This window comes from Diplotaxodon limnothrissa, linkage group LG15, assembly GCF_057381915.1.
Source record: "Diplotaxodon limnothrissa isolate DT_005_m linkage group LG15, D_limnothrissa_male_GT1.1, whole genome shotgun sequence".
In the NCBI taxonomy this organism is placed as follows: Eukaryota; Metazoa; Chordata; class Actinopteri; order Cichliformes; family Cichlidae; genus Diplotaxodon; species Diplotaxodon limnothrissa.
The window spans coordinates 7,624,091-7,760,502 of NC_140610.1; the positions used below are offsets into that span (position 1 = coordinate 7,624,091).

General features: G+C 40.5%; 11 protein-coding genes and 2 pseudogenes across 14 annotated transcripts; 4 read left to right on the forward strand and 9 right to left on the reverse strand.

Moving 5' to 3' along the window:
- Positions 1-5,366: 5,366 nt before the first annotated feature.
- LOC146616954 (uncharacterized) lies at positions 5,367-6,809 on the forward strand. The gene has a single exon (XM_085372900.1). It carries the CDS (start codon positions 5,367-5,369, stop codon positions 6,807-6,809), a length of 1,443 nt encoding a protein of 480 aa, XP_085229026.1.
- A 2,249-nt stretch (positions 6,810-9,058) lies between these two features.
- LOC146616955 (leukotriene B4 receptor 1-like) lies at positions 9,059-10,046 on the reverse strand (annotated as a pseudogene).
- A 4,919-nt stretch (positions 10,047-14,965) lies between these two features.
- Positions 14,966-15,949, reverse strand: LOC146616956 (C-C chemokine receptor type 8-like). Its single transcript, XM_085372901.1, has one exon. The coding sequence runs from the start codon at positions 15,947-15,949 to the stop codon at positions 14,966-14,968; it is 984 nt and encodes a 327-aa protein (XP_085229027.1).
- A 4,014-nt stretch (positions 15,950-19,963) lies between these two features.
- LOC146616957 (leukotriene B4 receptor 1-like) lies at positions 19,964-20,938 on the reverse strand. Its single transcript, XM_085372904.1, has one exon. It carries the CDS (start codon positions 20,936-20,938, stop codon positions 19,964-19,966), a length of 975 nt encoding a protein of 324 aa, XP_085229030.1.
- A 6,531-nt stretch (positions 20,939-27,469) lies between these two features.
- On the reverse strand, positions 27,470-28,444 carry LOC146616958 (leukotriene B4 receptor 1-like). Its single transcript, XM_085372905.1, has one exon. The coding sequence runs from the start codon at positions 28,442-28,444 to the stop codon at positions 27,470-27,472; it is 975 nt and encodes a 324-aa protein (XP_085229031.1).
- Positions 28,445-31,423: 2,979 nt separating this feature from the next.
- LOC146616959 (leukotriene B4 receptor 1-like) lies at positions 31,424-32,398 on the reverse strand. The gene has a single exon (XM_085372906.1). The coding sequence runs from the start codon at positions 32,381-32,383 to the stop codon at positions 31,424-31,426; it is 960 nt and encodes a 319-aa protein (XP_085229032.1). The 5' UTR covers positions 32,384-32,398.
- A 1,855-nt stretch (positions 32,399-34,253) lies between these two features.
- LOC146616960 (leukotriene B4 receptor 1-like) lies at positions 34,254-35,294 on the reverse strand (annotated as a pseudogene).
- A 2,259-nt stretch (positions 35,295-37,553) lies between these two features.
- Positions 37,554-65,032, reverse strand: LOC146616961 (clathrin coat assembly protein AP180-like). 4 transcript variants are annotated; one of them, XM_085372543.1, is made up of 22 exons: positions 64,903-65,032; positions 54,822-54,964; positions 54,276-54,351; positions 52,581-52,683; positions 52,340-52,433; positions 52,116-52,227; positions 51,889-51,995; positions 51,735-51,776; positions 51,147-51,220; positions 50,959-50,964; positions 50,394-50,406; positions 50,168-50,301; positions 49,515-49,588; positions 49,294-49,308; positions 48,520-48,690; positions 46,107-46,205; positions 42,733-42,819; positions 42,011-42,085; positions 39,762-39,848; positions 38,706-38,767; positions 37,746-37,829; positions 37,554-37,640 (listed from the first exon to the last, which is right to left on the reverse strand). In XM_085372543.1, exons 1-22 carry the CDS (start codon positions 65,030-65,032, stop codon positions 37,554-37,556), a joined length of 1,875 nt encoding a protein of 624 aa, XP_085228669.1. The 4 variants fall into 4 exon arrangements, with proteins under 4 accessions (XP_085228669.1, XP_085228670.1, XP_085228672.1 ...); XM_085372544.1 differs by lacking the exon at positions 42,733-42,819 and adding an exon at positions 43,164-43,238; XM_085372546.1 differs by lacking the exon at positions 42,733-42,819.
- A 3,216-nt stretch (positions 65,033-68,248) lies between these two features.
- Positions 68,249-73,248, forward strand: pgm3 (phosphoglucomutase 3). The gene is made up of 13 exons (XM_085372792.1): positions 68,249-68,310; positions 70,255-70,463; positions 70,565-70,749; positions 70,852-70,919; positions 71,114-71,247; positions 71,392-71,587; positions 71,670-71,827; positions 71,926-72,009; positions 72,099-72,197; positions 72,303-72,422; positions 72,507-72,629; positions 72,862-73,035; positions 73,159-73,248. The coding sequence occupies exons 2-13, from the start codon at positions 70,257-70,259 to the stop codon at positions 73,246-73,248; spliced, it is 1,638 nt and encodes a 545-aa protein (XP_085228918.1). The 5' UTR covers positions 68,249-68,310; positions 70,255-70,256.
- Positions 73,249-73,856: 608 nt separating this feature from the next.
- Positions 73,857-78,172, reverse strand: ngs (notochord granular surface). The gene is made up of 11 exons (XM_085373115.1): positions 77,976-78,172; positions 77,680-77,845; positions 77,293-77,442; positions 76,076-76,195; positions 75,875-75,970; positions 75,464-75,598; positions 75,266-75,376; positions 75,078-75,188; positions 74,862-74,986; positions 74,066-74,335; positions 73,857-73,950 (listed from the first exon to the last, which is right to left on the reverse strand). Exons 1-11 carry the CDS (start codon positions 78,170-78,172, stop codon positions 73,857-73,859), a joined length of 1,575 nt encoding a protein of 524 aa, XP_085229241.1.
- A 771-nt stretch (positions 78,173-78,943) lies between these two features.
- Positions 78,944-87,749, forward strand: ccnc (cyclin C). The gene is made up of 12 exons (XM_085372151.1): positions 78,944-79,061; positions 79,414-79,520; positions 79,703-79,787; positions 80,013-80,082; positions 80,185-80,236; positions 80,340-80,395; positions 81,678-81,713; positions 81,804-81,895; positions 81,998-82,065; positions 82,162-82,241; positions 83,679-83,797; positions 86,472-87,749. The coding sequence occupies exons 1-12, from the start codon at positions 79,030-79,032 to the stop codon at positions 86,524-86,526; spliced, it is 852 nt and encodes a 283-aa protein (XP_085228277.1). The 5' UTR covers positions 78,944-79,029; the 3' UTR covers positions 86,527-87,749.
- A 1,511-nt stretch (positions 87,750-89,260) lies between these two features.
- faxca (failed axon connections homolog, metaxin like GST domain containing a) lies at positions 89,261-95,457 on the forward strand. The gene is made up of 6 exons (XM_085373136.1): positions 89,261-89,520; positions 92,643-92,778; positions 92,959-93,155; positions 93,247-93,464; positions 94,098-94,214; positions 95,153-95,457. Exons 1-6 carry the CDS (start codon positions 89,261-89,263, stop codon positions 95,455-95,457), a joined length of 1,233 nt encoding a protein of 410 aa, XP_085229262.1.
- An 8,928-nt stretch (positions 95,458-104,385) lies between these two features.
- Positions 104,386-105,783, reverse strand: pou3f2a (POU class 3 homeobox 2a). The gene has a single exon (XM_085372304.1). It carries the CDS (start codon positions 105,781-105,783, stop codon positions 104,386-104,388), a length of 1,398 nt encoding a protein of 465 aa, XP_085228430.1.
- Positions 105,784-136,412: the final 30,629 nt, after the last annotated feature.

The following is a 136,412-nucleotide window of genomic DNA, read 5'->3' on the forward strand; positions in this document are numbered from 1 at the left end:
CAAAAAGCCAAATTAAATATAACATTTGCATTTAGTGCAGGATTTTACATGTCATGCCGCTTTCTATTCTTATTCTTTGGAAACAACAATTTTGTTACGCTCTTTGCAGTCAGTTTGACATGATTATACTCAAGAAACAGAAGTTGACAATATGAAACTAAGACAATGGCATCTCCATATGATGATAACATGAAATTAAAACCACTGGAGCAGATCATAAACAAACCTTGAGGCGAGATTATTTTGCAAACTGTTGTTCACACAAAAATGTGCTCAATAAAACTGCATCAAACCCTTCTTGCGAATTCTTTAGGTATTAATGCATGTAGTACACATCCTTTACTATTCAAATGGAGTTTATGCAAAAGTTCAATAAGGAAGACCTGTAATCACTCATCTTGCTGCTTTCCTGGATGTTCGGCTGCTTTTCTGTTCTTTTAATGACTACCACTTTTCCACACTCAATCTCAATACTGAAATCATTACTCTAGTCCGATCATCTGGTTTCAGTTGTTGCTGTCAGTCATTCTCCTTTTCAGAATCCCTTTCCATTTAACAACCTCCTTCCAATCTCCACCTTAGACACCTCAGCCAGAGCTCCATCCAGCCTCATTCATCTTCACCACCACCAGTGTCTGGAGGGTCCTGTCCTAAATCCTATTACTGCATGGATTCTGTTCTTCCATGGTGGGTCATCAATATAAAAATTGATTAAAGCCAGAAAAAAGGTTGTGTTGTTGGATAATTGAAACAATGAGATGTTAAAAGGAACACACATCATTTTAATTATAAAAAAATAGTGTGCCATCTGCTGGTCACTTAACTCTTGGCCTCACTGTAAAATGCAGACAGTGGTATTTCTCCCAATCACTTTGCTATGATAATATATACTCAGCACGTTTCTGTAGAGACTGATGTATGCAAAAACAATGACATAAAATGACCCAAATCCTATCAGGAACCCTGTCAACAGCGAAGCCACACTCCGGCCCTTTGAGCAATAGTGAGATTTGCAGCATGTTATTGCTCATCTTTTACCAGGAGAAACACTAAAACAGGAATAGACAGGATCATTGTGACCTGCCAGAGTGGAAGCAGCAGCCTGCTTGCTTCAACTTCATCTAACTTCATCCCAATGTAGACCATCTGAAGATAATGCTGGACACTCACAAATCACAGTCGGTATAAACATTGCAGTAGCCGAGCTACATTGCTCGGCTACTGCAATGTCCAGCTGTAAAGGAAAGAGTAAAACCACACTTGAATAGCAAGCAGCATGCATAGCAGGTCTGACACAGCCAGGAAGCAGGTAGACTTTACCGCTGTGGGAGATGTTGAGTTGTTCCTTGCTGCAAGCCAGATGGCAGTGTTGTACACGGAACGACTGATAGTGATACATGTGCACTCAGGTGAACAAGATGTAGTCGAATAGGAACAAATAAAAAGGAAACTTTAATGCTGAACATTTGCCTTCATGGTTTCAGGATTTTTGCATAGCTCTTTCCATGAATCTTTATTTTTAATCTATAGATTCCTACAGAACACCAGTGTAAGAACACCTGGAAGTAGAAATCAAACACTAATTTTTATACTCAAATATTTATGGCTATATTTATTGGATCTTTTCTACTTTTTAAGCACTTTGAGACACATGGAACTAACATGAGGACATCTCCATCTGATGATCATATAAAAAAAACCCAGAACAGAAACTAAATGAGACTCAAGGTGTGTTTTGTGACCAAATTCTGTTTACACAGAATGTGCTTAATAAAACTGCATTAAATCCTGTTGTGTTTCCTGTAGTGTTAGAAACCAAACTGCACCACTGGTGTTGTTGTAAAAAGAGGAAGCAAAATGTTGTTGAGCGATATAGTTAAGATGGCGAACTGATGAACACACATGAAACGTCCTGCTGCATTATGTAAGTTTACGTGTTGTGTTCATTAAAAGGCACTTGTTCCTTGCTGAGGACTTGTGTCAGCTACCATCCTGCTATTCGTGCAAATTTTTTAAGCATTCATGTGTATAATACACATAATTTACCATTAAAACTATGTGGGATCATGTTCAAGGAGAGGGGAGGAGCTTGTGTAATAAATTGACTACAGCTGCATGTAGCAGCAAAACTGGCTGTTAAAATAAAACTGCAGGGGTTTCAAAAAAGGGTTACCCTTGGCTCATTTATGTGGCATTTGCATGCTCATTCAAACATAAATTTAAATTTAACATGGCTAACTGCAAAAATCAGCAGCAAATTTCCTTTAACAAAAGCATTGCTGTTCTATGCACATTTCTGTCACGGTTCTGGGTCGATTCGACCCAGTATTTTGAGTTCTGATGTTTTGGTTTATTTTTGAAGGTTTGCTGTGTTTTTCGGGTGACAATTTCATGTGTATATATTTGTTGAACCCACCCAGATCGGTGTCCACATGGCTCAGACTTTGACCTCAAACATGATGCTGTCGTTAAATTCAAACCTACATTCATTCTGCTGGACTGGTTCATCCATCTGCATGTCTATAGATTTTTTGGTAACTTTTGCCAACCAGAAGTATACCTATACAAGGTTGCCTCAGGGATTCCAGAATAGCCCCACTCTTTATGCAGAAGCTCTAAGAAAACCCATGTCATTTTGCACGCTTCCTGCCCCAGGTAAATTCCTGCTATACGTTGATGATATTTTGATTACAGGCTACACACAGACTAATTGCGTAGCAAACACACTGACAGTTTTGCAACATCTAGCGGAGCAAGGCCATAAAGTCTCACAGCATAAATTGCACTTGTGGAGCCAAGAAGTAACGTACCTTGGCCACAGACTGACAGGACAAGGCAGACAGCTGTTAGACAGCAGAAAAGTAGCTGTACAATACGCTTCTAAGCCTGTCACCAAACAACAAATGATGAGTTATTTAGGTCTCTGCAACTTTTGCAGATGTTGGATACCTGAATATGCACTGCCCAACCTTTGCAAAACTTGATCTATGGCAAACACTTAGCTCTGAAAGATGAAATAGAATGGACACCAGAGGCAGACAAAGCATTTATTGACTTAAAACTTGCCCTGCAAACAAGCACAGCTTTAGCTTTGCCTGACTGTGACAAGCACTCTCCTTCCTGCAGTAGTAGATGGTGCCGAACACAGCTGTATGCAGAAGCGAACTGAAAAAATGAAACCCCGACCAGACATTTTTAGTACACTGCAGCCTACTGTTTTAGAAGCGAAAGCCCTTATTTCCTCTTTTTCAGCACAGAGTGCAGAACTAGCGGCTATCATACGTGCATGCTGCGCAAAGGTCGAGAAATAGAAATATATAAATATTCACACTGACAGTCAATATGCGTTGCACACCAAAAAAGATAATTCAGAAATTACTGAAGGCAATAACTTTGCAGACCGAGCAGCAAAGAAGGCAGCACAGCAACCTGTACAGACTTTGATGTCTGAAACCTCACATCTAATACCCCTTGGTAAGTCTAAAAAAAGTACCCCTTATGAGGTCCTAGAGCCAAAAATCGACCACGCCATAAAAAGTGCTATAAAAAGATTATACATTAATATTTTTTCCACTTTAAATTAGCCAATCTTTTAGACCTACTTCTCCTTGAAATATTCATGTCAAGTTTTAATTACATTTCGCGGATTTTAACCCTCTATATCCCGGTTTTGTCACATGAGCGCACGGCCGTTTTTGGCGAAAAAAATTAAATATTTTCCATAAAATACATTTGAAAGTTATATTTTATTGTACTTTTAATTAGGCCTTTGGATGGACTAAAGATTGGCACCAACAGTCATTTCGATCGCCTTTTATTTTTTTTGCAGGAGCGCATTTCATAAAATGCACACACTATCGGTCCTAATCGACCACGCCCAAAAAAGTGCTATAAAAAATTTATATATTAATATTTTATTCCACTTTAAATTAGCCAATCTTTTAGACCTACTTCTCCTTGAAATATTCATGTCAAGTTTTAATTACATTTCGCGGATTTTAACCCTTTATATCCCGGTTTCGTCACATGAGCGCACTGCTTTTTTTGCCCCAAAAAACAAAAAACTTGAATATTTTCCAAAAAAAAAATTTGAGGTAATATTCAATTGTTATTAAAATTTGGCCTTTAGATGGACTAAAGATTGGCATCAACAGTCATTTCGATCGCCTTTTTTTTTTTTTTTCCAGGACCAGAAAATGGTCTCCAGGCGGCAAATGCTCCTCCTCTAGGCCGAAATAAGTGCATCTTGCCGGGGTAAGTCGCGACGATTACCGGGGCACGATCACCGGGGACCCCTTTTTCCAGCACACGCCCGATACCACGTGACAACAAATACGTCATTTCCTGTTGACTAAAAAAAAAAAAAGCACCCTCTCACGGTCCTAGGGACCGAAAATGGTCCCGCCCGATCAGCGGGCGAAGCCGCTGCTGCACGCCGGAAATGAGGCTTCATTTCCCGCAGGTCTCTCTAAGCAGCCCGCTGTTTTCCAGCCCGGGGTCAAATGTGGAGCAAGGGCACCACCCGGTGGACAAATAAAAAAATTACAATTCTAAGGCCTCTTCTCCAAAACAAAAACGAAACCTAAGCCATCACCCAGATGTTAACGGTATAAATCCTGCAGTGAAAAATAGCGTTTATAATGGGTTTCAATGGGGCGATTTATGGCTCTAGGACCTCATGTGGATGGCGGTTTGTAGCTTAGCCACTTTAAGCTAATCTAATAAACGGAGACGGCAATTCTAAAGAAAAAAGGAAAAAAAAGGGTTGGAAGGTTTGGCTATATTCTATTCAACACAGTGAAAATGGCCTAATATTAAAAAACGCTGTGGATGAAAAATGGCTGTAGGTCCTACAGAGGGATACCACTTGATGTACTTAAAGACGAACAGAAAGCCGCACCTATTGCAGAGCGTAAGAAATGGCTAAAGTGTGGAGCAGAACTACACAATGACTTACTGACCTGTAATGGCAAACCAGTACTGCCAACATCCCTACACTAGACAGCAGCATTAGCGACACACGGAACAGCACGTGTGTCGAAAGGGGGGAATGTCAGAGACCTTTTTTCCACTGCCTCTCACTAGTGAGCCTATTAATAAGTCTATAAGAGAAACCACCCTAGCAGAGTGGATGACTAAATTATTTGAGAATAAAGAGATTCTCTCCAGTGTTTTGCAGGTTGCAACCAGGTGATTGGATCCACCGAAGCCACTGCAAAAAAGTGAGTGACAACACAAGCATAGACGCCGGTTCCCCCGACTCCTAGGTGTTCCCTGGTGGAGGAAAGGGCTGTTTGGGTATATCCCGCCCTTTTGTCTTCTCGCCAGTGGTCTACTCACCTGGAGCCCGGGTGTGCCTGGTCATCATGAAGAACCTTGTCCTCATAATGACTGGCATTGCGCTCCTAGTGAGCCTACTGATACTCACCTGGAGAGACAAGGACCCACAGCACCACCTGCAGAAGAAATGGTCATATGACAACTTACACCTGAAGGATATGGATAAAGAGCATAACCACCCCTGGCTGAACAATGCCTGGTACCGGTACGTCTACAACCGAGTACATACAGAAGACAACCACACTGGCTGCTACGTCTGTTCACACCTCCCAACAACAGCAATGCAAGCCACCCTATATGGAAAATCACCCAGCCTTTCCGAAGCCCTATGTATATTCTACAAGGCCACCAGCGGAACATGTTCCCCCGAAGACATCTTCGCCTTCAAGTTGGAGTTAAAAAGACAAGTCACAAAAATCGACCTGCGACGGTGTAATGGAACACTGATCAACTATAAACCTAATGAGGTAGTGTTCTGTACACCAGAGATCTCAGACTGGAACTACAGCTGTGATGACCGATACTGGGTACACCTGAATGCGACCAATGACAAGGGAAAATCTTTCAACGTCAGGAGGGAACCAGGAATACAACATCCAATGTGTTTCACCTTCGCATACGGCAACAGAAAGCTGGGGATGCACCAAAACTGCTCCCAGACTTTCCGCATGCCGCAGGACAGAAAGGCACGGATAAGCTTCCTGAATGGCACATATTGGGTGCAGGGTACAGCTTGGGCATGTGGCTCAAAGACATACTTCACCATCCCACCCAACAGCACCGGACTCTGCGCCCCAATTTTAGTGTCAGACCGCACATTCAGAATATTCCATCAGGACCAACCAAGACGCAAGAGGAGCACTGATGACGTGCAACCTCATGATCCAATCTGGGGCAGTGATGTGCCAGCGGAGTTCAAGTTGTGGACCACCGGACAGAAAGTCCTGCACTCACTTTTCCCATGGATCGGGAATGGAAAAAACATGCTAAGAATCGAGACTCTTGACTACCGATTTGGACTTTTCCTGAACAGCTCAACATGGATAAACAAGGCTCAGAATGAGGAAATCGACGCGATCAGAATAGTGGTCATGCAACACAGAGTCGCCCTGGACATGATTCTCGCTGAGAGAGGGGGCCTCTGTGTCTTATTCAACACCACTTGCTGCACCTATATTCCAGATAACGTGCATTCTTTGACCATGACCACCGCCCTGGAGAAGTTACGACAACTGAGTAATGCACAGCAACAAGACTATGTCATGAACACAGAAGATTGGCTGACCTGGCTGCTGAGCGGCAGCTGGAGGACCCTCATGATCAAAGGACTTGTCTTGATAGGAGTTCTTCTTTTATTGCTTTGCATGTTCTCAACTTGCATTCTACCCTGTATCAGATCGATGATTGACAAAATGGTACAGGCCACAGTGATCACCTATGTTGGACTGCCACAAGAAGATTTAGTATAGGAACACACACTCTCACACATACTGAATGATGCTACAATTGAAAATGTTATAAGAAGCAAGTGATTGTTAGCTGATAATAAAGTATGATTGAAGTGGTGAAATACGGTAACAACAGGGAGGAATGTTAGGGAGTTTTTATTGTTTTATTTGCTTATGCTTCAAAAGTTATGTTATACATATTTCACCAGACAGTTTTCTGTAGAAACAGGAAGCTGACCCTGTGACACTGACAAGAGACCAGCACAGAAATACATATCCGCAGAAGTTGACTTGCATTATATTATTCTTAGAAATTGACCTGCAACACACATACTCACACACAGCTTGCATGCAGACAGACATCAGGACCTGCGTAACAGGAAATGTGATTATATTTGCATATTGACGATGTAACCTATAAAAATAAACGAATACTTCAGTTCGGTGTGATTTGCTCTGAGCTTTTCACCCGTGCAGCACGTTAACCTACACAAGTGTCTCATTGTTGTTTATTCACCTGACTGTTTGTTAACTGTAAATCTCTGACAAGATCAGAGTGGGTTGCCAGAGCGTTCTCACTCCCGAGGCGTAACATGTCGACGTTTTGTCACGTCCCGCGGCGTTCCTGAGGAACGCGAAAGGAGACCTTCGGCGTTCTTATGGTACGCGGCGGGTTATGGCTGGAATCCAGTGAATGACACTCCCGCGGTAATAGACGTTCCAGCCCTGTATTCCAGCCCTAAACCTAACCAGGTCTTTAATGATGTTAAATAGCGTGTTTCTAAGCGATTTGAAGAAAAAGAGCGAACATGTGTAGATTCAGTCCAGACGGTTCTCATATGTCCTCTTTTTTCCGAGGTCGTCATTTAGGAACGTGGTGGGTAGCCGAAAGCGTAATATGGTGACGATTTGTCACCTAGCGTAAAATGTTACGCTTTGGGAGTGAGAACGGGTTGGGGTTGCAGATTCCTGAGGACCTGCATGAAGCCTGTTGTTGTGCTTCATCTTTTTGCTTTGAGCCCGTGATGGAATTAATCTAGTAGTTTTTTTTCTTCTAATTTTTATTTTATTGACAAGGCAGACAAAATTTTATGTGTTTTGAATATGTTTATTTTGTTTGCATGTGAGAACGTTTTGAATTTTGCATTTTTGTAACACAACATATTTGAATGTTTTTCAGTGCTAACATAAAAGAAAAGAACCAATATTATAATGTTAGTGGGTTTTTTTTTTTATGAATTTAGATGTCTGCATCCATTTATACTGCACTCAATGATATTTAGATTAACATTTTATATTTTCCTACAGTTGAATTGTTTTAACCATCACACCATACAAGCTCATACAAAAAGTTTGCCTGTAACCAAAAATTAACCAAAACTGTAAAATATTATAACTTTGACAATAAAAGTTCTAACTTCTATGTACAGTTGCTTGCACAATGAAAAAGTCCAGTCTTTATTTTTGGGTAGTGTGGCGGAGGGCCTCGGGTTGTCCCTGTTGAGCATCTACATTAAGTGTCATATCTCAGATGTGTGACCTCTGTAATAAGGAAAAATCCATAAAACATTGGTTCTGGGAATCCTGACGCCTCTAGTACTGGTTTGTCTATAAGTGCTGTAGTCTCTTCTGTGGGAGTTTTCCATACATTCAATGTATTTCAATGGAAGGTAAACTGCCAGCTCTCTCTGGCTGTACGAGAGAGAGGTGGCACTTGCACCAAAACCACATTCAGTTCAGCACCCCAGTAAGTACAAAGCTACCCCCCCCCCCCCCCCCACCCCTTCCCTCTCCCTGCTAATAGCAGTGACAATGCTATAACTAAGAGAAAAAACAACAATCCTTGGATATAGAATGCTTTAAAAAGAAACAAGAATTGAGAAAAAAGAAAACCAAAACAAGAAAAGAAAAGAATCCGTCATTCCGTATTTCCATAAAAACTAATGTGCAAAAAAAGCAAAAAAAGAAAGAGAAAATGGAGATTATACCATAAATTAAGGTAATAATTGATTGCCTATAATGGTATTTCATTTAATATGTACATTGATTCTTTTTAGTGTTTAGTGTTTTCATAATTCTTTTCCACAAAGATGTATATCCTCTGTTTGAGGACCAGCTGTAATCAGCACACAGCTGGTTTGAGGGGAGATGTTGCTTAACCTCAAAGTTTATCGTTACACGAGCAATCACCAACAGCTGTCTGTGATAGAGTGGATGGCACACTGTGTGTATCAATGGGATAGAGGAGATTTTTTGACTTAATTTCCCAATCAGCTTTTGTCATTGAGTTGCTTCTCCAGCAGTGAGATCTGTGGACATAGTTTGGGAAAATCTGAACTTCTGTATGAAAAGTTGAGCAGATTTGTGGCACAGGCTGGACAAACGATTAGAAGTAAAGGCATACAGGAGTGGATTCAGGGCACTGTTTACAAATATTATTGCTGCAACAGTGCGCCTAATGTCATCACAAAATGTCAGCAGGCCCTCGTTCTTTAGGGAAATCGCTGCCATGCTAATTACATTACTGACAAGATATGGCGCCCACAGGACAACCAAGGTCACAGTGATGCTGGTAATCAGTCTGGTGGTCTGTGGATTGTTGAAAAGTACTGCCCGACTCACTTTTCTGTACAGATTGATGTATGAAAAAACAATGACAGAAAGCGACACAAATCCTACAAGAGTCTCTGACAACACCACAGCCATCCTATGGCCCTCGAAGGAGTATTGATTACTGCATGTTGTCCATCGCTGATCTTCAGATAACTGTCGAAAAACTAAAGCAGGAGTGGACAGGATCATCGAAGCCAGCCAGAGCGGAAGCAGCAGCATCTTTGCTCTTACCCTATTTAAACTCCTCTGCAGGTGAACGACCTGAAGGTATCGCTGGACACTCAGCACAGTCACAGTCAGCAGGCTGGTATAAAGACTGCAATACACAAAGTATGTTATGATTTTGCAGCCCACCAGCCTAAAGGTCCACCCATAGAGGAATGAGTAAATCCACAGTGGAAGGGTAACCAAGCACAGCAGGTCTGACACAGCCAGACTCAGCATCAAACTTTGACTCAAACTGGACATGTTCTCCCAGTTTGGCTTGAGAATGATCACAGCAATGTTTCCAGGGAATCCCATCAGGAAGCAGACGGACATCACTACTGCAGGAACCAGACCCCTGGAGTCCAAGGAAGGATGAGGTGAATCTCCAGGAGAGGAAGAGATGTTAGAAGTAACCATGGTGGAGTTGAATTGTGCCATGCTGCAAACTTGCTGACTGTTGTGCACTGAACAAGTGATGATGATGATAAATGTGCAGCCACATGAACAAGTCGTTACTTTTGATGAAGTCAAAGAGGAACTAATAATAAAGATACTGTGATGCTGATCCAAACATTTGCATTGATGGTTTCAGGATTTTTGCATGACTTTTTCTATAAATCTTTGCATTTATTTCCATTTATTCAGAGAGCACCAGTGTAAGAACATCTAGAAACAAAAATTTAACTTTATCACTTTGATGTCATCAAATTGTAGATTTTCTACAATTTGAGCCATTAAACATCATAGAAGCCTAGAAATGTGGGTGGACAGCTATGTTTTTTTTTTTTTTTTTGTTGTTGTTTTTTTACAATGAGGACAGCATTTATTGGGAGCTGTGGATGTGTTTATTTTATTTCCAGCTGGGCATTTCTGGATTTTTGCATTTTTGTATCCAAGCATATTTGCATGTCTTTCGCTAACTTTCACATGAGCTTTTTTTAGACATAGAGTGGAAAATGAAACCACATCAAATGTTTTTTCCACCTGCAAATCATCATAAGATTTTTTTTTTGTTGTTGTTTTTTTAACCGTCATGGTCCTGAGTCTGACGACTCAGTGTTTTGTGTTTCCATCTGGCCGGGCAATAACATGAGTGAGGCACAAGCTCATTATTAGCTCATTCCCTCTCTTATCCTGTTCATCTTAGTCTTGTCTCTGTCTGTTCTTCCTACCATCCCCTATATGTAGTCTGTCATGTCCCCATGCTTGTTTATCTTTTGTCTATGCCAAGTTTGTGTGTCTTAGCATAAACACTCACTGTTTACTAGAGACAAAGACCATATCTATAATCACCCTCTTGGTTATCTGAATCTCCAAAGACTGTTATTTCTCCTGAGCTAATCCCTCCACTAATCTTAACCCCAGGGTGAGAGCAGCCAGGGCCAGGTTCCAGCCAGTCCCTGAACCTTTCCTTGTTCCTAGGGTGAGGCTGTCCCATACCCAACTTGTCCCTCCAACTCTCAAGGTGAGATCAATTGGGGTCTATTCTGTCCATACACTCGTCCCTCTTCCTCGGGTGAAGGTAACAAAGACCCAGGAGGTGAGATGGTGGTGCTCAGTGGCAAAGACATCTGATGATTTGATGTATCAGAACTGTTATGTGCAGGCCGGTGTACCAGGTGTTTACATCTGAGTCAGACAGGAAGCAGGACATGCATGCAGTAAAGGGAAGTTGCAGAGGAGGGTGGCTGGGGTGTTTTCAAGCCATAGGTGGAAATTGAGGAGCGTGAGCATAGGGACTTAAATGATGCAGTGAGATTCACACCTATTAAATATCCCAAGATCTGCCACTGGATCCTTGAAGTCTTTGTAAATATGTCTGAACATTGTGAGATTATTATATTATCTTATGCCACGTTAGACCCCTAATTAAAGATTGTGAAATCATTATGTAGTTTTAGTTTGCATTATTCTCCTGACTTAGAAGAAGGTGATAACTAGTACAGTTAACTGATTTGTATTACATTAGATTGCCGATTTATGGTGAATGAATGATATTGTTTTATGATGCATGCTACTGCTGCGTTATAAGAAATATCGTTTTCAGAGAATCATGGCCTTATTTGTCTGATTAGAAAAGAACAGAACATACTGCACAGGAAGCCAAGGTCATAACTTAGGCTCACTGAGAGAGAGAAAGAATGTGGATGTTTAGGTTTTATGACTGTGGAGGGGGGCTGAAGGTATAAGAATGTGAGAAACGCTCAGACACGACGAGATCAGGCGGACACCCTCCCGCGCTCATCTCCCCTCCGGATGGTTTATCCTCAAAAGTGTTGTATGGAATAATGAGAATTGTATGGAATAAAATGATTGTTGATTGAGCATTTATACACCGAGTGTTGTCCTTCCTTCAGCCCAAAGATCAAAGAACTGAGAATTTAACAACATACAAAGCAGTGGGTTTATGGGAGGCAAAGACCTGGTGTGACTTTGCAAGAAAGATTTTTGAAGCAGGACAGACCCGTGACGGTCCTGGGTCTGTGACCCAGTGTTTTGTGTTGTTTATTATTAGTCTTTGCTTTTGTGTTATTTAGAGTTCTTAGTCTTTTGGTTTCTGTCTTTGTCTCCCCTGGCAGGCATATCCCCTTGTCAAGCCCGCGTCTCTGTGTTATGTTTCCTGTTTTACTTTGACAGTCTGCATCCTATGTTAATGTTTTCAGTTTTGCTTCCCCTTGTTCGTGTCATGTTTGATTACTCCCAGCTGTGCTCTACTCCTTTATCTCGTTCCCTCGTTATCCCACTGCGTATTTAAGCCCTGTGTTTTCCGATCTCCTTATTCCATGGTGTGTGTTCTGCCTGTTTAAGTTAGGCTACATTCACACTGCAGACGAAAGCGCATCAAATCTGACTTTTTTGACCATATGCGACCCATATCGGCTCATAGGATGACAGTTCTAACAGCACAAATCCGATATTTACAAATCCGACTTTGGCCACTTTCATATGTGGTACTGAATCCGATACATATCTGATGTTTTAGAAAGCGACTGCTGTTTGAATGGTCATGTCACATTAAATCCATCTTTTATGTCACTGGCACAAGACAGACACCAATTATCAGTGCCGGAGAAGACAAACGAGAAAGTATGGCAGTGGAAACTGGAGATGGAGCGAGTCAATAGACAGAAAGTGAGGTTTTGGACTAGTTTAGCATATGGGGAGACAATTCTATTCAAGCTAAACTTGAATAACTAGCACTGTGGCCGCCATTTTTACTTCCGTAAACAGAGCGCGTTGTGTGTGACGTCTTCTTTTGCGCATGCCGGCCACTTTGAGGGCCGTGAACCGTTCACACTAGAGCGTGTTTGCTGTCATATTTTATTTGTGGTGTGAGCAACCAGACAAAAAAAATCGGATTTGATCAAAAAATCGGAATTGAGCATTAAGACCTGCAGTGTGAACATAGCTTTAGTTTCTGTTTTTTGCCCTCCTGCAATAAAAGCTGAGTTTTGCGTTCACGTTTGCCTCCTGGAGTCTGCATTTTGGGTCCTCCATTCCTGTCTGCTGCACACAGTCCATGACAACAGCAGAATCTATTTACAGATTTACTGTAAATAAGAAGACTGAGGTAAGGTAATTATTTTGTAGATTTATACATATAATACAACGGGAAAAAAAAGAAAATCAAGTTGTTTTAAAATGTGAACATGATTGAATGTAATGTTTTTTGATACAAGAATGTGTGGAAGAAAAATGAACATGGCTAAAAGAAATAAAAAATGGTGTAAAATTCTTTTTAATAACAAGATGAGGAAGACCCTGCAGAAAATGACTTTTGAGAAAGTCATTAATGGACACAGAAGTAGCTTTTCAAGAAAATAAGGGGAATTCATTTCTGCTGCAATATTGTTTTCTTAGGTAAGACATAATCAGTCAGTTGCTTTGTTTTTTGTTTTGGCTCATATTACCATGAAGTATCAAAGCCTCTACTGCGATCTAGTGGTAAAGCATAATATTGCTATACAAGAGGCCAAAAGCAGCGAAAGCAGATGATATTTTAAGCTGAAGAGTAAATACGCTAATAGAATAACAATTCTTTAACACGTCATGGGGCATTTCAGTGAAAGAACAATGCAAAGCTTCGTTGAGATTTTCCAGTGAATACAATCACAGAGGCGAGTGAAGCTGACAGTGAGTGAAGCTTTCAAAAATAAAAATACATTTCTCTAAAACCTTTTCTGAAGGAAGAAGAGAACACACACATGGTGCCAGATATAGTTGTACCTTTACAGGTTTTAGTTAAACAGTTGAAAATGTGCATAATATGATGCACTGTAAAAAAACAAAAAAACAAAACAAAACTGTGCAACAGTACATAAAACAATGCAAAATTAGTTCCACTGTAACCAATTACAACAGGGAAGTGATGTTAATCTTATTTACTGCATCAGTATTAATAATCTCATGCTATACAGAGTTGCAGGAGACGATTTAACTACTTTTTGTGTTGTTTCTACATTTAATGCATTTCTACATATTATATTACTTACATTTGGTATTTGGGAAATTTACTTTATTATTGAGTGTTGTGGATGTTTTCCATTTAAATAAAGCCTGCAGACAAGCGGTGAGCGGTAGCTAACATTCTTTAATCACAAACAAAGAACAGAAAAACCAAGCTTGGTGGAGAGCCTGCATGACCGCGGGGCAGACAGTCAGCAGTCTATTCCTGAGCCTAGCATGGCTCCCAGTTAAATACCTACTCCAGGAACAAAAGGCAGTACACAGCTGTTTCACACCTTAAGGTTCACACTCCCTTGCTACCTCCCAGAGTCATCGAAGAGACAAAAGATTCTTCCTGTGGAGTTGTCTGCTTCCCCCCAACTTCCTTACCAGACCCCCACCATCTGTCTAACTGCATGAGTGTGAGACATGCTAAAATCCAGTGGCACCAAGGCATTATACAATAAAATAATGTGATTAATACATAAATAAAAGAAATTCCTATACACTGAGTAAGGTCAATCTCTAGTTAGCCAGCTGCTCTCATCAAATCCTCGGGAACATAGATAAGCACAAACACATCATCAGAACTGGCAAACATTTCTCTAAGAAATATTAAAACTATTACAAAACATTTTCAGCTATAGTGAAGTCATTTTTCATTGTGTTCCCACTCTTACCAGGAAGAACACACAGCTGCTTCCTCTAATGTAATTGGTCTTTTAATTCTTTCAACATTTGTCTGCTTCCCTGTCAACAAACATGTATTTTCACATTTAGAGCTTAAACCAAAAACTCATTGTGACAAATAGAGAGCACCACAACCTACATGTAACAGCAGGAGAGAAATCACTTGACCAAAAGATGCCTTTTCCAATGTCACAAGGGAAAATTAATTCCCCTGAGAGCTTTTAACATTGAGATATTGCTTCTGCACTGATATCTCTTGACAAAGTCAGATTTGGGGAATTTCTGAACTTCTGTATTAAGTGTTCAGCAAATTTTTGGTGCAGAGTTGTCAAACGGATTGAAGTGAAGGCGTACAGGAGTGGATTCACTGCACTATTTATAAATGTTAGTGCTCCAACAATGCTCCAGCTGTCTTCACAAAACTTCAGCAGTCCCTCGTTTTTCAAGGAAATAGCTGCCACACCCAACACATTTATAGAAAGATATGGCATCCACAGGACAACAGAGGTAACAATGACCCTGGTAATTAGTCTGGTGGTCTGTGAATTGTTGAAAAACGCTGCCCGATTCACCTTTCTGTAGAGATGGATGTATGTAAACATTATGACAGAAAGTGAAAGAAATACTACAAGAGTCTCTGTCAACACCACAGCCAACCTCTGGCCATCAGAAGAGTGTTTATTTTTGCATTTTGTCCACTGTCGTTGTTCCACCAGCTTTCGAACTACCAACTCAGGAGTGGACAGGATCATTGCAGCCAGCCAGAGTGGAACCAGCAGCTTCCATGCTTCAACCTGATTTAAACTCCTTTGCAGGTGAACGACCTGAAGGTAACGCTGGACACTCAGCAGAGTCACAGTCAGCAGGCTGACATGAATGGTGCAATACACAAAGTATGTAATGAGTTTGCAAGATGTCTCACCTATCATCCAGCTATTGAGGAAAGAGTAAATCCACACTGGAATGGTAAGCATGCAGAGCAGGTCTGACACAGCCAGACTAAGCATCAAACTCTGGCTCAGACTGGACATGTTCTCCCAGTTTGGCTTGAGAATGATGACAGCGATGTTTCCAGGGAATCCCATCAGGAAGCAGATGGACAGCACCACTGTAGGAGCCATGCCTGTGGACCAGGAGGTGATGGGTGAATATCCAGGAGTGGAGGAAAAGTTAAGGGTATTCACTGTGGAGTTGACTTGTGCCATGCTTCAAGCTTGCTGACAATGTTGTGCACTAAGCAAGTTATTATAATAGATGTACCATCAGGTGAACAAGTTGTTCTCATTTGATGCTGTCAAAGGGGAACTAATAAGAAAGAAACTGTTGTGTTGACGTAAACACCTGCTGTCATTGTTTTCAGGATTTTACATGCCTTCTGTATGCATTCTGTCAACACCCAAACTTGATTCATAGTCCATATCTCTTAAGCTTGAGCATACGCTTTCATATTTAGGAGTTCATGCTATACAATTGGAGATTTTGCCATTTTTTTCCAACACTGACACATTTAAAAAAGGGAGAAATGATAATATCATATAATAAATCAAAATAAAGGCTGACAACACGAGACAAACAATAAAATCCCCGTCTGATAGTGATGGGCCACAGTGTTTCGAGGCTTTGAAGTATGTGTCAAGAAATCCAGGAAGTCCCTTATCAAGCATGTATTGAGGCTCGCTTGCAAATGAGAAGTGTAGGGACTAACGCGTTATTAAGTAATGTGTTACAGTAACTACGTTATTATTGTGGTAACGAGCACGGTAACTAGTTATTATGCCAAAATGAGGAACGCGTTAATCGTTACTGGGATTTAGATAGGGTCGTTATTCGTTACTTCTTGTGGTGGCTATCGCGGAGCTTCCACAGATTCAGTAACATTAGCTAGTGATGGAGGCCAGCGGGTGGATGAGGGAAAGAGGAGGCAGGAGGAGGAGAGACCCAAGGCGGCCGCCGGTCCGAGTGTCAGGTGAACTGAACTTCAGGTAAGAAGTTATGACCTGATGTCTATCTGGGTCAGATATAAACCAAGTTTAGGTGGAGTTTATTTTCGTTATGCTGACTTTTTCGTGCAGGGTACTAGCTAGCATGACGGAGTTTCTATACAGCTGGGTGGGTGCCATGATGTTACTGATGTTGAACTTTATTATGTTCATAAGGTTAATTATTAGAGTTGCCGTAAAAAACGGAATCATCCCATATTCAGAGAAAATATTACGCGTTTCATATTGAGGTGAAAAGGAACGCAGTTTGTCCCGGACTTTAGCTAGAATGAAAAAGACACAAAGCTGGAGTTATTCTGTGTCTTTACGCTGTCAGCTGCCTGTTCTCCTCTAATTCTCTCCCCCTCCCTCTCCTGTTGCTACTTCAATCATGAAACTGATCAATGATCAGCTGATCGGATTTTCTCTCTTGTTTGCTTATCGCCCACTTTGCGCCAGAAAGAGGAAACCAGCAGATGTTGCGTTAAACAACAGCAGCATGTTTAAGCTTGATCAGCTGTTGTTAGAATTTATTTAATATTCATTTCTAGTATCAGCTGATGTTTGCTGGAGCCACAGCTGTAAAAGCTGCTGGTCATTATGTCGGTTTGGATATGTGGTGAGAGGGAAACATGAAGATGAAACCAGGAGATGTCTTTACTGAATCATCAGAGCTGAACAGGTGATGGAGAAACAGGTTTACCTTTTGGGTGACATGAATGAGTTAAAGGGAAGTTATGAACTGTTTCTGAGAGACAAATAACACCAGGATCCTTTTCTATGTAGCTGACAGCTGGTAACTGTGCAGGGGCGGGTCTAGCAATGTTTTGCCAGGGGCGCCAGGTAGGGCATTAACAGGGAAACGGGGGCACAAAGAAATACTTTTCTTTCTTATTCTCATTTAAAATATCTAGCTTTTAAAAAATAATTATCTGAATCTTACAACAAACGATTGATAGATTGATGCATATATACCATCAAAACAGTGTACACAAAGAGGTGAAGAGCTGCTCCACCCATGAGGTGATCTCTACCAATAAAGTATTACAAATAATATGCCTGTAAATAATGAAATGTGTTACTACTATAATATACACAAGTCTGTTTTCTTTTTTTCATTCCATTGGGAAGTGTTAATTGTGTGTCAATGGCAACAACACTGCATCTATGGGTATCATCTAGGCAAGATTACTGTGGGATAGTTTTGCACTCCTGCCTCTCAGCACAATGTGAAACGGTTTCTCCAAAGCCAGAGTGGTTATTAGCAAAAAGAGAAACTGAGTCTAAGCACAATGGAAAAAATATAATATCTTGATAAAAATGATAAAAGTCAACATCCGCACAGTATTCATTAGCACAATCACTGTCTCATCATTTGAAAAGACTGTGATTTTAACATCAACATCTCATGTCATGGATTTGGATTGGATTTATTCAAAAATATACTGAAATCATACTGACAAGGTTTTTGACATTGATAGACTTCTACTACTGTCAACCGCACATCAATCAACATTTTTTTTGATAAATGAATGAGCCACATACAATCAAATTAGAGTCGTTGTTTTTTTTTGTTTTTTAATTCTAGGCAGTGATTACGTCTATGTTGACACTGTTGCATGACAGCCAAAACAACGTCACAAATAATTGAAATGACAATAATGGTTTTGACCAGCAGGGGGGTATGTTTACACATGAAGCCTTAAGAAACTAACCTTTTTTTAAAATCATTTAAATGGAAAGCTACAAGTCTCCATGAGGCTTCATCTGTCACTATCTGACAACATGTTTAAATATACATTTATTATAACCGTGCTATTTTACATGGAAGCGTTAGTATCAGCAAACAGGGGTGAGTCTAAAAGGGGGCATGGGGTGTACTAGACCTTTTTTTTAATGGCTTTCGTAACCAAACAAAGCAATTATCTTTATTATCTCACATCAGTATAATTTTATATGAATTAAGCATATTTCACAAGATTTTCAGTAATTATTAAATTGTTGTGTGTGGACATCGGGAACATTCTAAAATTGTTGTAAAAACACCAATAACTAATTTTAGGGGAGGAAAAAGGATCACAATGTACACCAGGCACAACTGTACATGTTGCATCTGCAAGACAAATATAAGAAACTTAAGTTCAGTATCAGTAGCTTGCTAATATAACACACTACCTTTACTGTAGTTAACAGAGGTGTCAACTAACTATTTTTTAACTACTGAACCAACCCTTTGCTTTCATAATATTCAGAGGAGAGTGGGCTTGCTAGCAAAGTTAATGACTGAGGTAATGTTAGTGGTTTCAGTTTTTTAGCTGCTTGTACCCAACAGTTAGGATTCAGTACACATGCCTCTTTAAATTTAGACATATGTATCTATTTTAATGTGTCCTTCCCTCATACAGACTTGTTATTGTTTCTTTCAGTAGATTCATTATGACTTGTTGGTGTCAAGTCAAACCTGCCTTACTTACCAAAAAGGTAAATTTTCAACCATAAGCATTTTAAGGATGTTCAGAAATTACACATCTCAGTGCTGTGGTGTTTTAGTGAAAACCCTAAAACTGCTCCTAGGTATCCTACTTATAGATAACCATATTTTATTATGACTATTATAACGACTATGGTTTTTTCTAGCAGTAACTGTACATAGTTAAACAACGTACAGCAGTGGTGGTGTACATGGTTTTTGGTATTAGTAACAGATGGATAAACATATCTGTATTTATAAATGAAATACCAAGGAGGAGTAATGATATATAAATGATAAATTAAGCACTCACTACAACCATACTAATACTTACTAATGCTTAATAGTGTTACATTATTATAAAGTGTTTTATTAAAATACACACAAACCCCCATTAGACAGTTAGTATAATAAAAAAAAACATAGGATTGCTGTATTTTTAAACCCATTTACTAGTTTAATAAAAGTATTTTGATTTTTATTTAATGGGTGTTACATTATTATGACATTAATTATGGATTAAAAGTAAAAGTATAACATTGCATATAAGATACATAATAAAATCCAACAGCACTGTTATGTTAGGTCTGATTAATTGTATTAGAACAGTGATTGGCGATATTATAGGTAATTTTGTTGTTTACACACAATTATTTTACTGTATATTTCTGTTGTTGTTGTTTTACAGTGCAGGACAGAGAAGATCCAGCATCACAGGGGGAAAATCATTTGATAAAAAAATCTAAATAATTAAAGAGCTTTCAACGTTGTCATCTTACGTCTGAAACGGTATTTGCTGACTTAGATTGTGGGGTAATTCTGAGCTTCTGCATTAAATGTTCAGCATTTTTTTGGCACAGAGTGGACAAACCATTAGAAGTAAAGGCATACAGGAGTGGATTCACTGCACCGTTTGCAAACGTTAGTGCTGTAACGGTGCCCCATGCTGCTTCGCAAAACTTCAGCAAGTCCTTATTGTTTAGGGAAATAGCTGCCACACCCAGGACATTTATGGCAAGACATGGCACCCACACGACAAAAAAGGTTACAATGATACTGGTAATGAGTCTGGTGGTCTGTGGATTGTTGAAAAAGGCTGCCTGATTCACCTCTCTGTAGAGGCAGATGTATGAAAAAACATTGACAGAAACTGAAACAAAACCCACAAGTATCTCTGCCAACAACACGGCCATTGACTGGTTCACCGAATAGTATTGATGTTTGCAATATGTCCAATCTGACTGTTCTACCAGCTGTCGAACCACTAAAGCAGGAATGGACAGGATCATTGCAACCAGCCAGAGTGGAACCAGCAGCTTCCATGCTTGTATGTGGTTTAAATTCCTTTGCAGGTATACCACCTGAAAGTAACGCTGGACACTCATCACAGTCACAGTCAGCAGGCTGGCATATATGCTGCAGTACCCAAAATATGTTATGATCTTGCAGCCCACCAGGCCCAGGGTCCAGCTGTTGAGGAAAGAGTAAATCCAAAATGGAACGGTAAACATGCAAAGTAGGCCCGACACAGCCAGGTTCAGCATCAAACTCTGGGTCAGACTGGACATGTTCTCCCAGTTTGGCTTGAGAATGATGACAGCGATGTTTCCAGGGAATCCCAGCAGGAAGCAGATGGACAGCACTACTGCAGCAGCTATACCACTGTAGTCCCATGAAAAATGGGGTGAATATCCAGGAGAGGAGGAGATGTTAGAAGTAACCACAGCGTTGGTGAGCTGTGCCATGCTGCAAGCTTCCAGGTAATGATGTGCTCTGAGCAAGTGATGATAATAAATGTCCAGTCACATGAACTGTCAAAGAGGAACTAACAACAAGGAAACAGTCATGTCAATGTAACCATTTACACCCATGGTGTCAGGATTTTGCATGGCTCTTTTTATACATTTTTGAATTTATTACAGGTTATAACCATGTACCAAAGTTTGCTGCTGTTTCCACAAAAATGTGCTGAATAAAACTCAACCCAAATCCTGCAAATACTGTAAATGCTTTATGTCTGTAATACACATCATTTGTCAGTAAAACTTGAGAATTTTTATTTTTGCATTTATTTATTTTTGGATTTTGCATTTTTCTACCTATACACATTTGCATGTGTTTGTATAACTGGCATATTAGTTTTATTTACAAATTGAAAGGAAAAAAAGAACATAAATTTTTTCCAACCCATACATTATTGCTTTTTAGCCTATAACAACTATAATCAGGGTATATCAGCCTAAAGGAACAAGTGAAGTGATGAGGAATAATCTGTCTGAAATCCATATGTGGCTGTCATCAATGCATTACAGTAAATATCAGTCTCTCTAGTATTTCTATTCAACATGCACCAAAAAATGGGAGGATCATCTAAAGGAAAATGTTGTCTGTGAAGGTTCCCAGTCATCCAGGTCATCGTAGTCTAATGAGCTTAGAAAGAAAAGCATGTGGACTTCTTTAAGTTGCTTGAAGATGTTTCACCTCTCATCCGAGAAGTTTCTTCGGGGCTAGAGTCAAATGGTGGAGAGTCCCAGATTTAAGCTCTGAGTTAAATTGTATTGATATAGCACTGAAACACAACACCATTTTTTTTACCTTACAGCACATATACTGTAAGATAAAGACCCTACAGTAATACAGAAAAAAAACAACCCTACAATCAAATGATACCCTATGAGCGATCATTAGGTGACAGTGAGAAACAAAAACGGCCTTTCAACAAGAAGAAGCCTCTGGCAGAACGAGGCCATGTACTGGATTGGTTGGGGTAAATGAAAAGAAATTAGACTTTCACTTAAAAAAATCTCTAGAATCTGTTATTACGGTCACTGATAGGGTAGGTGGTGGCAGGTGTTTGGTTATGGTTAGGCAGTAAAGTTAATTAATTTGGTTATGAAAACATTGTAGTTGGAGTTACATTTGCTTACTGTATGTACTCTCAGTTGTTTTCTGTTTGTTATTCACTAGACTTGACAAAACATGTCCTCAGGCTTAAAACTTGTATGAAATTTAGAAGAATAATAATAGAATAATCCTTTAATTGTCCCACAAGGGGAAATTTGGGTGTAACAGCAGCAAGAAAGACACATATACAAACAAACAGTACACAAGACACAGAACAGAAACATAAACAATTTTACATGTTTACATCAAGGACAATTGTTACCAAAAACAGAGTACTGTACCTTTATTAAATTAAATAAAATTAAATGAAGTTATGAGGCAAATCCTGGTTATAGTGTGAATTGGTTGATAAAATAGTGCAAGTTACAGCGCTGATACAAGCCTCTGTGTTTGTTCGGAGCAGTTTTGATTGTACAGTCTGACAGCTGTAGGAAGGAAGGACCTGCAGAAACGCTCCTTCATGCATCGAGGATGCAGCAGTCTGTCACTGAAGGAGCTCTGCAGTTCAGTAACATTTACATGCATTGGGTGGGAGACTCTGTCCATCAGAGATGTTATTTTGGCCAGAGTCCTTCTGTCTCCCACCACCTGCACTGGGTCCAGGGTGCATCCCAGAACAAAGCTGGCCTTCCTAATGAGTTTATCCAACCTCTTCTTCTCAGCTGCCGATAAACTACTGCTCCAACATACAACACTGTAAAAAATGACAGATGCCACCACAGAGTCATAGAAGGTCTTTAAAAGCACTCCCTGGACTCCAAATGACCTCAGCCGCCTCAGCAGGTAGAGTCTGCTCTGACCCTTCCTGTAAAGAGTATCAGTGTCGTGGCTCCAGTCTAGCTTATTATTCAGGTGAACACCCAGGTACCTATACGAGTCCACTATCTCAATGTCCACTCCCTGGATGTTCACCAGTGTCAGTGTGGTGGGTCTGCATCTCCGGAAATCCACCACCAACTCCTTGGTTTTCCTGGCATTGATCAGCAGGTGGTTCTGCTGGCACCAGTCCACAAAGTCCAGTCCACTGTCTGTACTCTGAGTCATCCTCACCTGTGATGAGGCCGACTATGGCAGAGTCGTCAGAGAACTTCTGTAGGTGGCAGCGTGGGGAGTTGATGGAGAAGTCTGCAGTGTAGAGGGTGAAGAGGAACGGTGCCAGCACAGTTCCCTGTGGGGCCCCCGTACTTCAGACCAGCGTATTAGAGACACAGCCCTGTGACCTCAATGCCCAATAAAGTATGATCATTAAAATCTAAGGAGCTTAGAACTGAAGCAGCTTCTCAGATGAGAGGTGAAACGTCTTCAAGCAACTTAAGAAGTCTAGACGCTTTTCTTTCCAAGCTCCTTAGATTATCATGACCTGGATGACTGACAACCTACATAGACATAGGATCAGGAAAGTGATTACAATCAATAATATTCTGTTTATCTGCTTAAAACTTTCACAGGTGAGGAAAAAAATCTAATTGATATTATACTCTAACTTAAGGTAAGATTGTATCCAATTCATTAGAAAGTTTGAGTCTTTTGAGATGTCTCCTTTTCAACAAACATCTACAATATTTTCACAGTTGAGGACCAGTTGTCACAAAGCTGATTTGAAGGGAGATGCAACCCAGTATCACAGCAAACTAGAAATACTGGTCTACCCTGTTTATTTCATACTTTGCCTCTCCAAAGCATGAAACATAAATATATGTAGAAGTTTTGGTAATTTGCTGCAAGCTCCAGTAACAGCAGTGGGAGGTATTTTGTTTCAAGGCAACATGAAAATAATTTGAATAAAAATACTTTTGTGTTTTATTTATTGATTTATTTCTTTATTGATTTACTTTTTTTTTTTATAGTTTTGTATTTCTTGCATTTCATTGCTAAAAAATGTCACACTAGTTTTATTTACATGAATACATCCTTAGAATATTTGCAAAGAATATTTTACATACAGATAATGAACATTTATTTTCATTTTTTTGGGCAGTCTGTGCCCAGACTTATGGGCCAGCTTTTGAGGACAGAGTAAATCAGCACTGGAATGATACCCAATTCCACGTGAACGACCAACACAAAGTGGTGTACGTCCTGGGCCATCTGACCTCAGGAAATCACATGATAAGGTGGGGCCAGGTTTCACAATGAGCTCACCCGAAACCCTGGCTGATTGGGACCCACACCCAGTTTCACACCTTGGCTCAGGCGATTAGAGGATCATCAGGGGGTCCTTTTGTCCCTCTGTGGGGGGTTACTCCCACTAGTTTTAAATCTGGGACTCCCCACCATTTGACCTTAGAACTGAAGAAGCTTTTCAGATGAGAGGTGAAACGTCTTCAAGCAAATTAAAGAAGTCCAGACGCTTTTCTTTGCAAGCTCCTTTGACCATAGAGGTAGGTGTTTCAATAATATAATATATATGATATGATGTTGTTAAATTTCTCCCTTTAAATAAATGCATGTTGTGCTAAACAACTGTTAAATTGTTTCTGACAAATGTGGCTGTTCAACTGACTAATCATTAAAATCAAAGCCTGTAACATACCTTTATTAATTTTTATATTATTTTGAATGTTTCAGTATTGTGTTTCAACATATTTAAAATTTAACTTCAGTACCTCATATTGTAATGAATATTATAAAAACACCTCCTATATGTTTCAGCATCTTTGCAGAGGTTTCTTCCTGTTAAAAGGGAGTGTCACCAAGCACTTGCTAATACTTGTTGTCTGTTGATGTTTTCTCTGTATAATTGCAGGGTTTTACAATACAAAGCGCCTTGAGGTGAGTGTTATTGTGATTTAGCATTATGTAAATAAAACTGAACTGAACTGATGACATGATTTATAGAGTTGTAGTGTCAGTGCAGCACCTTCTCTGCGCTTCTTCTTGTCTATTTCTAACTCTTTCTGTTGTTAAGAATGGAGAAAGATGGTCGATTCTGGTGAAGGAGGAGCTCCAAAGCAAACATTTATTCATTTTTTTTCATTAATTGTTGTTTCCACCTCTGTTTAGTTTCAATGCAGTTTTATTTATATGTCACCAAATCACAGGAGCAGTTGTCTCAAATCACTTTATACTGTAAAAAAAAAATTACATTAACTCAGAATCTACACAAGCCTCTAAAATCGAGAAAGAAGAAAATTAAAGATGTGGAGAAGCTGCTTTGGTTGTCATGAACTCACTGAATGGTAAGTTTGAGCTGTTGTCACTGTCATAGATATGTAGTAGTGATGTACGACGTGACTGATTTCCATTCCGATCTAATGGCAAGTCAAATTCAGGCTGTATCGATGGTACTGATCTGATGCCAGTACAACAACTTGTGTTTGGAAAATCAAAAGTAGCGTATTTCAAACTGTAACTTTTCTAATGAATACAAGACATGGGACTTCTTGTTCTTATTGTTTAATTATGAATAATTATCATAGAAGAAATTAAAAAAAAAAGATTTGAAAATATTCAATTACCAAAATGTGACTGAATGAAAATAATAATACAGCTGAGAAACATCTTTTTAGACTTTATAGATCCATATTATTTTAAAGCTATCTTATCTAGAAAATATTTTGCGTTGTATTTTGGGATTTTTCAAGCCTACAGCAGTTGTTTTACTGAGAGTGCCCTGTATATTTTAAAGATACCTAGTCTACATAATCCACTTTTAATGCTCTACGATTTAAAAAAAAAAAAAAAAAAGGAAATCTGTGGTTTTAAGGATGTGGGGAATTGTCAATGGAAAATTGTACTTAGTAGTCAGTATAATCTTTTAATGATATAAGTTTGCATATGGTAGAATACTGCATGTAATCATTTGTGTTTAGAAGTATATAGTTGGTGGCATATTGAAAGAATGTCTCATCCTAGGAGGTCTGTAACATTCCAGGGTGTTCTGGCGTTCACCCCCACATCCTAGGAGCATGGGAAAGGTTGTACCTTGTTTTATTGTTTTACAGTAGGATTAACGTAGCTATGTTAGTTTTAGTCTAAGTGCCTTTTTTACATATAGATGAACTGTTGGATTTTCCAGACCAGCAGGTTAAGGGAAGTCGTTTATGGGGTCACACTCTGACACACACACACACACACACACACACACACACACACACACACACACACACACACACACACACACACACACACACACACACGTACACCTCCACATTCCAATGTAAGGAACAAGCGCTCACTGAAGTATATAAATAAAGACCAGGGCAGTCCTCAGTGCGAGTCTCAGTTCTGGAGGCTGCCCTTGCTAGCAAGAAGTTCTGTGTTTCTCTTCTCTGATTCTCTACTGAAGAAGTGTTTTAGAGTATATCTCTTAACAGGAATTCACTCATTTAAACACAGATACAATAGAATAGAATAGAATTAAACTTTATTGTCATTGCACATGTCACAGGCACAAGGCAACGAAATGCAGTTTGCATCCATCCAGAAGTGCTTTAGCCATGATATAGATATATTACAAATATATATTAGCAATAATATAGATATGTGAGTATATTACAGAAATGGGTCTATTATGATATGTTATAATGTACACGGTATGAAGTATGTTATGAATATGCTATAACTATAAGTATGTACAGGCTGTAGTGAGGCAAAAACCTAAACCCAGATGCAAGTCACTTTCCAAAATTCAGCTACAGTGCTACATATTGCCAGCAGCTCCACATTTTGAGTGAGCACACATGAGCAGTGATGCATTTAGACAGTCGAAATTAGGATATCATTATGAGAGGCGGAAAAAGAAGTAGTTCCTACCAATCATTTAGACAATGCAGATAATATAGATGCTTTCCATTATGTTCCTGTTAATCATAAACTACAAATTTTCCCCAATTTACTATGGGAACTTCTAGATAAGAGCTAGATTATTTCTAGAACATAAATATCTGGTATTATAATTGATATTTCAGCATCAATTCACAAACCAATAGTAGTAGCAGCCCTGAGTGGCTTAGTTGTCTCAGCAGGCTTCTTTGGAGTAGCTGGATGTAGTTTGCTTAGTTAAGATTAAGGAATTCATGTAGCTGGAGACATGCTACACAGGTCCTCTGGCTAACAACTAATCTAAAGCCCAATCTGAAGTATGATCATAAGAGTGATGACAGTCGATAAGAGTCAGTTAATGGGCCTCATAGCCTTCATAGCAGGTGAAAAAATATTTTGGAGAGTATGATATAAGTTAAGGAAAAATTATATGTAATTAGAGGTCATTTAATAGGTACTTTGATTTTTTTGAATGCTGTTTGAATTCTCTGGTTGAGAACCAGCTCAACGAGTAAGTCCATTATCCGCAACAGCTTGCTGTGACAAATAGAGATGACCACACACTGTTTGTATCAGCAGAGTAAAAATCATTTCTCAGGGAGCTTATATCAATGAGGTGCTGCTCCTGCAGTGACATTTCTTGACCGAGAGCGATTTCTGAACGTCCTTCTTAACTGGTTACCAATTCTTTGGCCCAGAGTGGACAAATGAATAGAAGTAAATGTGTACAGGAGTGGATTCATGGTACTACTTAGAAATGTTAGTGTTCCAACAGCGTTCCAGGTGTCTTCACAAAACTTCAGCAGGCTCTCATTTTTTAGGGAAATAGCTGCCACTGCTAGCACATTTATGGCTAAATATGGCACCCATAGGCCAAAAAAGGTCACAATGATGCTGGTAATCAGTCTCGTGGTCTGTTGATTGTTGAAGAAAGCTGTCCGATTCACCTCTCTGTAGAGACTGATGTATGAAAAAACAATGATAGAAAATAAAACAAAACCAACCAGTATCTCTGTCAACAACACAGCTATTGACTGGCCCTCTGAGAAGTATTGATGTTTGCAATAAAACCAATGTGGTTGTTCTACCAGCTGTCGAACCACTAAAGCAGGAACGGACAGGATCATTGCAGACAGCCAGAGCGGAACCAGCAGCAAGCTTGCTCCTACCTGAGGTAAACTCCTCTGCAGGTGAACGACCTGAAGGTAACGCTGGATACTCATCACAGTCACAGTCAGCAGGCTGCCATAAACGCTGCAGTACATGAGGTATGACATGAGCTTGCAGCCCGCCAGGCCCAGGGTCCAGCTACAGACAAAGTAGTAAATCCATATTGGGAGGGTAGCCAAGCACAGCAGGTCTGACACAGCCAGGTTCAGCATCAAACTCTGGGTCAGATTGGACATGTTCTCCCAGTTTGGCTTGAGAATGATGACAGCAATGTTTCCAGGGAATCCCAGCAGAAAGCAGGTGGACAGCACCACCACAGGAAGTAGCCTCCTGGGTTCCAAGAAGAAACTAGGTGAATATCCAGGACAGGAGGAGATGTTATAGGTAATATTGGTGGAGTTGAGTTGTGCCATGCTGCAAGCTTGCTTGCTCGGGTGTGTACTGAGCAAGTGATGATGACGATAAATGTGCAGTCAGGTAAACAAGTTGCTGTTTTTTGATGTAGTCAAAGAGGAACTGATAACAAGGAAACTGTGAGCTATGCAAAATCCCAAAGACACCTGCCACCATGTTTTCAGAATTTTGCATAACTCTTTCCACAAAAGGAAATATGGACACGAATAACTGGGAGTTTTGAATCTTTTTATTCATTTATTTTGCTAGTAGGAATCTTTTGGATTTTCCTTTTTGATTTTTGCATTTAGTAGCACGTTTGTATGTCTTTGGTGAAATGGAAAATTTCTTTTAGTTTGAGATGGAGTGGAAAATAAAAGCAAACATATCTTCTGTCTTGGACTATCTGAAAAGGATACAGTTTCTTGTCCTTTTTTTTAGCTTTGTAACTCTGGAATATCGTCAGATCTTCAGCCTTTTTTTCAATTCTGACATATTACCCTAAAGCCAAAAGTTTTTGTGCTGTTGAACTACATTTCAAGGTTGTTGCTTGGCTCTGCGGTCTCCACCAACAAGTCCTATCTGAACAGGATATAGTTCGTTGTTTGTGTTTGTTTGTGTAACTTGGACTTGAGTTAGAAAAAAACAAAATCCAAGGATTTACCCACATCCCCTTACTCACACAAAGAGCTCTACTAATAATGTGACCTGCAATGCAAACATACATGGAGCTCAGAGGTATCCCACATGAACCAAATCGTAGGTCTCCATGTTGAACTACTGAGAAAAAGAACACACTTTGATTACACCTAAAATGTTGAACACTATTTTTCACACATTGAAGTTTATGTCATATAATTGGATATTGACCTTTTTGTGTGGGGTCTGTTTTTTTTTACATTTGCTTTTAGTAATTTGATCAGTTTACCATCATGTTACCCTGTAATGAGAGAAAGGTTGACTCAGACTAACAAAACGATGGTCCGATCATCAAAAAAGATCAAAATCTCTGGAGCAGAAACTGCTGAAACTGCTGACTCTTGCCTGATATTTAACTGCAAAAGTGCAAGGTAAACCCATACCCATGTTCCTCTCTTTGAACTCTTATTTTAACAAAAGCTTTATTGTTTTGAATGTGTTGGTTTTCTTTGCACCCAAGAGCTCTTTGGTTTTTGCATTTTTCCTCAGCATGGGTATTTGCATGACCCTTTTTTGTATGTAACCTGTGTGAGCTGTTTATCATGGACCCGAATGCAAATAACTGTAGGGAGGAGTACACTCATTAAGTGAGTATTAGTTCAGAGCTCCACAAACACAGAGAATTCTGGAAGAGAATCCAAAAAACCCCCAGAAAAAAACAAGAAATCACCAGGAAATACACATAGTCAGGGTTATGTCACAAAGCTCCAAAGGACGACAAAACAAAAGAATAACTGGAGACTAAGACAACACACATCCATGCACCCTGTATGTGCCCGTAGGTCAAATTGGTTCAAAAGTTTGCTGGAACAGGGAAGGCAGTGACAGATTTCACAAGTGATGAGAGAAAAGATAAGTAGCGTCGTACATGTTTTCATTTACAAAAAAAAAATAACATACAAGAAAACATTTCATCTTTTGAGCAGCTTTACATATACTGATGTGAACCAACAGTAAAACAGATAAAATGGTCGTCTCCGATGTGGTTTTAGTATCAGAGTTACAATTAGGTTGTGGTTAGGTTGTGCCTAAGGGTTAGGGTTAGGCATTCATATTTGATTGTTAGATGTCCTCACTAAGATATAAAAAGAAGTGTGTGTGTGTGTGTATTATTTATTTACTTATATGAAGCAGCATTCAATTATAAATAACAAAAAATGAAAATATTCCTCTAAATATGTTCACAAATGATACATTTATATTCCTGTCAACTGACATTTTGAACTGCAAAAGCATGAGATAAACCCTTGTCAGATCTCTCTCTAAACAACACAATACATCTTTATTTAATAAAAGATTTTATTTTTTATACAGGAAGGAGAAAAATAAGTTGGAATGATTTTTTGTTATTATTGGTTTTGTTTTTGCTTGGAAGCTGCTTATTGTTGACCCAGATGAAAAAACACAGGAGGCTGGAGTAAACTCAAAGCAATCATTTATGCTGATTAGTAAAAAAAAATTCCAGAACACGGGGAAATCAGCAAGGACGCCCCCGTAAAAAAAAATTAATAATAATAAGAATTAAAAAATTACATAAATACATGAGAATGAGGGGATACGATAACAAGTGCACAGCTGGAGATAATAGACCTAATGAGATGGGAGAACTCAACAGAAGAGCACTGCGCCTTCTCGCAGGATCTTTTTCTGGGCAATTGTGCAACCACTACAATATGGCGCATTTGTAAAGACTAATAAACATAATAATATTTAAATGTAAAAAAGAAGTAAAGAAAGAAAAGATAACTAACATCTTTTAACTTACATTTTCTTTGTGAATTATAACTATAAACTATATTATCATCATTAGTATTAGGATTAGTATTATGAAATATACTACTTATTCCTTCTTTGTTAACTTGTGATTTTTGGACAGGCTGCTTTCAGCATTGGCAGGGTCGGTGGTTGGCTAGGTTTATTCTGCAAAGCTAATTGATTTGGTTTTGGAAATTTAAGATCTACTTGTATGCATCTGATGTCTGAAGTATGGCATGCAATAGGGGATGGTAACAGTTAAAGATGATTATAATGATGATTTAAACAAGATTAAAAACTATGGAGATTAGACTATAATTTATGGTAAAATATACGTATATCACTTAATACTGGGTACTTTGTTTTGAATGTTTACCTGATTCCATGTCAACAAACATTGCATTCTATACAAACATGTTGTTTTGCAGCTCTGGGTGAGGACCAGCTTTAATCAGTACACAGCTGATGTGAGAAAAGATGTCATCATTAAACCACCAAATACCTACAGCTTGCTGTGACAAACACAGAGTACCACAGCACCTTCATCACTGAGCAGTTTCTGCAGTGATATCTGATAACTCAGGCAGCTTTTGGAGAATTCTGAACTTCTCCATTAAATATTTAGCACTTTTTTGGCAAAGAGTGAACAAATGATTAGAAGTAAAGGCATACATGAGCGGATTTACGGCACTGTTTACAAATGTTACAGAGGCAAAAGCATTCCAGGTGTCCTCACTAAACTTCATCACGGGATTGTTATGTAGGGAAACAGCTGCTATCTCCACAATATTCATGACACGATATGGCACCCACAGGACAAAAACAGTCACAACGATGCTGGTAATCAGTCTGGTGGTCTGTGGATTGTTGAAAAAGGCTGCCTGATTCACCTTTCTGTAGAGACTGATGTATGAAAAAGCTATGACAAAAAATGCCACAAATCCTATCAGGAATCCTGTGAACACCACCGCAATCCTCTGGCCCTCAGAGGAGTAGTGAGCTTTGCAGCGTATCCAGTGCTGATCGTCGTCCAGGTTTCGAACCACTAAAACAGGGATGGACAGGATCGTTGAAACCAGCCACAGTGGAACCAGCAGCTGCCATGCTTCAATTTCATGTAGCCTCCTCTCAAAGTGCACCACCTGAAGGTAACGCTGGATGCTCATTGCAGTCACAGTCAGTAGGCTGCCATAAACACTGCAGTAGCCAAGGTATGTTACCAGCTTGCAGGCCTCAACCCCGAAGGTCCAACTATTGAGAAACGAGTATGTCCACAGTGGAATGGTAAGCATGCAGAGCAGGTCTGACACAGCCAGGTTCAGCATCAAACTCTGGCTCAGACTGGACATGTTCTCCCAGTTTGGCTTGAGAATCATCACAGCGATGTTTCCAAGGAATCCCAGCAGGAAGCAGATGGACAGCACTGTTGCAGGAATCAGACTTCTGGAGTCCAAAGAGGTTCCAGATGAATTTCCAGCAGAGGAGTCGTCGTTATAAGTAACCATGGTGGAGCCGAGTTGTGGTATGTTTCAAGCTTGCTGACTGTCATGCACTGAACAAGTCATGATGATATGGTGAGCAAGCTGTTCTCCTTTGATGAATCAAAGAGGAACTAATAACAGAGAAACAGTCATGCTAATGCGAACATTTTCCATTTAAATTAGGTGTGGATCATGACGAGCTTGTGGAATGAATTAACCATTGTTGCGTGTAGCAGTAAGGCTGGCTGTAAAATAAAGCAACAAGTGTTAAAAAACAAAACAGGTTAGATCTGCTCTGGCCTTGTGCGTGTGGTAGTAACATGCTCATGACCAGTGTTGGTCAAGTTACTTGAAAAAAGTAATCAGTAACTAATTACTGATTACTTCCCCAAAAAAGTAATCCCGTTACTTTACTGATTACTTATTTTCAAAAGTAATTAATTACTTAGTTACTTTGTTACTTTTTAAAAACACGATTTAAAACCTGAAGAGGTGATAAAGCGATAGATCTTTCAGCCCAATTCTACTTTTTCTGCATAATCCATCATACAAAATGGAATCAAATGGAAAAATCTCTTTTTTTTAACTTGTTTTATCAGTTTTAATCTTTTAACTTTATGCATCAAGCAAAAATTTAATTATATGCAACATTCTCTGAGTTGAATAAATTAGTTTAACATTTAAACCTATTTTCTGCACATTCCAGCACATAAAATAAAATGTTTTTTGTGTTTACACTCACTCTTTCAAATAGATGCAAGTAAAACACAGCAGAACATAAATAAAGTCAAAGACTCAGTGGCCCTGTTGCTCTATTTTCACCTGTAAAGCAGGACTGCGGTAGGCGGAGGTTTACCCTGGTGCAGGTGTGCCGCGGTCAGTTGAAGAATCCGCGACTTTCTCTGTGAGTTTCCCATTACGTCGTTGCGCACTCGGTACTTGCTTGGAAGTTTAGGGGTTTTTTCACTGTAAAAAGAAGTTTTCTTCCCACGCACAATGGACGCTAATGTTTTTGTCACTTTTTATGGAATCAAACTCAAAGTAAGGTCAGTACTTCCACACTTTAAACGCTGCACGCTCATACTCTCTCCCACAATCGATATGTGATCCATTGTTGATCTGCACACAGTTGTTGTCACTAACGGCGCACTGTCGTGAGACATTCTCGCAAATAAATCAAGGTTTTAGTAACGCAGTAACGCAGTGTTCCTACGGGAAAGTAACGATAATCTAATTACCGTTTTTGCAATAGTAATCCCTTACTTTACTCGTTACTTGAAAAAAGTAATCAGATTACAGTAACGCGTTACAAGTAACGCGTTACTGCCCATCTCTGCTCATGACAGGACACACTTAAAAAGGCCAATTAACATGAATTTGACGTTCACAGTTTAACTGCAAAAGCAGCAGATAACCCCATACTAAAGTTGTTATATGCCAGATTGGGATGTAGATGAGTACCTGCATACAGCCTGCCCTTGCATTTTCCCCCCCGCTTTGAGCTCAAATGATGGAACAAGTCGGGAAGATAAGCAGGTTTCCAAGGAATCAATGAGACATCCACAGGAAGAACCCCGGCACACTCTGCAGGAGTTCACCACAATATCTTATCTCAGAATCCTGCTTTATTAAAAAAGTGTTATCTTCATTTTAGATGTTAAAAAGTATTTGCAGCTCCCAGGTTGCTGACCCCTGCCTTAGTCCAATTTGGGGGAATTCAGATCTTTTCCATTACACATTTAGCATTTTTTGGCAAAGAGTGAAAAAACGATTAACCCTCTCAGGCTCAAATTAAACTTTTTGTTGCTAATGCACAACCAAGTCCTGCAGTGGTACTTCTGAGTAAAAAAAACTAAAAATATGTATGTGGGGTAATCAGGTTGTTAGTTTTCAACTATTGCAAATTGGCAACGCCTGCCTTGAGAGGGTTAAAAGTAAAGGCATACAGGAGTGGATTCACGGCACTGTTTACAAATGGTACAGAGGCAAAAGTGCCCCAGTTGTCCTCACAAAACCTCAGCAGGGGCTTGTTATTTAGGGAAACAGCTGCTATCTCCACAATATTCATGGCATAATATGGCACACGTAGAACAAAAACAGTCACAACAATGCTGATAATCAGTCTCGTGGTCTGTGGATTGTTGAAAAAGGCTGCCCGATTCACTTTTCTGTAGAGACTGATGTATGAAAAAGCTATGACAAAAATGCCACAAATCCTACCAGGAATCCTGTGAACACCACCGCAATCCTCTGGCCCTCAGAGGAGTAGTGAGCTTTGCAGCATATCCAGTGCTGATCGTCGTCCAGGTTTTGAACCACTAAAGCAGGGATGGACAGGATCATTGAAACCAGCCACAGTGGAACCAACAGCCGCCATGCTTCAACTTCATGTAACCTCCTCTCAAAGTGCACCACCTGAAGGTAACGCTGGATGCTCATTGCAGCCACCGTGAAACAGCTGCCTCTAGCGCTGCAGTAAATAAGGTGTTTTACCCGACACAGTATGTACCAGCATATAGAGGAAGTGGCTCACATCCAGAAATCCTACTAGTGGCTGGACAAAGATCAAGTGAAAGACAGCAAAGAGGCTCTAATCATGGCAGCACAGGAACAAGCTCTAAGTACAAGATCCATAGAGGCTGGGGTCTACCACACCAGGCAGTACCCCAGATGGGTGAGAAGGGATTTTTATTTTTTTTTTTGGAATGTATACATATGCAAAACATGCAATGTTCACAAGTGCTCAATATGTCCCCCTGCGACAGATAGCTAACAATCATATTAGATTCATTATATGAATCTAATAATATGATAGCACAACTTACATTTGCTTTTGCAAGCATGACTAGAGTCACTACAACCTCTGTTGTTGTTGTTGTTGTTGTGCAATTTCACATTTAGATTTTCAAGGCCACTGCTACCTACCAGCAACCATGTGAAACTCATGAATCCCCTCTTTCTAACAATATGTGCTTCAATTGTTAATTGTGAATATCCACCTTTTTTTTTTTTTTTTAGTTTCCTTTTTTCATTATTTTGGGTAGTGTTCATGTCACAAACACTTTTTTTGTTGTTAAATATAAATAGTGCTGATAGAAACCAAAGCAGGCATAAGTGATGAACTGAGGTCACTGAGATCAACAGATGTGTCTTTTATTGCATCTCATTTGGAGTCACATGCAGTTGGGGTTGAGGGAGGGGGGGTGATGCCATCCATGTAACAAAAAACAAAAGAAAGGAATCCTTAATTTTTGATATTCATCCACATTCTTCTTGTTTTTAGGTGCCATTTTTATTTTTCCTTCAACACTTTGTTAATGCCACAATGGATTAAGATACAGTCACTTTTTGAAATAATACACAGAACATCCAGCGTATACTCGAGTGCTTTACAGTGAGCCCGTTAGCAGCACATGAACAAATGTACCAACTGCTGCTCTATCACAAATCACCCAAAAACAACTGAGGCCAATCACAAACACTTCCTCGTGTCTTTGTTTCCACCTTAACTTGGACTCATCGTATGTAGAGATAAAACAAGGAATGCAGCTCTTTCAGAGTGCCTCCCAGATTCACCTGTTTCACGTCATGATGCAGTACCACTCCACACCAGCAAAGGGCGACACAGCACACACTCTGAGCAACATTTCCACTCAATATTTGTTACAGCTTCAGAGGTATGTACAAAGTGGGAAACTTTTTAGTCTACTTGCATTTTTATCCAACCATATAATTTAATGTAACTAAAAATATATGATACACTTTTTCACTTAAAATAAAGAAAATATGTATAATCTGTCATTTAAAATAGTCTAAAATGCATATGTCAATTTTTGCATGTTTCATACAATCCCTAAAAAAAGATAATGTGAAAATGAAACGAAACACTGTTTAATGTCTTTAGTGATAAGCCCAGATTTGCAGTGCAAGTGGTGTTTAAGTACATTTTGATAAGGAGCTTTTGTCCAAAAAAACTTGAAGTAGACAGGTAGGATGGATGGCCATCAGATATATATGGGTACAACCAAGTCTTTAATGACAATAAACAGTATTAGTCTGAACAACAGGGATAGAGGAGTGGGAGTTGGCCAGTGAAGTTACACCGAACACAGTCCACATTGAACAACACAGTCCTCGTCTGGGAGATGCGCAAAGAAACCAACATATATCCACCATTCCAAGTCAGCTGATATGCCAAAATCCAGAATGAATCTAAATACACATTTACTGATTTTTTTTGTTAATTTTTCTGTAGTATATTAAGTAAATGTTAACACTGAATAACACACACACCCACACACACATAAACGGAATTCTCTTTTTCTGTATCTAGGGTTCACATTCACAGTTGTGCTACAACATTAGATAAAGAGGGCAGGTTGCTTTCAGGGGTCGTGGGGGGGCAAAGATCGAAGAGTTGATGGCTGGCTGAAGAGGCTGAGAAAGGGGGGGGGGGGGTGGGGGTGCAGACATCCACTTCCACAGAGCTCCAGACACGATGACAAACCTACACAGAGAAAGAACATGGTCTTGTTTTAGCTTTCTGTCAGAGGAATGTGTTAGCAGACACAACATATTGCATTATTATTATTAAACAGCATGAAACTGGCATGTGATATCTGATTTAACTGTCACAAGATGTTTTCCCTAACCCTAATGTCACACATTTGGTTTCTTTACCTTATCGGTACTGTTGTGGATCCCAATCCAAAGCAGCTTTTAGCACATTTTGTTTTGTGAATGCTGATCACTTAAAATTTGTGAAGTCTACTTTCAGAAAAAATCTTGATATTTGCCAGTGACTTCTGTCTGTTTACAGAAAAAAAAAAAAAACTCAGAAAAACCACCCTTAATTTTATCTTCAGGTCTGGGAACCACTTTTCCAGCATCAAATTGAACTTGCATGTGGTTATTGTTTAAGGCTCAAATTCTTCTCCTTATGCTTTGCTATTTCATGACATATGAGATATTTTAGTTTAGCAATTGCACAACAGGTTTACAACAAGCAACAAGCATGTCTACATCTTAAGCAGAATAACTGATGGTAGTAGTGCTGTAGATTACTGTTATGCTGAAACCCCAGCCTGTTCTACAGAGAAAAACTATACGAATGTTATCCGTAATGAGAGGAATCTGCAGTTTCAGCATACTATCAGTAAAGATGTGTACCTTGGGGGTTTCTGGATCAGTCAGTCTACATGAAGTCCTTAATATTGAGGTCATCCAGAGCGTTCCTGGGTGGTGGAGGCTTCCTGGGGCTCTGGGCGATTCCAGGAGACATCTGTAAAACACCTTATTTTAGCACTCATATTCCTTCTTTTGTCATTGTAACCTGTGCAAATAATAATATTTTCCATTGTAAAAAAAAAAAAATCAAGTGTGTTACCGGTGCTCCTGGGGTCACCCCAGCGGCTGGGAAGCCTGGTCTCGCCATTGGCATCATGGGAGCTCCAGCAACTGGTGCTCCGGCCTGATGGAATGGAAAAGAGTCAATAAAACTAGATGTCTGTTATTTTATGGGTGTGTGAGGGCCACCCAAAGGGGGTGATTGTCCATTAGTTATCCAGTAATGTCCTGCCTGGGCATTACTAGACTGGACTGGAGGTCTTACCATGGTGAAGCTAGGGTGAATCCCCATAAAAGGACTGACACCCATGGGTATGGTCTAAAGGTGTGGACGAGAGGGGATGGAGAGGAGGAGGTGGGATGTTACTATACTACATTTCAGATGAAAATATGGCAAAATGAACACAGAAAACAAAAATTTAAGGTAAAAAAAAAAGGACAGACACACCGAATGCTGGACAAAACAAACTGGCACACAAGAAACGAGGACACGCCACAACAGAAAGCCCAACTTCATCTTCAGTTTTTGTTGTCTATTTGCATATGAACAGGGGTTCAGAGAGCAGTGAAGCTTGTTTCATGTAGCCTTCAGATGGAAGCGTCAAACCAACTGCAATGTCCAGGTTTGCCTCAACTCAATCAGGTTTCAAAGAAAACTCAAAAATTAATAGCTGTTTCCAAGCAACAGCTTCTTAATGCAGTACTATCACTTCCCCCTTCATCACTCTCCAGTAAATATTCCAGAAACACACATTAGGCTGAATTAAATTTATGCCCTGCTTCCTAGCTTTATGGTACACCTGGAACCTGGAGAGCTGGGCCATATTGAAAAGAAAGAGGACAAATCTCCAAAACATAAGCATTTGTTATAAGTTTTTTTTTTCCTGTTTCTTTTCCATATGGTGATGAAGGCGACACTTGTGACTGCTGCTACAGGTTTGCCCTATCTGTCGCTGGCATGCGGCTCCACTCCATGCTTTAAGACACAGACAACATTTACCATCGGAGCACCCCAACTTGGGGGAGCTACCTGAGGGGCCGCTGGAGTTCCCATTGTGAGATCTTGGAAGGAAAGAAAGAGAGAAAAAAGGTACTGCAAAAAAATCTGTCGCATCATTTGTAACTTGTAATTTACTGCAGTGATTTCTAAGTTACAAGACAGAAAGTCAGTTAAAGTAGATGTTTGCCATTTTAGTAGATGAGTTTCTTTGCTTTCTTTTAACAGAGGTGGAAAGATTAATAAGTTGGCTTATCTTTAACACAAGCACTCTTAAAGTTCACAAGAATGATTTACTTTCATAAATAATTTTAAGTGTAAAGAAACATATTTGTGGTTTATAGGGGAGTTAGAGCTACTGCTGCTATTTTTACTTGACTTTTTTTTAAATTGTGAACTAAGTGTCAGATGGAGTCACACACTCAAAAAATGACTCTTTGCCCTCATAAACTTTAAGCAACTCACTCTGTGAGTTTGGTGCTATCAGAGGTTTCTTCCTTTTAAAAGGGAGTTTTTCCTTCCCACTGTCACCAAGCACTTGCTCATAGGTGGTCATCTGATGATTGGTGCTTTCTCTGTAATTTTATAGAGTCTTTACCATGCAAAATAAAGCAACTTAAGGTGATTGTTGATGTGATTTGGTCCTATAGAAATATAACTGATTTGAACTGAATATTGAATAAATGTAATGATTGTACGCCACTCAAATAAAATTCATTTCACCAAATTCCCAAATGTTTTACATTGTAACAAAATTATAAGTATTCAAATTACTTAGTTAGCATTTTGGGCATGTATACCATAAATAGGTTTGGCTCTGTTAAATATAAAAGAAAATGTGACTGCCAGCACATCTAACGTTCCCAAGACTGCTTTTCTCTTTTGTTTAATATGTAAAGAAGTAACTCTCAAGCCTTTCACAATTTATTTAGAATGAATAAATAAAGCAAACCTTACAATTTAAGAATCTCTGCTGGAGAACAAACAAGCATATTTCTCAAAATGTTAATTTACTGCATTACATAGTCCAGAAATCTAGAAATCTAAAACTCTACTTACTACTTGCCATGTTAGCCATAGATGTGTCAACATCCCCAGCCTGGGGAGTCACTGTGGGCTTCATTACATCCCCTAGGCCATCAAATACTACAGCAGGGAGGAGGTGCAACAGGGAAGGGAGAAGATGGACAGGGGACGGAGATATTAGTATCCTTCACTACAAGCAATTCTCACACTCTACTACAACTCAGGAGCAGGCCTTCTTATTACTTGGGATATTACCATGACAACCAACAGATGTCTCCATGACAACAGCGAAAAGAGAGCATTGAAATGTAACCTACTGAGGAAGAGTTGGTTCATTTAAAATACGACATATGGTTTCTTTTTGGAAAATACTAAATCTTAGTGAATTTCAATCATGTGAAATAGAATATAACATAAAACCATCGAATATATGACTCAGGAGACATCTGTTATGATCAATTGCAGTAAGATAAAGAACTTTAAAAGTACATATATATGTGGGACAGATATAAACCTGAGCTTGCTTCTGCATAGCATCAAACATGATGTCAAGAATGCGACCGTTAATGTAGTTTTCCCATGAGTTTGTGACTGCTGCAGAAACTGGCATGAGGGCAGAAGCACTGAAGCTAGAATGAAGCTGGGTTAAATGCTAAAGAAGCACTGAATAATAACTGCTACTTCACACAGTCCTCATAACCGTCAAGCATCTGGTGTTTCAGGAGAAAGTGCAGCTGAGCTTGCCTTGCACCACCGCAATGCAGTGCACTGTGGGAAATTAGCGTGTTAAAGAGCAAGGGGACTCACCCAATCAAATGGCAGGAAGCAAGAAATGAGCCAGCCCAAGAGCCAGATGAAGAAAGAGAGCGAGGGAGAGAGAAAGAGAGGAGAGTAAAAAAAAAAAGCACAGATGCCAAAGAGAGAGGGGGGAAAATGCAATGAGGTTTCAATAGAGTGTTTTTTTTCTAAGGAGGTTATTGTATGGTTGATAGAAAGGAAGGAAAAGAGAAAGAGTTAAGCCTTAAAGCAGAAGTATTGCAGACCATTAGTTATATAATATGAGACCAGCAGCACAAAAGGAGAGGACCAGGAACCACATAAGCCAGCAGAAACATGCACCATTTTGTGTGGCACAAACAGTGTTGATGTATGTTGCTCTTAAAAGTTAATAAATACAATCCAAAGAGAAGCTGCTGACAGCAAACCATTTCATTAACCATTACCAAAGTTAATAGAAACAGTAAGTGATACATCCACTGACACGAAACAGCTAGTCTGGCAAGCAAACCGATTTTAAGATTATCAAAGAAAGTGTTAGTAAAATATTGTAAAGTGATATTATGGTATTAGCAAGACAACAACAAGGAATCATGAGTGTTATTACAAGATGAACAGCTGTAGCCATGGATGAATGATCAGGTTAGGGCCTCTGAGCTAAGCAGAAACCCCAACCTATTCTTTTTTGGACAGGGCATCCAGGGCCCAAAAGACAGGAGAAGCAAGGTCAATAGATCTATTAACACATAAAAGTTCCACAATATGTTTAAGTCATGTTAACTCATCAACCAAAGCCTTACTGTATTCAAACAATATATTATTACTAATATTATGAATCAAATCCTTTTGTGCTGTCTGTCATTTGCAGAACATGCATGTGAACCTGTTGATGTCAAGTATGCAACTGTTTTTGTTTTTGGCAAGTGTCAGAAAAAAAACAGAGTAGCTCCTCTGTTTAGCAAGCCAAAGCAAAAAAAAAAGTGGTCCTTAAAAGAGGAAGGAGAGTAGAGGGGAGGACTTTGGACTTAAGGAACTTGAGCAGCACTGACTTTGCTGAGAGCATGGTCTGAAAGGTGAAGTTCTGATGAGTGAGTAGTTTGTTACCGCATATATATTAATAATATAGACTCATATTTGGAGCGCATGAGTCCATCATTGAAATAATTGTTGAGTGGGGAATTCTATAAATGAGCGTGCTTGTTCGGTACCATGACGCCATCCAGTCAGTCTGTGAGGACCTCTGGTTAATGTTCTCTCTTTTATTCCACGCTTACAGACTTTACAAAACAATACCATCAGTCTATTTCCACTTTAAACTCGACAAAAACAAACCTTAATACAGAGGCTTTAGCTCAGGAGCCTCCAGACCTGTGCTCATAATATCTGTTATGAAATCCATCCATGACCACAATACATGCAGTGAGAGGGAACTATTTCATACAAACATGATGATATAACCTTCACTGATCACATTCAGGTTGGCACTTCCACATCTGAGGATTTACCTGACATCAGTTCAGCACCGGGGGCAACAGGAGCAGGGGCAGCAGCAGCAACTGGGGCATCTCCTCCTGTAGGCTCTGGCAGGTCAACCAAAAAACATAAACACAGTCCACCATTCATTCCATGACAGGGTCGCAGTGGGTCGAGCCATTTCCATCGCAGCATTAAGGCAAAGAAGGGGAACAATCAGCCTTCAGCTTCACACTATTAATGTCAGACAAAATGCTTAGAGTTAGAAAAGAGGGCTTGAAAGCATGAGCGCAGGATTTTCGATTTCAGAAAATGAAAACATCACACACACATACTGCTTATAAAAATGGCCTTTTCACATGTAACACTCAGATATACACAGCAAGGAATTTTAGTTGTTAGATTTGGGCTCATAATCCTATTTTTCTAGAGGATAAATGAGAGCAAGTATAATTGTGCTGAAGTAGTGTAGCCACTTTTAGTTTAACAGAAAGAAAATCTTGAGCCAGAGTCATTATTAGCAGTTGATAAATACTTTGACTCATCTCAGCTATCTGTGTGCGAATCTCCAATAATGTATCCACCCACATGAATAACAAAAACAAAATATACAGCAGCAACAATCGCAATAGCTATGATCATAAAGGAGAAAACCTGATGGTTTCAAAATCACTTGTTTCATTTTATGTCCTTCGCTTCCTCAGGGTGAACAAGAGAGGCAGAGTGAGGGGAGGCGGTCATGTGAGTTACCCACCACCAAACAGATTCATGATGGCTCCTGTGTCAATTTTGGATGGGGGTGCTGAGGAGAGGATGGGGGCAGAGGAGCTGAACACATCCGCTGGAGGAGGCAAGGTGGAGATTATGTTTTTAGACCCCAAACACGCACAAATACACACTAAACACACACACACACAGAAACTATTCATTATAATGCACAGTGCGCTTTTATCAAGTTCAGTTTCAGTGCACGCAGTACATGCCGGAATAAGAAAAGAGGTAAGTGTCATTCACTAAATGCTTCAGACAGCTCAGTGGCTTTCAGCTGACCCATAACAGAGCAATCTCATTTCCTTCTTTTCTTCCCTGATCAAAGCCAAGGACAAAGCTGAAAAACACAAACAGCAAGACAGGATATGAGAGTAAGAGCACGCGCAAGATGGCAGATTGAGTGCAAAAGGGTACCTGCTGAAAACAAGTCAGCACTGGGAGCGAGGTCTGTTTTGGAGAAGCTCGTGTCTGGCATGGAGTCAAAGATATCTACAAATACATGCGCACCCAAGACAGGAATATTAAAAAGCTCAAACTCTTTCAACTGGAGAGGCAAAGCTGCAAACATGTGCACATTTTCCCTCATAAAAATAATGACAAAAAAAATGGCAAACAGCCTCAAATCAGAGTCAAGAAGACACCAGCCTGCCTCAGTATGATGCGATAGTTACTAATGCCGGATCACACAAATCTCCAATGTTTACCACTGAAAAGGTCAATCCCAGGGCTGGTGGTGCTGGCGGCAATAGGAGCTGAAATGGTTGCAGTGGTGGTGATGGTGTTGGATGAGGAGGTGAAGAGCGGTGAAGGGGAATGGGAAGGGGAGGGCTGGGGCACACCCGAGCTAAAACAGGCATCCAGGGAACTAGCCGGGTTATTGCTCTCCACTGACATCATGCCGAAAAGGTCTAGACCTGAAGACGCTGCGTTGGTGCTACCATCTGAGGGAGCAAAGGGGTCTTTTGGGAAGAAATGGGGGGTGTTGGGGGTAGGAAAGAAATGTAAAACATTGAGAGAAGGGGAATGTTAGACATTGACTTTGATACAAAAGAGAGCAGACATATGGCACTGAGCAAAGGTTTAGGTCAATTCTAGACATTAGATATCTGGTCCCCCGCAGAGGCCTGATCCCAATATCAATGCGTCAGTCTGTCTTTACACAAAAAGACAGTGAAAAGTGAGAGACAGGCTGACACAGAAAAACTGCAGCAAGTGCTTCAAGATGCTTTGAAAAATGTTCCTTTGAGAACTGGTGCTGCATCAAAGAAAAAGTGCAAGCACAACAATTACTGATTTGAGGGTGAACTTATGAAGCTACTCACTGCATTATTTTTCAACATTTTTGCACAATACTGTATGTTTTATGTAACGGTTACAGGAGTACCGCAATAACCACAAGAAGGAGGTCAGAGAAATGGAAAACATCAGATGGGAATGATAGGAGGTGAAAATGTGCAGAGCTCCAACATACTCCTGCTGTCAGTCGTAACAGTTACAGCTATAAATAGCATCTGTGATGGGAGAGAAAATGACAAACAACTGGAGCGGATATTAAATCCTTTCACAGTCCATAACGTTAGGAACTTCAAATAAAACCAGGCAGTCTTCTCCATAACAGAAAGTCTAAAGTTTTCTTGTGATGACAAAAGACAAGCATGAATATTCTTGCTCTTGAACGCCACTAACAAGATTTCCCTTCCATACCCAAGCAGTAATGATGAATGAATCCATACTACCTGCACAAAGACGTGAGTTTAAACCCTCATTAACCTTTACACATTCACAACCACAGGCATCTACATCTTTCTCTGTAAAGTTATAACATTTTCTTCTTTCACAGTCATAATAAAAGAAATACAAAAACAACATAACAAGCAATATATTCCATTAAAGTCCTGTATTTTAACAACTCTTTGTTGTGCCCATGTTATCTCCATGTTCTGAGTTCAAACTACGGAAATGCACAGAAGTCGAAAGAATACCTTCCTAACTAGGAAAATAAAGTATGTAAGTAAAATATAGTAATTATTGATGAGAAACTCTGACTCACACAATTGCATTCTTCTACCGTGACACTATCGAGAGTGTGCTGGTGCACGCCATCCCTGTGTGGTACGCTGGTTGCACAACAGCTGACAAGAAGAAGGTGATCGGCTGTCCACTCCCCTCCCTGGACTTAATTGGCAGCTCAAGATGTCTCTCCAGAGCCAGGGCAATTATAAAGGACCACCTCCATCCTAGCCACCACCTCTTCAACATCCTGCCCTCTGGAAAAAGGCTCAGATCCATCAGGTGCAAAACCAACAGACTAAAGAACGCCTCTGTCAGTGCGCCCCAGGGTGGTTGTGGCTACAATGTAGCTTGCCATCACCAGTGTGTGAATGTGTGTGTGAATGGGTGGATGACAGGTTGTGTAAAGCGCTTTGGGGTCCTTAGGGACTAGAAAAGCGCTATACAAATACAGGCCATTTACCATTTACCATTCTTCCCGTGGGCTGTCAGAACTCTTAATGCAAACTAAGAGTGTGTAAAGACTTCCCCAAGACATCCACCCTGACACTGCTGTTGATCATCTATGTGCAATATCTCAGTCTTTCCATGTTCTGTGCAATATTTTTGGCTCATGTGCAATTATTTTGGTCCCAGTCTGTTTCAATGTTTCCTACACATACACCATGTATATAGTTCCACTCACATATGTATACATGTACACTGTTTTTTATTTTATTTTATTCTATTTATTTAATTATTTATTTCTTTTCCGCCTTCGTTGTATATTGGTTTCTCTTCTTCTTACTTTATCACCTTTGTGGTTCAGCTACCCAATTTCGCTGTGCAAGAAACTGCACAATGACAAGAAAAAGCTCTAAGTCTCTAAGTCTAAGTCTCTAAATAAATATGCGCATTTTGAAAAGTTACAGGAGAAAATATAAAGCCACGATAGCGTGACTCAACGTACACAAACAAAAGCTAGCATTATTTTAATAGTTACACCTGTACCTTTTCTACTGTGAGTAGGTTTTTTATTACTCTGTGTAATTAAAAAAAACAAAAAAACAACAACTTTGAAACAATTGGTTTTTATTTTAGATAGCTGTAGCTGTTGAAGCCAGCAAATCTCTAAAGCTAATTAAGCTAATATTAGCATCACAAATTAGCTCACAGCTTCTTTCCTGTTGAGGTTTTGAGTTTTTAGCTAACTTGCTTTGCTGTGTTGTTTGTATGTTTTCATGCAGAAAACATGTAAAGAAAGAATTGCTTAACTGCATGTTTTTTGTTGTTGTTGCTTTCTCATGTATGCCACTGGCTGACACACATACACACTCTCTCTCACACAGACAGATGTTGGTCACCCACCAGTTCCAGCGTTGGCAGCTGGGGTGGATGTAGCAGCAGCCCCACCTTCAGCTGCTCCTGCGGAGGCCTCAGCGGCAGGAGCAGGACTTGCGAAGGCTTCTGCAAAACCCCAGGAGAGGACAGAAACGCGGAGAGAGACAGATGAAGAAATAAGGATAAAAAAGAGAGAGTCAAAAAGCCAGAGGAAAACAAGACTATTAAGAAAAAAGAACATAAGATTAAAGCGTTTAAGTTGCAGAAGCATTTTTAAGCTGTTTTCAGCTTTTAGAAACAGCAGCGTACAGAACTGTTATGTGACATCAATGACTGACAGGTGAATGAGCAAATGGGAATACAGACAGGAGGCATTACAGCAAGGATTAATCTAGTGCACAAAGAGCCGAATAAGCCAGGACTCTACAAGTGTTACAGCTGCCATCTGTAGCTGTAGACATGTGACAGGGTTTGATAGAATTGCTTTTCAGAGATCAAAGAAAAGCATTACGGCCTATCAAACAGGACGCATGAGTGCAGCAGTGTATATACAAGCCAAAAGTGAACATGTGGTGAGTATGTGGAGAATATCTGTAGAAATATTAAGTCTAAATCTGATTGTACATTTTGTATGGATTAAAATAATGTGATTGCTTTCCCAAAAAAGCACATCACATAAAACTGCGTACCACCGATAAACGATTAAAACACAACTCATCACTAAACTGCTTGTTAGTCATTCTTATTATCATATTAGCTAGTTCATTCATTTAAATTCTATATTGAGATATTTTTCACATCAGAATTTCACTTTTAGTAATTTAAATAATGACACTTTTCATGACACTAAAGCATTGTTACTGCCCACATAGTTACACACTTTACCCAAGTAAATTTCTTCCAAGAAGGAGCAACCCTGAATGGTGACAAGATTTCATGTACCTCTCCAAATCTGATCAATTCCGCTCATAACATTTTGAAACAAAAGTTGTAATTGCAGTACTGTACTTAGCTGCGGTGTGCTGTGGAAATAACAGCTCATGGATAATTCGGACCACCCTGTGCACCACTTAGTGCACAGTACTTTTAGTAATAGACTGATTTTTTGTTTGTTGCTACATGATCAGACACAGGAAATCTTTTATACCACACGTTAACCACTATACCACTCTCTGTAATACAGTAGATTATTATTATGTCACGGAGCACAGGAAAAGCAAGCCAACGGTCCAGAACTACAATCCTGGCTGTGCACAAATTCAGCCAAGCAATGAACTGATCAAGAACAACTGGCATGCAACATCTCTCAAAGCTATGCTAGAATGATAGTTTATTGAACAGGGTTTGATGCATCAACTGCAAATTAACAATGCCCTATTTTGCCCCCAAATCTTTATCTAGCAAACCTTTCAACTATGATGAGAAAAACCCCACTCAGCACGGCCACGCATGCCTGGGAGTGGAACCTAACCAGTCAGCCGGCTTTTTTGTCTTTGGCCTGTGGTGGTAACGCTGTCTGGATTTACAGTTTCTTGTAAATCTTGTAGAGTTTCTATCAGAAGAAACTTTGCAATCTTCACCTTGTAGTTAGACCCTTCATGTTCACCCAATATGTGTTCCTGTCACTAATGTGCACACTCTGTGAGCCCAAAGCAAGAGGCACACCTATTGAGTCTCCTCACTAAGAAACACTTTTAATAACCCTGCTGAAGTATAGACAGTGATAAGTTACAGATTAATCTTGTGAAATAAGTCAGCATTGCTGCAGGGTAGCTGATAGTTCCCCCAACTCTACCCTCACATGACAATGAATAGCGTCACAAGAAAACGAACATAGTAACCTCCAAAATGGCAAACCCTAGTTCACAAACCATCTTTTCTACACAACCTGCATGGAAGCATTTCTTTCTTTTCACCTTCTTTTAACGCTGAGTAATATCAATGCCGGCCAAAATTACGATCAGCATCTTGTTAATAAATTGATGTTTTTAGGGCATCAACGTCAAAAAGATGCTAACAGAGGCAGGGACTACTACACTGTCATGAACTGTGGCATTAGGAAATGAAAAGTGAAAATTCATGTGATAAGTTTTTCTAAACATTGAGTAGCATTGTAAGCTATTAAGTGTATATATTTTGACATGGTTAATCCATAATCAAATGTATTTAGTCTGTTTAAATATAACTAAATAATGCGGGGCTATAATTTTAAGGCAGTTGATAGGGATGTGCATCAATCCAGTACGCAGTGAAAGTTTTTGATGATACAACTTTGCTTGCAGTGGACAGACAACAACTGCCATAATTCAGCAAAGTTCTGTCTACATACTGTACGTGTTTGAGCATGCAGTCGTCTGTGTTATCATATCGTGTGATGGGTTTTACAGTTGAGCTTCCCAGAGTGATTCCTTCGTAGAGAATTTTCTGGAAGCCCACTGACCTCCCAACAGATCCACATTGGCGGCGCCAGGGGAGGTGGCAGCTGCTGTGCTAGTGGGAGGAGCTAGAGAGACTCCAGGTTCTGCTGCTGCAGGAGTGGGCGATGCCGCTGCAAGGGAGGGGGTGGGCTCAGCTGCGAGGGTGGGTTCAGATAGCAAGGAATCGCCCATTTCTTCCAGTACCATCAGGGGTGTTTGAAATCCCCATAGAAAGGAGGCAAAATAAACCACAAAAGAGGAACCAAAATAGCCAGTGGAGTCACCGTTGTGAGAGTGAAGAAAAAAAAAAGCCAAAAGAAAGGTCAATCCAAATAAAGCCCAATAAAGATCATTTAGAAGTGGCCAAAAAAAAGAAGAAGAAAAACCCGTATTTTTAAACAAATTAAAAGTCGCCAAATGATCCAGCATTGTCCAGTCATAACCAAGAAATAGATATTAAAAAGCAATCAACCAAAATAGCCCCCATTATAAACCAAAAACAGACAATGGAGTATGTGGAGGGAGGGGAGGGAGAAGGCAGAGAGAAACAAAGAGAGTACTCAGACTAAGAGAACAGCTTGAGGAGACAAACAGGGAAGTAACCATGTGACACTGCTGCAATGTTGTCTATTTTTATATTTTCTAAATAGAGAAACAATATATTGCCTCCAGGTTGCTTCAATTTCATATTACAGCAAGAAAACCAGGAAAATCAAGGCAACCTGGAGGAGGTTTTACGAATGGACTAGTCTGGACCAGATCCTACAGGTGAAGTAAAGAGGAGGAGTTGCACTCACCTGATCCAAGAAGATCTACGGAGGCAGAAAACAAAGAAACAGGGAGAAGATATGTCTTGTTCTGGGGATTTGATTTGATTCTCTAGTCAACTCCAATGAAAATAGACTGTTACGTGTTCACTAAAAGGACTAGATTACCTGTCGTTCTTTCTAACAATGACTGCGACGAAAACCATGTGCATGATACCAGCAGCTGTTCTAAAGGAAGGAGGGCCACTTACCTCCCCAAGATGTGGGGGCAGCTGATGGTGCTGAAGGGCCAGTAGAGGCCAGTGGATCCAGATCTAGCAATGAACTGGAAGATGATAAAGTTTTAACCACACTTTTCTGAGTGAAAATTTTCTGCTGCACATGATCAATAGTTTACTTGCACTTAATCAGCTGGGTGAGGTTAAAATAGCACTGTTGGAGTGACATTTTGTTACCTAGCACTAAAAAAAGTGGAGACAACATCGTGGGAAATGTCTTGCTTCTGAGATCATTTACCCATCATCCAAATTATACATGTGAACTAAATGAAATTATAAACTAAACTGGGCAAGCAGACACCAAAAAATCACAATTCGTGATTTCTGTCTGTCTGTTAAAATTCTGTCATTCCCAATCACTTCCACTTTGTTATAATACCACTAACAGCTGACTGTGGAATATTTCATAGAGAGGAAATTTCACACTGGACATGTTGCACGGGTGGCATCGTATCATGGTACCATGCTGGAATTGGATTGATCAATTCTGATGGGTGGTGATTACTTTTGGCAATACTGACAATACAGATACACTGTAAGTATATGGTATTTTATAGATGTTAACAAAATCCAATGTTTTTTGAAAGGTTGCATTGGCGGGGTATTTACTAGAAATAGGAACCTACTCTTCAGCCGGTTCAGGAGCAGCTGAAGCAGCAGCGCTGCCAGCACTGTCCCCAGGAGGAGGCTGCAATGTGGGAACAGCATTTGAAGATTTGGCTGGAGTTGACGTTGGAGACACATTGTTTGTAGGAGATCCCTGGAAAGTAGACAGACAAGCCCCCTTTCAGTGCTGATTCACAATATAAAAGGCTAAAGAAAAAAACAGACTACTTTAAATGTGCATCTTACCTTTGTTGGAGACCTGAAAGTGGAAGAACAAGAGGAGGTATAAGTGATGTGCTTAAAACAAACTGCTTGACAAAAGCTCAATTTTACAGATCATTTTAAACTCAATATCGGGGATTCAAACAAACATTTAAGATAGACTGCATCATATGTGATCATATGAAGAGTTAATTTCCAAAGTACCATAATATATAATCAAGTATGAAAACAAGAATAAAATCCAGCCCATAAGATTTGTTAAATCAGTCTGATTTTGCCAGCTTTTATTTCATTTTCAGTTTGACTTGGGAATGAAACCCTTCATATAGCGATTCACATTGCATATTAGCGTATGACAGTACACATGTGGTGACCTGCTGTTTACCAAAACGTGTCTCCCAGAGGTCACGCATTTAATCACACCGACACACACATTTCCACGTGTGAACTATTCGATTGATCCAGTTCATAATTCACATGTGAATAATGTGCCCATTTATTACCTGGGGGAGGGTGGGGCGAGAGGTGGGACAGTAAATACATCTAAATAATTAGTAAACTGCAAACGAAACATAACACATATGCTCACCCTTCACTGGTGTTTCCAAATCAACGTAAAGGAGAGTAAAAGAGAGGAGGGGTTAAAGGAAACTGTAGAAATACAAAACCTGTTTCTACCAATATTTCTATTGGCTACTCGTGAAAACAAAAGCGGGAGATAGAAAGAGTTATCCTAATGTTTTTACTATGACGTTGCAAAGAAATGTTACGTCTTACCCCTTCTTTCCACCTTTTATATCCTCCAGGCCATTCATGTGGGTTTCCAGAGATTCTAGGATACTGCTGGGAGCCTGAGCAGAACAAAGAAATTTCAAACTGTAATCACAACTCCACACAAATCTTAAATCATCTCCTCAGATACATTCCAGCCGAGGTTTAATCACCAGAAACAAGAGTGAGAGAAAATCCCACCGCATTAGTCACATGCATGTGTCTATGCACACACAAACACAAGAGTGATTTGTGTGTTTTGTGTGACTTGTTTGTCAAATTAAAGAAAGGTCAACGTGCCAACACTTCATCCTGTAAACAGGCACTCAGCCAAAATAACCCCTTTGTTTCTGTGGTTACCGGTTCCTCGAGAGGTTTAAAGGGGCAGTCCTCGTCATCCGAGTCTGCTAGATCCACCACTACCCCTGGGTGGAGACACTGGGTGGGGAGATGGTGGTGGGTGAGACATGGGCTTCTGTGTATGCATGTGTGTGTGAGAGGAGATGGATGGTATTCATATGCATTATATATTCTTGATCCCATCGCTTGCAAAGTGGGATTAAAAAACCCTGAGAGCTGTGATATGTAACTTACATAGTTGATGTCGGGAATGTCATTTTTGTCAACTCCAACTGTCTGTTAAAGAAAAGAAATATATATATATTTAAAAAACAATATTATCACACTGCACAGACTCAGTTTTTACAGTCACTATGTGAGTCAAAAGAAAAAGGACTGCTGAGGCTACCTCAGCCAGCTTCATGAATTCTCCAATCTTTGTCACCCTGGTCAGGAAACGCTTGTAGATCTCCAAGGCCTCCTTGCATTCACTCTTCTTCATTTTGAAGAATTTCTCTACACACAAAAACAAGAGGTTTGCTGACTGACAAACACCTTGTCCATCTTTTTTGATTATCATCGGTGAAATGAACAAAAAAAACCCTGCAATCTATTCACTTTAAGTGGACTACTAACCTAATAGGTTGATGATCCCATCATTGTAGGATGCAAACAGTTTCACCAAGTCCTTGAAGAGAAGCAGAAATGCAGCATTGATGATCCCATTGTTCAGCTCCTTGGGATGAACCTGAGAGGAGACAGGACAGAGATAAGTAGGGCTGTCTGAGGTTCTGTTCATCCAAATAAATAAAGAAGAAGAAAAAGAGCGAAAAAGTGTGCAAATCAAAGCAAAGACGCACATCAAACTCCAGGAGTGTGTCAATCTGTGTCTGCAGAACAGGCATGCCTTTCAGCAGCTTCTCAGTGGTCATGGTTCTCATCACTCCATCAGCGCTGAGGTAACACAACAGAGAGAGTATTTTACACAAAAGAAGAGCCACAGGTTTTAACCACACACTAAGTAAAAGCATGTAAAAGAAAATGCTAATGGCCAAACAAGTGTTGCTATGAGCAACTGCATGCACACCGTGTTTACCGTACCCTTTCTTGACTCTGGTGAAGTCAAATGCCATCTGGCGGTAAGCGAAGGCTTTCTCATTCAGGTATCGTCCATACCGCCTGATGAATGTAGACATGTCATAGCCTACACAAAATGAAATCAAAATTAAATGATTGTTGAACAAAAAGCTAATAGGCTTCTTGCTGTCTGCTCGTATTTGTTTCTTGATTATTTCTATTATTTGTCATTTGTTTCTCAACAGCTCACTTCATGCATTGATCTCTTTTTGTCCTAGTGGGAAAATATTTTTTAGAACCTGCAGTAAACAGTGTATCCCTAAAGCAGTCAATATAACAGGAAGCACAATTTCCCCGTGTGTAGCTGAGATAGTTTGGTCCATAATTTGCTGAACACACAATTTTGTAGCCTCTGTACATTACCACAGTGGTAATGTACCACATCAAACAAAAAATATTTTTATGTAGCCCCCATTTGCAGAGGCTAAAATGAATCTGCCAATTCAAGTGAGACCTGTCATCTTATTATTTCATGACAAATGAAGTCACAAGACACAATATTTGATATAATAAGGTTTCATAGCTTTTCACTGTAATTTTAAGAGCCCAAAGGGATGTCAGTGCAAGTGAGCGAGGTCGTCATTTGGCTAAAAATACACCTTTGTGAGGGCCAAATCAGTGATCTGGTACATTCTTAAAAGGAAAAAATGCATTGGCCAGTTAAGCAACTCTAAAAGGTCCGAAATACATCAGAAGACAACAAAATGCATGATGACAGCATTTTTTCCATAGTTAAGAAAAAGGACACTCTTAAGAAAGTAGACATATCATTATCAAGAGATGCATTCATGAATGGAAGATGGCTTATAACAAGGTGCAAATCACTGGTTTCACTCAAAAACAGAAAGGCCAGAATTAGATTTTCAGGACTGGATAATGACCCAAAATACAAAAGCAATGCAACAGTTTGTCGAGGAAAAAAATAAAATATTCTTCAAAGGATCACCTGATTTTTCAGTTATTGAATAAAACCGTACATGGAAAGACCCTGCAATAAAGGTGGCTGCAGTAAAGGCTTAGCAGCCACCTTGCAATGGAACAAATACAGCATTAGGTGATGTCCATGGGTTCTAAACTTCAGCAACCATAAACTGGGAAGGATTTCCATCCAAGTATTAAAAACAGTCCTTATATTTAAAATTATGTTAGTTTGTCCAATTCATTTTAAATCTCTGAAAATGGGGGAGCTGTGTATTTAAAGGGCTGTAATTCTTCAAGTCTGTACTTCACTTAGATTGTCTGGTTGTGTACAGAGATGAAACTACAAAAATTCTATCCTTGTCCAACAAATTATGGATCTCATTAGTTGACACCGATTAAGTCCAAGCGAAAGGTGGAGCAGGAAAGGAGGTGGTTTGAAAAGCGTGCAACAAATTAAACAACACCCTAGATTGAATGTATATATGGAAGGGTAGCGGCTGATCCATCAGCACTGAGATCGGCTGCTGGGATTGTAGCTGATATGTGATATTTGTTATTTTCCTGTTAGTTCCTATTTTTCCTAACTTTATGTAGGTTCTTCTCTAAAATCTGTAACCTAAGGAGCAAAGGATGAGAAAGTTCAGTAATGTGCGGTTATTATCAGATTATCCATTTACAAAGAACGATACACAACGACACAAAGGGAGGATATTACAGTTGATCAGACTGTCGTCTTACCATGAGATCCGGTTTTGTCAATAAAGTTGCTGAGGTTGAACAAGGATGTCCTGGATGCCAAGTACTGAATGAACCTCTGAGAAAGAGAAAGAAAACCCAGTGAACATTCCTGTAGAAGTCAAAGCTGAAAACTACAGCCAACAACACAGCATTGACATCTTTAGTAAGGGTTTTCTTTGTTGTGCTTTTCAAGCTTTTATTCCATTATTTAATAGCTTTTACAGGAGTAATGCACAGTGGACCCATTCCACTAACTTGTGGTCAAAGCCTCTATTTATTTGTGAAACATCAGGCTTCCTGCAAATGCCTTGAAAGACCAATTTCAGCTCTCTAAAGTGGTAACTTCACACCACACCAGACATTTATTATTTATTTCAAAGGGGTGGCTGTTTTTGTCAGCAATTAGAAAAAAAACTTTACTATATTAAAGTATACTATAATATATACTATTCAGCATTTCTATTGATCTTTTATCCTGATTAGAAGAGATTCAAGCTTAAACCAAACTGCTTCACATGTTAAATGGTCTATTTACTGTTCACTAACCTCATTGCCATAGACACACATGTGGTGTGTGGTGACGAGGGCCTTGAAGACGACCACCCAGCTGGCGTTGGTGGATCGCTCAAACAGTGTGTCAGCCATCTGAGGGATGTTCACGTTGGTGGTATTGGTGGCTGACACCAGGTCTGCAACACAGCAACAAAGAGTTCTACTCATCTGTCAAAGGTTCTCTCACAGAGTGCTTTAACCTTGTGGTAACTTTAAACAGCTTATTGTCGTCGTCTTCTTCTTCTTTTAACTACAGTGGATTGCCTGTCTCCATCTCACCCCATCACTTACATCCGCTTCTGTCATGCAAAGAATCTGCATGCTTTCCTTTACTACATCTAAGGGTCTTCTCTGTGGTATTCTTCTTTTCCTCCTGACTGACAGCTCCATATTCAACAGCATGCCTCCACCTCTCTAGGCTCTCTGCTTTGATGAAAACCAACCCCACCTTCAATCGATCTGTCACTTCTACCTTACACCTCACTACTGTCTCACTGTCCTCATACATGTCCTGCACCACCCTCACATGCTTCTCTGTCATGCCTGACTTCCTCATACAGTACCCCATCATGTGCTTTCTCTAGATCTACAAAAACACACTGCAACTCCTTATGATCTTCTCCATTCAAACCAAATATCACGTCTGTAGTGCTCTTTCTCTGGATGAAGCCATGCTGCTGCCCACTGGTCATCACCTCTCTTCTTGATCTAGCTTTAACAACTCTTTCCCATAGCCTCATGTTATGGCTCATTAGTTTTATTACTCTGTAGTTACTACAGCTCTGCACATCACCGTGTTCTTGAAAATTGGTTCCTGTAGACTTCATCTCCTTTCCTCAGGCTTCATCTCACTCTCCAGGATTGTATTAAACATTCTGGTCAAACAGTCCACTGCCATTGCTCCTAGACATCTGCATACTTCTGCAGCAATGTCTCAAAGACCAAACACCTTTCTAATCTTTATTCTCTTCATAGCTGCCCCCCACTTCCTTTTTACTAATCCTCTGTACTTCCTGATTCACTAACTTTCCTACACCCTTCATTAAATAGCTTATTATATGTTATTAAAAGGGAAGTGAACTTATTCTTAGACACACGTCTGCAAGATTTTCTGCCCTGATTTAACTGCTCTGATTAAATTTTGATTAAGTGAGGAGGCAAAGTGCTCACTGCAGAGCTGCACCAGACAGTTATGAAAATATTGAGGCAGGAGAAATACCTGATGCACATACCAAATGTTGGTGCAAGAACCCAGCCACCCACCCACACACACACACACACACACACACACACACACACACACACACACACACACACACACACACACACACACACAGACTCACATAAGGGGGGACACACGCTGACAATGCAGAGAGAGAAAGAGAGAGAATTATGCTTTGTCATCTCTCCCTGGCTGCCAGTTCAGATACTCAGACAGAGAAGTCTCCAGAAATAAAGAGTCCTGACTATTGCATCAGTAAAAAATATAACAGAAGGTACAACGTACTTTGACAGTAATGATACAGATAAGATGAACCTAGGCGTAACCCAAATACCGAATCTTTTGGTTTTTCTGTTTTGAGAAAAACCAAAAGATTCGGGTTTTGAAAAGGTTGGACTCATGTGATTTCTCAATCTAATTCAGACTCATGTTCTTCTTGTGAACACTCAAGATTTTCATTCTCTATATCTAACATACCACGGCTGATAGCAAAAGAAAACTGAGTTTTTGTATTGAAAATGTAAAAAAATAAATAAATAAAATCTAATAAGCAGAAATAAAGATAGAGACACTAAAGACACATGAATGGTCCATGGCTTGAAACTAATAAAGCTATAATCACTAATCATGCATTACACCTACAGAAGCTACGGCTCAATCATGGACACTTATGATGTGAAGCTCCCAGTGCACCCTTTTTGTGCTGATGTTAATGTCCGTGGGCGCTGGTGACTTTTTCACACTATGCACCTCAGCACTCAAGCACCCCAATGTGTGACTTTATGTGTTCTCGACTGACCGAGTTACTGTGCTTCCACTTTGCATTAATGCCACTTACAGTTGATTGTAAAATATCTAGGTGGGAAGAAATTTCACAAACTGACTTTCTGTAATGCTTAAGTGAGCTCTTTAGAATGACCCATTTTTTCAGAAATGTTTATAGACTGCATGGCTAAGTACTCAGTACTTGATTTTATATACTTGAATGAAAGCCCTAAATTCAAAGATTAAGAGGTGTGGGCCAATACTTTTGTCCATATACTGTGCATCAGCATTGCTCACAAGCTTAAAATAATGGTATGATGACATGAACTGTGAACGGTTCTGCATCAGCCATGCCTATCTGCAATGAATAATGAACAGTTTGTTTATTCTTTTTTCCTTTGTTCATGCTTTGATTGAGTTTGGCATCAGTTTGTTTTCTTTCCAATAAAGAAAGGATATGGCATGCGGCTGAAAAGTAGGCACAAAAAGTTTAGTTGAAACAGAAGAAGTAACACTTTGAGAGGGCACTGACAGACATTTATGAAGTGTAAATAAAGAAATGTATCCATTGGTAGATTTTGTATATGTTGTGCTCACTGTGGCAGTAGAACAGATGAACATTTCGTTTTATATGTTCTTGCTCGCTTAAACATAGCATAGTGTAGCTGTACATTGTTTTGTGTCCTGCTGACATTGGCATCTGAACAACAAGGACACAACTGAGTGCATCCATACAGAAAGAAATGCAGCAAATATTGGCAGACATCTGTGATAATGGAGGGAGTGGAAGGCCATTCTATTCAATAGACCTTGAGCTTGTTTCAAATAGGTAGAGAGCAAACTATAAATTAAACCAGACCACAAGTCTGCAAGGTGATGAGAAAAGGGATGACAAGAAGGAAGAGAACAGTAGGGAGTCAGATGAGTGTGCAATAAAAGAAGCGATATACGAGTTTGAGCAATGAAGCTGCTCAGGGTCCAGACAACAGGCTGGTTGGGGGGTTGGGGGTTTTAATGCTTGGGGTGCTGTAAACAGATTATTACTAATCACTGATCCTGTTCTTTTCTGTTGTGGTTGGTTGCTACACCTCACACACCCTGTTCTACACACTGCTCATCACCTAACACGTCTTCATTATCAGCTTTTTGTCTGTGGCGTTGTAGGATGTTTCACTGATAATCTGATGGAACTGATGATCTTAGCACAAAACGAACCGGACAAAATGAAAATAAACAGCAGGTGGATGTGCTCCATGAATGTGTTTTAGCTGGTTCACAGTGATGATCACAGCTCTTCCTTTGATCTTTGTTGAACTAATTACACCCCAGTCCATCTGTACAGCTTCACCAGATGGTAACAGCGACACTTCAGCTGCTCCAAAGATGTCTGATGTTTTTAATGAAGGTTGGGGTGACATCAGTCCTTCCACTGTACATGTTTAGATATGATTTAGTCTCCATTTTCCCACTTTAGTGTCATTTAGTCTATGTTAAAGAAAATCTTCTCTCATTTTTTATCATTTCAACCAATCATCCCCTTCCTTATTTGAATATACTCTATGTTTTGTTAAAGATTGTCCTGAAGCTTTTTCAAACACACACAAACAGAGTCAGGATCCACAATGGCTGAGATTAGATTATATAACATTATCATGTCACTGGCACAGCTACAAGTTTAGATTTCTATTAGCAGCATGAGCACAGCACTAACCAAGAGCCATTTTCTCAGATGTCCAGCTCATAATAAATATCAATTTACATACATAATCTCATCCGTTTATGGATGTTAGCTATGTTGCCATATTAGCCATATCACGGGTTGTAATCCATGCTGCCGTGTTGTGGTACCATAACCCGAAACAAACACACACTGACATACAACTGGTGTGCCTATGTGTGCATAATGAGGATTGGCTGAGCTAAATAAAGACTCTTACGGTAATCCACGAGTTCTAAGAATGAACTGCGAGGCCTCACACTGTGTATTTCTCTGCACCACAGTGTCTCAGTGTGCGTTTTCTACCCTACATCTTAGTCTGAGGAATGAGTTTTACAGTTACACAACAAAATCGTGCACCAGCCCGAATATTCTAGATAATGGTAAGCAGAACACATCTGCTTACTGTGCTACATGTGTAGATTTATAATGCTATCAATAATACTTTAGGCGGTTGTTCATTGGAAATATATAGCACATAAATTTCAGACCTAGCATATACAGCTAGCTAAACATTACAATTTCTATGGTAAATAAAAGTTAAATAAGGAGCTTTTAATGTGACCAGTATCTCATATGGGACCTCACTGCACCACTTAGCAGAATGTTTTAATCAGCTAACATTTTGGGAAACATCTAACTTGCTAACAGAAGGTACCATGGATTCCCGACCTGACCGAGTCCTTTTTTCTCTTTTTTTGTTGTTATTGTATTTCTTGTTCTTGTTTTTTTTATTGAGGACTGTACTACTCCACAATGAAGCTCAGAATTTTATGGACAATCGTGTTTTTTATCACATTTTTTACGGCATCTGTGTCCGGAGAGCGCGTGGAGGTCCGACCGCCAATTGTTTACAGCAGGGATCAGCTGTTAGCCCTCGGGGCCTCCGCTGTTCTGCCTACCGCCAAGCGAGCCAACATCCCCCAATAGGTGAGGAGGAAGAGACGCGGCATTCGGGCCGGGATTGGGCGTCGCAGTAAGGTTAGGAGGTACCGGCCAGCGATTCCATCTGTTATTATGGGGAATGTGAGATCGCTCCCCAAAAAAATGGATGAACTGGCGGCTCTAACCCAGCATGATGTGCTTCACAGAGTCGTGGCTAACCACGCTAACTCTGGACTCACACATAAACATAGATGGTTTCCATCTGGTCCGGGCAGACATAAAAAAGAAAAGTGGTAAGAAGAGAGGAGGGGGTTTGGCTGTGTTTGTGAACGATAGATGGTGTAACTCTGGTCATTTATCTATCAAAGAGACGCTAGGCTGTAAGGACATTGAGCTGCTAGCGGTTAGCATGAGACCGCACTATTTACCGCGAGAGTTTACACACGTCATTATGATAGCTGTGTATGTCCCGCCCTCTGCTAACGCTGCAGCAGCCTGTGAGATCCTGCACACTGTAACCAGCAGACTCCAAGCACAGCATCCTCAGGCCCTTTTCCTGATCTCTGGGGACTTTAATCACATCTCCCCATTCTCCACTCTCCCCGCCTTCACCCAGTATGTCACCTACCACACCAGAGACAATAAAACATTGGACTTATTGTATGCTAACACCAAGGAGACATACAGCTCATCACCTCTCCCTCCCCTGGGGGGCTCAGATCACAACCTGGTTCATCTCCAGCCTGTGTATAAACCTTTAGTACACAGAGAACCAGTTGTGAAATGCACAGTTAGGAAATGGTTGGCAGAGACTGAAGAGGCCCTGAGGGACTGTTTCCATTCTACTGTATGGGACAACCTCTGCAGCCCTTTGGAGGATGACCTCAACAGCATCACAGACCGCATTACGGATTACATGAACTTCTGTGTGGACAACACCATACCCATCATAAAGGTACGGTGTTTTTCTAACAACAAGCCATGGATAAATCCTGAAATAAAGGCTCTCCTCAAGGAGAAGAAGAGTCTTCTCCGGTACCCATACCAAAGACCTCCCATCCCAAGGACCTCAGCAGCTACAGGCCGGTAGCCCTAACATCACATCTGATGAAGACCCTCGAGAGGTTGGTTCTAAACCATCTGCGCCCCCTGGTGAGGTCTTCATCTGCTGCAGTTTGCTTACCAGCCTGGCATCGGGGTGGAGGACACCATCATCTACCTCCTGCACCGAGCTCTGACTCACCTGAAGAAGCCTGAAAGCACTGTGAGGATCATGTTCTTTGATTTCTCTAGTGCTTTCAACACCATCCAGCCACGACTTCTGAGAGACAAGCTGGAGCTATCGGGAGTGGACCACCACTCTGGACTACCTCACAGAACGCCCACAGTATGTGATGTCACAGGGCTGTGTCTCTGATACGCTGGTCTGCAGTACGGGGGCCCCACAGAGAACTGTGCTGGCACCGTTCCTCTTCACCCTCTACACTGCAGACTTCTCCATCAACTCCCCACGCTACCACCTACAGAAGTTCTCTGACGACTCTGCCATAGTCGGCCTCATCACAGGTGAGGATGACTCAGAGTACAGACAGTGGACTGGACTTTGTGGACTGGTGCCAGCAGAACCACCTGCTGATCAATGCCAGGAAAACCAAGGAGTTGGTGGTGGATTTCCGGAGATGCAGACCCACCACACTGACACCGGTGAACATCCGGGGAGTGGACATTGAGATAGTGGACTCGTATAGGTACCTGGGTGTTCACCTGAATAATAAGCTAGACTGGAGCCACGACACTGATACTCTTTACAGGAAGGGTCAGAGCAGACTCTACCTGCTGAGGCGGCTGAGGTCATTTGGAGTCCAGGGAGCGCTTTTAAAGACCTTCTATGACTCTGTGGTGGCATCTGTCATTTTTTACAGTGTTGTATGTTGGAGCAGTAGTTTATTGGCAGCTGAGAGGAAGAGGTTGGATAAACTCATTAGGAAGGCCAGCTCTGTTCTGGGATGCACCCTGGACCCAGTGCAGGTGGTGGGAGACAGAAGGATTCTGGCCAAAATAACATCTCTGATGGACAGAGTCTCCCACCCAATGCATGTAAATGTTACTGAACTGCAGAGCTCCTTCAGTGACAGACTGCTGCATCCTCGATGCATGAAGGAGCGTTTCTGCAGGTCCTTCCTCCCTGCAGCTGTCAGACTGTACAATCAGAACTGCTCCCAACAAACATAGATGTTTACATCAGCGCTGTAACTTGGCACTATTTTATCAACCGATTCACACTATAACCACGGTTTGCCTCTGATCTGTATTAAATTTTATTTAATTTAATAAAGGTACAGTACTCTGTTTTTGGTAACCATTGTCATTGATGTAAATATGTAAAAATTGTGTATGTTTCTGTTCTGTGTCTTGTGTACTGTTTGTTTGTATATGTGTCTTTCTTGCTGCTGTTACACCCAAATTTCCCCTTGTGGGACAATTAAAGGATTATTCTATTCTATTCTACCAGTACTCTAGTGTTTATATGTGAAATACAGTGCATGGATAAAGATATTTGATGGTTAGCACAGGTTAGCATAAGTTCTCAAAACAGGGGAAAACTTTCTAGCCTTGCTTTATCTAAATACATCAAAATTAGCCAAAGCTAGTAAATTCATCTCACGCTGACAACAGGAAATTAGGAAGTTAGTGCTCCCACACCACACACTCCCTACAGCAAGTAGCTCCATTTGTTTGAGTTGGCAGAATTTTTATGCAGATGCAGACCCAAAAGGAAGTTGTGTCTCTTCCCTTTGGGTCTGCATCAAACCAGGGATCTTTCACTTATAATCCACTACACCATAAAGCCTCTTCCATGTTACTCTGCAATCTGAAAATAGCAATATTCCACTTTCAATATATACAGTGTTTCTTTAAAACACTGTTTAGAAACTTAATCTAACTAAACAGACTGTGAAGAATTAAAAAAATAGGACATTACAGTATGTTGAAGTTGTCAAATATGTAAGTTAGTATATTGTACTGTCTGCTTAAGTTAGCATGCTAATTAGCTAGCACCAGGTGACGGAATAGCAATGTTGTCCGGAGAGGATTTTTTTTTTTTTACAGTCTGTGATTCTTTACTCTTTTTAATCATGCTGAATGAAAGACAGTCAATGAAAAAAACATAAACTCAATGATGTCTGATGTCTTAGCAGTTTGGTTTCTTCCTGCATTTATACTTCCTCACACATGCTTTAGATGCCCCCTCCCAGAGTCACTGACAATAGGCAATACCAAGGACTGGCCCACACAGCATATAAGTGAGGTCATAACATTAATCCAGCAACCCCTTCCACTTATGAATTGCATCTTTAAATCGAGGAGATGTAAAATGTTAGTTTGTGAAGTTTATAGATGCCAGTGGGCACGTGTTCTACATCTGGAAAAAGCCAGGCTGACTCAGGTACTAAACTACTGACTGAATAATCTAAAGCTCGTATGACATAGTTCTAGATCAGGTAAGAACACTGGGACACTCTTCATAACAGCAATTTTATACCAATTTGACATTTAAAAAACGGACAATCAGTGCCTGTGGTGATGAGAAAACGCTACTCTTTCATTGACCTTGGGTGGATACATTAACTCTGTACATGCCCTCCATTGTTTCTTTCACTATGTTTGCCATAACCATGCATGACTAGACAAACCAGAAATACAAAATTCAATGCAGTGTGTCATTTAACCCCAGCACGTTTCATAATAAAATCAAACACAGACATCTAAGTCAAAAGACAAGGCGATTTTTGCTCCAAAGGAAAAGCACATAACATTTTGAGCTTTTAGTTTGTAGTTTATTCATGGGTGGAAAGGCACCTGTATGTTCTTACTAATCCATATTTACACACCTGCTTCTTCTAAGGCTACTTATTATGTTGCTGAAGACAATCAAATCAGTAATTTGTTCTCATAAAAGTGGACCATGTCACTAAAAAGGTCAGACAGTTAACTGTACTGAAAGACCAAAACAAATGTCTCAGTTTAATAGCTACACATCCATTGTGATTTCCTCTGCAGTCTAGTGATGACAGGCATGTCATTTCCACTCTTTCTTCTCAGAGTCCCCTTCTGTCATTACACTGCCCCCTGACACTATTAATCTGTTCCCTTGGCAACTGCACTGCACAACCACCGCTACACATGCATGTCAAGCATTGAATAACCCTAATAATCACCAAGCAATAACTAAAACCTGTAGTTGCATAATATATTTAATATTATTAATCAAAAACACTGAAAGCTAGCTAATTAGAAATGTTTTGATCATTAAAAATTACCCTAGTGAGCCTTTAGTTGTTTATTAGATTTTTTTGCTATGTGTGGTTCTTCATAGGTCTTCATAGTGAAAATGTGTTTTACTGTTTTGAGGTGAGGAATTTCCTCCAGCCAAGACTGCAGCAGAGGCACAGTGGCCTACATACCAGAGGTCTGTTGAACTGCCCTGTTGAATTACCCTAGAAATAGACCCAGTATAACCTATTTGATTATGGAAATAAAAGACACATGTTTATGTTATAGCTTACTAAATGAAAATATATAGAGAAATCTCTACATGTCTGCAGCAGTTTTATGTCCTTGGACAAAAAGGCTACAACACGTCCACACATGCACATGTCCAAATCAGCACCACTGAAAGCTAGAAACACTGAAACTATCACATGGAGCAGCAGAGAATGAGGAAACAATGCTCTCTGGTGTAGTCTAGCTTTTGCATTGTCACCTTTGGCTTTGTAAATTATGCAAGACAGCCATTGGCTGATTTTTAAATTATTCAGCAGGGGAGTGGATCACAAGATATAAAGTCCTAGCAGAAGACACAGGACCAGACTAGACCTGACCACACACACACACAACCTTGGAAAACACACAGGCAGACATACAAGAAAAAGAGCCAATCAAACTATCCAGAGCAGTGCCACTGCTTTGGGTTGACTCAGTGTTTGTGGTAATGATGATTTGTGGAGGTGGCTCCTGCTGTCATCTGTAGATGTGTCAATGAAGCTGTGAGGTTTGTAATTTAATTCAGCTGTGACTTTATTGGTCTTAAATGGCTCCACTCTAACCCAGTTAGTGCACAGGCTCCTGTACGCTGCACCACCTCGGTTACAGTCGGTTTCAGCATGGAGTAAAAGAAAGTGGCCTTGAAACAGCAGGGGAAGGGAAACTTAAATGGGTCTGTCAATCTACCTTAAAATCATACATGTTTCTCCTTCCCAATCTCTCCTTCTTTCTCCCTGGGTGTCCACCATCTTCGCTGGACACAAAGGGTCAACAGAGGGGGTCATCACCATGGCTACTATATCCTGCAGCACACCCATTTAAGTAAACGGAACGAACAAGCCCATAATGCTGGCATGGTCTGCGTGTGTGGCTGTGTAATATGTAAGGCCTAGGACCTATAAAGCTACAGTCAGTGCAGTGAGGATGAGGGCCACACTTACATTCCAGGTGCTTTTTCTTGGGCGCCATCACTTCGTGAGTGGTGGCTTTGCAGACAGCCCGGGCCATATCCGATCCCGTTAGCTGGTACTGCGCAGCGGCAATGCGATCCGTGAGCGTTTGCCCCGACATTTTCTCCTAGTTGTTTCGACCTCCTCAGGAATTTATTTCACCACAGGACGGTGAGGGGGAGGGGGGGAAAATACGAATACAACCCAGCTTCTTCCCTGCGGTTCAGTGAGATGAGTGCGTCCCTCTCCCAGATAATATAGGCCTGCGACCTTATGTGTGGGAGGGGGTGGGGGGAAAGCAGAGAAAATGAGCTGGATAAATGTTATTTTCGCAGTAAATCGTGTGGTCACGTTGTTAATATTCGCCGTTGCATGAGTAGACTTACGCAAGGTTGTGAATTCCCGGCGGCTCGTTCTGTTATAGGCTCCGAGCGTTCAGTTCAGCACCTTGGAGAGCTAAAGCCACTCGGTTATGTAACAAGCTGGCGACGAAAGCTATTTTCTCAACCCGGTGAAATTTATTCCAGCAATGGAATAGACTCGTCTAATCGTAGAACAGTGTTTCTGAAAAATAAGGTATATAAATCAGCGCTGCATAAGTCGGTCAAATGTCCCTGTTGGGGGGAACACCGGTTTTGGCTCCCTTTCCCTCCTTCGTTGTTGCATTAAAAAAAAAGCTTTTGAATAAACGAAGAACCCGCAGTGCAAAGCAGGTCGTCAGATTGCGGCTTTTCTTTCCTCTTTGATCCGTCAGTCTCGGCTCGGAAATGCCGTTTCAGGCTGTGGTCCTTTCCTCAGATAGAAAATTGCGCACCGCTTCCCGTCGCCAACACTGCGCAGCGCAAGAGGCTCGGGAACAGGAAAAGCGAGGAGGGAATTTCCTTTTCCCCTTCCCCCTGTGGTTTGTTTATTTATTTGACCTGTCTACAAGTCCATCCAGACTCTCCTCTCGGCAGCTTCTCGGACAGCGTTGGGTGACACACGTCGCATCACCACGTCTCTTAAAGGGGTGTGGGCATGGGGGGGTCACAGTACAGAAATCGCTATCAATTTGCGCCAAAGGGTTAATACACCAGCGTCATGGTGGCATACTAGCTGCTGCATGTGGGCTGTATCCCACCGGGGCTGCTCGTAGATCACGCGGAGTGACAGATGATGAAGGTGAAACAATTCCTGCTCTAAGCAGGCTCCTTTTAAATATGTGATCGGCAGAGGTATTTTTAATCACACGTTAAACCACAAAAAACTACTGATCACAATATTTTTTTGTTTTGTATTTGGGAACATCACGTATTTTGTATTCAGAGCAGATGATATTGGGGATGTATGCCATATGGTGAGTTAGCGTATTTGCTTGTAGCTCAACTCTGCCAGAGAGCTCGATAATCACGATGCATTCTGGGTAGACCCGGCCATGTTGTTGTTCACGTAAAACCAAAGTTAGTCATTTATGCTGCTATTATGAGCCCTTGGCTTATCTGATATTGTGAATCTTGTTTATGTTCTTGTTATTTAGGCTAGGTTTTTTAATTTAATTATTAACAAGATAATTATTTTTAAAAAAAGATGGACACCAGCCTGTAGCCAGATTTGGGCTTATCCAGGTTAACTTCAAGGTTGACCCTGGATTCACTTCTTGCCAGGCTAAATTGCCATGGTGACTTACGCTGCCGAACTAGTGATCAGTAGGTGTGAAACTACACACATACATATATTTAAATATAATATGAGTAAAAGGTTTGGACACACCTAATTATTTAATGTTTTTTCTATATTTTGATGACTATTACAGTGTAGATTTTCACTTAAAGCATATGGAATTATGCAGAAACAAAAAAGTGTGAAATAACTCAAAACATGTTTTAGATCTTCAAAATAACCACTCTTTGCTTTGATTACTGCTTTGCATACTCTTGGCATTCTCTTAATGAGCTTCATGGGGTCGTCACCTGGAATGGTTTTATATAGTTGTGAGTAGACATATACACACTTATTCAAACTATACATTTTAACGCATGTCATAAATTATGTTTATATATATCGTTTATATTCATATTTATGTCAGTATTTTTAGCTTATCTAAGTTTTATTGCACTGTGTGAAGAAGTATTGCCTTCATTTTGTTATGCTTGCATAATGACAATAAAGTCTAGACTCTTGAAACTTTTAACTCACACAGTTGACATTTTTTTCCTGCTTTCATATAGGCTAAACTTTATTAGTTCAGCAACTCTTTCCCCTTTCTTACAGGCCAAACCATTTCAAGTACACAGACATTCATAAAATGCTTTTAAAACCACACAGATGTACAGTACTTACCCACCCATAATGCTGATTTAAATGTAGAAGCTGGGTTACTAGCATTCTTTACTATAAGATCAATACAGAATGCAACATTTTCTCAACAAAACATTTGTGGGACTCAGTCAGGCAACCAGTGAGGCTTGGCTCTGTGATTCATGCAGAAAAACATTTTTTGGATCTTTGGCCCTGCAAAGACACTTTGCATAGTTTCTTTTTACTTGGTATTTTTAATGCTGCAGGTTTACATATTTCTTTTCTTTTCCAGTTTATAATTTTACATCTTATAGCACCACATACATCTTTATTAGGCAAAAGGTTTTACTTGGAATTTTAATATTGCAGTGTCATAATGCCCTTACGTTTCTACACTATAGTTACACTAAACTGTACAGTGAATCTTTCAGAATTAGAGTAATTCATACGTTAAATTGTTTTTCATGTATTTTATTATGGTACAGTGTTTCATTACAACACTTCATGTTTTGGTGCAGCAGCAAGTGGAAGGGCTTGTGGTGATGCCAGTCAGAGGGAGTCGCAGAGACTTCTGTGTGTCTGAGGTGTAAAATCCTACCCAGATTTCATTGTCGCATTTCAAAAGCTGGCTTTCCGGAAACAAAGGAATAAAGATTTTGCTTTCGCAGCTGTCCTGCAGCCTGTATCCATGAAAGAGATGTCTGATATGAAGTGTACGGGAGGTGCCCAGTCAGGGCACTATAATGCATGACGTCGGCGACGTCACGATCCAGTGCTCTGCAGAGCTCTAAATAGAACCCTCAGTTGTATCACTTCTGTATTTTAATTTTGTTTTACTTCTGTGTTGTTTTACTTTTGTTTTTGTTGTCTTTCTCATTGTGAAAATGAGCTGGGAAAAAAAATACAATAATTAGGAAAATAAAATGTACCGACAGTAAAGTATAAAAAAGAAACAAACAAAAAAAACGCTCGACTCTGGCTGAGCATGCGCTGTGTATTCGCAACACGTGACGTACGCGGAAATGAAGCCACGTCTCCCGTGAGAAGGGAGAAGGAGGAACCTAGATCCAGGAAGCTTTTCACTGACTGCACTGTAGTGGAGATACTTCAGAAAACACAACAGTAAGTAAATTAAAATTAAGCGAATCTGCTGCACAGCGCAACCTTTGGTTTAAACACAACGCGTTTATTGTAGTCTCTTTGTTTATGTGGCTTGAGACGATTTTATGTAACTTATTTTACTTGGGAGAAGCACGTAACTTTCTTTGCCATTCATTTGTTGTGCTTCATTTTATTGAGCTTTATACTTTGCCCTCATTAAGTGCTGTCAGTGTTTAGTCCAGTCGCCGTGTTTTTAATCTATTAAATATGGTTAAATATGATAAACAGCATTTTAATAAAGTAAGGATTTCCAGACAAGGGCTTGGGCATGTGACCTCAAATCAAAATCACGACTAATTAAAACATTTTACCCAAATTACGATTAGCGAACCATTATTTATAGTAATAACCTTCATGGTTTGCTAGGCTTGTTTTGCAAATATGTTCAAACAGTAAAGCTGGGACACACACACACACACACATAACATATACAGGTGGTATTACCTTTGCTAGAGCCAAAATTGTATTTATTTATTTATCCTTTTACTAAACTGCCTTCAAGTAAACAAACAGGCATTGCTGTCAAACATGTTCATCAAATATTCCAGCCAACAAAGAAAAACAGAATATAAACAAATAAATGAAGTACCTTAAATTAACTCATTCCAAGTATTTCTGTTTTAAAGCATTCCTCTTTTCCAATCATTTTATACACTGAAGATAAATTGCATAATTTTTAAATGCAGAAAAACTTGGAATAAACAAAACTACACTTATAAATATAAAACTTTCCAATAATCAAAAGGCTTACACACCGAAATTCCACCTTGGCTCTTTATAGAAACCCGAAACTTAATCATATCATATTCTAACACAGGAAATGCTTTTTTTTTTCTACGACAACCATTAATGAACAGTGTCTATGTAACTTAATTAACAGCGTGATAATCAGAAAACTTGAAACTTAACTAACTTTTAATTACATCAACATTAATGTTATTCCTCCAGCTTTTTGTAAAAGATATGCCAGGATACTAAACCATAATGTTAATTTTTTACAAATGCTCCAACCATTTTAACATAGTACTTAGTACATGAGTTACTTCAAGCTCGATGACATTCATACCTCTCGTTTCTACCGATTTTACAACATTGCTTTTCTGAATAAGATGTTCTTTATTACTCCAATGAATTTGGTTTATAGTTCTGTTTAATACAGCTAAAGTGTATGCTGGATTTACTAATCTGGCAGTGCAAACTTCTGTAAAAGGAATTCTTTTTTTCTTCACAAAAAATGTGAAGAACCTTTTTAGCAAAGGTTCCCTGAAAAATGTAATTCTCTGAAACCTTCAGAGAGGCTTCAGGAACCTCCAGGGAACACTACCTGAGGAGTTACCCAGAAATTATTTTGTGAAAACTATTGTTTAGAGGGAGCACACCCTGAAGATTCCCTCTAGGACTTTATGAAAAAGAGTCTTGAAGATGCGTAGAGTGTTTCCTACAAATTTAGTGTTTGCAATTTTCTTTTTTTTAGGAATGTTCTCTGAGGGTTTGTTTTGTAAAACCTTCATTTAACCATCATAAAACTTTCATTCAAAATTAATTTGTGAAACTTTAAAGACAAACTTCAAAGGGAACGTTCTTTAATAACAAAGACTTGTACAAAATTCTCCAAAGAACATTTTTCGAGAATTCCTTATTTAAAAACAATATCAGGGAACTTTTAGGGAACTTCAGAACTCCTCTAAATAGTCCATTGTTTGTTAAAGAGTTTATTTTAAAAATTATCTGTTAATAAACAGATAATCATTTTTTTTGATAAGTGTTATGGTATGCATCGGTAGCTGCTTTTATTGCATAATAATAACTGTACATGTTATAATTCAAGTAAGGTTAACATGGCGGGGCTTTTAAGGAAGATCTTAACACTTTCTCTGCCACTGATGCTTTTCTGATATGTTTCAGCAATGGCCGAATTTCAAGAAATATCAAAGCTGTCCGCTTTGCACCCGAAGCCCGCAGGGCTTGTTTTGCAGTATGGTACTTCTGGCTTCAGGACCAACGCCAAACAGCTGGACCACATCATGTTCAGGATGGGTCTGTTGGCCACAGTGCGCTCCAAAAAGACCAAAGCAACCATCGGTGTCATGGTCACTGCATCGCACAACCCAGAGGTTAGAGGGATTCATAAGCGCAAATAGCTATGGTTTATTTTCATCATAAATTACAACTTCAGCCCATTCCTGTTTGTCTCATCATGTCTGTACTTGTGTAGGAAGACAACGGTGTGAAGCTCGTTGACCCAATGGGCGAGATGGTGACACAGGACTGGGAGGAGCATGCCACCCAGCTGGCCAATGCAGATCAGGAAGATTTGCTCACTGCTCTGAAGAACATTATAGAAAAGGAGGCCATTAACATGAGCCAGGAGGCTAATGTGTTTGTGGGAAAAGATACTAGGTATAATGTCTTACTACAAACAAATAAATCAAAAACTGATCAAATATAAACCTGTGTGTATGAGTAGAATAGCTTCTTTACAGTCGTGTCCTCTGCCTGTAGGAGCAGCAGTGCCAGCCTTTCACAAGCAGTACTGGATGGAGTTTCTGCTCTTGGTGGTCACAGCAAAGGTAAGAGAAGTGGATACCTAAAAGATATTCCTGTGATTGGCTGCCCCTCAGCTGGGTTGCATTAAAATATATGCTTTGCAATGTATTAGTTTCCTTCTTTGCTTGGCTTTTTTGTTTTTGTTTTTGTTCTTTTATTGTTGGTTCTTCTTCTGGCTCCTTATCTGCCTTTTTATCCTTTCCATCTGTCCTTTCAGACTATGGTTTGGTGACCACCCCTCAGCTTCACTACATGGTCTGCTGTCAAAACACGCAGGGTAAATATGGAGAGGCCACAGTGGAAGGATACTACACTAAATTCTGCCAAGCTTTCATTCAGCTCACCAAGAATGTAAGAAGCAGAAGTGTGTCGTGTGTTATTTTGCGCTTGCATTCAGTCACTCTTTGTTTGTTTGTGTCAACGTGTTTTATGATACATTCATTCATCCAGGAACTACTCCTTTCTTTCTCTCCTCCATGGTTTTCTTTCCATTAGACGTCCAACCGTACGGATGACCAGAAGCACCTCTGCCTGGATGGCGCTAATGGCATTGGGGCTCTGAAGGTACGTGAGATGGAGAGTCACCTGAAGAAAGAGCTACAAATTTCTCTTAATAATGATGGCAGCAAAGGAAGGCTGAACCACCAGTGCGGAGCCGACTATGTGAAGGTGCAGCAAAAACCCCCAACAGGTGCGCATAGGGCCAGTTAAATTACTTGAATGTACTGTAATCGTTTTAATATGCGAGACCTGTCTTGCATTCTCACATGAAGGCATTAAGATTAACCCAGGAGAGCGATGCTGTTCCTTTGATGGCGACGCCGATCGAATAGTTTATTACTACACAGACTCTGAAGGAACATTTCACCTGCTGGATGGAGACAAGATGGCTACCCTCATCAGCACTTTTCTCAAAGAGCTGCTCACACAGGTATACTCTAAAAAAAAAAAAATCATGTAAATGACATACGGGCACGCACTTACCAAGAATCGCTGTTCTTTGTATTTTTTCTCCCTTGGAATGCACAGGCTGGACTAGACTTGAAGATAGCAGTAGTGCAAACTGCTTATGCTAATGGAAGTTCAACACACTATCTGGAGAACACAATGAAGGTGACAAAAAAAATTCCACAGAGAATTCAGGTGTTTTATTTAGTATTTATATGGAGAGGACGGTTCTCACAGATTTATTTGACAATTAGGTCTTAGTGAGGTGTACGAAGACTGGAGTGAAGCATCTTCACCATGTAGCCCAGGAGTTTGATGTCGGTGTGTACTTTGAGGCCAATGGCCACGGAACAGTGAGTACACACATATGCACACATATTTAAATGCACTGAAAATCACCTGTAAGGCTAAAAATCAGAAGTAATGTGTCATCCTGCGTTTGTTTGTGTTTGGATCAGGTGTTGTTCAGCAAGGCAGCTGAAGAGAAAATCCAGCAGCTGGCTGAGGACACAAACGTCAACGACGAGAGGAAGAAAGCAGCTCTCCTGCTGCGAAACACGATCAACGTCATCAACCAGGCACGCTCACGCTGACATCAATGTTGAACTGAGCTCATGCAGACAATGGAGCTCTGTTGTTAACGTTGATATTTTCTTTTAAAGACTGTAGGAGATGCCATTTCTGACATGCTGCTGATTGAAGCCATACTGGCCATCAAAGGAATGACTATCCAGCAGTGGGACACCATCTATACCGACCTGCCAAATAGGCAACTTAAAGTCAAGGTGCTCATATTGTATAGTTATGTATTATATCCAGGATATAAAGTGTGACTGATAGAAAGAAATACGCACTTTACATTTAATTTATTCCATAGTATGATACAGCAGTGCCGAACCAAACTAAGGAGGCTTTTATTTTTTTACATAAACGTTTGTCTACTATAACCCTGCACATAGCCAGTTAGAGATAGTGGCTCCTGAGGGTGATCTTTTTTCTTTTTCTTTTTTTGTGTAGGTGGCGGACCGCAGGGTGATAGACACAACAGACGCAGAGAGGCGGGCGGTGACCCCAGCAGGCCTGCAGGAGGCCATCGACAATTTAGTGAAGAAATACAGACAGGCTCGCTCCTTCGTGAGGCCCTCTGGCACAGAGGATGTGGTGAGAGTATATGCAGAGGCAGACACGCAGGTGAGAAATCTATTTTCCAAGTTTTCTCTGTTATTGATTCTCAAGCCAGTGTTACTGAGGTTAAAAAATATCTGGAAGGGAAGGGTTTTGTGAATAATACTCTGGCTCTCTGTGTTGTTTCAGGAGAGTGCTGACGCCCTGGCACATGAAGTCAGCCTTGCAGTGTATCGCCTTGCTGGAGGAGTTGGGGATGAACCCAAACCATTGCATTAGAACCACAATCACACAAACACACCATATTGATCGATCAGAATTACAGAATTGCTGATCATTATTTTATTTTTTATTTTTTTAAAGTCAGGTGATACCAAATGATTTTATATTGTCCTTATTTTCTTTGTATTTCTGTCACTCTGATGATGGGGTACACATGAGGGGAATTAATAAAGGTTGGGGGAATTGTGTGTGTGTATATAAAATTTAAACAGTCAAACAGCTGGTTTTAATGTGGGTGGTCATTTCACTTGGTCCCAGATATTTGTGAACAGTTATTTTAAATAATTCCCTTAATTTTCATTAAATCATGTAAGTTTACATAATGACTGTTGAATCGGCTTTGCTGCTATTATTTGAATTAAATAATGGAAAAAAGGAGAGTGGGGTTTTTTTTAATTACAGTGAAGTAACACTGATAGAATTCTATGATTGAATTGACAACCACAACTATTTTTGCTTGCTGTTTATTTTTCTTACTTTCAGTGACATGCTCATGTCACACAGGAGGGTTAGATAAGCAGAGGCTGAGAGCGAGTTAGGACCAGGCAGAGCGGAGTGATGACGGCACACCAGATGTACTCAAAAAGAATCACAGAGCTGGGGGTTTATTCTTCATCTGTGTCATCGGCTGCTCCGGAAATGACGATGGTGCACTCCTGTGTGTCACTTTCGTAAATGTCCTCATCTGTCTTAACTGTTCTGGGAAAGGGGAGATCAGACAGAATAATATGATTACTGTGTAGTCACTAGAGATCTGGCTGAAAATGTTACAGGTTTTATGTGTCATGCATTCCGTGCCAAAGTCATCCTCTACCTGATGAGGACCGTCTTTCTCTTGGACATCACTGTTGCCTGCTTCTCTAAGTTACCATCAGCCTGGATGTCTGATGAGGCTGCTGCTATTCGGCCAGCACCTGCAGCTCTCTCAGTGCTGTTACCGCTTGTATCACTCAAAGATCCACCCAGCTTTGAAGGTGCTGAGAGAGCACATTTGCTATCACTGGAAGGAAGTTGCAAGCCTCCAGTCAAGGAAAGGTTTTGGACCATGGTGCCCAATCGGCTGTCTTCCCCCTCAATCAGTTTTCTAACACACAAACATACGAAAAAAGAAAGGAAAACTGATGACAATTTGAACCAAAGTTTTACCGGTTTACATCCATCTGATCTGTTGCCCGATTTTCTTTCCACATCTTGTGTAATTTTGCATACCTCCACCTTTTCTTCCTGTTTTCCTTCTTGACAGCCACCCTTCCACTAAGGCCATTTCTAATTAGGCTTCATTTATCAGTTGTAAATGAATGATTAATAGCTCAGTGTTAAGTGGTTTACCAAATAAGGACAGGTACAAGAACTGGACTGAAAATTAGTGAAAAAGGGTGGCAATGTCTAAAGAAAAACATTGAAAACCTTCACAAAGCCTTGAGAAAATTAGAAGGGAAATCTGTTTCTTTGGAAGCAAACTGTAAAGAAAAAAAGGAGTGTCTCAAGACTTTTGCATAATACTATTTATTTTCTACTTGATGTAAAAGCCACACACCCACATCTGTGTGTGTGCACATTAACAGTTTAAGTGTTCTAAGTGCTTAAAACCTATTGTAATGCTTGTTCACCTGTAGGTGGCGATCTCAATCTCCAGAGCCATCTTGACATTCAGGAGGTTCTGATATTCTCGCAGCAGCAGAGCAGTCTTTTCCTTGCTCACCTTCAAATGCACTTTAATTCCCTCAATGTGCTCCTGTTGAAATTACATCAGAGGTGTATGTTTTTTGTTGTGATCAGGCCATAGGATGACAAAAAATATCTCTATAAGTCAGTCAGTTAGTTACCTCTAAGCCCTTCTCTTCATTCTTATATTTCTCCAATCTGTGACGGATCTCGGCCTCCAAATACTCATTCCTTGTCTTCAGTACCTCCAGTTCATGTTCTTTGTCTAGGATCTAATTGTGCATATGTACACTGAGTATCCAGAAAAGTTGCAGAATGAACCACAAGAAGAACAGAAAGTAACACTCACATTCTTCCTATAGGCAGCAATTTCCTCTCTCATACTTCGGACTTTTTGAATATGTTCACTGGAGGTGTTATCAAGATCCTGAAACTTGGTTCTATACCAGGTCTCCATTTCCTGGACAACACAGAATGAGATGCAAAGAGATCTAGAGACTAATTCTCCAGAGTCGGGGCATACTTCAGCTTCATCAATGCCACTTACCTCCAGGTTTTTGGCAGCAATGCTGTCGTACTGAGACTGAATCTGTTTTAGGGCAGGGGAAAGGTCTGGGAGGCCAAACATGAAGTCAGATTCAGAGGATGCTGAAGAGATGTGCAGGATCAACTCCTCAATTTCCTTTCAGTAGAACAAAAACAAACACGGGTGGGGGACAGTTAAATGAGCTAGGAACATTTTCAAATCTACCACTCTGCCCCACAGATAAATCAGAACTTGTCTGTTTGACTTCCTCTGAAGTTTTCACACCAAATAGATAACTGCAATATTTATGGTCTTACTCACTCTGTCCATCAACACGAGCTGGATTTGACAATAACCAGCAAATTTACAACCCGTTAAACCACTGATGGGGAATATGAATGACGTGCCAACCACGAGGCAGCTATGTGTTACCTCTTTGTGAACTCTCTGCAGGAAGGAGAGTTGAACCTCCAGATTTTCCAGCTGCCTCTCCAGCGCAATCCGGGCTGAGGTTGCTTTGTCCACATTCTGAGAAGAACAGAAACAACAGGGATATAAATGTAATTTATTTTCACAAGCAGCTGCTAAGTGTCTTTATTCAAAGTTACAAATTGACTTTTCATTGTGTCATACCGGGCGTAGAGCCTCAATCTCATACTCTGACTTCTTCCTGGTCTCCAGGGCTTCATTATATCTTGCCTTCAGCGTGTCCAACTGGCCCAACATTGCCGCCTTGGCTGCCAAAGACAGATCCTGTACAGGCCACAGATACAACTGTCAAACTCCTGTAGAATCAAAAAACAGTGCTACCCCTCTGCGCTAGCGCTACCCAATGTGGGAAAAGAGGTAAAGGAGGAAAACAGGACACAGTTGCAAACCATTTGACAATACACAAAAAAACAAGAACATGAAAAAGAACCGCATCATTTATGTGCAACAAAATATTACAAATACACGCACACACATAAAATTTTAACACTTTGGCCAGCTTATCCCAGCAGGGTACTTATTTTCCACACCAGAGTTTCTGCAAAAAGAAAGAAAAAAAACAAAGAAAAAAGAGAGACTGTGGAATCATGACAGCACAAGAACAAGCTCTAAGTACAAGATTGATAGAGGCTGGTGGGTTTTTTTTGTTTGTTTGTTTGTTTTTGTTTTTTGCCTGTCCCGTTTGGTTCTTTAGCCATCAGAATTGTTGTCTGAAGGCCTTGCCGTATTGGTCCATTTGATCGACCTCTGCTATTATTATTTATTTTATTTTCAGTTGTTACAGACGGGATAGACATGGCTGGGGGACAGGAAAGGGAGAAAGAAAAGGAGAGAGGGGGAGGGAAAGAAAAACAGAGGGGAAGAGGGACAGTAAGAAGGGGCACTTATAAAGAAACAATCTCCTGGATCACCTGTTGAGAGAGAAAAAAAGAGAGCAACATAATAAACACAACACCATCGCAATAATGTAGCTTAGTGTAAATAACAGTAAATACTAAATATTGAATGTTGTAGTGCAGCACGCAGAACCGGCAGCGCGCAATGTCCTTTGAGGTAGCAGTCAACAAAGGTGTAGTTTGTGTCTGTGAGCAGTGAACACCCGTGTGTGCACCTGTGCGTACACCTGTGTGGATGAGCGTGCTTGTATTCAAAAGGTTTGCCCATGTAACAATCTGCTAGAGGGTGTGGGGAGCCATAGCCCCGTCCCCCAGGACGACAACAACACTCCATCAATATTTTACTGCTGAGGGGTAAGAACTGAACAAATAAGGGAGTGAAATAATGCAGTGGTGACTACAATAAGGACCCACACCAGCTCTCTCAGTTTGCCACTTAAAAAGTCACTTGACTCTCTCTCTCACCCTTTGCTCTCTCATTTTCTCTGCGTCCCTGTTCACTTCCTTCAGCTGAGACTCGTAGAGTTTCCTAAGCCCAGATGATCTGTCATAGCTGCTTCTCAGGGCCTCAATCTCAGCCTCCAGCTGCTTGTTTTTTGACTCCAGTGTTCTCACCTAAAGCAAGGAGCATGAGAAACAGGTTAAAAGTAAAAAAAAAACCAAAAAAAACCCAAAATGTACAATGTGCTACCATTTCATCTTAAAAGGTTATGAAGCACTATGTGTAATATTAACTTTTATGTTCTTGTTCATTTCTGAATAAGAAAAACAGACAACAGAGCAGACCTGTGTGTATGTGTTTCAGGTTTTATTATAAACACAGAAGCAGAATATGGTTGGACTGCAGATTACTTTTTCGATATACACTGTCAGACGGTCATTGAGGATGACCATCTCCTGCCTTTCGTGGGTACGAGTCAGCATAAAGGCCCGGTTCTCCTCTGCAGCCACATCCAGGTCCAGTTCCAGCTCACCATCCTTAGACACACCAAAGCACAGAGCTCCCATACTTGTACTGCTTTAGGAAAGGAAGAGAAAACTTTTTTCTGATTGATGTTAGTATTTTTTGTTTCACACTTCTTTAAAAAGACAAATCTGAACACAACTAACATAAATAACCAATAAATACATTTTTACACGTTACCCACCTGGTCAGTCGAGCCTTGTTACTGAGGGCCATGCGCCCCCTTGTCTCACCACTCCGGGTGAAGCTTGCTGACCGATGCCGGGTCTCCTTCCGGGTGGGAGATGGACTGGAAGCCCGCAGCTGGCAGGCAGAGCTGGCTGCCAAAGTGCCCTCGAAATGACGGCGGTATGAAGACATCCTCTCTGGACTGCGGCTCATCCTGGCAGACTTCACTTATGGAGCTGAACACTGGAAACCGGACGCTTACTTTGTCTCACAGTCTGTGCTGGGGTCTTATATTCTCCTCAGCCCTTCCCTCAGCACCTAAAGAGGAATGTAGAACCTCCCCAACCAAAAGGTGCATGTCCCTACAAATATCTGTCAAGCTTACGCCAAATAATTTATTAGACCTATGGACTGCTGAAAGAATATTACTGACAATAATGACAGAATTTTCTGCTGAACTACTTTTAAAGCCTCCTTTAAAGCAACGTGTATATGCAGTGCACTGAAATCTGAATTTAGAGCCCATATTATTCTCAGCAATATACCAGTCACACATTTTGGTGGATAAAAACTTCCAGACAGAAGGACAGACTTACGACGACTGACATGTGTTTCTTACTTACTCACTGTTTCTTAGTGTTGTCTTGTGTCTGGTGATTTTTGTTTTACTTGTACAGTGCAATGTTAATAGAATCAGGCTAGCTTGAATATAAAATATCAAAATGTTACTGCATCATGTTACTGTATTACTGTAAATGGTAACTGTATCATTAACACAATGATATTGACTGGACATGGACTGCTTTAGTCCTTTGAATAATGTTACTTTATTCAAATTAATTATCAATTATTTAAAACTCAAATCAACACTGTCTGAAGAAAAAAAATCCCACTTTTGACATTTTAAAGGATTTTAAATACAATCCGGAACCATCCCCTTTCGTTTTCCGGAAGGTTTTTGATGTTACTCTAGCTTCTGCTTAGCCTAACTACTTTCCGTCTGGTATTCACTCCTTTGCAAGCGAGTAATATCAGTTTAAAGCTTACTTCTCTACCTCAGCTGCTACGATATGGCGGGGAATTTTTGGCAGAGTTCTCATTAGTAAGTTTTTATTAAAACTTCGACATGTTACGGTTTTGTTTATGAATTCGCCTTCTTTGTTGTGAGGCCTAGCTGTGTTTGCGGATGCATCGTATGACGACGCTAACAGTTTCTCCTAAACTGCTGCTAGGATCTAAAATAGTCAATATAAATAAGACCGAAAGAAAACTCAGTAAGATTGTATATGCCATAAAACGTAATCATGCAAGCGTTCTGTTATGTTGTCAGCGACACCAGAGCCGGCGGCTAAAGCTTAGCTTTATGTTGTTATTGTTGTCTTGCCTGCTAGCTTCATTGCTCACGTTTTGACGTCTAAGCGGTTTAAAACGATATTGTTTCATGTATTTGTCAGTCTGCAGTGGGTCCTGGATAAGCAGGACCTGATGAAAGAGCGCCAGAAGGACCTGAAGTTTCTCACAGAAGAGGAGTACTGGAAGCTACAGATTTTCTTTGCCAATGGTATTTGTTATATTTGGCTGATAGTAATTGATAGCCTACCAAGTTATGTTGGTATTGTTCGTGTAAGCTGTGTTTGCTTAAGAAAAAAACATCTCCAGGCTTAACAGTTATTTATAGCCAATCTATATTGGTATAATAAAATGCGCTATACCTCTTTTCATATTTAATTCTGTGTCTTTCAGTGATCCAGGCTTTAGGTGAACACCTGAAGCTGCGTCAGCAGGTCATTGCTACTGCAACTGTTTACTTTAAACGCTTCTATGCCAGGTAAACGGATCCCATCCAAATAGACTAAAAATCTTATTTTTATACTCCTGTGGGAGTGGCAGTGAAATGTGTCCATATACTCCATTCAAAAACATCTATCATTCAATATAAAATGTTTTAGGTTATTGTGTTCAGTTTTTTAAATAGTTGTTTTTATTATTATTATTTTTTTACTTTAATACCTACTACTCAAACAAATAATTTTCTTTGTCTTCTTCTATGTAGGTATTCTCTGAAAAGTATAGATCCAGTTCTCATGGCTCCTACCTGTGTTTTCCTGGCTTCTAAAGTTGAGGTATGAGTGTTTCTGTGCTGCCACGAAGCCTCGAAGTTCCTTACTGTCTTTAAGGTTCCCACTTATTAACTGATCTGATCTTAATCATTTTTGTCCTTTTAGGAATTTGGAGTTGTATCCAACACCAGGCTGATCTCTGCAGCAACATCTGTGTGTAAGTGACTGTGTTCAGCAACATATTCTTTAAATTTAAAAATAAATGTGTTTTTTCTCCTGCAGTGTAGGTTGTATAATGCTGTTTTATTTTTCTCAAACAGTGAAAACAAGATTTTCCTTTGCCTTTCCAAAGGAGTTCCCCTACAGAATGAATCATGTAAGTAAAATATCCTTGCGGAAGTTAATATAACAGGCACAGCATCATAATATAAAGAGGTAAAGTGATCTTTTTTATGACAGTCAAAAATACCGTTTTGAGTTTTGATGGTAAATTGCACAGGACAGAAAGAGTTGAGGACATTAGACATGAAAAACATTTAAGTTGTTGTCTTATGTACATGATATTTTAGTAAAGCAGAGATTGAGGAAAAAATGGACAGAATTCAATTGATCTGAAAAGTTATTTATTAACCGCCATGCCGCTTTACAACATAACAAGAACCTTTTACTCTATATCACAGTGTCATGGCATTAATGTCTATTAATATGTGAGATTCCCCAGCTAATGTTCACACCCTTGTGATGAAAACTCAGTTACTCTGAGAGATAGCATTGTACTGTGTGCTACAGTACGCACAGTTGTTGTGCACAGCATCTCACATTGTGGTGGCAAATGCAGTGAGCTGCCACAAGATTATTTATCTAGCATCACTGCAGGGTTTCCGGGACATCACCAGCACAGCTTTGACATGCCCTCTGACCAGAAAAGTGTGTAAATTATTATTTATAGAGGGCCACTGCAAAGTGATAAAAGGAGGGAGTGGTTCACACAGCAGGGAGGGAATTTGCAAGGTGATGCTACTCATAAACATAAATTTTTGTGTCTGCTTTTGCAGACATAGTAAAAGAGAATGATGGAGTAGCACACAGACAGTTCTAAACAAAAAGCGGTGTAGATTGTGAGCAGTCTAATATTTGCTGGTGGAGTTTTTATCAGAAGTTTAATTATTTCTAATTGTGCTACAAGTGACTGCTTATCTATTTGAATGTTTACTAAACCATAAAAATTCAAGAACGGGTAGCTTAACTTCCTCAAGTTATAAGTCAGAGAAAATAAACAAAGAGGGATAAATAAAATTGTTATTTTGCATGTTAATTGAGAAATTTTGGAATTGCTTTATTAATTATTATATATACACTGTATGTGTGTGTGTGTGTATATGTATGTATGTGTGTATATATATATATATACACACACTATGTCACGTATGTTGAATAGTATTTAAAAGCTTTGCAAGCTTTTAAAGGTGTATAATATATTATACTGTCCAGATGGTCTTCTCTCAGATGTCTTGGTTTTTAAGCATTTTTAATTTGTTTTGTGAGTAAGTTATCTCTGTAAGAAGCTGCCATGTGTTTTCTTTGGAGTCTTCTCTGAACTAGTTTATGTTGCCATGCATGTTGTGTCCTAAACCCAGTCCTGCTTTGTGTATTTACAGATATTAGAATGTGAATTTTACCTTTTGGAGCTGATGGTAAGTACAGAAAGATTTGTGTCTTTAGTGCTGGCTTGACTGAGTGTTGTGTTACTGATTTATTGATGTAATATTTTTCTATGTTTTCAGGACTGTTGCCTGATTGTGTACCACCCCTACAGACCACTGTTGCAGTATGTGCAGGATATGGGACAGGAGGACATGCTGCTGCCTCTGGCCTGGTACGATACCATCTGCTTGACATTTGTCGCTTTTGTTTATTCGATTTAGTTGTTTTTGTGTGTCCTCACTCTGTGCCTGCCCTGCCAATGTCTCTTTACCAGGCGAATAGTGAATGACACGTACAGGACAGATTTGTGTCTGCTCTACCCTCCCTTCATGATCGCCCTGGGTAAGACTTGTACCCATGCATTTCAGATTGTTCTCTAATATAGTTACTGATTTTAAATAAGCTTTAACCTGATCAGTTTTTCTTTTCCTCCCACAGCCTGTCTGCATGTTGCCTGTGTGGTGCAGCAGAAAGATGCCAGACAGTGGTTTGCAGAGCTCTCGGTCGACATGGACAAAGTCAGTTTGATATCAGTTTCAGTGTTGTAGAGTTTTACCCATTCGTACTTAGCCTCATAACATATAGCAACTTGAGGTTCCACACATTGTGATATGGCAGGCACATTGTTGCCTGTTTAAATCAAGTTTTTACATCTTTATTCTCACTTTGCCACCATTAACTGCTGATGAGTTATCTGCGTTTAAGTATGAATGAATATTCTTTATTGTCATTGTCACAGGTACAATGAAATTGAAAGATGTCTCTGGTCAGTGCAACATCACAAAAGATAAATACTTAAAAACTATAATTAAATACTTAAAAACTATAATGATAGGATATAAAAGATAGAAATACATATAAAATACAGTATTCTCATACCGTAGATACACCCAAGCAATCCAGGCCTAAGGCCCCATACAGACACTCAACATACGACCTAGTTGATATATCACTCAAACAATCAATCACTCAATCAATTTGTTAGCGCATCCAACAAAACATGTCTGAAAGCATTCCAACATCAAGGGCACAAATGACAACAGGGGCAATGAAAGTCATCTACTTTTAGTAGCATTGAGACATGATATTGCAATTGGGTAGAAACTGTGTTTGAGTCTGTTAGTCCTTGTGTATGTTGTTCTATACCGTTTACCTGAAGGCAGCAGTTCGAACATGGAGTGTCCAGGGTGTGAGGTGTCCTTTATGATGTTATGGGCTCTTTTGAGGCAGCGGGAACTGTGTAGGTCTTTCAGTTTGAGGAGAGGGCAGCCGATTGTCCTTTGGGCAGCGTTGATTACTCCCTGGAGTGCTTTCCTCTGAGCCACTGTGCAGCTAGCGTACCATATGCCTATGCAGTACGTTAGTATGCTTTCGATGGAGGCTCTGTAGAAAGACACCAGCAGTCTCTGTGTGATGTTGTTCTTCCTAAGCACTCTCAGAAAGTACAGTCTCTGTTGTGTCTTTTTCAGTAGCTCAGAGGTATTCACACTCCAGGATAGGTTTCCCTCTATGCTGACTCCCAAGAAGCGGAAGTCTGCCACCCTCTCCACACAGTCGTCGCTGATGATTAGTGGTTGGATTTCTGTCTTGTGTCTTCTGTAGTCAAAAGTAGCACGAGGTCATGAGATTGACCTAGTTATTAAAATCACTGCTATCCTTTTATGTACTGTATGTGTATGTGCTAGTAATATTTTGTGCTCAAATATTAACCACATAAAGTGATATTTTTGCTATGGATTTGAGCATGTAACATACTGACACAGACGGATCATGTCATTCACTTCATGTATATGATTTTACATAAGAAAATGTTCATTTTGTTCAATGACTACTGTATATTTTACTTACAGGAAAATGACCCATTTTACTTTGATTTAACATTTGTGAGTTTTCATTACTGATGTTGCGTTGCCTCACGTTGTCTTGTGTTTTTTGTGTGTCTATTTTTTGTAAAGATCCTGGAGATTATCCGTGTCATTCTGAAGCTGTATGACCAGTGGAAAAATTTTGATGATAGAAAGGAGATAGCTGCTGTCCTAAATAAGATGCCAAAACCCAAACCACCTCCAAACAGGTATGTAGTGTACTTGTTTCTTTCTCTTTAAAAAAAAAAAATCCTATATTTTAAAACACACAGGACAGATTAAGTAGAGTAAAATATCAATCATATATATTTCACCTCTGTAATATTCTTGATATTTAAATTGAGCCATTTGTGTATATATTTTAGCTATTTTTTTATATTTTGTAAACTTCGTAATATATTGTATAATTTAATTAGTTTAGTCTGTTACTGTTATTGTTTTGGAGCAACTGTAACTCACATAATTTGCTTAGGGATTATTAAAGTATTCTGATTCTTACAAACCAATTTATAAAAGAAGTTGGGAGGTTAGACCTTTGTGCAAATAAAACAAAAATGCAAGGATTTGGTGCAAAAACAGAGATTTTGATAAAGTGGTTTGATCAACACAGTTTTAGTTTTAACATCTGGTTTGTTGCCGCTACATATTTTCAGTGTTTAAGTGATTTTGAAATGACTTTTATCTCAGTTCATGTGTACATTTTACAGTGTTTTTCCTTTTTTATGCAATTTTTTTTTTTTTAATAATGTGAACAACACAGTGCTGCCTGTACAGTGGCTTGCAAAAGTATTCGGCCCCCTTGAACTTTCCCACATTTTGTCACATTACAGCCACAAACATGAATCAATTTTATTGGAATTCCATGTGAAAGACCAATACAAAGTGGTGCACACGTAACAAGTGGAACAAAAATCATACATGATTCCAAACATGTTTTACAAATAAATAACTGAAAAGTGGGGTGTGCGTAATTATTCAGCCCCCTTTGGTCTGAGTGCAGTCAGTTGCCCATAGACTGCCTGATGAGTGCTAATGGCTAAATAGAGTGCACCTGTGTGTAATCTAATGTCAGTACAAATACAGCTGCTCTGTGACGCCCTCAGAGGTTGTCTAAGAGAATATTGGGAGCAACAAAACCATGAAGTCCAAAGAACACACCAGACAGGTCAGGGATAAAGTTATTGAGAAATTTAAATCAGGCTTAGGCTACAAAAAGATTTCCCAAGCCTTGAACATCCCACGGAGCACTGATCAAGCGATCATTCAGAAATGGAAGGAGTATGGCACAACTGTAAACCTACCAAGAAAAGGCCGCCCACCTAAACTCACAGGCCGAACATGGAGAGCGCTGATCAGAAATGCAGCCAAGAGGCCCATGGTGACTCTGGACGAGCTGCAGAGATCTACAGCTCAGGTGGGGGAATCTGTCCATAGGACAACTATTAGTCGTGCACTGCACAAAGTTGGCCTTTATGGAAGAGTGGCAAGAAGAAAGCCATTGTTAACAGAAAACCATAAGAAGTCCCGTTTGCAGTTTGCCACAAGCCATGTGGGGGACACAGCAAACATGTGGAAGAAGGTGCTCTGGTCAGATGAGACCAAAATGGAACTTTTTGGCCAAAATGCTATGTGTAGCGGAAAACTAACACTGCACATCACTCTGAACACACCATCCCCACTGTCAAATATGGTGGTGGCAGCATCATGCTCTGGGGGTGCTTCTCTTCAGCAGGGACAGGAAAGCTGGTCAGATTTGATGGGAAGATGGATGGAGCCAAATACAGGGCAATCTTGGAAGAAAACCTCTTGGAGTCTGCAAAAGACTTGAGACTGGGGCGGAGGTTTACCTTCCAGCAGGACAACGACCCTAAACATAAAGCCAGGACAACAATGGAATGGTTTAAAACAAAACATATCCATGTGTTAGAACGGCCCAGTCAAAGTCCAGATCTAAATCCAATCCAGAATCTGTAGCAAGATCTGAAAACTGCTGTTCACAAACGCTGTCCATCTAATCTGACTGAGCTGGAGCTGTTTTGCAAAAAACAATGGGCAAGGATTTCAGTCTCTGGATGTGCAAAGCTGGTTGAGACATACCCTAAAAGACTGGCAGCTGTAATTGCAGCAGAAGGTGGTTCTACAAAGTATTGACTCAGGGGGCTGAATAATTACGCACACCCCACTTTTCAGTTATTTATTTGTAAAAAATGTTTGGAATCATGTATGATTTTCGTTCCACTTCTCACGTGTACGCCACTTTGTACCGAATACTTTTGCAAGCCACTGTAGTTAGTGTCATACTGACGTAACACTGACATGGGGATTTCCATGTTAGAGGTGGCTGAAAAGATGGAGATGATTAAAAAATAGTCTCAGGTGAAAATGATTGTAGACAGTTGTCTCATCAGAATCTGTATTTTTTTTTTATTTATTTTTTTTAAATTGCCACGTTTGTACACAAACGAGGATTTGTCTTGGGTGTCATGGTACAAAAAAAAATAAATCAAACTGTGGTACAGAAATGGAATATATGGTGTTTACAGTATCTTTAAATATTATTATTAATCCTCATAACAGGAAAAAAATGTATGTATGTATGTATGTATGTACGTATGTATGTATGTACGTACGTACGCTAACTACCGACAGATATTAGAATAGAAATTAAGAAATATGTAAAGGTTGTGCAAAGTGTAGGTAGAAAATTACTGTACATGTGAAGATGAGGTTTGAGCTTCTTTTCTCTGGAAATGGTTTCACAAGTTAATTGTTTTTAATTGCTGTGGGTCTGCTTTCATTAGTACAGTATGTTCTTGTACACTTGGACTTCTCACAGTCTATCTCAGTGACCTGTATGCACTTCATTTTTCTCTCTGTCTGCAGTGAGAGTGATCAGAGCTCCAATGGGAACCAGAGCAACTCCTACAGTCAGTCTTAGCATGCCGTCTGTATTTCCGTGGGAATCCATAATGTCGACGTGGAGGATCTTCTTGTAATGTCACAGTGCAACCATTACAGTGTCACTTGGAAACAGTCACAATAATCAGAAATTTGATCCTCAATCAACCCCCACTCCCCAACAAACTGAGTGTCTTTACCTTTTCCTCCTTGTCTGATCATTATGGGTTTGTGGACTGAGCGAGAAACACGGAAATGCCTGCAGTGAACAGCAAATCGAATACAACAAGCCATGACGTTGTCTCGATTAGGCTCCAACTTGAAACGAACTTAAAAGCCAAGGAACATTTTGGGGGTGGAAGGGAATGTAGGGGGAACAGATGTAATGGTTCAGTAGACACTCGTCATTGTGATGATCCTGACATCCTTGAACAGTCCAGAGGAGTGAGTGTTTACACGTCGAGCTCCGTGGGATTTGAAAAAACAAAACTTGATCACGAGCACTGTGCGTGCATGTCTGTGTCTGTGTGTACTACATGTGAGCGGCCACTCTGGGTGGGTTTTAATTCCTCAGGGATTGCAGTAGACTTTTTTTTTTTCCTGTTAATTGATTTTGAGCTTACAGGGTGGATCTTATTGGTTATCACCCTGTTCAGCTGTGATGGGATGCACCTGCCCTGTTAAGTGTCTCTGCTGGCTGATTGGTAAACTGTGGCTGGAGAAATGCCAAGAGAAGCTCCTCATGAGGGCACAAATGAGCTCTTTGAATACAAGAATTTACTGTTTTGAATTATGACAACCCACCAACCCCCACCTCCTTGTAAATAGCCTTATGATACTTTTCTTTTATCTTTCATGCTTTTGCTTATATAAGAAAAGTTTAATGGAAATCATGAGCTGGTTTGTGCTTCAGATAAAAGTGCCCCTGTTTGTTTTTATAGTAAATATTTTTTCCATTTACCCTACTTTAGTTGTATAGTGCATTATCTAACACTTTTTTTGTTTTTGGAAAAACCTTTGCTTTTAATTTGTCAAGGAACATATTTTTTTAAATGTTTATCTGCAAAGTTTTGGTTGTACCTTATTTTAATTTACTCTATTCCCTGAATTTAATCACTGAGTTGTGGCAATATGTGTGTGTAAATGTCTCTATATTTTTGTGATGTAATACAGCGGAAGCTGTGTGTGTGGCTGTACTTAAAACAAGGTGCTTGAAAGCCTTACAAAATAAAAGCTGCTGGTTAAAGAGAGAACCCCTCATGAAAGCACATTGTCCCATTCAGGTGAACTGCATAGTGTGCTGCTATTGTTGCTTATTATTATTATTTTTCTTTCAGGCCTTTTCTTTTTTTTTTCCTTTAAAAAAAGAAAGAAAAACAGATGTGGCACGGTGCCCTCTGGCCTTTTTCCTGCCATTCAACTCCTCTATTGTTGGTGTCCACTTTAAAATAGGGTGTGATCCTATGATCCTACATGGATATATCTAGTTCTAGTTAAAGAACAAAGAAAATGTTATTTTAAGGCTCATTTCGAAGCTCAGTTATGGTAATAAAGTCTATTGTGTATTGTCTACTTAACAAAGTGGGCCTTCGTTTTTGTGTAATGCACATTGAGGCATCTTCCAGCATGTTACAAAAGTCATAGGAAATCCTTTTTACCAACAGCAGTGTCTGCTCAGAGCAGGGGCTGTGGTGGGACCCCTAGTGTTGATTACAAAGAGTGACAGCTGACATGTACTGGTAGAAAATTCGGAATGTGCACAGCCTGGGGCTCCAAGTGGCGACATTAAAAATGAGGATAAATTGTACGTTATGATTATGAAAATGAAGCACTGAAGGTGCAGTAAACTCTGGTAGTTGACGCCTTCGGGGTACAGTCAGTTCCCGTGACGTCGCTTTAGCTGCATAAGGGCAGCGGAGGTAGTATGGCAAGCTATGTGATGTCTCCTTCAAAATAAAGGTCTAAAGTCAAGATTACACATGAACTGACAAAATGCGGAAGCAAAACTATTTTTAAGTGCTTCTTCAGGAGTACTTAATCATAACCTTAACGTAAAGTCTGTGACAAATCTGTTGGCAACCGCACCGACAAGGAATTAAGTTTAAAATAAGTGTAACCCCAAAGAATTAATCATGGTCAAAAGATACAAAAGCCTGTTTGAAGTTCGACTTTTAAAGCTACTACGCTCTGTGGCACACCTGTTCATTTTTGTGACCTTTTATTGCCACAAATATTGTGCTGTTTCTAATATTTTTATTAGCACTGTTGCCTCATTTATAAGAGTTTTATCTGTTTTAAAAGGTTAGATACAAAGTATTGTCAAAAGGGAAGGGATTTTGTCCTGTTGCCACTCATTCATTTGGCTGTCCACCAGTAAAGTAGCCTTATTATTTTGTAGTAGTTTAATAATGGTTTGTATTTAGCTTTGGATTTATCTATTTTTGTTCGGCACTTTTCTTGACATTACTCGAATTATTTTGCAAAGGATGACCCGCAAATCCACTTTTATATTGAAAACATAACCGGAAACCCTTTTGTGTTTCACTTACTCTTGATAGTAATTATAAAAAGGGGGACATAACCTGGGAGCTCCGAGCGGGCTTCAGAGAAAGTCAACCCCGCTACGGGGACGGGCTCCGGGCCGGATGCTTGTGTCCGGTCGGCTGGTCCTCGTGCCGTCGCCTCTCACCTGCATCCGCGTGCACCCATGAAGCCCCCGCTGATGAAGCTCTTGGCTGCCAGGGTGAGGCGGAAAGTGGCCAGAGACAGAGAGCATGTACTGGCGTGTCGGGTTCGCCTGGACTCGGTCGTGTGTGGCTGATCTCGGACCGAACCAGAGCCTCTCCTCCGGTCTGCTGGGGTCCGATGATCAGCTCTCGTTTTACGGGTACATCATCGCATACCCACTGCAGGACTGCGGCGGGATCATGTCAGCTTTGGGCTCGGACTCGTGGTGGCGGAAAACACTGTATTTGACCGGAGGGGCTCTGCTCGCTGCCGCTGCTTATCTGCTGCACGAACTGCTGGCCATCAGGTACCAACAACAACAACAACACAGGGACTGCCAGAGAGAGGCAGACCTCAGGATCCCTGTACGCAGGCCTCCCAGGCCAGAGCACAATCCGTGTGGATTTGATCTGCTCATATTTTCACTCCAAAGCTGTATTTTCCACTGAGGTCTGATATTACTTAATCTCGTCTGATTGGGCTGGGTGAGAGTGGAGACGGGGGAGAAGGAGTCGTGAGTGGGGGTGGGGGTGTTGTGTATGTGTACATAAACACACACATATTAGGGGAGATTTCCATCTTCGCTAGCTTATTTCTGTGATTAGTGATATGATAATAGTTTATTAGTGTTATTGTATGTCCGTGTGCTACCACGGCCTTCACATAGCTCTGCTGCCAAATGAAAGGACATTAGAGGCAGTAGGTCGCTTTCATTAGTCTCTGCTAGAAGGACGAGGGAGGTGATGGAGGTTAACACTCCCGCTGGTGTTTAGGTCCAGTCTAAACGCTGCAGTGGTGTGTCGGTCTTTTATAACCTCTGATGTAAACACCTTGAATCATGAAGGTTGCGGGAGGGGATATGGTAGCTTTAAAGTAGAAAGAAGCGCTGTGTGCTTGATTATTCATTTTCAGGGTGAAAGCTTTGACTGAGCGAGTTTATTTCTTCGATTTACCCGCAGTCCAGGCCAGGGTCTGTGCTATGTTACAGTTTAAAGGGTACTTAGTGTTACTGCAAATGGCACTGACGATGTGCTTTTAAGATGAGGAAACGGAAGCTTCCTCTGCGGTTTTTTTGTTGTTGTTTTTTTGTACCTGTATGAGCGGATATGTTGCAGTTTCCCCCCTGCCTCCCTTTCTCTACATCGTCCTGTCAGCAGCCATGCGTGCTGTAGGCGATCCTCTTCTATTCTGGTGTCAGCGGCTATTTAAGCACCGCACTGAAAATAGACAGCTCCTCTGCACTCAGCCGCCTGCTTGTTTGTCGTTTCAGCACTTTACACGGCGGACAGCTCCTTGTCCTAATTCTGCATCCTCTCCGCGTGAATGTGCTGCTTTTCGTCTGGCTGTGGTTGTGGCAGTTTTGACATTAACCGGTCGGTGATTCGTTATTATAATGTTACAGTTTTCATGCAGACAGCCCACGTGATGCACATACTTACGACCTTTTCATTTTCATTTTTTATTTTGCTGACGAAAGCAAGAGAGTAACTTAGTAAAAACTAAAGCAGGAGGACATTAACTGTGAGGAAATGTACTGACAGTTTCCTCAAATAATAAAAACCAGATCAGAATAATCTGGAGAGCGGAGAGCCAATCAGAACAGCCGATGAGTATGGAAGTGATTCAGTCAGAAGGTTAGAGTCGCAAATTTGATCTGGCCCCGGAAACAGTGCAGCAAAATTGCTAATTTTGGTATGATCCAATACCAAGTAAATACTGGGCCACTATTGCCGATACCAATATCAGTACCAATACTGATTTCAGTGTATAAAGGCAGTTTATGTAGGGGAGAGTAAGTGTGTCATGACTAATGAGACGAATCACTATCAATTTTCAAATTTTAGACCACTGAATCGCTGTGATTTTTACTTTCCACAATAATTAGTTAACACAATAAAAACACAACGTTCACCTTTTCATGGATATGAAACTGTGTTGTTGTCGTTTTTTGTTTGTTTGCTTTTTGGAAACTTTTTGGAGTGCAAATGTTCCTGTCTCTAAAGGACTTTTTTCAAGTGTGCTTTACGCTGTAAATAAATCCATGACAGTCAAAACAAAAAGGTTTCAAAAACACAATTCAGAGGGCTACATACCTTACTTAGAGGATAGAAACAGAGTATCAGCCCTCTTGTGCTAGTATCAATCCAATACCAGTTCCAGCGTTGGTATTGATGCTATCCATATTTGGATCGATCTGCCCACTACTAGGTACAGCTAGCGCCCATGACCCCCGTTTCTCACGGAAATGCAACAAAATTCTAATGCTTGGTAGGAAGAGAAGAGTAGACATATGGACATAATTTACATTTGATGTCAAGGAAAACAGGACGCTGGAAAAACTCTCAACAGTAAAAACACAACAATTTTTACACCAACATTTTTATATTTTGTCACCTGAATCAGCTTCAGATCTAGTCTGCTATAATCTTTAGATATTTGGCCAACTAAAACTAGACTGAAAGTAAAAGATTTGAAAAAAATATGGCTAAAATTAAATAAAAATGTGCTGTGCTTCTGAGACTTACCTTAACCATAAAATCTATCTTTGTATGCTCCCCAAAACTGGCTAAATACATACACCAACCTTATTACTCTAACAATAACCACAAAAATAAGTGCTTTATGAGCAACTGTGGTGGCTATCTCCATATTTTTTTGTTCATGGACTCTTCTACAGTTGCAGTATAGTTCTTTATCTTGTAATGGGCTTTTGGCCAGACTTCGACTGTATGAAGCTAATAGCTCTTCTCCCTTTAAGGCCGCCCTCCAAGCCAGATTTCCTCTGATTGGCTGCCCTTTGTAAACCCGTGTGCCTGTGCCAAAACTGACTATTCAATGATGCCCACTCTCACTGACATCAGAGGGGCTAATAACATCAAATAATAGAAAAAACTACACTCTCTATATAGTTGATACAAAATACTTGGTTAACACTCATCCTAACTTAAATTTAAACATGGTCTAATGTTATATCAAGTGTTTGTACATCTAAGATCTAAAGATTTGTGTCATGCCGACTTCCTTTTTGTTCCCTAAAAGCGGGAACAGCCTAATTGCTTCCCTGTTTTCAGCTATAATATGAAGTAGACTACTAACAGGCGGCTATGAGGATGGTATCAGTCTTCTAATCAAAGTGAAAAACAGGGATGTATTTGAGGCTGATAGATTGGTCTTAATCCATCATATTTACAATGTAGCATCAAGAGAAAAGGCTAAACTTCTGATGAAGAACACAATCCAAATGAAAAAATGCTGAAAACTGCAAAGGACTAAATGTCTATGTAGAAATATAGAAGACGAGTGCTATGTCCATGTATGCAGTTGACTCACACCCAACCCACACTCTACATTTTAGTGTTTAGTTGTTGTTTTTTCACAACCCTTGGAGTGTATGTGACATGCAGCTCTTTCCTTCTTTGCCTCATACAGAAAGGAGGAAGAGCTGGACTCTAAAGATGCAATCATACTCCACCAGTTCTCCAGGCCCAAAACTGGCGCCCCATCTCTGTCGCCTTTCTGCCTTAAGCTGGAGACCTACCTCCGTATGGTTGACCTGCCCTACCAGGTATGACTGTGTTTATGTGGCTGCAAAAGAAAAACAATATTTTGTCTGTTATATAATAAAATGAATTTATTAAAAATAATCTCTCCTGCAAAGGTCACTCAGTTTCTTTTGCAGCATTTACCAACCACTTTGAGAATTTTCTCATCATCTTCCCACCCCCTTTCCTTAATCCTCTTCTAGAACTACTTTGATGGGAAGCTTTCGCCGCAGGGAAAGATGCCATGGATCGAGTACAACCAGGAGCAAGTGTGTGGGACAGAATTCATCATCGACTACTTGGAGGAGAAGCTGGGCGTGAGCCTCAACAAGAGCCTGACACCCCAGGAGAAGGCCTTATCACGCGCCATCACCAAAATGGTAGATGAGCACTTCTACTGGTGAGGGACCGCTGAGATTCAAGCTGATTGTTTTTGTATTAAATGAGTGCATCTGTGTGTCTGTATATATAAATATATATGCATCTCACAGGACCATAGCTTACTGTCAGTGGGTGGACAACCTGGAGGAGACCCAGAAGATGCTGTCGGTGAGCGGTCCACTGAGTGACCTACTCAAGTGGATCCTGAGTCACCTGACAGGTGGGATAGTTAAGAGGGAGATGTATGGTCACGGGATTGGACGGTTCTCTACCGAGGAGGTGTACGCCTTAATGGAGAAGGACATGCGCACCCTGGCCACCCTGCTAGGTGAGGGTTTTTTTTTCCAATTTAAAATAGTATGAGTCAGCCTATGGGCAACTGAATCTATTTAAGTATGCATTAAGGTTAGAAGTATGTTTATCCAGAAGACAAATGGATTCAAAACTTGGAATCCAGAAAATCACCCAGATTTAGATGTGGTCACATTCGAGTCTTCAGTGGGAAAACACTTTTTTTTCTTCCTTTTCTTTTGCTTTGTTTTGTAAATCTACAAATCACTTTGTATTGTGAAGCTCGATCTCAGTGTGTGTCACCATTTTGGTTGCATATTTTACCCCAGGGCCAGATTAGTGGCTTTTCAATATGCGCCTTGAGACCTATAACCAGAGACATCACTTTTGTTAGCAGCAGTAGATGGAAAAAAACTGAAGGGATTGCTGAACACTGACCTGCTGTGGTAGAAACTTAGCATTGCAATCACTGTCAAACCGGGTAGTTCATGGTAGACAATTTGCAGTTGTTTGGCCATGACAGGTGGCTTCTCAGGTTAAATCTTTTTCACTAAAGGTGTCAGTTAATCTGTTACCAGTATGTGTTTATTTATTATAAAACAGAAGAAAATGGAATTCAAGGGGGGAAAGCTTCACTGTTTGACTTATATTTTTCTGTCTGCTGTCTAAGGTGATAAGAAGTACATTATGGGCTCTAAGCTTTCAACAGTAGACGCCGCAGTGTTTGGTCACCTGGCCCCTGCTATGTGGACGCTACCGGGATCGCGGCCAGAGCAGCTAATCAAAGGTGAATTCACCAGAAAGGCAGTCTACCTAATTTCAAGCAAACTTGCACTTGAGTGATGTATGTACAGTATACACAACTCCAATTCCAAAAAAGTCAGGATGATGCATAAAGTGTAAATCAAAACAGAATGCAATGATTTGCAAATCTCTCAAATCCATATTTGATTCATAATAGAACACGGGAAACATATCTAATCTTTTTCTTTCTGAATTTTTATATGAAATATAGAAATATAGAAATGTGAACTTTTGCATGTTCTAATTACACATTCAGCACAGAATTCATACATTTGAACACTATGTATGAGAGGAAAACAACACAATGTCCTTTAGCGAAAATCATAATCAACTGATGCAAGATGAGAAACATCAAAATGAAAATGAAATTCACTAAACTGTAAATCAAGTTATTTGTTTATCTAAGAGAATAAGAATGAAATTAATAATAAGAAACTCTCTGATCTTTGACTTAGAAACTTTTTTAACCTTTTCTGCTAACCTTTAAAGCTCATCAGTGCCTAAAAGGACCAATGGAAAAGTGATGAATTATCATTTTATTACTATTTATACATAAAAATCTGTTTTCTTCTTCTTTTAAATCTAAGTCATCATTACTGGAAAATAATATTTCAGTTAGGGCCACTTTAGTCAAAAGAAGGTGTTATTTCCATTAGGCAGTGCTCTATATGTGTATACACAACAGCCCAAGATGGGATTAAAATGAGCAACTGGTGTTTAGGTGGGTTGCAAAGCAGCTTGTAGGCAGGCTAGAGCAGTTGCACAGAAATCCCCAGTAAAGTGTTTCCTGAGCTATCAGCTGGCGTTGCTATTTGCTGTTTTATGGACTGTGAGATCTAATCCTATACTCACTTATATCACTGGTGTCTCAGTGAGATACCTTATGGGCGCTGTACCTACTGAGATGTTTGTTCCACCCAGGTGAGCTGATCAACCTCGCCATGTACTGCGAGCGCATCCGCCGACGATTCTGGCCCGAGTGGTTCGTCGACCTGGAGGACTTCCGCTACAACGACACCACAGAGGGCAGCGACTCGCCCTCGAAGCTCCCCGACCTCGGCCTCTACTCCCGCACGGACACTTTCCAGGACGATACGCGCTCAAACACTTTACACACTCACACGCCACAAGACCCGCCATCGTCTCAGAGTGACCCCACGGGCCACTCGCTGTACGACTCTGACATGGACACAGAGTGTTCTGAAATAGACCAGCCGAAGTGCTGACGAAACACACACACACACTTATAGTACACACTACATATAGGCACGCCGCAGGAGGGAGCTGCATCCCACCTATGTTCTACCTCTTAGAACAGAAAACAACAGGGGGGTGTATTCGGTGTTCGCCGGCCGGGACGTTGAGGGTGTAGGAGGGTAAAGTGCCAACTGTAGTGGAGGAAAGATTGCAGAACAAGGAAAAAAAGGTACAACAGAGATGAAACTGGAAAAGAAGTGAAGAGAAAAAAAAGAAATGTAGGTTTAAAAGTGAGAACTAGACGCATTCAAATCAGGAGTAAATGACGCAGTTGCCGAGAAACTCCTCCACATCAACTGCAACCACAACCTTCTACCTGTTGTCTGTTGCGTGCCCACTGTTGTCCCTCGTAGCAGCTCGCACCACCCAGCAGCGTTTTGCGTCTGTGTGTGTGAGTATTTGTGAGTGCATGTGTGTGTGTGCGTGTACCAAATGAACCTTTAATACATGAAAGGATCTGTACAGAATCCATCAGAAAGAAAACATTTCAGTGTAAATATATAAACGAATCTGACTTCATTCTCAGATTTAATAGATAAAAACTGTATTATATATGAGTATAAATAATATAGATAGGCTGGAACTATAGTATTATGTCGTCTGTCATATGGTGTAAATATTCTAGGTGTTTATCTTATGAATTCCTACCCTGCTGGTCTAAGATCAGCTAGAGGAACCCTGTGAATTCTTTTACTGTATGTATCCGATTACAGGGATATTACAGTATTTAAACAGTTGAGAAAAGAAAAATCATAAAACATAATAGGTAGTAAACTCCCAGTTTCCATTAACATCTTGTCTAACTGAGGCAATTATTTTGCCTCCAAAAAATCCCCCAAATCTTAATGTACGCTGCTGTATTTAGGAGATTTTACATGCATTCAAGCATTGAGCGCACGCCAAACAATCGTGTAGATATAGAGCGATAGATAGAAGACAGTCTGAATCAAAGTGCATGGCTGATTCAGGCCCATAAGTCTCTCTTAGCACCCCACATTGATAATCTTTAGCTACATTTCTTAGTAAGCCTAGTGTGATGGAACGATGTAGCTTGTTTGTCGGTGCCTCTGGCCAAATCAGCCGTGCGAGCATGTATCCAATGGATTATGGAAAAAAAGCACTTGTTTTCTTTCAGCATTTCTGTCAGAAAATGTTACGTAAAGCAATAAGAGACACAGACACAGGTTCAATTTATGCCAGGCTGTGATAATTGTGGTGTGTGATGGTAAGGAGCAGGCTCTATGTGCGCTTGTCGTTCATCAAGCGCACGTACCGACAACGTTTTGTATGCATGGAAGAAAGGGCGAAATACTATTTATGTTCCTGTGCACATTAGCCTCACATCATTTTAAAAATATTTAGCTCTAGAAGTTTGTTGTCTGTACTTACAGTCCTGGTATAAAGAAAGCACACCCTCTTTCAACTCTAAGGTCAGAAAACACGTCAGGACATATTAAAAAGTCACATGGTCTTACCAGATTCTAAAATAATGTATATATAGCCTCAGGTGAATACCAACGCATGACGTATTACACTGTGTTGTTATTAAAAAAAATAAGCTGAAATGCAGAAGCAGGATGTGAATAACCAAGTATACCCCATGGTCCAGTAGCCATCTTTAAGCATCAGTAATCGGACGTAATTGTTTTCTCCATGACGGAATCAGTCTCTCACATTGTTGTGGTGAAAATCTTTTCATGTGGCTGCAACACAGACCAACATCATCACACCTCCACTCCTGTACTGGACAGTTGGTGTGACATATTTGTGTTAATTTGCTTTGTTTGGTTTTCTCCAAACATGGTGCTGTGCATTATGGCCAAACACCTCCACTTTAGTCTCATCTGTCCAAACGGCATTGTTCCAGATGTCTTGTGATCTGTGATCTACATGTGAACTGTAATATTTAACATGCTAACTGAGGCCTGTAGAGTCTCAGATTTAGCTCTTTGTTTTTTTCAGTTTCTGTAAACACGGCACAGCCAGACTTTGGGGTGAATTTGCCAGGATGTCCACTCCTGGGACGACTGAAAAATGTTTTCCCCTTGAGATTAATCTTTCTCACTGTTGAATGACAGACTTCAAATTGTTTGGAAATCGCATTATAACTCTTCTCTATGAACTTTGCAGAAGTCTTTGCTCCTTGGCAGTGTGTTAACGCAAACAAGCGGCAAAACCTTTTCCTTTCAGAGAATTGCTCACACTTCCTGATGATCAGTTAATGAAGTGCATTTGATTAACAGCATCCGGTTGCTACTTCTGTGGAAGCAGTGAGGGTGTACACACACTGCATCTGTATTTTTGGCTTAGTTTTAGTTAAGTAAATAATGACATGGTGTAATAATGCATGTGTTATTTTTCACATCAGGTTGTAGTTACCTCATTTAAGGATCTGGTAAGGACCAGATGTGCAAAACTGTAAAACTTAGTGTGGGTGTTCTTTATTTTTCACACGACTGTACCTGAGCTAGTTAGGTGAACTCAGCAATCACAGTCAGTCCCAGACATTTTATTCGACCTGTCCTACACTCTGTCCATAACGGAGTTACAGAGTTGCTGAAACTAAAAGTTCTGTTAGGGAACTTTAGGGGAAATTACAGATCTCACAGTAAACAAATTGTGGATGTGATCAGTAATTACAGTTGGAAAAACTGTAATTTAAACCCTGATGTGAGGCCTTTAATGGGTGTATACATGATGTCAGCCAGTAAGTTACACTAAAATATATTTGGCGTAATTTTAAAAACTGCGTCTCCAGTTAGTCATTTGTCCACCAGAGAGCACTGGAAGCAATTTTTTCAAATATGCTCACAACTCCTGCTGCTCTCAGTTCTAATAACCACATTTATAGGATAACATTAAAAATGTCTTTTATGCTATAATAAGTTGTTTTTGTATGTTTGAGTTTTTCAAATGCTCAGAATTGTCTCCAAAATGTGCAAGCGTGGCTTCGTTTGTGGGGATGCTGCATGTATGTAAGACTAGAATTAAAAACAGATGTAGCATCAACTTACCTCTAATTCGAAAGAAGAAGCAACAATCCTACATAACGAAGGGAACTGATGAGGAAAGAGTCCAAAGGATGAGAGGGCTTTTTATTTATTTTTTGATCCTTAAGGCACTATTACGATTCTGATGTCATTTTAAAACCATGAGTTTGAATGTGATGATGCCTCGCTGTTGAATTCTGCTCGATAAAACAATGCCATAAGTTGCTAGTCCAAACTCTGAGTCTGATCTAAGTCTTTTGTGGGGACACAGCAGACAGTGAAGCCTTTATGGGTGTGTGTATGTGTAAGTGTGTGTGTTCAGCAGCTGAATTTCAGTGGAGTAACAGACTGAAACTAAGAAGCTAATGAACTGAAAAGTTTGGTTTGGTGTCTTAAAACCCCTGGCCTGCATGCTATTGCCTTTTAATGTTAGTAGTCAGATTCAGCCTTATGGACGCTGAAGCTAAACTGTTTACTTCATACCAGTGCCAGTGTATGACTTCTGTTTTTGTATGTTACATTTATTTATATATTATATTTAGTTTATGCTATTTCTATTAATTTGTTAAGATGGCTGATGTGCTTGAATTTGATAAGCAATTCTACTTTTTTTCTACATTTTGCACTTTAGTTATGTTTACACGTGTTATGTTTCTATGTCTGAAAATCACTGTCAGACTAATGATATGCATTGGTGTATTAGTGCGCTGCTAGATTTTCTTCAGGCTTCTGCTGACATATAACTCTTATAAAAGCTACACATGTCCATCCACAGCAGTGGTTGCATGTATATCCACAACCTGGAAAGTTTTCCAGCTCATACATGCGGTTTGCTGCATGTCTGACATTTGCTGCAGACTCTGCCTTTACAAGACACAATAACTCAGCTTCACCCTGCAGTGATTTATGTTCACTTGAAGCCGAGATACCAAACTGACACTCGATCTTCTGTAAGCAGGGTGAGGTGAGTCATCCTGCTGATCGGCTGATCATCAGTGTCTCCTCTCTCCCGTGCGACTTCACCTCTGGCAGTACAAATTGCAAAAGTCCTCCTGATAAGAGTCTGTTGCCAACTCTGTCTGTCTCAGTGTTCCTCTGCATTTCGAGGTGAGAAGTCAGGGTTTAAGCCCCGCCCTGCGCGTCACAGTTCCCATTCTACCCCGATTCCTGCTTGTAGACTTGTAGAGGCCACATTGCGCTGTTGTCTTGATGTTGTGCGTGCGGAAAAACACTTGTGGTATCTTGTTGGACTGTAAATAAGTGAGCCAGAAAAAAGCCAAACTAAATATATAATTTATAAATGTATATATATATATAGATATATATATAGAAAGACAGAGAGAGTGAGATAAATGAATATGACCTGAAAGAACATGCTCTGCAAGGGTTAAAAAAAAAAGAGATTCTTATGAATGTATCATAAACAGAGATAAATGCTGTATGACAATGGATTACTTCTAATATTTCATTAAATATAACTGCCATATTTTCCTCTGGTTTTGTTTCCGTCATTGTGTGGATTGCTGCATGCATGAAAAATTAGAATATTTCTGCATGAACTGTTCAGTATCAACATGTTGAACTGGGTATACTCTGGCATATCTATCTCATAATCCCTCTCCCTCTGTGCTTGCTGCCATACGACAATACTAAGCCCACCCAACAATGCTGAAGGATTAGCTCTCTGCCCTTTTCTTTGGGCTCTAAGGGAAACAGAGAGGAAAAAGCAGGGTATAGAAAGAGAAAAGGCAAGTTGCGGGAGCACCAATGTAGAGACGGAGCGTGGGTTTGGGTGCGAAGCGGGCTTGAAAAGGGGAAGAGACAAACAGCTCGAGAACAGATGAATGATATTTGATAGCTTTGGCTGGTTGCGTTTCTGAGACCATTGTGCAAAATCCCTGGGAGATCGCTTCCACACAAGATAGGGGAGACAATTCAGGACTGACAATGACACCAGAGTATAAATCATCTCTGGTGAGTCAAAGATGGCATACAGTGTCAGAGGGAGCAGCTGTGTGTGTGTGTCTAACACGTGGCTGAATGCATGATATGTGAGGTGAGACAATGTGTGTAGTGAGAACTAAGCGTGTCTGAATGTGTGTGTGTGTGTGTGTGTGTGTGTGTGTGTGTGTGTGTGTGTGTGTGTGTGTGTGTGTGTGTAAAAATATGAAAAATGCAGAGGATGCCTGTAGGAGCGTGAGGGCCGGGAGGAGGGCAGATGGTCGCTTGCTGATAGGACGGAATCCAGGCAACGGGGTCCTCCAGAGAGCTGGGTTCAAACCAGGTTTACACACACACACACACACACACACACACACACACACACACACACACACACACACACACACACACAAATATTCACGCTTATCTCTTTCTTTCTCTTTCAGGCACTCTCTTTTGTTGCCCCTCAACTGCACACACCAGTTTCAAGTGGTGTCAAAATAAAAGCTTGTGTATATCAAATGATAGTAAAATAAAATACAGGTGCACAGTTAGACAGATTCCTTGTTATTTTAAGGTTGATAGCAAATTATATATCTACATATTTTTTCATTTACTTTAACTTGACCTATTATTGAATATTCGAAATTACAAAAATGTGCATTGTCAGTTTGTTTAAATAAAGATATCCCAGTTCCACATTCTCAAAATGCAAAGTGTCAGAATGTTTTTAACCACCATTCACCTAGAAATTTAACACAGGTAAATAAACTTTGCCTCCATCTCCCCTTTAATTGATACTACAATAAACCTTTTTTTTTTAGAGTATGTTTGATCAAGATTGTGGTGGAGAAATGCAGGAATCTAGTAAAATAACATAATAACTGGATCTAAAAATTAGGGGAAAATTGTGAATCTTTATAGTAAAGAAGGAATTATAATAACAATAATAATAATAATAATAATAATAATAATTTCACTCAAAAATGAGTAAAATTCAAAATCTGTATGTGTTCTTCACTTTTTACCTACTTTTTTAAATTTAATGCCATTTTTAAGCTTGTGTGTCTTCTCTTGTTCTGTAACCTCAACACATAACTAATTGCCTAATGATTATTCATGAAAATCGATGATTATGGAATAATGGACACACTGGCCTGTAAAAAATAATAATTTTGAACATCGGCATTCACCGTTCAAAAATCGACCACCTTACATTCAACTTAAGGCTCTTGAGGCTTCCTTTAAACCACCAGGTGGCGTCAGGACACTTTCCGATTTGACCACCGATCAGGCCAAGGTGTAATAAAACATACAGTACAGACACGAGGTGAACAAACCCAGTGCAGAGATGTACTGTTAAATGCATTTCCAGCTGGTGAAGGCTCGCACAGGTTCTGAAACAACAGTTTAAGCTTCATTTTTTTTGTAATTTAGACTGAAGCCACAACCTTTTAATCTCTATTTGAAAAACCCTGTCGATATGTTCTTTTTCCTTTTTTTGCACAACATTTCAGTGTTAATTTATTTGCACACGTTTCCCATTTAAACTATTTGTATATTACTTCATCGTACATGAAAATGATAAATAGGACAGGTTTATGGTTATTTTTAGTGTGCATGCTGATGGCAGCAGGCCCAGTTATACATAATAACACTATTGTTACATCAGCTTCTGTACCTCACCTGCAGTGAGGCCTATATACCTTCATTTCACATCCTTTACAGACAGGCCTGCTTTTTATTTATTTATTCATTGCCTAATAACATTTTTTTAAAATTTTGCTTCGATGGTCAGAAATTTATCTCGCCGTGCTTGTCGATCACATTTCGCATTTATCCTAATAATAATAATTTGAAGTCACTTGCTGAGCATCTTCTGTAACATCCATCACACAGCAGTATCAGAGCACATCAGCGGTAGCAAACACTTCAGCGAAGCAGGTGAAACATTTTAAACAACCGAGACGAACTGATAAAATCCCCAATTTTAATGCGAGTCCGCACACAATAAAAAATACAGTTAAATGCGACTTTTTCCCCTTCTTTCTTCCACCCTGAAGCGCAATGAACGTGCAGGACTGCAGAGTTTTAGAAAACAAATACGCTTTAATGACAAAAAGCATTTAGAAATTGTGCAATCGTTGATTTCTTTTTCCTCTTCGTTTGATCACAGATTTCAGGTCACTGCTATTTTGTTTTGGTTTGCCTCTTTTTTCCCCTCCACCCATCAGAAACTCAAATTCAGCTGAAGATTAAACAGGGTGTGATTACAGTATTTTTTTTTAAATTTCACAAATATGGGGCCTTATTTTAATCGAGGGCGAATTGTTATGTAATACCTACCCATAAATAAAAAATGCCATGTGCGTATTGCAAAACGTTACATAAAAATATTGCTATGGTTATTTTTTATGATTGGCGATGAAAAGGGAGGTTATAGACCTACTTTGATGTTGTTAGGTAAGACTTATACATTCAGGTTTGTTATTTTTTTTGTACACTGTCTCACATTAACAAGCTTTGGTCTATTAAAAATGTTCCTCTCCAGTCATCAGTATTCCTCAGCTTTATTTGAGTTTCCACTTTCTTTCTTTCTTTTTTTCTGTTTTATATATATATGTATATTTATTCTTCATAATTTGGTAAAAGAACCTTTTAGTGGGTTTTTCCTCCCACATACACTCCTACTATCAGATCAGGTTATCAATCACAGGATTTCAGTGGCACAAGAACACGTGTCTGTGTTTGTGCTTTGGCACAGACTGACAGAAAAGAAACTGAACATACAAACAACCAAACGAACGAACGAACGAAGCAATACAAAAACGAATGAAGATACATCCCACAGATCGCCTTCTCCGTGAATGAATGAGTCATACAGTAGTAGTAGTAGAAGTATAGCCACTGTGGCCAGAGCTGGTACCAGGATATATTCAGTTTTTTTCTTCTTCTCAGGAAAAGAAGGCAAAATGGGCTGGATTGTTCAGAGTGTTCCAGCCGGACAGTCTCGGTCTTTCTCGTCACAGCATTTTGGAAAAGTACAGAAATAACAAACAGCAAAAACACACTGTAAACAGGCGCACAGAAATTTCTGCACAAAAGGAAAAGCCTTGAAGTCCACCAATACTCAGTCTCAATTGTATTATTATTATTATTTATTTATTTTATTATTATTATTTGCTGATAAATTAGGAATGTAAAAATGTAAATACTTTCACATTTTATTATATTAAAGCAATACTGTATTTTTATTGTGAATAAGTTCAGGTCGTCACAATAAATTTAGACGAATACCTACAATTTTACAATAATAATAATAATAATAATAATAATAATAATAATAATAATAATAATAATAATAATAATAATAAATTATCTGGCTGGTATTGGCTTAAAATTTTAAACATTGTACAGCAGGTGTCTGCCATTTCAGCCCTCTCTTGCCACAAGCCGCGAAGAACCCCTGTTGCTTTTGTTATGATGGAAAGATGGCGTTTATTTACCCACACTCACTGCGACTAAATCATCATGCCCGAAGCGAGTTTTTATGTTTTTTCTCCCCGCGGACACGTCTCGTCCGTGTCACACTCTGCCTTTTTTTCATCTCTTCTTCTTCTTCTTCTATTTTTTTAAATAACATATTTGATGATGGCACACTGGCGCCTGGGTCTGGCATAAAGAAAATGTCGCTGTTTTTTTCTTATTCTTTTTTTTCTGCTTAGCACACACCACCCCGATACGTTTGGCAGTTCTGCGGCATGAAACCTCTCCATACGGCTCTGCTATGAGTATTTTTAGCGCTCGCGTGCCACTGCGTGTCCCCACTGTGTCTGTCCGTGGGTCCAACATCTAAACTGGCTGAGGTCCAGTTCCGAGCGGTCCAGCACAGAGAATAAAAGAAATAAGGAGGCGTTATACCTCCTTTAAGGGGTCCGTGTTTTTACTCGGGATTGAGAACTGAGGTCACTGCACGGGAGTTTGTCCTCCGTGGCGAGGAGGGGTGTCCCCGTACATGTCCTCTCCTCCAGGTATCTGTCCCCCAGCGGGCGTCATCCTCTTCTCCTTTTGCCGCCGGTTACAAAACCAAACCCTCACCACCTCCTTCTCCAGCTGCAGGCTGTCCGCTAGGGAGTTGATCTCCGCTGCTCCCGGTTTTGGACATTTGAGAAAATGGCTCTCCAGAGCCCCTTTGACGCCCACCTCAATGGAGGTTCTCTTTTTCCTTTTCCGTCCCTGTGCCGCGATTTTATCCAAGCTGGTGGGGCTCCCCGAGGTGGAGTCCGCCTCCTCCAGCCACTTGTTCAACAACGGTTTTAGTTTGCACATGTTTTTGAAGCTGAGCTGAAGCGCCTCGAACCTGCAAATGGTCGTCTGAGAAAAAACGTTCCCGTACAGTGTCCCGAGAGCCAGTCCCACGTCCGCCTGGGTGAAGCCAAGCTTGATTCGCCGCTGTTTGAACTGCTTGGCAAACTGCTCCAACTCGTCAGAGGTCGGCGTGTCCTCGTCAGACTGATCCTGATGGCCCCCGTGCTGGTGATGGTGTGTGAGAGACTGCTGGTGGGCCCCGGGGCCGCCTCCGTGTTCACTGAGGTGCGGACTGTGGCTGTGGTGGTCCTCTTCGCGCAGAGGGTGGTGGTGCATCCCCCCTTGCTCTCCCCCCGGCATCAGACCGAAGCCGGACTGAGAGTACACCAGGCTCTGGCCCTCAGATGTCGCCATACCGGAGATGTGCGTTGTGGCTGTGCTGGTTCGCCATGCTCTGGCGTCGTGATGCGCCTGCTGGTGCGCTAGGTGAGGGTGTCGCTGTTGCTGCTGCTGCTGTTGCTGCTGTTGCTGCTGCAGACTGCTGGAGTTCTGCAGCTCCTCTCGGTCACTGTCATGCAATACGGGTTTCACGTCCTGTTCTCCGAGGGGACTAGACGGCCAGGGTGCCCCGCTGTCACCGTGAGACAGCGCCGTTATCCACTGGTGCGCGTGGCTGAGCGGATGCCCAGCGCCCGGTAACGTGCTATAGTCGTTCTGGAGCAGGGTGTGCGCGTCCCTGTACGCTGCCGCCTGCTGCATGCTCCCGGACTCCGAGTGCGGCGGCGGCGCGCTGCTGGGGGTACTGAGGACGCTGTAGTGGTTGGACGTTGCGGTCGCCATAACTATCGGAGCCAGAGTGATAGCTGGAGTTAAAAGGAGGCTGCCTTTGACAGTAACTCTTTTGCGCCACGGGGCAGCTAGGCGTCTCTCTCCAGCATCTCCCGGGCGCTGTGCCAAGGGGACGCAGAGGCGCGCACCTGTGGTCCGCCTCGCTCCGCTCTTTATTGGCCAAGAACGTTTGACAGATGTGGTTACCCCTGACAGCACCCCGCTCATTGGTCACGGGAGATTGTACAGAAACCCCAATCACTCTGCCCAACAATACAGGCAGTCCTGCAGGATGCTAGAGTACTACAAAGTGGAGGGAGAAATCAGGCAGTGTAAACACAGAATAGGCAGAAGAACCTGGGTTGTACTAAAAGAAAAAAAAAAAAAAGGGGGGGGGGGGGTGTCTGACGTTTCTGTCTTTGTTTTAAAGTACTTTTATAACCTTGATCTGGGTCACTGGGTCACAAGTGTTGGATTTGTGCGTCAAAACGCTGCGTAAAAGTTACACACGAGATGAAGACTTTACATATTATTTATTGTAGGATAGCCATCACTCCCGTTTTAATAGTTTTTTTAAACGCAACTTTCAGAGAGCAAAATGTTTAAAATTACCAAACATTCCGACCACGTCTGATTCCACGCGCGTGAAGTTGGATATCTGGAGGTTATTTTGCGCCACGAAAACAAAGCAGCGATCGTGACGAGAAACTTCCAGCTGCCTCTCTGCCCCCAGGACGCTGTCCAGAGAGAGGGGCTGCGTGCTTCCAGCTTCTGCCCCGTTACCATGGCGAACGCAGTGAATGGAACAACAACGCCCACGTCACAGCTGCAATTCGCTCCTTCTTTTCGTTCCGTTCCAAAGGGCTCATTGGGGCCGCGCTCTCGGCCGACGGGACAAATAATAGGGAGGAGGGGAGGGGGAGGAGGAGAGGGCAAATCGGGGCCGAAAATAGAGGAGGCTTACAAGAATGGATCCCTCTGCCTGCTCTGAGCCCACTCCACCCTACACCACCCGCCCCCACCTCCACCTGCCTGTTGGGTAAACTTTGAGATGTGGCACGCGAGGCTTGGCTTTTCAGACAGCAGGCCTCGACCTTTAATGTGCGGATGAGGAACAAAATGTAGAAAATATTTCCTCCTTCAGCAAATTTGTGCTCTCCAACATGAGTTTTAAATGGTATACCCACAAGTCCCATAAATACCATTTAAAATATCCACTTTATTGCACTTTAAAATCTCTTAGCTGATAATTAATGCAACTTTAGACTAATCCACTTATTTGACAGCTAATGTTACCTGTAACTATGAAGATTGAGCTTTTAAACATAATCTGATGCACTGATGTTTGATTAAAGCTGTGCTGTAATGACGATTTTAATGTATATTATCATATAAACACTACTTTGTGTACATTTTGAAGACTTTGAATTCTCCATGAAAGTGTTTTTAATGGAAACTAAGCTTTCACTAAAGGCTTTCAGTACCTCGTTTATCATTGTAGCACAGGATCGTTAAGGTGTTGGGAAGACAATATCAGTTAAGTTAGTGAAAATTCATCAAAGCACTAATTTTTTTGCAGCATCTGCTGGTCCTATCTTTAAATTAATGCAATAATATTGAAATTAAACTATTCTTAATTCTGCTGAGTCCCCCTGAAACCCTATTAGACCCCTCGGGGGTCCCTGGACCTACTTTGGCAACTACTGGTATTTAGGAGATGTGATTTTATTGGCTCAAAGTGGGGCACTGACTGTAAGATATCATAGCTATTAGGAGGTTAAAGGAACCTCAAAGGACCAAAAAACATCAATGTTTCACCTTCAAACAGGGATGCTGTGCAGCATCATGGGCATCAAGGAACATCTGTGTAATCTTTTATATATATATATAATATATATATATATATATATATATATATATATAATATATATATATATATATATATATATATATATATATATATATATATATATATATATATATATATATATATATATATATATAAAATAAATTTAAAGCCAGAGGGACTCTAAGGCATGCAAAGAAAATAGCATTTATAAGGTTATTGAAGACCAAGGTGACCTACAATAAAATTTCGTATAAGAACTGATAGGTTAACCAATAAATCCTTCAACTGATTGAGCCGAGGATGCATAGACATAAACTGACGCGCTCAGATTTATAGGGATCGAAAGAACACTGGCTTATGATTAGGGTGTAATTCGGAGAATTACCAAATGTGTCGCCAGGGGCTCTGGCAAGCCGTGTGTTGAGAGAGGCAAAACATATTACCCTAATAGACTAATATGCAAACTACTGGCTGCCCAATTACAGGACTTAATAACGCATAAACGATGCGGGTCCTGTTCTTACAAGACGAAGAGGTCGTTGTTAATTCAGTCAAAGGGCCGGCTATGCTGTCAACACAGGCAGCGCTTTTGCACACACATGCAGTCTTCGTTTCCCTGTCTGTATTCACGAGTGAAAGTTAATGATGGAGATTCTGAGCGTTAAATTAACAGTAATTATGGCCCCAGTGCTGTAAAGATTCAATTTCTTCCCAAGTCTAATGGGCCAAAGTGTCCCTGTGCGCAGGCACAACTCTTTATGAGATATTTATGATTGAATGATTATGATTGAGATGGAACGAAAACAAACACGCACACGGAAAAACCCACAGAAGAAAGGCATCTGTTCCTTTTTTTACATTTCCTACATTTTTGCTGTATTTGAATTTGTTTTTACTCTCTCTGTTTATTTATTTTTTTGGGTGTAGCAGTGCAGCAGGAGTACTACATTAAAGGCCAGCACTTTTTGAATCCAGATGTGAAAAGCCTTTTTTTATTGGCTCCTGTGTAAACAGTACCACCCGCTCTCCCACACTGCTTTGAGAACGAACAGTTCAAGTGTGAGGTGAAGCCATTAATGTGAGCGAATGTTTGCAAGCACACCAGTACTCTGGCTGCTTTCACTTTCTCTAGACCAGTATGTGACCAGCCCATGTCCCTCCCCCTGTGGGAACTCTAACACAGGGGTAACTGGGGCAAGGGGGGCTCCTTTATGCTGCCGGACACAGGGAGATAATGGCCATTCCTCCACAGCTGGCCCACACAATCAAAGGAAGAGGGGGCTCGGAGGATTCCAGCTTTAACCAGCCCATTGTCTGGGCTAATTACATCTGAATGCAAGACTCGGAGAACCCACCTCCCCCCTGAGTGAAACCTGAACAGAATACCCCAAACAACCCTTCAGAGATGAGGGAGAGTGCACAGACATGGGGCACACACACAGAAAAATATAAACCCTGGACTAATTCATTACCCCTAAATGTAAGCACACAAACACTCACGCGCGCGCGCGCACACACACACACACACACACACACACACACACACACACACACACACACACACACTCAAGCCTCGTTCATTACCCATACACACTCTTGTCCCCAGCAGGCTCTTATCGTAGTTTCGTGTCTCTCACTTGCTCTCACACACACATACTCACTCAGATGTGGCACTCAGCATTAGATCAGATCTCAGCTTGCTCCTCTCAGAAGAGATGAGGAGGTCTTAGAGGACTTAGGTTGAATAGAAAACACAGAGAAGAGCCATTCCCCATTGCACCCCCAAAATCCCAATCTACACCCTCCCTCGCGCCCCCAACCACCAGTGCTCGACTCCATCTGCAGCCTGAAGTACGTGGCCTGGGCTCCGTTCGGTGCGGTCTGTTAAAACTACATGTCAGGAGGTGATGTTTTAGTGTTTTCGGTTGTTTTTTGGGGGTTGGAGTCAGAGAATACATCCAGCTGGATTGATATGGATTTCCTCCAGTATGATGAGCACTGCAGTGAATGCGGGTGTTTGAAACAAAAAGAGCAAAGACAGAGAAAAAATGTGTTGCTGTGATGGCTTATACTAGAAAGTGCAGGTACAAACACAGTAAATGGCTTTAAAAATGTCCGGAAGAGTTTACTGCTTGCATCAGAGATTTTGAATGGATGTTGGAATTTAGGCTGAAGCTCTGAAAGAGTTTTAAATGCAAGAACCAAAAGCAGCTGAAATCAGTCAATGATCATTTGCTCCGAGAATTAAAAAATGTAAATTTTTAGCATGGCATTTAAAGCAGTTGGTGTGCGAGTTGAATAGTGAAGGACGACGGCTGTGGGTTTGTCGTTCAGAAAATTTACAGATGAAAGCCGTTAAAATGTCAGCTAATCTGTAAACGATGACTTTTAATCTAAAGTTGAAGTGCCAATGATAGTTTGGACTAAATGACAGAAATGTCAGTTGGAGTATAGTTGTGTAGTGAGTTAACATGCAGAGGCTGAAAGCTGTTTATTAAACTTTAATGTCAAGTTAATGACTGTTAATCTGCTGGTGTGCATGTGGGCACTGAAAATGCCAGATGAAGTGTGAAGGATGAAAGCAATTGAAACCACTACCGCAGATAGTTTAAGTGCATCGTAAATAGTTGTAGAGTCAGTTGATGTGTAGTCACCTGGAGGGTTGAAACATGAAGCCAGTGCAGAAGTGCCAAAATGCAGTTCCCTGAATGGCCATTTGAGGCTGGCACCAAAACTCATATCAGTGAGTTGGTCGCCTTAAATATCAATTGTAAAATCTTCAACTAAATACCAGCATTATCCATGTTTACAGCCTAGTACCAATCTGTAAAGATAACCTTTTCATTTACATTTTATGAAAGATTAAACGTCTGCTTTATTATTACGGGCATTGCAGTTTTCAGTTGCAGACTGATGCCGACTAGGTACCTTCTGCTGAACCGGACCTATCAAACATATTTGCAGGGTTGGTTTAATTTGGGTCATTTTGCTGCAGTCGTCTAGTAAATAACATTTAATTCAGTTTTTTATATAGAGCCAAATCATAACAACAGCCACCTTGAGGGGCTTTATATTGTAAGGTAAAGATTGTACAATAATGTAGAAAAAACTCCAACAATCAAACGACTCTCTGAGCAAGCACTTGGTGACAGTGGAAAGGAAAAACTCTATTTTATAAGGAGGAAACCTCTGGCAGGACCAGGCTGCCATGACTGGTTGAGGGTGAATTAGGGCATGGCTTGCTGTGCAAACAGTCATACCAACAGCTCATACAAGAAGACTATAATAACTTAGACTTTGGTCCTTCCATGCTACATATACAAGCATATAGGGAAACAACCTTTCTCAAGAATTTCCTGTCTTTGGAGGAGGTCTTGTTTTTTTCCCAGCTGATGAAAAACTATCTGCTGCAGATGAGCCGTATCTGAAAGTCAAGTCTTTAAGAAATATGAAGAAATACATTAAAGGCATGACACAAGACCTGAGACATGCAACTGACTCATCAGTTGATCCATTGACTCTTCAGTGAAACCTCATCAGAAATGGTCTCAATGCAAGGTGGGCTTCTAAGGAAGGAAAACAGGGAGAAAAGGCAGAGAAGAGTTATGCCAAATTACACAAGAACTGGACTGAAAATCAGTGACAAAAGGTTTCTTGGACCTGTTGATGAATACAAATTAGAAATTTTTGGTACAAGTTGTTGCCAATATATAGAGAGGTCAAGAGAGGGGTACAAGAGTGAGTGTCTGGAAACTGTCTGATTGGCACCAGATTAATTTTTCAGCATGACAATGACCCCAAACACACTGCAGTACACACACAGCTGGATCAAAAAACAAACAATATCTTCCTCCAGAGCTTGGACCTCAAAATTACTGGAGCAAGATGGAATAAAAAGGCAGCCAAAATCCAGTGAAGAGCTTTAAATGCCCTTTAGGAAGCCTGGAAAACTATTCCTGAAGACTACTTAATGAGATGACGAGAAATCTTGCCTGAGAGATAAACAAATCACTGCACCAATTTTCAATTTTTCTAGCAAAATACAAAGAAATGAGGGGGTAGCTCAAGACTTTTGCACAGTGCTAATGGTTTGCATGTATATAAACAGCCAATTTCTCTTTTCCTAGCTTGTAAGTACTGATATATGGACATATACACCAATTTCCATGGACACGTTTCACATTGTGCGTTTGTGTACGTGTGTGTGTTTATGTGTGTAAGAGGTGGTGTCAGGGTTGGGAGGTCTCACTGGTGCTCAGTTTAGCATTGATTTATTCTCTTTCTCCAATTTATTTCCCCTTCGCCTGATCTGCCTCTGGGAGGACAAATGGAGGAGAAACACCAAGCGCAGTAACTATCTCACACACACATGCAGACACCACTAGCTGTATTTTACACAAAAAGTGACAAATGTTTCAAAGTACAGGAATACACTCAAATACTCAAATTCATATTTCTGTATAGGGGGTGGAAAGCCAACACACACATATAGTCAAATACCTCTAAAGCCTAGATCTCGATTTCCAGTGTTTCTGTGGTGGACCAATCAGACTGGTGACCATTCTGTGGATCTATAAATTCACAACACTCCTCAAGTCCCAAGACACCAGAGCTACTATAAGACTTCTCATGTTGTCCCATATAACTGTCTTCAGAGAACCTATAAAGACATAAAGGGATGCTCCTACCTCTAGCTGAGTGGTCATAATTCACCGGCAGGTATTTTTACCGTGACATTGCTGTAGAGGTGCACAGATTCATCTCTCCTCCTTCTTTAAAATGTCCTACACAAACTCCAGTCAGGGGAAGCAGTCGTATTTTACCAGCAGCTACTTGTCACAGCCTGGTGTAATGGTTTGGAGGTGTAGGGTTGTATTGGAGTGTGTGGCCTCGTGGATACAAGCTTAAAGCCTCGTGTCACTTCTGCTTTGGGGGGTGATAACAAACCTCTCCCTTTTCTCCTCAAGCAGAAAAAGAGCACATCAGGAAAAGGGGGAGTGCGGGACGGGAGAAGGGGCAGGTAGGTCGTTAAACCCACTTGAAAGCTCAGCGCCTTGATCGATAGTCTTGGGCCAAGCAGGGATTAAAATCAGGCTAAGTCTGTTCCAATCAATACTGATGGCTAACCCTGGGGTTAAAGCAGGAGTAAATCTCCATAAACGTCCATACACAAATCTGCACTGCGCCCTACAGTACAAATAAATCTACAGCTATCCATGCAAATGGACACACAATGGGTTACTGTGTGAGCACAGTCGATATGAATGAGTCCTGTATAGGCCTTCAGCGAAGACAGAGACTGGTTGTTTGTACCTGGGTATACACTGTTTATGTGAAAGATTGAAGTAATAAATTGGAGTTTGTCGATGAAAATGAGCAGAGTGAGTAAAATCCTTATAAAGAGGTGCAGAGTGTTTAAATTGAGAAACAAACAGCAAGTTTCCATGTTTGTGCGTACACACAATCAGAGAATGATTTAAAGAGCTGAAATGTATGACTGACTGCTTTGCACCCTAACCGAGGAGGGACATTGCTGTCTAGACTGATCTTACAAACATAGGTCTCTCTATTGATTACTAATACAGATCAATGCAGGTATTGACAGGAAAGGATGTTGTATTTCGATATTCCAATCAGCTAATTTTTCTAGTGTAAAGTTTAATGTCTCTTTCTTAAATGGTTATCGGTTTCCTCTAATCATTGGGGACAGATCACAGACCACAAAAAAACAGGAACCAACAGAAGTAAAATGAATAAAAACTGATAACTGTTGCTATAGTAGCAATAGTTTGGGAAATATTTTATATTAAGTCAGGAGTTTCTGAGGGTTAAAGACTATGTTGACGGTTGGGATGGGGGTGGATGGTGGTCAACCAAAAGTGACATCGCATCAGCTAGCGTGAGCCGTGATTTGGTGTTGTTTCAGCTTGTCATACGCTTTTTTTGTTTTTTGGAATGTGGAATGCGCCAGGTTGAAGACACCATTTTCAATCGATTTTTACTTTTCAATGATGTATCAGTACAAGAACTCAGAGACTCTCAGATTATTCAGAGGGAGATGCTGCAACAGCTTAAAAAGATTAAACTTTCTGTAGAAAACTCTGGAAAAAAATCTCTTTGCAATTCCTTCTACTCCTATATCAGCACTGATATGAAGGTTTTCTTTGTGTAGTGAGTCCAAGTGTTCAGGAGAAGATTACAGTTGTGATGGGACTATGGTGATGTCATTGTTTGTGTGTGAAACAGCAAACGTATCAATTAGGCCATTAGATGAGAAGACTTTATGGTGAGTCTCATTTAGCAGTTATTTTCACATTTAGTGTATACTACTATGTGTATATAGAGATATTAGCTTTAAATTGTGTGCTAGTATACTTTTATTTGCTATTTTCAATACATTTGGGGATTCACAGTGAAATGTACAGATACCAGTTTCTTACTGGGATGTCCTTAACAGTCAAAGATTTGAAGGTTGAATATTGTAACCTTACTCTGATCACAATTTCAGTATAATTGGGGGGCCAAACAACTTGCTAGCCAATGCTAGCTAGCTAACAACAACTTTGTCTTTATCAAACATTACTGTTTAATGTGGTGTTAAATTAGGTTTATGAGTGGTCAAAGAGTTAGCAATTTGCAAATGTTTGCTAATGCAGCTAGCTTAACAATCCATGAGATGTTGCTATTATTATTCGCAATGAGTCCACAGCTAGTTTGTGAAATTCAGACCTTAATCTAGTAAGTACTGAAGTTTCTTGTGGTCATGTGTGTTTTGCTTGAGATATCCACCATATTGGAAGTGAAACAACCACTGGCCACTAAGAAAAATTTATTATTTCAAAGAAGTTGGAAACAAGTGTGTTGGACCAAAAATATCCTTAGGATTGCTTTAGTCGCCAGCAGATTGCCTCAGTTGCCCATAGATTTCATGGAAAATTCTGACTTGTCTGCAGATATTTGCTAATTACTAGCTAAGCAGTGGTAAAACTTCAAAAAATGTTAATAATTAAATTGAGACAGCCACACCTTTTAAAATCTGCTTGGTGCGTTTTGTGTAAACAAGACGGTGTGTTCCAGATGGTTGCCAGTTGGTTGGAGGTCAGTCTCTAAGACTTGAGCTTTAATTACTTGACCCTGCACTATCACCATGATTGTCACACATCCAAAATAGCGGAAAAGTTAGTCTTAAGAGATTGTCTGCAAAATCTCAATACTCTGTGCAATACACGAAGGTAGGAAAAAAGTACCCAAAAGAGACAAAAAGCTATTTTTCTACTGCTTTTATACTTTTTTTTCTCTGTCTTGTTTACATGTTAACAACTAAATTTAACACACGCTTACAAAAACCTGACAGTTCTGTCTAAAACCCCTTGAAACCAAAAAATACAAGCACATTGTCCGCTTTTCACTTAGACTCCAATGTGAAATCATACTTTTTTTTTCTCCCCCCACCGAACACACAACACACAGTTGACAATATTTGGCACAGTCTTCACAACTCAGCTCTCTTGTGTTCATGTGCTAAAGCATTGTCTGTCAAAACGCTGAAGCAAAAGGATCAGTTGGCCACACTGATGACTCACAGGTGCAAACACTAGTTACTAAATTGGTCAATTACAAATCAGAACAGAGGGGCGAAGGTGAGTTCTCTTGCTTTGGAGATGAAGGGATGACAATGGTGCACAGAGAAATGGAAGGAGAGGGTAAAGAGGAAAAGGGCATAAAAGATAAAGAGGGAGTTGCATTGTGAAAACAGCTGGGTAAGTTTGGGTGAATTGAAAGATGGACATTTTTATTTTTATCAACAAAAATGTTTGAGGAGCTGCTTTTCATTTGGTTTTGCAAGGTTTCTGTTTACTGCCTTGTTGTGATGCCTTTTGTTTTAACGAGTGTAGTTAAAGAAGATTAAATTATCTCACAGTTGAGTTTACAAAAAAACATTTTAGATTTCTATTTTAGATACAGGACACAATATATAGATGTATATTTATAATGCATATTTCATATATTAAAAAGGGGACTCCACATTTATTCTATAAAATGTGCTTTTATTGTGGATCATGTCACTTGCATGCATCTCATCTCTTTACCAGAGAATCTAACTGCCTTTAACCCCTGTGTCCTCCATCACTCCTACGAGCTGTTGGGGGTTGTGAAACGAGGGCAGAGGGAGGGCTATTCAATAGACTTCTTACTTTTGTGTGTCTTTTTTAAACACCCAACAAACACACAGGCCCCCCCTCCAGTGCAGCACCCACGCCAAACCCAGATGCAAAGGCTAGAGTTTGGGCCAAGTAACATATATTTCCCCGAGTTTATAAGTAAACCAGTGTGTGATGTGAGAAGCATCAACCGCATCTCCTGGTTTTAAATAATTTGTGCTGAAATCAGTCACGCTGCTATGTTCATGAAGTTAAGATAAAGAGGACATTGTGTGTTCGAATGGATAACATGTGAGAGATGGTGTGAGGCATGACTACATTTAAAGATCTTTTCCTGAAACTTACCCAAGATGCATGTCCAGAAATCGAACCAAGATGGATAGGGGTAAGGCCTTGGGGAGCAGTAATGGTTGTTCTCAGTGTGGTAATCAAACTAATCTCTGTCTTGTTCTCTTACTTGTTTTCTCTTTCTAAAGCTCTTTTAAATCAAGTTTTTCTTTTTCTTTTTTGCTTTCCTGTGTTGCTTTCCTTACATGTACCTCCATTTTTTTCCCTGAGTATGAAATCGTCAAAGGATTAGTCCCCCAGTGTTTCCAGTCTCTAGTTACCATGGGATACAGATGTGCTCAAGTTCATTACAGTGTCTCTCAGCATGTGGAATTTCATAATGAACAGACAAATTCACTGTCAAATAAAACATGAAAGCAACGTGGTATTTGCCAAGAGGATATGTATTTGTGGAGTAACTCTAATATTGAAGGCTGTACTCCGATGTGTAACAGCTTATTTAATGAAACAATTGTGCATATGCAACCATATAACTGGAAATTTGAAGACAAGGTACCAGGATTTCTGCACGGATTAAATCTTATCTGATCTTTAGCTTAGTCGCAAGTATACAATTTGTCTTTATTCACCAATTTAAGTAATAACTTGAAGTACAGGTTGGAAAAAGAAAGCGAACTCCTGAATTTTCAGAAGCTTATTTGGCAGAAAGAAACAGCAATGAAAGTTTCATATAGCTGCTTGCAAATGAGGAGTCATTTCGAACCATTCCTCCCTGTAAAAGTGTTTCAGTTCATCAATATTTCTGTCATGCCTCAACTGAACAGCCCTCTTCAGGTTATGTTGCAGCATATTAATGAATTAAGGTGAGGACTCTGACTTGGACATACAAAAAACAGGATTTTTTTTCTTTCAACCGTTCTATTGTTGCTTTACTTGTGCTTTAAATGTGTGCTATAAATCATTGCTTTGTCTACCCAAACTCTGCGGAGCTTTTAGTCAGAGACTGCTGCGATGACATTCTCAGATTTAGAATTAATTGTTCCCTCAGTGATTACAAAGCAACCCGACTGCACTATATGCTAAACAGCCTCAAACCATCATGCTTCCTCTACCATGCGCCATAGGTTTTTTTTCCCCCCTCCAAATGCCAAAATGCCAAGGAATTTCACTTTTGTCACAGTAATACACAAAACCTTGTCCCAGGTTTTGTGTGTTGTGTGGAACATCCAGGTGATTTTGTGGTATCTGCCACTAACAACGTTGTTATTAAGTGTCTTTTTTATAGTGGACACTGAATCAAAGATTTGGGCTAGTTGTAGAGATTTCTGGCAGTTATTGTGCTCTTGATGTGATCTTTGCAGGATCACAGGCATTTTTCTCCTTAGCTACACTTTCCAGTTCCTCCTGGGGATTCCCGAGTCATTCCCAAGCCATATGAGGAACACAATTGCTCTGACTTGTGGGTCTAACCCAGGTGGCCTTTTGAGGTGCCCAAGCCACCTCCAAAGGGACGGGCTTATGAGGATCCTAACCAGATACATAGACTACGTCAAATGGGTCCTTTTAACACGGGTTGAGAGAACTATGAATTACCACCATATAATCTGGTAGTAAATATATTATAGGGTTACCTAGGCTACCAGAACTTGGAATGTCCCCTAGCGACTAAACAGTTCACTTCCTGTGTGGATGGAGCTTAATTTCATCTCCTGCATTGGAATGCCTGAATTCAAGTAATGTTATTAGCAAAGATATTGACTTATTTTTTTCAGCCTGCACTTTATCACTCAGTGAGATCAGCAAGACTTTAAAAGTAGAACTTTTTGTGTGTTATTAGTGAAATTGTGTTTGTCTGTAAATGTGATTTAGACAAAGATTAGGCTCATTTTACGAGTAATTAATGCAGAAATCCTGGTAATTCTAAAGGGTTCACAAACTTTTCTCTTGCAGCTGTCTCATTATATGATTGGCAGATGCACAAAAGCGAAGAAATGAAAGCAAACATTGCATTTTTTTGTGAAGGAATACTGCTTTACACGCTTCTCCTCCATGCATATCAAATATGCTTTAGCAATTGAAAAGCATAATTCAGGGTGGAGGGAAAACAGAGGAGGCACTCTTGGAGGCAACCTAGCCAATTAATTTGCTGCTCAGATCTCAAAGCCTCACTGGAGAGGTGCTAGGCTACATACCACCAGGCTAATTTGTGTAGTAGGTCTGTATTAAATATATGCATGAGGCTAATTCAGTTAGTGTCGTAGCCCTGTAGCTGTGGTGAGTGCGGCGCTAGCTCCCATTAGCGATGTTTCTGCCTCCAGTGGAAATCAACAGAAGTCGAGGCCGATTCCGCTTTTTGCTTAAAGCAAACAAAATTAAATTTGCTTCGCTAAATCAAAGTGTAGTGCCAAATGTGGGACTCTCTCGCGCTCTCTCCCCCGCTGTCTCTGCCTCTGTCTGTCCGTCTGTCTGTCTCCTTTTCTCTCTGAGGGATAAATTACTCCAGAATCATAAAAGAGTAAAAAAAAAAATTATAGAGAGAGGAAAAGAGAGATTTTAGTCAAGTGGGATTCCCCCTCCCAAACAATCCCGGCATGCTTTTGCTTACTGAGATGCGTCTCCAGCGTGTTGTGAGAATTTCTCTGATTTCGGCTGTCTTGCTCTGCATGTTTCCCTGTGTGTCTCTGGTTGTACGGTGCATGCATTTAAAGGATTTGTGTGTCTCGATCAGCATGATCTCACAGGAAAATTCACATTTATTTGTCAGGAAAATTAAAGTCATGTTCAGCGTGTGATGTGAACAAAAACGGAACAGACCATCTGGGCGAGTTATGTTTATTTGTTTTTTACATTAACGTTACAAAAACCGTGTTACAAACCATATCCAAACCTCATTTTAACTTACAGTTTGTCTTTTGACCGTGAGTTAAACTTCATTTTAAACATGTTTCATGCTGAAAATTAGACGTGATGGATTCTCGAGAATGGGATTTAATCATGTGGTCGTGTGAGAATTCATTTATTTTGTGCAGTTTTTATTGTCAGATTCAGGTGCCACTATCAATATGTGTAAAAGAGTGTGACAGAGTGTGTTTGTATTAGTGTGTGTGTGTGTGTTTGTGTGTGAGGGAGACAGATAGATAAGGAATGAGAGCTCCTTGCAGTATACTGCAGAGCTAGTCAGTTAAAAAAAAAGGGGGGGGGCTTGGCTGTTCCTATTGAACTTGACCTGCGGGCCAGATCAATGTATGTGTGAGTGTGTCTGTGTGTGTGAGAGAGACAATCCTGGGGTGTGTGCATGTGTGTGTGCGCAAGTGCGTGTCCACGAGCGTGAGTGCGCGCTGCCAGATCAATGTGTCTCCGTGTGCCACAGAATGAGAGAGCACACTGATTACCCAGGGGGTGGCGGGAGGGAGGTGGAGGGGGAGGAGGAGGTGGGAGGAGGATGATGATACAGAGGGGAGGAGTGGAGGGGAGTGGAAGGGTAGGAGGGGGGGTGATGAGATTGAGCAGAGGACAGAGCTGAGACCAGGATCAGGAGAGAAGCTCAGCTCATTTCATTTTCATTTTCCCTTCATTTCACTGCGAGCTGTGCCGTGTGCCGGGGCATTCCACACGGATGGGGTGCCAAAAATTTAGATCCATAGCCAGATGGCATAGATCAGTCGGGAAATAGCAGCACAATCTGAATGCGATGGGATGGGTTTGGGAGGGTCAGTGAGCCATGCTTCTTGAGTCCTCTTGCTACGCTCTTTTTCTTTTTTCCTGTGTCCGTTAAGTGCCTCTACATTAATAAACTCTCACATGATCAGAGCGATGCAGTTTATATGACGTAGACATGAAATTCAACCAGCCTCAAGGCCATTGACAAGATTTCTTTATATGTGTATTAAGATGTTTGCTGTCTGTGTGCCTTGTCTTGCTTTTAAAAAAAATGTTTTTTATAGTTAAGAGTATGAAGGACTGTGTAGCAATCCTCAGCACTGCAGGGGCTCCTCTCATCTCTGTGTACGTGCATGTGTGTGTGGTGTGTGAGTTCTGTTTGCAAACCCCTGCCCGTGTCCAATCAGCACGTAGCCTGTGTAAAGTGTATGTGTGTGTGAAAGGCAGACAGAAGAGGCTATGAGTGGAGGTACGAGGTGATCTCCTGCCTTCTCTCTGAAGGGTTACACTTCATTTTCATATTTGGATGAGAATGTACAGCTAATAAAAATCGCACAGCAGCTAAAGAACTGTTGGCATTTTCACCACTTGCGGAGAAAATTAATTCCCAGATTTTTACATTTAATTGAAAATAGTCACATAAATGCCTTTTGAACTAAACAATCAATTGTAACAGGAAGACTCTTATTTTCAGTGAAAAGTGGAGCTCTCCAGTGTCTGCGTCAGGCGTTTCAGTGCACACTGCCAGAGAATTTTAACTAAACTCAACTCTGACCCCTAAATATGCCGGCTTTTATGACTGTGTCCAATGCTGTTTTAGCTTTGACAGGCAGTGAATTGGGCAGAGTGATGGTATCAGCTTTGCTAGGGATGTGAAAGAAGCTGAATTCGAGAAAGCCTCATTTTTTTTCTGCAGGGACTGAACAAACAGGACGGAAAAGACAAAAGAAAAGTTCTATCTTACCAGCAAAAAGTTTTAGAGTACCTCTATCCCTTATGGTTTATGGGAACCCATGGTTGACCTTAAATAGTACAAATGTATCTTGCAAACAAAAGAAAAAGGAAAGAATCATCTCAAACTCATACAAAAACAACCATTTTCAGGCATTAAAAGATGAATTAACTTGTCCAGGAAAGAAATGCAAATAATTCTTAGAGATGCCCTAACTTCTTAAAACCTTCTGCTGGTGCAAGCGCTGGAACAAACTGTTACTACGTCATCTGTGCTGACCTCAATCACAAATGTGATGGTGAAGTCAGATTCCACTGTTAAGTGCAGGATTCAAATACTAGATCCTTTTTTAAAATGATTTTCATGTAAGGTTGTGCTGCTATGAATTTTTTCAACAAATGTGCATTTCAGTGTAAAGCAAGCTCTTTGTGACAGTCTTTAAAACTTCACTTTAAACAGCTTGTAGCTTCAATGAACAAAACATTTAATTAAAATCTTGGTAAAGTAAAATCGCTATGCAACTTACCAATTTCAAGTAAATGTGCTCGTTATTATTATATAGTGCTTTTCTACTCAAGCACTCAAAATGCTTTAGACAACATGCCTCATTCAGCTATTCACGCAAACACTTTTTATGCCTCATTGCTTTCTAGCTAGCATCTTGCCCAAGGATACTTTGGCATGGTGCAAAAAAACTCAGCAACCTTCCAATAAATAGACGACCCGCTTAACCTCCTTAGCTACAGCCACCCTTCTTCATTCAAGTTCTACCATACCACTACCATTACTGGGTTATTAGCCAGTAACCTTTACCAGGAATGGAAAACATAGATTAACACTGAGTGACATTACAACCCCGTGTCATCTGTGTATCTGTAAGTGATACATTGCAACACAATAACCTGCATTACATTACAGTATCTGTGTAGCTGAAGAAGAAAAGATAAACGGCATTGCTGTGTTAGCCTGTATTAATATTGCTATTTAATTAAATGTGTTAGTTCAGTTACTTAGCTTCATTTTCTTTTTCTGCAAGTTAACATTGCATTGACTCATGAAGATGTGACTGTATTTGTCTGCAAACATTTATAAAAATAATAAAATCGGATACTAGTATCAATAATTGTATCACAAGACAGATTATTCGCTGTTTAACACATATGTTCAAAAAATGTTTTTTAAGATCATGAAAATCATTTAAATAAGCAATAATTTTGAAATTAAACACATTTTGCACCCGAAATGAGACCCCATCTTTACACAGTCTCTGATGAGCTATTTAATATTTCAAAGAAACTTACATGTTCTGCAGTGATCACAAGTGGACATGTGTTTTTAAAAAAATAATAGGTTCTAATGGTACATTGTTGTTTCATTGTTATTGATGCAAGTAAACTAGCGATAGCAAGGCTAATCTACTTGTTTCTACACAGCACACCTGTCCTCTCTTTTTCAGTCAAATCAGCATAATTTCTTGGCTAATCGCTAGCCTTCTTACACTAATGTGTGTGCACTGTGTTCAACTTGTTTCAGGTATATCTCAGAGATTATTGTGAACACAACCCAAAGTTAATCTTCTGAACTCCTAGCAGTTTCTCTTTTTCTACAAAAACCTAGAGTTTTGTCAAATTCTAACTTATAAGAGTGAAACTATAGTGACTTCCTCTTTAACATAAATTTGGCTAACAGACATTTAGCTGTTATAAGAACTTTCCGGTAATCTCTGGTCTGCACTTTCCAATGCAATCTAAGATAAATAATAAGCCACTGCATGAAGTAAGCATCATGTTAAACATTAAATAAATAATAACCTAACCTTACCTAATCTGAATAATGTTTAGGACAATATATACAAAGCAGAAAAAATATTTTACGTTAACAACATCTTGATAGCTGGTACACAAAATTCTTTATAGCTGTGACAACAGTTGGCATGAACCTCACAGTGGCTGTGGCCATGTGCTCGTGACGGTAGTTCTCACACACTGGAGTTGTTTAGTTCCCACACCATTTAACCTACATCATACACACACACCATTCATTCATACAAAGTTTCTTAAAGACTCAGCTGGAAATCTGGAAACCCATTGGCTGTTGTTAATGAGATATTACAAAATGTAAGTCTGAGTAAGAACTGGAAAAACAGAAGCATGTATTAGGAGGGCAGTGCTGGATTTACAGGTAAAGATGTGACTGTGTACATGACAAATAAAAGGAGTTTGAAGGTGAGGGAAGATTCAGGATGTAATAGGGAATGGACTAATTAAATGTTAAAGCATAGTGGCGCATCATTTCAGACATTACCAGAGACATTTATATTGAACAGAACTTACAGATTGTTGTTTTCTGACATTTCTAAAAAGAAGCTTCAGAAAATCTGATCAAATCAAAATCAGAAATGTGTGGAGGAAGCGTGTTTTCGAGGCTGTTTGACGATCTGATGAGCGGTTGGGACGATGGGAACTTTGTCACAGCACATTTCGCTTCTTTTGTTTAATGTGACTCAACATTTTTCTGTGAGGCTTGTTGTTACTCTGAATAGAAGTCATGGTGTACGTGAAGAAAACTGAAGATGCGTGTCGCATGTAGGCTAAGGTCAGAGTTACTTACATCTGAAATATCAAGTAAAATGCAAGCTGTGATTAAAAAAAAAGAGAGAAAAAAAGTTGCCTATAAAGCAAACAGGGAACACGTGATTTGAATTTGAACTCTCTTCCAAGGTCGTCTCCTTATGTGTGTCACATTGCTCCTGCTATTCTATTTGTATATCACCCCTTTGAAGGAACATTCACAACACAAGTGCCTGCACATTTGTAATTCCACTATGGACCTCAAACTGGGACAGAGAGCAAACATTAACTGTTGTGTCCAGCCGAACACGTGACCCATCATATGTGGATGCTCGTAATTGCCCCTGAATAAACAACTGTGAGTAATCGAAACTGAAAGACCAAATTAATGCAGAAGCAGATGTTAATGGACAGTTCAGTTGCAGATTATTATTATTTATTTATTCATTTTTGGTCACAGTGATTTCCCAGAACAGACTAACGATGAGCAATGAAATGCTGTCGACTGAGTGAAGACGGCAACCGCCGGTTGTGCAGTCAACTTGAAACGACATCAATCATACGCAACCGAAGAAACACAGACAAAAAGTGCAGACTGATGTCCACTTTTAAACTCCGAACTACAGCTGTAAATCATAACGAAGTGCTTTAAAACATACTACTTTAAAAACTAGCTGTACATTCAATAAAAAAGTACAGTTTGCTTGTTGCTGACTTTAGCTTTATCGAAGCTGTTATGACGATTTCACACATTGCAGCAGTAGCTACATCCACGTCACGTGTGATATTAGGACAGACACACACACACATACACACACACACACACACACACACTGCTCTCTGTAACCCCTGCCTGTGCAGCTCTACCCCAGGAGGAAATTGAATTGGAGAGTTGACCCCGCCTGACACAAGGCAAGCACCATTGATTTTTATTGAAACATGAGCCATCAATACCGAGATTGCTTTTGATTCATGGGGTTTCTTTGCCCATGTTTCCCCAGCGAATGGTGCAGGCTGGATTTGATTATCACTTAAGTCATCTTGTTGTTGTAATTCCAGTTGTGGCACACATAAATGAATCCAGAACCTCATGAATTATATTAGAGAAACTGTTTCATTTGAAGCAAATTAATATTAGATATTTAAAAATAAATAAATAAACAAATTGGCTCTGCTTTCAGCGGCGACAACTATTGTTTTTGAAAGTGAACACTAATGAAATTTGAAGTTTATCGACCAGGTTAATAATGGTATTCTATACAGACTATGTAACAGACCTGAATACCTATACAGACGAAAGCAGTCACACCTTAAAGTCCTAGTGGGTGTTGTTTGAGAGTTTTGATCGTATCACAGAATCTTTATCAAATCAAATTATACATTTGTGAATTTGATTATTTCTTTCCTTAACGTACAAACCGCCCCCGTGTTTTTCCTTACGCTTTAAGGCTGTTAAAATGATCATATTCATCACTGACTGACACAGTTGGCTCAGTTCCACTCTTCATTAACTCTACTATATGAAAACACTGAGAACCTGGAAAAAGTCCAGATACACAACATACGACTTACAGGTAGCAGGCTGCTTATGAGAATAAGGAACGTAAGTGTTACAAAACCAGTGGTAAACTGTGATACACTTTCTCTGCTGATTGTTCTGAAAATATTTAAATTGGTCTGAAATATTAAATATGCTGATCCAGAATGCTGCAGTGAGAGTACTGAATGGGACTAGAAAGAAAAGAGCATATTTGTCCCACATTGGCTTTTCTTCAGTGCCTCCATGCTAAATCCAGAATCAAATTCAAAATCGAATTCGCACATACAAGATCTTAAATAATCAGGCCCCGTCTTGTCTTAAAGCTCTCATAGCATAGTACTGTATCACTCCATTAGATCATTTTACTCTAAGACTGCTGGTTTCCTTGTGGTTCATAGAGTATTTAAAAGTAGAATGGGAGGCAGAGCCTTTAACTTCCAGGCCGCTTTTCTGTGGAACCATCTCCCAGTTAAGGAGTCAGACACCGTCTCTACTCTTAAGATTAGGCTTAAAACGTTCCTTTTTGATAAAGCACACAGTTAGGGCTAGATCAGGTGACCCTAAATCCTCTCTTAGTTATGCTGTAATAGGCCTGGGCTGTTGGGGGCTTCCCATGAGCATTTCTTCTTCCTACCATGTGTTTTCCCTTCTTGTGTGTTTACACAACACTACTATATTTAATCATCCATCATTTTTCATCTCTATCTCCCACAGTGTATCTTTGTTTCGTCTTCCTCTCCTTACCTCCAACCGGTCTTAGCAGACAGCTGCCCATCCGTGAGCCTGTTTTACCTGAGGTTTCTGGTTTCTGAGGTTTCTTCCTGTTAAAAGGGAGTTTTTCCTTCCCACTCTAGCCAAGTTCTTGTTCATAGGGGGTCATGTGATTGTTGAGGTTCCTTTGTAATATTGTAAGTTTTGTACCTTACAGTATAAAGCTGTTGTTGGGAATTGGCACTATTTAAACAACAGGATTTCCACAATTATCCCCACTTTATCCAATTCAAGAAGAAGGGCTGGAGCCTAACTAAGCTGTGATAGGACAAGAGCTGCAGTACACCCTGGATAGGTTGCCAGTTTCTCACAGGGCTAACACAGAGACACAGACTTGCCTTTAGACTGTGGGAGGAAGCCAGAGTATCCACAGTATTTCAGATACATGCAAAACCAGTGTCAGTTTTAACCCCAGTAAAATTTCCCTACTTATAAACAATTTGGTTGGCTCCATATATTAAACAATGGGACAATGGGAGGATCTCCCACTCTGTGTGTGTGTGTGTGTGTGTGTGTGTGTGTGTGTGTGTGTGTGTGTGTGTTTCATCGTACTGGTGGGAAAGCTGTGCCCTCCCTCTCCCAGACTAGAGAGCTCTTTTGGTTTAGGGAGGGTGAAAGTGCTTATAGGTATTCACTAACGTGCTAACCAACTCACAGATTTGTATGATTGACTTGCACTGTCCTAATGTTACAGCGTGTGCCTCTTCTTTCATACACTGCACACTTGTGCTGTGTTTAAAGTGATAAGTAAATGTTAATAGGCCTGGCCTGATAACATCTTTTAAAAATAAGACATCTATTGTGAAAAAGTGACCGGGGTGCTCTTTTGGACGTCAAGACGAGGATGATATTACACTGCATGCTTTGTCTTGGCTGCTGTAGCACGTCTTATCTTCAAGCTAAATATGATCACCTCTTGTGCCCAGAGTCACACCCTTGTTTGGATGATTTGAACATGGTCACACGCAATCATATGAAATGTTTTAATGGGATTTCAGTCATTGGATGCTGTGACCTGCTTCTCAGCTGACCACTTAATTCTATCAGGACTCTGGACAAAGAGCATCACTCTGCCTCTTGATCACGGTTATGACCACACAGCTCACAGCATTAATGAGCCCTTTACAGGCAAAATCATGTGCACATTCATGAGCACATGGACACAAAAACACACACTAATGCTTTTATATGAACTAATTACAGACAAACACGTTTGATCTGCGCTCAGGTACTTAACAACGCGCACACACACCCATACTCGCACACATTCGACTGATGAAAGCCAGCACAGTGCGGCTGTGGTGGTGCATACTGATGCCTAGCCAAGAGCTCCCCGCTGGGCTTAGCTTGATCCCAGTGTGCCCCTGATGGCTTGGAAACTCTGAAGATCTACTCTATGGTTAACCTGCAACATACACTCAAGTACGTGCATGTCCACACACACACACACACACACACACACACACTCCTCACAAAGCTTCAGTATGTTTTATTGGGCTGAATTTGGCTTTCGGCACACAGCCACAATTCACTGTCACCAAAAAACAAAGCACGAGCGACCTGTGTGAAGCTGTCAGTGCTGCTCGTAGCTAGGACTCTTTTCCTCACTAACACACGCTGATAGACACTCATATTTCCTGTGGTAACAAGCGTGAAAGTGGCCTCATAAATCCAAAGTGATTTTACAGAGACCACATCAGCGGCTTAAAGGAGATGTATTATGTAAATAAAACAACATGCCGTCTGTAATGCTGCCTTGTTGCTACCAGCAGATCATAATGACTCAGTGGGAGACCTTCAGTTGAATACAGCAACAGTTCGATTAGGTGTACATGAGTGTGTGTGTGTGTGCAGGCAAGCCCCCACGCAGACACACTCCTCCACTACATGATTTGATATTTCATCATAAGTCTGTATCCCAGCGTGATGTGCTCCTTTGTAGCCTGCTATGGTCCAACAATCTGTGAGCAGAGCACGGGGAAGGCAGGGCTGGTGCACTTCCGTGGTGTCATGCACAAACACACAGGCACCAGTCACACTGTTTATTAAAGGTGAAAGAGCGAGGAAGCGTGTGTGTATGTGTGTGTTTGTGTACAAAAGCTTGCATGCAAACACCAAATGGACTCGAGCACAGTTGGGTCTTCGCTGTGGGCCACAACAGCGCAAACATGACTCAGATTCACATATTCAGTCATTCACACACACATCCACACACACACCTACGCACGCCCTAACGGCTCGCCCAGCTCCGACCCGTGATGGATTGGCTGCACTCCTGCCGTGACAGACGAGCGATGGATGGAGAGCCGAGAAGATGAAGGGAAGAAAGGGATGGTGGAGGAGGAAGAGGAGGTGGGAGGGGTGGGGTGAGGGTGCGTTGGAGGAGAGAAAAAGAGCTGAGTGCAGTGGTCTTGGTGCCAGGGAGGATCTTACACGGGGGCCAAGCAGATCATTTCCTCCTCGGCAGCACGTGTCATTTCCTCTAAACAAACAGCCCTTCTGTGGACATGAGAGAGGCTGAAGGTCTGCCCTGTCAATCTCTCCCCTCTCTCCTCTGCCTCTGCCTCCCTCTGTCCTTCTTTATCTCCTCTATGAGCCTCTCTCTGTGTGTGTGTGAGTAGGAGGAGTGTGCATTATTTATGCGTATTAGTGCTGTGAATGAAAGAGCAAGAGCAGTGTTTGTGTTATGTTGAAAACTGCTGTGAACATCTGGAGGGGAAAAAAAGCAGCTGTTTTGAGTGTGAATGGCTGCTAAGGTGCAGAAATAAGGTAAAAGAAAAATAAACAAATATTTGCGCTTCTTAAATGTAAGCATCTGTTTCTATATTTTCTTCGATGCACTATGCAGGATTAGTTTAAAAGAAAGAAAACTTGTGTGTACAGGTGGTGCAAAGGTGACCAAACAACCTTGTATTTGCTGCATCCTGCACCCCTATCCTACACCTACATCCACATTTTTCTCCCTTAATTAATTCACTTTTTAAAAAATGAATGTAAAGATGCCTTTGCATTTATTTCAGCGAAGCGTAATCTGTACTTATGTGTGCATTACTGCAGAAACTTCGCCTGCCGTGTCGTCTCTGCAGTAAACAGCCATGTTAGGCATAGTGTCACACATGATTTGTGTTTTCCAGTCAGGAGTGTGCCTTGTGTGCTACCCGCCAATTTAACTTGCTCCTAATTATGCACTTAAAGACGTAATTAGGCCTGCTTGTTCGAGTGCTGCACACAGAGACATGACAGTAGGCCACATCTGCGGAGAGGGAAGGGTTCACCCGTGGTCAGGCAAATATGCAAACACAGATGCATTTTAACGAACATACGCTAACGTAACATACAATAGAAAGTGAGAGTATTTGCCCCCTTCCTGATTTTTTTAAATGTAATTTTTAATGTATTTATTTTTGCATTTATGTCACGCATACTTTTTCAGGTTTATATTAAACAAAGATAACCAGAGTAAATACAAAATGTATTTTTTTAAATCAAGAAATCCCTTAAATAGAACCTGTTTGACAGAGTGAAACAGGCTAAAAGATCTTTTTTTAAAAAAGCAACACGTCATGCCACGTTTTAAAGAAACTCAAAAACATCTGAGAAACAAAGTCATGGACATCTGTCAGTCTGGAAGAAGTTACAAAACCATTTTTAAGGCTTTGTGTCACAGTTGTAATGGCACAGTCGGAGCCATTATCCACAAATTGAGAAAACATGGGACAGTGATGAACCTTCCCAGGAGTGGCCAACCTTCCAAAATTACTCCAAAAGCGCATCGGTGACTCATCCAGGAGGTCACAAAAGAGCCCAGAACAACATCTAAAGAACTGCAAGCCTCACCTGCCTCAGTTAAATTTAGTGTTCATGACTGGGCAAATATGGCATCTATTGGAGAGGTCCAAGACCAAACCCACTGCTGACTAAAAACACCACATTGTCATCTCACGGGACAACTTGTTGTAATTGATGGAACCATGAATTTTTCTTTCTACCAGAAAATCCTGAAGGGGAATGTCCGGCCATCAGTTCATGCCCTGAAGCTCAAGTCACTCGAGTTATCCTGCAGGAAAACGATCCAAAGCACACCAGCGAGTCCACCTCAGAGTGGCTCAAAATAAAAAAAAACTGTTGTTGCCTTAAATCTGATTGAGATGCTCTAGTATCACCCTAAACAGGCTGTTCATGCTTGAAAAACCCAACACTGTGGCTGAATTAAAACAATTCTGCAATGTGAAAGACTCACTGTCAGTTATCACAAAAGCTTGATTGCAGTTCTTGTTGCCAAGGGTGGCACAACCAGTTATCAGGTTTAAGAGGCATTTACTTTTTCCACACAGGTTTTGGATAGCTTTTTCCCTTAATAAATGAAATCATTATTTAAGAACTGCATCTTGTATTTACTCGGGTTATCTTTGCCTAATATTTGGTTTATGATCTGAAACATGTTAACTGTATAGTGTGTGAATGTGTGTGTGAATGGGTGGATGACTGGATATGTAAAGCGCTTTGGGGTCCTTAGGGACTAGTAAAGCGCTATATAAATACAGGCCATATATGTCAACAAATCTGTTTTATCTGCTGTGGGTTTAGTTGGCATAAAAAGCTCATCATACTCATCTTAATTTCAATAAAATCCACATTTATAAGTACACAGACCTTTTCATGACTTTCAGGCTTACATATAATGTTTGTCAGCAAATAACCTAAACACACAATTGTGAAGCACAATCAAGACGTTAAAACATCAAATGTGCCAAAAATTCCCACTCAGCAATTATTTGCATCTTTCTCATGTTCGTTATATTTACAGCCTTGGTCTACTGGCAGCATTTTTAAAGAAATGCATGCACATGTTTATTTAATTAATCTTTTTGCTTTATTTTTTTAAAACATGAAGTAATTATAGTCTTGTTCGGGGGGTGTTGGGAGGCTAAAACATTCCACAGATCTAAAAGAAACTGAAATAATTAAAAGCTACCTCTTTAACTTTACACACAGTCAAACCTAAAAATATTGACTGAAGCAGATTTGAGTACTTAGCTCTTTTAGGCACAATATCTAACAATATCTAGCAAACCGCTTCAGTCAGCATGCCCTTACATATGCTGAGGTGTACTTTATACTTCTGACATCTTGCTTAGTGTTCCCTCCTCCTCTGTTCCTTCTTTCTGAATGACACTCTCTCTACAAAAAAGGGAGAAGTTACCACCTTTAAAATAACCAAAAAAAGTTAATAAATGTGATCAAAATAAAGATACAACACCATGGGAAATCAGACACAACTGCACAGACGCACCTAATCATTACCTCAACAAGCATGGTGGGGCTCCGAGGCACCGAGCTACAAGAAGAATGAAGCACCAGCCTTCGTCTGAACCTTGGGATATAAGCAGTGTGTGTGTGTGTAGCAGCCCTCACTCTCTAGCTGGCTGCTGCTTAAGAATCCAGTCACATCTCTTGCTAGCAGGCAGGCAGTAAGGCGCTTTCACGCTCACAGGTTTGCTTTGGTTGGGTCTAATACCCTTTCTCTCGCTCTGTATGTGTGTGTGTGTGTGTGTGTGTGTATGCACGTGAGCATATGCCTAAATCCAACTGCATGTGTGTCTTATACCCACCACTTCTTTGTTTCTTTACTTTGTGTTAACGTGCGACAGTTGTGTGCTCAAGTTTATGATGTGTGTGTGTGTGTGTGCGTTGGCTCTCGGTGGCACTGATAAACCCACTTAGACTCTCCCCTGATCTGTTCGCTTTGGGCTGGCAGCCCCCTGCCTTGGTTGAAACACACACACATACACACTCACACACACACACACACACACTCACACACTCGGAGCCCTCTGCTTTAGTTGCTAGCTGATCTGTGACAGCCTGCCACTCAAACGCAGCTCCGTTGAGACACTGCACAAAGGAGTAGAGGAGGCTGAGAGAGGAGGGAGGAAGGGGAAGAGGGAAAGGAGGTGGTGTTGGTGGTGGTGGTGGCTGTGGTATTGGGGTGTGAGAGGGGTGTGTCTTTCTTCCGGGTGCCTGCTAGCTCCCGCTCTCTGGCTGTCTTCCTTATCTCCCTGCTCCTCACTCTCCTCCAACTGACTGGCTTTGGCAGCTGCTCCTCACTCCCCAACACATCTCCCCTTTCCTGCGCCTCTATTCCCCTCTCTTACTCGCCCCCCCCTTTTTTTTTCTATTTCTTCCTGTCTTTATTTTCCTACCTGACCATATGTCAGTTCATCTCGCTCTCATTTGCCTTTTCAAGACAGGAGGACTTAGTGGAAGATGAAAGAGAATGGGAGAGAGAGGCAGGGCGCATCATAGAGACAACCTGCGAAGGCATTTGGCAATGAAAAAAAAGGGTGGTGTATGAAACAGGAAAACATGGCTTGTTGAGGGAATGCACTGAACCGACCAAAAGAAAAACAGAAGCAATGAAGGGCGAAAGCAGAGTGGAGGAGCAGGTAAAAAGCTGTGCTTGTAAATGCACATTTTTGTGTGTGTCCTGGTTGTGTTACTGGAATGAAGCTAACATACAGTAATAATGAAGCCAACAGCTTCCGGTGTTTGAAAATCCACCAAATACAAACACAGTATAGTGTCCAACCTGGACAAATGAATTAAACACTATCTACACATCTATATTTAAGGCATATATTTGTGATTCTGTGTATATGTATTAAAGCTTTTTAGCGTTAATAATAAATCACATTACTAAGCAAAGTGCTTGTAATAAATTATCACTGTCTCTGGATGCAGTTACATGCACATGTTCTCCCTGATAATTGGAGATTTCAGATGGACTGGTTTTAGCAGTATTTTTAACACGCGCTGCTTGTTTACATCTGTAAACACACTTAAAGGTATTGGAACAGAGAGACAGGTTCCTACAGGTGATAAATAAGAGATGCATTTGTCTTCCTTAGTTGGTATCTTATCTGTCTGACACTGATCAGCAGCCAAAAGACGGCTTTCTTTTTGTCTGTTCAGAGCAGTAGCTGCTAGAGTTTGTAGACTATTTATTAAGTAAATGGAAGAGAAACACTTCAGCCAATTTTGGAAAGGTCACAAGCATATCTCGGCTACTATCAGACCAGAGGAACAGGGTACCACCTTTGCAAACATCTCACACCCAGAGACTGTTTATACCTTGTAGCGTAACTGTTGAATAAAAATTATATAAAATGATGCTTACATTCCTGCAGCACCTTTTCTTGTCACCAATGTCTCTAATGTAGCTGTGATGTCTTTGTTGTTACTCTTATATTGACTGACAGGCACCACAAGACACAAATGAAATTTCCAAAAGGTCAAAAAATACCGCTACAGTATCCCACACATTTACATGAGCACAGAGGACACTCAGAAATGAAGCAGCAGGTCAGATCGTTCAGATGATAGGATATTTCTTGTGAGTGGTTTACAAAAAGCTTTGCTTCACTCCTCTCCACTAGAATTCCACCTGTTCCTCTGGCTGAGATGTTTATATAGAGTGGATAATAGAGCGCTTTAGTTCTTTGTGCAAAATCTTATAATTAATGAGAGTACTGATGAGTTCTTCTTTGAGTTCTTTCTCGCTTCTTTCATTGAATAAAAGGATATCACCTACCTAACAAACCATCCTAACAGCACCCTGAGGCTAAAGTATGTGGCATTTCTCTTGTGAGTTGGTGGAGACCAAAACAGAGCAATACATGAATGATGAAAGATGATAAACATTCGTATTCGTGCAGCTACGGCCCATTTAGAATTAACAGCAAACCTAACAGTCATGACCTGTGACTGTGGGATGAAGCAGGAACGCTTGCAGAAGGATCCACACAGGACAAAATGAAAACTAGAAGTGCTCCAGCTGATCAGCGTGGGTTCCTCTGTGACTTTAGTTTTGTTATAATGAATAAATCCAAAGCGAAGAGTCCGCTTTGTGACGAACGTGATAATATGTGTGGCAAATCAGGTACAGTGCATCTTTAAAGGACTAAAAAAAAAGAGGAAAAAATCAATTTTCTCGTCAGCGTGTGGCTGCGAAAGCAACGCTACACCAGCTCCTGCCACTGCATTTCATTAAGGTGAAGACTGTGTGAAAGTGAGAAAACAGTGTGTGACAAAACAACTGAGATAATGGAAGCTTCTATATACGAGGCAGGCCAGAGGGAGAGAGATAAAGAAAGATGCAGCGGGACAGAGTCGGGGAGGGGGAGGACAAATAGAAATAGAAAAAAAACAGGGCAGTGATCCCCAACGAGCTGGGATGGATGACAGGAACAAAGTTGGCTGTAGGTGGAGTAAAGAGACGAAAGATGGAGTTTTGCCGTGAAAGAGAAAGAGCGTGCTCAGCAATATGGATCCATAGCCCTGGGTTAGAGAAGACGGAGGGAACTCTTCATCAGCACCTTGACTGCCGCCAATATCGCTGAGTCATCATCGTCCTCTTTTGCTCAACTGCAGGATTCAAAAAAGAAACCGAAAGCCTCCCCAACCATCACCCTGATTATTTCATGTCAGCCGTGTCACTGTCAGTATCATCACGTGCATCATTCACTATGAGAGAAAATCCAAACACTCACTTTTTAAAACCACTTTCAGATTGAATCAGAAATTGTTGGTGGAGTTCACCCCTTTAACTGTTCTTCCGAAAGCCTAGTGGGAGACGCCTGGAGCTATTGGGCATCTTTCCCAGCGCCAGCCTCGCACCTGCTCCTGGCAAAAACAGAATAACTATGCAAAACTCTTTTCCACTCTTGCAGACTCCCTCTCCTTCCTTGTTTCCTCTCTCCCTCTTTCAGTTTTTAATTAAACAGAAGCAGAGGGCTGCGAAAACCTGCTACTAATTACACAGCCACTGCCTCCCTCTCTCTCACTGTTTCTCTTCCTCTCTCCCACACGCTTCTGTTTGCTCCTTTCCTCTCCATTCCCTTCACTTTTCTCCCTCACTCTGAGCCGTGCTGGAGCTCCGCCAACAGCCTGTGGAATCACTTACCAGCTACCACGACGGGAGTGGAGGGGGGGTGGGAAGAGAAGGTACACTTGTCGGCGTGCGCACACAAAAATCCGAGACATCGCACGTGTGCACGCGCACGCTAAGATGCAGACGAGCCCATTCACAAGTCAAAATGTGCAAAAAGCAGGCTTGCAGACACACACACGGGTCACACTCAACACATCTGAAGGTTCTTACCCATTTAGCAGCTTTGCTTTCTCCACTGTAACTGTGTGTGTGTGTGTGTCTGTGTCTGTTTGTTTGTGTGCGTGTGTGAGTGTGTGTGGCAGGCAAGAGGGTGATCAGCTCCCTAATGAGAGAGAACACTAATCATATTTCACACTGACACAAACACAATCACAACATCTGTATCTAATGCGGTCCGCCCTCTTATTCCTCCCCCACTCTCCTCCACTGAGCTTCCCTCCCCATCTCCTCCCCTCATCATCTTCACCTCAATCCCCCCACCCCCTGCCAGTTTCCCCCTTCCTCAGTTTCACTTTCTTTTCTCCCATCCTCGTCCTCTCTCACCCCCCCCCCCCACCTCCTTCTGAAGTAATCAAGCAGGGATGCAGACTGACACCTCTCCCTCTCTCTTGCCTTTGCTTCATACCTTCCTCTGTCTCCATTCATCAAACTGCATACCTCCTTCTTTCTCCCTTCTGCCTTAATACAGAGCTCCCTTATTCAAGCTTGCACTTTGAAGGGGTGGTTATCCAATCCATCACATAGATCATAACGTACACACACACACACACACACACACACACACACACACACACACACACACACACACACACACACACACACACACTCTTGCCATGCATCTTGCAGGGGAGCGTGTGAGTTAAGAGAAAGAGCAAAAGATTAAATGAGTGTAATGGGAGGAAACAATGGCAGAGATAGCATAAAGACAAGTGTAGCGTCACATCCACAGAGGAAACACGCGGTAATGGCTGTCGGACAGAGGAGGGAGTGATAAAACGGGAGTGGTAGCTTGATGATAAGGGGAAGAGGGAGCAGATAGAGAGATAGCAGCTTTAGCTAAAGTAGCTGGACAGCAGGAGTGGGCGGGACACAGAAGCCCCCCTCTCTGCTGCAATCAAGCCTCTGTCACCATCTGGACGCCATTTTAAAACCATCAGCTCTGGCTCCCCATGTAAACAAGGGCGCGACCCCTAACATGCTCCCCTCCCTAAATGGGCTCTGTCTGGCATCTGCAGACCCCAAAATGGCTGACTTTGTAGGGTGAGAATTGGAGCCAGAATGGCAGACTGATGGTCATATGGGGGAAGGCGTGCTTTTCATTTGTGAGGCATTTCTGACTGCGCACAAACGATGTAAAGTTGCTCAAAATATGTTTGTTATATTGCCCAACCGATAGCGCTGCAGGAGAGGTCTGATTCAAGATAAGGAAGCAGGTTCGGGATTATCAGAATAGCATGTCAGAACCAAGTGTCTCTCTATTCCCATGAACCGTACAGTAATTAACCTAGCATCATGCAAAAGTGGAAAATTACCAGTTGATTTGTATGCAGCGTTGATTTAAAAGGTAGTCACTAAAGGTAGTCCCTCCATTTAGTCAATATAACAGGTAAAATCATTTATTTTTTCATTATTATTTGACATCGACTTTCTCAGTTAGTTAATAAACAGAAGAAAAAAAAGAGGTAACAGCTGACGGCTTCAAATAACCAGTTTTATCAAGCCACACTTAAAAATCTAATGTCTAATCATAACGGACCGGGAAGAGCAACAAATATTCATTTTGAGAAATCAAAACTGATAATTAAATTAAGAGGTCTGTGTTTTTTTTTTCTAATCTCAACTGACTAATCATGTAAAATGTTCTCTATATACTTTAAATATATAGTAGCAATGTTACCATTAAATGACTCTAAAGTGCTACATTTGCCAACATTAAACTTGTGTTTAAAGATTTTACTGTAATGTGCTGTAAATACTAAGGGCGATCGTGGCTCAAGAATTGGCAGTTCGTCTTCTAATCGGAAGGTTGCCGGTTCGAACCCCGGCTCCGACAGTCTCGGTCCTTGTGCAAAACACTTCACAAGGACACAACCTACTGGTGGTGGTCAGTGTCCG

Excerpts from the sequence above, each read along its gene's own strand:
- ngs (XM_085373115.1), bottom strand. The coding sequence starts at position 78,172 with ATGAGCCGCAGTCCAGAGAGGATGTCTTCATACCGCCGTCATTTCGAG. Across the intron at positions 76,196-77,292 it reads AGAAAATGAGAGAGCAAAGG|GATCTGTCTTTGGCAGCCAA; the intron begins GTGAGAGAGAGA and ends TGGCCTGTACAG. Across the intron at positions 75,377-75,463 it reads TTGCTGCCAAAAACCTGGAG|GAAATGGAGACCTGGTATAG; the intron begins GTAAGTGGCATT and ends TGTGTTGTCCAG.
- LOC146616956 (XM_085372901.1), bottom strand. The coding sequence starts at position 15,949 with ATGGCACAAGTCAACTCCACAGTGAATACCCTTAACTTTTCCTCCACT.
- LOC146616958 (XM_085372905.1), bottom strand. The coding sequence starts at position 28,444 with ATGGCACAACTCAACTCCACCAATATTACCTATAACATCTCCTCCTGT.
- pou3f2a (XM_085372304.1), bottom strand. The coding sequence starts at position 105,783 with ATGAGCGGGGTGCTGTCAGGGGTAACCACATCTGTCAAACGTTCTTGG.
- LOC146616957 (XM_085372904.1), bottom strand. The coding sequence starts at position 20,938 with ATGGCACAGCTCACCAACGCTGTGGTTACTTCTAACATCTCCTCCTCT.
- pgm3 (XM_085372792.1), top strand. The coding sequence starts at position 70,257 with ATGGCCGAATTTCAAGAAATATCAAAGCTGTCCGCTTTGCACCCGAAG. Across the intron at positions 72,010-72,098 it reads ATCTGGAGAACACAATGAAG|GTCTTAGTGAGGTGTACGAA; the intron begins GTGACAAAAAAA and ends TTTGACAATTAG. Across the intron at positions 73,036-73,158 it reads ATGCAGAGGCAGACACGCAG|GAGAGTGCTGACGCCCTGGC; the intron begins GTGAGAAATCTA and ends GTGTTGTTTCAG.
- LOC146616954 (XM_085372900.1), top strand. The coding sequence starts at position 5,367 with ATGAAGAACCTTGTCCTCATAATGACTGGCATTGCGCTCCTAGTGAGC.
- LOC146616961 (XM_085372543.1), bottom strand. The coding sequence starts at position 65,032 with ATGTCGGGGCAAACGCTCACGGATCGCATTGCCGCTGCGCAGTACCAG. Across the intron at positions 52,684-54,275 it reads TGACAAAACCGGATCTCATG|GCTATGACATGTCTACATTC; the intron begins GTAAGACGACAG and ends CATTTTGTGTAG. Across the intron at positions 42,820-46,106 it reads AGCTGCCAACGCTGGAACTG|CGGATGTGTTCAGCTCCTCT; the intron begins GTGGGTGACCAA and ends TGCCTCCTCCAG.
- LOC146616959 (XM_085372906.1), bottom strand. The coding sequence starts at position 32,383 with ATGGTTACTTATAACGACGACTCCTCTGCTGGAAATTCATCTGGAACC.
- faxca (XM_085373136.1), top strand. The coding sequence starts at position 89,261 with ATGTACTGGCGTGTCGGGTTCGCCTGGACTCGGTCGTGTGTGGCTGAT. Across the intron at positions 93,465-94,097 it reads CACCCTGGCCACCCTGCTAG|GTGATAAGAAGTACATTATG; the intron begins GTGAGGGTTTTT and ends CTGCTGTCTAAG. Across the intron at positions 94,215-95,152 it reads GCCAGAGCAGCTAATCAAAG|GTGAGCTGATCAACCTCGCC; the intron begins GTGAATTCACCA and ends TGTTCCACCCAG.
- ccnc (XM_085372151.1), top strand. The coding sequence starts at position 79,030 with ATGGCGGGGAATTTTTGGCAGAGTTCTCATTA. Across the intron at positions 79,521-79,702 it reads ACAGATTTTCTTTGCCAATG|TGATCCAGGCTTTAGGTGAA; the intron begins GTATTTGTTATA and ends TGTGTCTTTCAG. Across the intron at positions 81,896-81,997 it reads ATGCTGCTGCCTCTGGCCTG|GCGAATAGTGAATGACACGT; the intron begins GTACGATACCAT and ends TCTCTTTACCAG.